The sequence below is a fragment of the Myxocyprinus asiaticus genome, chromosome 27, assembly GCF_019703515.2.
Source record: "Myxocyprinus asiaticus isolate MX2 ecotype Aquarium Trade chromosome 27, UBuf_Myxa_2, whole genome shotgun sequence".
Classification (NCBI taxonomy): Eukaryota; Metazoa; Chordata; class Actinopteri; order Cypriniformes; family Catostomidae; genus Myxocyprinus; species Myxocyprinus asiaticus.
The window spans coordinates 36,386,159-36,530,337 of NC_059370.1; the positions used below are offsets into that span (position 1 = coordinate 36,386,159).

A 144,179-nucleotide genomic window follows, 5' to 3' on the forward strand; every position below is an offset into this window, starting at 1 on the left:
AATGATGCTGTCTGATCTCAGATGAGTTCATAAATTCAGCTCAGGATGCTGTCTGATCTCAGATGAGTTCATAAATTCAGCTCAGGGTGCTGATTGATCTCAGATGAGTTCATAAATTCAGCACATGATGCTGATTGATCTCAGATGAGTTCATAAATTCAGCACATGATGCTGATTGATCTCAGATGAGTTTAGACATTCAGCTCATGATGCTGTCTGATCTCAGATGAGTTCATAAATTCAGCTCAGGATGCTGTCTGATCTCAGGTGAGTTTATACATTCAGCTCATGATGCTGTCTGATCTCAGGTGAGTTTATAAATTCAGCTCATGATGCTGTCTGATCTCAGGTGAGATTATACATTCAGCACATGATGCTGATTGATCTCAGATGAGTTCATAAATTCAGCTCAGGATGCTGTCTGATCTCAGGTGAGTTTATACATTCAGCTCATGATTCTGTCTGATCTCAGATGAGTTTAGACATTCAGCCACTATCAGGCGCATGAGGAGGGCAGCAGCACAGCCAAGCCTGCATCCAATGCATATTTCACATGGACATGGATGGGAATTAGGCCCCTGCTTGCTTGCTTTCTGCGCTTGGTTATGTGCATTTTTCTCCATCAGATCTTTACAGTCCGATTCGAATATGATGGCAAGAAATCATTTTCTATATCAGAGGCTGATTTTTGTTGTGACAACATCATCTGCGGGCTCCTCCACCAGCAGCAGTAGCCTGATGATGAGTATGATGGGATGGAAGCTATCTGCTAACTCAAAGATGCTTTGCAGTAAATAATCCTCTAATTTCTCCATGCTCTCGATTTTACATCATTTAACGGAACGCCGTTACATTTTTTACCGATCGATCTGCAATCATTTTAGCTTTAAATGAGGAAATATATATAAGACTGGCAGATATATTGACTTAGCTTTGCTAGCTAAGCAGCTGTTGGCAGCATATATTCAGCAAACGGAGGGATTTTTACAGCAAAATAACACAGGAGTCAGGCCGGTAAAGAGTGTACATGAGATATCTGTAGTCCTGAGGGAATGATTTCACTGAGCAGATTAAACGACACATCTCGACCGCTTTATTTAATCAATTGAAATTAACTGTCCGTAAATAAACGCTCGTGCATCCGATTGTTTAGATGCAAAGTGACCACTGCTCAACAGACATCTCCTAAAAAATATATATATATATATATATATATTCAATGACCAAAAATAACCCTTAACCGCATAAAGCAAAATAAAACAACAACTAAACACTTTAATCCAACATCATTGCAATGGCTGAAGAGGCGTTTCCGTTACATTATCTGGTGTGGAACAATCAGTATCTAGAACTGGACCGAGAGCTTCAGAAAAAGCAGGTACATTGAGTATTTTAGTGTGTTTATGAATCTAAATTGGCGCGCTTTTCCTATATAAATCTGAGTTTGTTTGTCTTAATGTGTGTATTATAGCATGAGCTGGAGCGACTGGATCCGCGTGGGCGGACGCCGCTCGAGCTGTCAGTGTGTCTCGGGCACTTGGAGTCCACGCGCGTCTTGCTCAGACACAACGCAAATCCTACACACTGCAACACACAGGGATGGACAGGTACATTGCATCACTTAAAACGTTAAATTATGATGAAAATACTGTCATCATTTACGCATCCTTATGTCGTTCCAGACCAGTTTGTCTTTATTCCGTAGAGCACAAAATGAGAGAATTCACTACACTTTTCCATACAATAAGAGTAAACGGGCACTGTTGCTCTCGAGCTCCAAAAATGACAAAAAAGCACGATAAAAGTGTCGACTTATTCCAAGTCTGCATCCATACAATAGCATTGTTGTGTGGCTTGCACCAAAGTTTTGTTAAAAAAAAAGAAAAAGAAAATTAACATTGTACATCAATGCTTATAATGACTGAAACCGTTCCAACGTTCAGAAACGAATGGATTTTTTTTGCAGAACATAACCAAAAATGGGAACGAAATCCCTTTGAAGTGTTTCGGAGTGAAAACGTTATTTATAAATGTTGGTAACCAGTTAATAACCAGTTTGTTTCATTCAGATCATTTTATTTAATGGAACCAAAGTCTAAATGGTTTATCACAGAACATTTTTGGAATTACACCACTTGCTGTTGCTCAGATAAATGAGGCTTCTCTCTTTTTAGTTGAACATGACAAGCATGTGCTTTGATTCTGAAGGAAGCTGTTGCATCACACATTTCTTTGCCTTAATGCACATTGTGGATGAAGCCTTCTGTGAAATGCTGAAGACCTTTTAGACAACTACGTACATATAATTACTACTTATACATGCAGGTTAATCCAAATACAAGAAAAAAATATTGAGGTAAAAAGTACAGTGCATCCGGAAAGTATTCACAGCGCTTCACTTTTTCCACATTTTGTTATGTTACAGCCTTATTCCAAAATGAATTAAATTCATTATTTTCCTCAGAATTCTATAAACAATACCCCATATTGACAAAGTGAAAGAAGTTTGTTTGAAACCTTTGCAAATTTATTAAAAATAAAAAACGAAAAAAATCACATGTACATAAGTATTCACAGCCTTTGCCATGACACTCAAAATTGAACTCAGGTGCATCCTGTTTCCACTGATCATCCTTGAGATGTATCTGCAACTTGATTGGAGTCCACCTGTGGTAAATTCAGTTGATTGGACATGATTTGGAAAGGCACACACCTGTCTATATAAGGTCCCACAGTTAACCGTGCATGTCAGAGCACAAACCAAGCCATGAAGTCCAAGGAATTGTCTGTAGACCACCGAGACAGGATTGTATTGAGGCACAGATCTGGGGAAGGTACAGAAAAATTTCTGCAGCATTGAAGGTCCCAATGAGCACAGTGGCCTCCATCATCCGTAAATGGAAGAAGTTTGGAACCACCAGGACTCTTCCTAGAGCTGGCCGCCCGGCCAAACTGAGAGAAGGGGCTTAGTCAGGGAGGTGACCAAGAACCCGATGGTCACTCTGACAGAGCTCCAGCATTTCTCTGTGGAGAGAGGCGAACCTTCCAGAAGAACAACCATCTCTGCAGCACTCCACCAATCAGGCCTGTATGGTAGAGTGGCCAGACGGAAGCCACTCCTCAGTAAAAGGCACGTGACAGCCCGCCTGGAGTTTGCCAAAAGGCACCTGAAGGACTCTCAGACCATGAGAAACAAAATTCTCTTGTCTGATGAAACAAATATTGAACTCTTTGGCCTGAATGGCAAGCGTCGTGTATTATCATACTCAAAAAGACTTGAGGCTGTAATTGGTGCCAATGGTGCTTCCACAAAGTACTGAGCAAAGGCTGTGAATACTTATGTACATGTGTTTTTGTTTTTTGTTTTTTTTTTTTTTAATAAATTTGCAAAGGTTTCAAACAAACTTCATGTTGTCATTATGGGGTATTGTTTGTAGAATTTTGAGGAAAATAATGAATTTAATCCATTTTGGAATAAGGCTGTAACATAACAAAATGTGGAAAAAGTGAAGCGCTGTGAATACTTTCCGGATGCACTGTACATTCCTCAGTTGTTTCCAAGACTTCACTGAATTATTATTAGATACAGTATGATGCATTTATACAGATTTGATGCTGCCGGGTTCTGACCAAGAAGCAGATCTGTAATGAAAACAAATAATTAAAAAAAAATATTAAATAATGATTAAATGTTTAAAATAAAATTATCCGGCCCACATAAGATAACATTTAGTCCAAACATGCACAAGCAGTATGTACATGCATGCAGGAGAGAGAGATTAATGGCTATTAATTGATTTTTGATTTTAAATATTTTTGGGGATATAATTAATGTTAAAGGTGCAATATGTAACAATTTTCATGTAATATTTGCATTTTAACTTAAAAAATGAGCCCTTCCCAGACTTCCTAGGTTGCCTATTAAAGCCTGTAGATTGATTTTCATGCAAAGGGATGTGACGTTTATGTGCGCTCCCGAGAGCCTTGCCTCAGTGCTTCTCTTCTGCTATTCAATAGCGACAACAAAGAGTTTGCAATACTAGGTAACGTTATCTTAGAGATGGAATCCAGCAAACGGCCGGCTCCCAGCACAACACCGACTCCTACACAAACTCAGAGTAAGCCAACAAAAACAAACAAAACATTTATCTACTGAATCCAGTCTGGCTAAGCGAAAAACGTGATCATGGTCGAGCGAAAACTAGAGTGAACATCAGCAGGGCATTTGATTCCTGGAGGGACCTTCGTTCAGTTTTCGGGATCAAAACCGACCCTGAATTGGTGTTCTTCTTATTGGACAGGTAAGCTTACATAACTGCAAAGCATGTGAAATATAGTGCCATAAGGATTGATATGTGTAGTTTTAGCTAAACTACAATAACACATGAAATGAATGCTAGACAATGTTCAAGATAATGCAAAAAGCTCCATTCATTAGTGTAACGTAACTTGGTTATACAGAAAATATATACAATCTATTATTATAAAACAATAGCAAATTAATATATCAAAATGACAGTTGTGATGGAATCACATCAATACTGAATTGTGTCAACATATTTATAATGTACAGTCTATTTTATAAACAGCTACTGTCATCCACCAAATTTAGCTAACAGCTATTGATAAAGCTGGCTAGCCAGCTAACACCGACATTGACTGCATTTATACGATAGCCAATCTTGCAAAGAAAAGTGATTACGTCAAACTACAGTCTCGCATAGTCAGACCTATATCCACACTTTGTTTTAGCCCTGTTCCAGCACTGGAGAGTCAAATATAATATGCAGTTTCAAAGTTTGTAGTAAAACGATCATAACTGTGTAATTTTAATTATGCTACCTCATCTGTCAGCATGATGTTGGTGAATCACGTTCAGTCTCTTTGTACACTATGCCATTGTTTTGGTCGATGCTCGCTCGCTCACGTACCTATGGAGTGTGTGCGTGAGCGCAAGCAACAGGTAGCTGGCTGCAATTCACTTAACGGCCACAGGTGTCATTAATAACAAGGGTTTCTGAATCTTACATACTGCACCTTTAAGAAAACATTTATGGAAAAGACATTATTTTATATAGGCTACTTTATACTTTGCTTGTTATGATTTCTATGCGAATAATTCACCCACATTGGAAGAAAATTAAATAGCTTATTTTCACTTATTTTGGTTGAGGCAAGCCCATTATTTTGCACACACAGAGGACTGTCATTATTAACCGTTCTTTGATTTCATTCTAACTGGTTACCAATTGGAAATGAGGCGGAAAGCAGGAACTGGAATGAATAAATACTGTTTCTGCTCATAACGAACCAAAATGAAAACAATTTAATTTTTAGTCCCTGCTCATGTGTCTCGTGACCAGTAATCATTTTTGTTAAACCAAGCACTGTTTCTTGAGGCCATGCTTGAATGCGCACAAGCACCAATGAGATTTGAGAGCTGCAGCAGAAGGCAAAATTTTAAGTGAATAATGGCTTAAATGTCTGTCTTTTCCATACCTAAAGCTATTGTATGGTTTGAGAAGACTTTGAATATAGCACACAAGTTATATTGACTAAATTTATGTAAATTTTATGATGCTTTTTTGGAGCTTGCAGCCCCAGTCCTCCATTCACTTTCATTAAATGGAAAAAAGCTGCTAGGACATTCTGCCAAATATCTCCTTTTATGTTCCACAGAAGGTAGAAAATCATACAAGTTTGGAACGACATGAGGGTGAGTAGATGATGACAGAATATACATTTTTAGGTGAACTAATTCGTTAACGTGAAGTTCATTCAGCCTGTGCATCTTCAGTATGTCATTTGGATGCACACAGGTGATGATGGCAGTGTTGAATTATGTGTGCAGTTTTGCAGGAGGCAGTGAGCACTGGAGACCCTGAGTTGGTGCAGCTGATCCTTCAATACAGAGACTTTAGAAGAGCCACAGAGAGATTGGCTGGTATTCCTGAGCTACTGAGCAAACTGAGACAGGTGATCCAGATACACACATTGCTTGACAGCATGCACTTGTATGAAGTCATCTTTGATCCATATGGCAGCAAAGGAGGGATTTTATATTCATTGGGTACATCGCTGCTATTAGCATTCCCATTCATCTCAAAGGATGTTGCTCAGCTGCTACATGCAGCCTTAGAGGTGTTAGACCTGGATGTTGCCATCTTTGTTTCAAGGGTAGTCAGAGGCACAAACATTATTTAACCAATCACCTTAGCCATAAATGACATGTGACTGATCACTCTATATTAAAACTTTGTCACAGACAGGGAAAAAAGTCTATTTCATGCTGTTATGAGGCCTCCCAAAAACTTTAGAACTTTAAAAGAATACACTGAATATAGAATAATCCAAGTTAAGCTCAGTCGATAGCATTTGTGGCACAATGTTGATTTACTACAAAAAATAATTTCGACTTGTCCCTCCTTTTCGTTAAAAAAAGCAAAAACCGAGGTTACAGTGAGGCACTTACAATGGAAAAGAATGGGGCCAAGCGATTTCATCACACTAAAATCATGTTAACACATATTGTTTACATCTTGTGGCTATACTTTTGAAACAGTGAGTATTTTAACGTTTACGGATTGGCCCCATTCACTAAATACCTCACTTTAACCTCAATTTTTACTTTTTTCTAAAGAAAAATAGGGATGAGTCAAAATTATGCCACAACATTATGCCAAAAATCCTGTCAATTGAGCTTAACTTGTATTGAACCTAGAATATTCCTTTTAATAAAATGTTTTTTTTTTTTTTTTTTGTGATTTATGTTTCTTGCAACAAAAAAAAAATATTGTCAGAATACACAGCTTCAATAGAGAAACATGATTTTTTTCTGCATAATGGTGTCATTACGGCATCTACCAGCAGGGGCTAACTGTAGAAGCTAATCAGCCAAATTTTGGATAGATCCAAAAACCTCTCATGAACTTACGAGGGAGAACATTATTTATCATAATTGCCATCTTCTCTCCAAACACACTATTTAGTTTAGACATTTATTCTGAAAGCATATTAATATGTTGTCTGGTTTTGCAGGCACGTGATTTCTACGTTGAGATGAAATGGGAATTTACAAGCTGGGGTAAGTTTTGGACCACAAAGCCACAAATCCTTTTCACTGTCACTGTAAATCACAGCTGTCTTACCATTGACAACCAGGGGCCAGTTGCATAAAACCTTTTTAGACTAGACTTATTAGTTAGTTGTCTAAAATTGTGGTCTTAACTTTTTCAGTCAGTTGCATAAAAACTTAGATCGATCTAATTTAAGACCAAAATGTAAGACAGCACACCCCTAGGCTAACTTTTGTTTACATTCCATGTTTCCATGGAAAATATTTGTCAGCTGCGCCAGTGGGGGCTTCAGTTGAGGTCTTAATGGTGCTTGAGTTGAGTCTCAGTAGAAGACTTTGACTTCTACAATGGTAACAAAATTTCTTGTGTTTTTTATTATTTGGGTTAAAATTACTAAATTTGTTCATTAGAATCAATTTTGAAGCATTGTATTCCACTAATAAGCAAATATTTTCAGCGAATGAATTGTGTCCACAGTCTGCGATTTTATTTTTTTTTTAAATCGTTGGCTGCGTCCGAAACCAAAGGTAGCTGTCTTGTTGCCTCACTGCCCTATCAGTCAGTGACTCAACAGACAGCGTTTGCGTACGAAGGTACCTCCAGAAAATGGTTTCGGACAGGCTAATGAGGCAGCATGCATTGTTGCTTGGATACCAGAAACTGATTAACGCCAATGTCCACTAAAGGTAACGCATCTGCTTCATTGTGGTTCGGTTGGACTGAATGGTCTAATAATCTAGAACAAAATCAAGAGTTTTGGTGATAACCAAGTGTATATTTAATAACCTCAATACTACTTTCTTGCTAGAAATGGAATCAGAAGTTGGAAAAGTGAATAAAAAAATACATTTATACACAAATTGGCTAACAACTGCCTCTTCGGCCGCCATTTTTTTCTTCAGCTCAAACGTTGTGGAACTGTGGAATTTCATAGGCAGCGGAGGATACATCTATGCTGCTTTTAAAAATCAATCAAATGAAGGTATCTCAGTAGACAGGATGTGACGAACATTGGATTCGGACGTGCATTGGTCCCTTCCTACCTCCATATACAGCCTCCGGAGGCAGCATTTTCCTTGTTTTGGATGCAGCTGTTCAGTGTCTTACATTTCCTACAATGCAGTGCGAATTAGACTGTCTTACTACAGACAGCTGTGAGCTTGTTTTATGCAACAGGCTTTCTCTGGCATCTTTAGCTAGTCAGACTAATTGTTAAATGAAGTCTTGGCTATGTTTATGCAACTGGCCCCTGAATTGTAGCTTTAACCATTTCAGCACCACAGATATGGACAGCTCCTGCAGACAGCTGCTCCTGACACTCATTTGTCTCTCTCTCTCCTTTGCTAAGTGCCTCTAGTGTCTAAGGTCTGTCCAAGTGATGTGTATCGTGTATGGAAAAGTGGTTCATGTTTGAGGGTTGACACCACTTTACTGGGATTTGAGCACATGACCTGGCTTAAGGGACGCCGCAGCTACATATTTAAAGGTGGAGGTGAGTCTGTAACCCACACACAGGTAGGATCTACTGATGAAACACTTGCATATATTTAATGGTGCAAACTTTTGTGTATCATGTAGAGAGTGGTGCCATGGTGATGGAGGTGGACCACGAGAAGCAGGTGGTGTATACGGAACCACTGTCTCTGTCCCCACACGACACTCCATCCCTTCTGGCCGCCATGCTGCCATCACAGGAGAACACGGCTCAGAGACTCACCTCTCCTATAGTGTCCACTCATCTGAACACACGCAACATTGCATTTGAGAGGTACAGAAACACGGACCTCAATGCAATCTGCATTGCCTTTCAGAAGAATTACATAATACCTATTGCCTCCTGAGAGGTGAGAAGTACACACAGTGAAGTGCTTTTTTTTTTCTTTTCTTGAAGAGACAAACTCTCTTAGGTTCATCAACTACATGCAATACAGACAGGCCCACATAAAAAAGCTTTTTCAGAGATTTATTAATTACTCTGTAAGTCTGTATGGAATCACACATTAATTCCCTGTTCTTCATGACTGTAGAAATAAGTCTGGGATTTGGGGATGGCGCTCAGAGAAGACAGAGATCGTCAGTGGATATGAAGCAAAGGTGAGTCTGCTGCCATTTAAATGTATTTTTCCCCAGAGAATGACTAGTGCCCTAAGTCATGACGTAGGTCATTGTCAAATTATTTATTTTTTGTTGTTGCTCCTAAAAAGTGTTTATATGGATACTAGGTAACACTTTACAATAAGGTTGTATTTAATAACATTAGCTAAGTACATTAGTTAATATGAACTAACAATGCACTTATTAATCTTGGGTAATGTTAATTTCAATGTACATGTATACATTGTTAAAATGAAAAGTTGTATGCTTTAATATTAGTTAATGAACTATGAACTAACATGAACTAACAATGAACAATTGAATTTCATAAATTAACAAATCAAGATTAATAAAAAGTATCGCAAAGAAAATATTGTCCATCGTTAGATCATGCTACCTAATGCATTAACTAATGTTAATGAATAGAACCTTATTGTAAAGTGTTACTGGATATTTGATCATTAGTAGCAAATTAGGAGTCGCAAAATGTGTTTTTTCTAGCTATTAAACGTTTTTTCACCATCACTAGTTCCCAAGCATTTCTGGTCCTAAGATCTCTTGCATAAAAATGTTCTGTTAAAACACTCTTAAAGGGATAGTACACCCAAAAATGAACATTCTCATCATTTACTAATCCTGATGATATTCTAGATGTGGATGACTTTGTTTCTTCACCAGAACACATTTGAAGAACATTTGAAAAATATCTTAGTTCAGTAGGTCCTTGAAATGCAAGTGGATGGTGATTCGACTTTTGAAGCTCCAAAAATCACAGATAGTCAGCATAAACGTCATCCATACTGTAGTGTTTACTGAATAAACACACTAAGAAAACTCACATGCAGTCTCATTTATTCTTAACAAGGGCATCATCACATGTATTGCATGTCTTTCTGTATTCTTCTTGTTTGTTTCTGATCAGTTCTAGGAAACTCTGATTGCTGTCAGACACTACTGCCATCTAGTGGTTGTAATAGAAATGACTACCGATCACCACATCCCATTTTCTCTGAAGTATAAAATGTAAACAAATATTTTTTTTTTTTTTTTACTTTCAGAACATTTGTATAGAAACAAATTAAATCTTGTAATGACTAAACATATCAATGTCACAACCAAATATGTTACTTAATACTTTTAGTATAAGTATTCATAAATCTAGCCTGTCAGGGTTCTTTATGGTACGTAATGATCTTCTTAACGCAGTTTGATCACTTGTCACTACAGGATGAGTATTGTTGTGCTGATAAGATGAAGAAATCTGTGTGCTCATAGTCAGTGTTTCTTGAGATGAGACTGGAACTTCCTCACCCTTATGATTCTTCAATGTCTGGTTTGTTTCTGATGTCTTAAGACATAAGACTTATGCGATTCCTTCTTAAAACTTTACCATTCTGTGGCTTGACTGTGTGTGATCAAGATTCACTTCTTCTAGAACAACAGCTTTTCTGTTCCAGTTGCTTGAATCTCCAAATCTCACTGAGTCATTTTTTGACAAAGGATTCAGCTTTCTTGTTTGTCATAGTTTGCCTTCTGTCTTTTTTGTAGAGCTTTGTTTCTGTTTCACTGCCTTGATTTGTATTGTGCTTTGTCTTGTGTCTTTGCTGTGTGGAAGTGTAATTCTTATCTTCCTTCCCATCAAAAGTTCAGCAGGAGATGCACCATGTTGTAGAGGAGATGCTTTATAACTCAGAGCTAGATATGGATCTGCATTGCTCTATTGGCAAATATGAATTTCATGTGCTGTATGACACATTTACTTGAAGCATTGGACAGCTGAGCTATTTCTGGATTGCTGGAAAAGTAATCAACTACCAGCAGGTAATCCTTCCCATCGAGATAAAATAGGTCGGTAACCACTTTTTACCATGGATACTTTGCTTGTTTTATTTTGACAAATTTCACATACACTGACTATTTTCTCAATGTCTGCATTAATTCCAGGCCAATAAATTGAATCTCTGGATCTCCTTTTGCAATTCTCCATGCCAAGATGTCTTTCGTGTATCCTTTTGAGCATTTCTTTTCTTAGCACTTGTGGAATTACAATTCTGCTCTGCCTCAGTAGACCATTTGCTATACTGAGCTCAGCTCTGACATTGTAGAATTGCTTGCATGAGTCTTTAGCCAAGCCATTGTTCAGGTTTGAAATCACATTCTGCAGCACTGGATTTTTTGCTGTTTCCTCAATTATCTGTTTGGATCAGACTTTGGAAGTTCTTCTACAACCGGATTTACATGCATTTCCACATCAATTTCTGTAGAGCTCACATTGTTCGACTCACACATTGATAGTGCATGAGATGCATCTGGTAGGATGATGTATTTCCCTGGAGTGTACACTACCTCGAAGTCTAATCTCTATAATCTCATCATCAAAAATTGATTGCGCGGTGATCTCATTCAAATTTTTCCGAATGATGGCAATTAAAGGCTTGTGGTCAGTTTGTGCTGTGGATGATGGTAAGCCATACACATAATCATGGAATCTTTCAAATCCAAAGACAAATCCAAGACACACTTTCTCATTCTGAGCATATGTGCATTCATATCATTGTGTATCATTGTGAGTCATTGTCCTTGATGCATAGGCTACTGGTTTACAGTTTTCAGCATCTGCTTGGAGTAAGACACCGCCTAAACCATCTTTTAATGCATCTTTGGAGATTTCGATTTTCTTGGATGGATTGAAGTAGGTTAGAACAGGTTCTGTTGTCAAAATTTACTTGAGCTATTTCCACTCTTGTTCATGCTTGTCCATTTGAATTCAGTTTTGTGATTCAACAGTTCTCTGAGGTTTGCTGTTTTTGCAGAGAGATTTGGTATAAATTCCCCAATGAAATTCACCATTCCCATGATCCTCATGACACCTTTCTTGATTACAGGACTCTGCACGTGCAAGATTGCCTGGAGTATGCCTCTGTCAGGCTCAACACCATGTCTGGACAGCTTGTCACCTAAAATAGTAAACTCAGTGACACCAAACTGACATTTTGCTTTGTTTAGTTTCAGTCCATACTTTCTAATTCTCTGAAACGACTTCAAAAGTCTCTCATTATGCTCTTGCATGGATGATCCCCATGTAATAATGCCATCCACATAGACAAACTCAATCCAGTCCTTCGATGATGTTCTCCATGGCACGATGAAAGTTTCAGCTTCTGAAATCTATGCCACAGGAGAGTCTCAGGAATGCATATTGTCCAAATGGCATATATCCATAGTGGTGAGTTGAATCTTGTAGGTAAATGGAAGAGCTCCAAAACCTTTGAACACAATGTCATTTGCAGCTTACTGGAGTACTGTGCGCCAGTCATCTCACTTATCTCTTCACGCTTGGGAATCTGATAATGTTCTCTTTGTGTGTTCACATTTAAATCTCGAGGATCCATCCATACTCTCAGATCTCCATTTTTCTTTTTAACACAGACCATGGAGTTTACCCAATCTGTTGGTTCCACTACTTTCTTGACGACAACTAGAGTTGTCATGTTATCCAGCTCCTGTTTCAGTTTGAATCTCAGCGGTGCAGAGATTCTTCTTGGTGCATGAATTACTGGCTGTGCATCATCTTTGAGTTGAAACTTGTAGGTAAATGGAAGACCTCCAAAATCTTTGAACACATCATTAAATTTGAACACAATGTCATTTGCAGTTTCTTGCTGTGCAATTTCCACATTATGACTGTTAATGCAGTAGACTCTCTTAACCAGGCCTAAATCTTCACAGGCTTTATCACCAAGGAGAGAGTGGTGGTCATCTGGGACTACAACAAAGAGCATGTGATGAATTGTATTTCTGACAGATACTTTGAGTCTGCATACACCTTGAGTTTCTATGTTTTGTCCATTTGTAGGCTTTCAGTGACACAGGATTCTTCTGAATACAGGGTTTGGGACTCATGCTTTTATATCACTGGTGCTGATTAGGTTGGCTTTGGCTACAGTATCAAGTTCGGATGAGACAAAGATTCCATTAATTTGTAAGGCTATAATCCACTTGTCTTTAGACGCACTGTTCACATTGGAATCACTGAACATTTCTGCCTCTTTGTTTCAGTCTTTTCTGCATCACCATTGATCATGCCCACAAAAACGTTTCAGACAAATCTGTCTCTTCAACAGGATGCACATTTGTTGTTGATTTTGAATTTATTCTTGGTGAAGCACTGCTTGGTGAAATGATTCATACCTTTACATTTTGCACATCTCTTTCCATTTGCAGGACATTGCTTTGGTTGATGCTCTGTTCCACATCGTTTACAATTGAATTAATTCTTTTCTGGCCTCAGTGTAGCTCTTTGTTTTCTTTCATCATCTCGTGTTAGAGATCCACCTATGGGAAGGCCATACGCATCTGACCTCTGACGAAGCATCCAATTGCACTAAGTCTGGCTTGACAGACAGGAGCGCATTTCCAATGTTGCCATAAGGCCCCGCCCTTACCTGAGGGCATAAAAGGACCTGTACACGCTACTTTCCTCAGTTGACATTTGCTTTTCGGGACCTCTATGCAGAATACTCACAGCTTGACTGGTTTTCACATTTTGTTCTCACTCAACAGTTTGCAGAAGGACACATCTTTGGATCTGCCTTTGTCAGGTGTGACTGCCAAAGTAGTTCTGGTCAGCTTGCAGTTTTTTTCAATGACGCTGCAACTCTGGGGGCCTCCCAGACTTTGCCTTCTCTCAGTTGGGCTGACCAAATTGAGGCTTCTTTACTCAAAGAAACTTCCCTCCCTGGTGTTTCTTCCTTAGTGCACGAGTCTCCCGGCTCTGGGGAAGATGACGACGCTGTGCTGGAGTGCTCGGATGAGGAGGAGGCCATCCCATCAGCCCAGATTCAGCCAGTCAGTGGTTCGGCGGTGTTGTCGCATGCCACCCTCCTCGAGGTGTGTGAGTGAGCTGGCTCAACATCGAATGGCTGGCCCTCTAAAATGCTGCCGATCAGGAGAGGAATGTTTATGACTGAAAGCTGTTGGGGCCGCCGCCCGGCCCGAGAACACAGCTCCTGCCCGTCCTTCCTGTGTGCGTGAAGCACATGAAGCACTATTGGAGAGACCCGCTTGACCTTAAGCACGGTCTTGCCGGCTTGGAGGTGAAGGATATGGCAGCGCTCCCCACCATCGAACCATCAATAGCTAGACACCTTAATCCCTCGCAGGGAGGTTTGCTTGCCCTCCCTAAGCCCACCCTCCCTAACAAGATGGACCTCTTCTCTGCCTCGATTTTTCAGGGCTCGTACAGAGCGTTGGTTCTCGCTGTTCGAGCTCTAAATGTTTCCTCCCTTCTTTCCAGGCTGAACTCATGGAAGATATGGGTAAACATTTGGAGAAAGGCTCCCCTTCACCCACGTTGTGGAAGTAAATTTTCACGGTCAATGACCTCGTCAGCTCGTCAGGCTGTTAAAGCCTCCAGCCATGCTTTGGCTCTATCTGCCACGGGTGAACGCGCACTGTGGCTGAATCTCTCCGGTCTGCCCGACAGCGAGAAGAGGTGCATTGCGGGAACCCCAGTGGAAACTGGACAAGCTCTTTTTGGTCTGGCTGTCGCCCTCATGTAGCAGCTCTGCGACGACAAAGAGGAGGACGACAAGGCTTTTAAATTGTGCCTTCCCAGAAAATCTGCACCCCACCAGGCACCCACTGTACAGCCTGCCCAGGCCCTGACTACTGGTTGTTTTTACCACAGTGCTGCCCGACCTAAACCCACCAACAAGCAGCCTAGTCAGCAGCCCAACCCACCCCTCCCCAAGCCCTGGGGTAAAATGTCCTCTGCTGCTGCTGCGTCCAAGAAACCCCCCAACCCCGTCCGACTCCAAAAGAAAGCAGCCTGCCTGATGTACAGGTTCGGGGGGCTTTGAGTCCAGGTTCCCGGGTTGCCAGCCCCATGGACCTGATTTTGGATTTTCCCATTCTTACTCCCAAAAGGAGGAAACTCTCATTCGTGTATCTACTGCCATCTAGTGGTTGTAATAGAAATGACTACACATCACCACACATACAACTCCAGTTGTTAAATTAATGTCTTCTAAAGCGGCATGATCGCTTTTGGTGCAAAAAAAGATCCATATTTAAGTTATTTTTTTAACTCTAAATCATGCTTCCGGTCAGCCGCAGAATGCGCGTGTGATGTAATCGCATTGGCACGTGAAACACGTGAGAGATGAGGCATGTGCGACTCGCATGGAAGAGCAGCGCTGTTTTTAAAGCTTTGTATGTTTTGGTTTAGATCTGTTAATTTCGGTTTCTTTACTCACAGTGGTGTGTTTGTGTGCTTATCCTGATGTCTCAACTGAGAGGAGAATGTGATATTACGTCCATAACATGGCAAAGTGAATACATCACACAAGAAATGGCGTGATCTTCACCTGCTTGTGAAGAAGACATTAATTTAACCACTGGAGTCGTATCGATGACGTTTATACTGACTATCTGTGATTTTTGGAGCTTCAAAAGTTGAATCACCATCCACTTGCATTTTAAGGACATACTGAGCTAAGATATTTTTCTGTTTTTCTTCAAATGTGTCCTGGTGAAGAAAGGAAGTCATACACACCTGGGATATCATGAGGATGAGTAAATAATGAGAGAAGCTTCATTTTTGGGTGAACTCTCTTTAATGTAAAGGATAAATAGTCATATGATTCAATCATTGCATTGAGTAATGCCATTGTAGCATACTGAATAATTCACTGTGAACAGTTGTATTTGTTCTTTATTAATGTGACTTGCATCTATAGGTTTACAGTGCCAGTAATGTGGAGTTAGTGACACGTTCTCGGACAGAACACCTCTCTGATCAAGACAAATCTAGGAGTAAAGGTACACAAACTCACCCATACAGATAGTAAAATGTGCAGAGTTAGTGTCTATGCTAAGTTTTAATTTAAGAATGCAATAGTAAGCTATTTGAAATCACTTGTAGCCTATATATTAACATTTTTATTTCCCTCCTGCACTTTCATTTTAACCGCTACACACTCACTCCTGTCCTCTTTTCCATTGTCAGGGTCAAGAACTCCTCTTCAGTCTTTCCTCGGTATTGCTGAGCAGCACATCTCTAGTACTGGAGTGAGTAACATCTTGCTTACTACTAGAAGGTCTGGCTTGAATTGTCATGGAAAACCTGGGAAATGTCAGGGAATCTTAACATTTTTGCCACATTTGTCAGTGAATCCTTCTTTCGAGTCAGTTCTTTTCAATTAATTAGTCTAAGTCTTAGTCCACAAATCGGTGTAAATGTAGATTTGCAAATCTGTCTCAATCAAAAATATTGTTTTAAATATATATACAGTAATCACAAATGCCTGAAAAGGTCATGGGAAATGTCATGGAAATTAATTGGTTATGGTTGGTTGATTGACTTTATTGATTCACTCTGTTGGGATGACAAGACTTGTATTGGATTCTTCATGTTTAACAGTGAACTTGTTTTTCATTCATCATTAAAGTACTCTTATATCTCACTTAAATGATTGTATTTGTGTGCTCTCAAGGTGGCTTTTACAATACAGTGCTTACTGATGACAGAATTGGTTTGTGACTGTGTTGATACTTTATTTATATCTTGACAACACTGATTACTCTGTTTATTGTGTTTGTAGAGTCAGGTGTCTCAATGCGCTAGTCCCCATAATCCAACGGCAATCACAGCAGAGGAGTACTTTGATGTAGAGTTTAATCTGAATGGCAGAGACATTGGGCGGCCCATTGAACTTACCAGCAAAGTGCAAAAGTACTGTCACTATAGCAACCTTAAAGTGCTTTGATTTGAACACTTTTTGTCCAGGTTTCTGTACTGCCCAGAATATGTGTAGCATGTTTCAGTAACTCTATCTACCTCTATTTTATTTTAGGTTTAAGGCCAATCTATGGTTAAGTGAAGCTCACCCTCTCTCATTGGCTGAGCAGGTGACGCCCATCATTGACCTCATGGCCATTTCTAACGCCCACTTTGCCAAGCTGCGTGACTTTATCACTCTACGCCTACCACCTGGCTTTCCTGTAAAGATAGGTGAAATGAAAGGACATGTTACAGGGATAGTTTACCCAGAAATGGAAATTCTGTCATCATTTACTTGACACCATGTTTTAACAAACCCGCATGACTGTCTTGCCTCCATGGAACACAAAGGGGGAGCTGTTTGGCAAAATTATATCCTCAGTCACCTTTTACCTTCATTGGATCCACCTTATTTTTCAACATTATCAACCTTAAATGTGGACCGCTTCCGGTATAAGCCACCTCTAGCTATTTCAGCATTACAAAAATACTAATTTATGTTGCTTTATATTGTAGGCTGGCAATATATTCTCACAGAGCACTTTTTTTTTAGGAGCACTATGGTCCTAATCAGGTGCCCAACGTGGTCTTCTGTTGTAGCCCATCCGCCTCAAGGTTCGACATGCTTTGCATTCTGAGATGCTATTCTGCTCACTACAATTGTACAGAGTGGTTATCTGAGTTACAGTAGCGTTTCTGTCAGCTCAAACCAGTCTGACCATTCTTTGTTGACCTCTCTCATCAACAAGGCATTTCTGTCCACAGAACCGCCACTCACTGGATGTTTTTTGTTTTTGGCACCATTCTGAGTAAACTCTAGAGACTGTAGTGCGTGAATCCCAGGAGATCAGCAGTTACAGAAATACTCAAACCAGCCCGTCTGGCACCAGCAATCATGCCACGGTCTAAATCACTGAGATCAAATTTTTTCCCCATTCTGATTGTTGATGTGAACAATAGTTGAAGCTCCTGACCCATATCTGCATGATTTTATGTATTGTACTGCTGCCACATGATTGGCTGATTAGATAATCACATGAATAAGTAGGTGTACAGGTGTTCCTAATAAAGTGCTCGGTGAGTGTATGTCAAAATATCATTTTCACATTGGTTCGGAGCGCATATAGTTTTACAGTTTATCGCATTTTGCCATTGTTTCTAGACGCACTGTTGCACAGGCAGAATTGATAAGAGACCAGGCACTGAAATGGACAGTCAGCTCCATCCACACGGCTACCAGAAACTTTACATGCAATCAGGAGAAAAATTGAGAAAAAGAGGAGAAAGCAGCTGGGGGAAAAAGGAGCTTGACTCAATGCATCTTCAACTTTCATTGCACCAAAATTGCATCTCGTATTATCTTGGCAAAATAATACACATTATTCTCTCCTTTCTTGTCTGAAAACATTCTTTCTATTCGGTGTATAGTAAACAGACTCGCAGGTCTCGCATTCAGCAAATAAATAAAAGCATCATTGGAGGTTATGCAGGAACATATGAATAGAAGGTTTACATGGAGACAAGAAACACTGCATCATCACGCTCTTGTTAAAGTAAGAAGCAGATTTTATTATTGTCTCCTCAGTACAACACACAGCAACAAGTGAAGGATCTACTTACTCTTTTACTGTAAATGCCGACGTTAGAAAATTATCCGACATTAGGATATTATTCTGCTGTACATCCTGAGGTTGTGTGATAGTTTATAAGCCCGTATCTCTAAATTCTGGTCTTATTATCCTTCTTGTTATTTACATTGCGGTCAGTGACAGCGGAACTTTGCCACACTTGCTGGAAATGCAACCGCTTGCTTCTGCGTTGCAAAATATGGTGTTTAAAAAAAAGAGGCGGTGAATGGTGACAGATGTTCCACAGAGGAATGTCATACTGGTTGGAATGACATGAGGTTGAGTAAGTTATGACAGAATTTTCATATTTGGACAACTATCCCTTTCAATATTTTCAAAGCATTCTTAATAATTGTATTATCTTAACACTTTTGTGCTTTTGTACTTCCTTAGAAATTCCTCTGTTCCATGTGTTAAATGCTCGTGTAACATTCAGCAATCTTTGTGGATGTGATGAACCAGTTAGTTCTGTTACTGTACAATTGCCACAAGAAACCACAGAAGCTGGTATGGACTCCTCTTGTTCACCTGTTAGGTACGGATAACTGCAATTGTGCTGGTCATTCACTCTCACCCCACTGCTCTCAGGTGAGACACCACCCCCCCTGCAGTGTGAAGTGGACCCGTCTGTGTTTGAACCTCCCCCAGAATACACCACACTTGGCCCAGGCCGCAGCGAGCCAATGAGAGACGAGGATGATAATTTACTTCAGTTCGCCATACAACAGAGCCTGCTGGATGCAGGAACAGAGAGTGACCAGGTATTGTTCCACTCTTAAAGTATGTATTGTATTAGCCCTGGTTTACATCAATCTGTGGCCACCATAGTCATATAATTAAATCTCAAATCATGTTTTCTATCACTTACCTGCTTTTTTTCTGCACTGTAACTCCTCTATAACAGTCAGAGCTGCAGTGTGGTTTTACACAGTCAATACTAAAATATTAGCAGAGATCCACTTTGCTTCATTTCCGCCACTGTTTTCCACTCACTCTCATTTTCTTTCTTTCCTGTCCCTCTCTGTAGGTGACCATATGGGAGGCTCTCACTAACACTCGTCCAGTTTCTCAGCCTCCACTTTATGAGGAAGACTCTCAGCTTGAGAGGTGTGTTGATGTGCAGCGTTGAGTGTGAGGATGCGCATATTTGACGGTTATTACATTTTATTGGTCGTTTTCTATGTCTGACAGGGCGATTCAGGAATCTCTGTCTTTATCACTGGCTGGAGGGGAGAGTGGAGAGTCGGATGGCCAACCGCTTTCCCCACCTGACCCCACCCTCAACTCGCCTCCATGTTACAGCTCATTGACTGAGCCTCGAGCGCCAGGGGCGTTTGCTGTGGCCACCAGTTTTGATGAACAGCTACGCATCGCAATGGAGCTTTCATGCAGAGAACAAGAGGAGTTAGATAGGTACTGGAATCATTTGTCACCTCTCTCGTGCGTGTCACATAAAGAGAACTGTTTGTAAGCCATGTAGACTTGCTGCCTATGTAAAGAATTCCAGATCGTTCATTTAAGTTTCATGACAGGATGTTGCCGGAGAAGGTAGTTGCATATGTAGACAGTAAACAGCGAGGCGGCTCGCTAGGTTTGAAACAGAGCTTGTGTGTTTCCTTATTTGTATCAGCTAATACCATTTCTTTTATTTGTTCCCTAAAGGAAGAGGAGGGAAGAGGAGGAAGAGCTGGAGAGGATACTGCAGCTGTCTCTCACAGAGAAGTAACTGTAGCAATGCTAGATGTGGGTTTAAAGGGATAAATTATCGGTTGTGTTTTTTTTTTTGTTTTTTTTCTGCAGTGTTAAATTATTCTTCTTCTAGATTCATCGCTCTTTATTTCTTTTCCAAAATAATAAAGATGGCATAGAAAGAGGAATCGGGGAGAGTGCGTGTGTGTGCTAAGACAGAAGCAATTCATGAGAGAAGAGAAACAGAAGGAGTAATAAGGAATGAAATAAGGAACCCGGCATGAAAATTGGATATTCTCTCCGTTTTACTGTCTTTTGAGTGATAAAAGGTCTTCAGAATTTCAACTTCATTGTATAATGATACTGATGAAAATGTGAATATAAATTATGAGTATTGATGACTATGATAATACATAAAGGGAAAGTACTGAATATATTATTGCAAAAAAGAATGAGTTTACTTATGGTGGATGATAAAAAAAATATGAAAGTATTAAATGTTGCTCAAACACTTTCACAACAATGAGGGTCTCTTATGATTTTTTTTTGTGTGCATGAGTGGGTCTACCAAGATCTGTAGAGGGTAAACAAAGTAACAAAAAAACTTGCACAATATAGTGTCCAAGGAAACCATGTACCTTGAAGGTGCTGTAAGCTATTTTTTTTTTTCATGGAAAAGTATGAAAAAACGTTACTACTCCCTTAAAGATATTAATTATATAAGTGTCCTTAATTAAATCAATGTTTATTAAGTGTTTATAAGACTGAAATCTCAAACGGTTGGTCAAAATTATGATCAAAGAACATAATTTAAATCAGCAGTAAAATCTGACAACAGTAGTATGAAAAATTGAGTTTCTCTAGCCCAGATCAAGCTAAAAATAAAAAGTTTCAGGCTAGTCCAGCTAATGCACATGCGCTTTCTTGAGTTGACTGACAGGCCATATTTGTATCTAAAAGGTGATTGGCACTTTCACATGTAAGGCGGAACTTTTGTTTCCACATCCGCCATATTGGCTGTTCCAATTGCTCCCATTCATTTAAAAACAAGTGCTCCATCTTGGGTTTAATAATCTCTGGCCATATCTAGGGAGCAGAATATCATGGCTGAGGATTTGAATGTTCCAGTTAAGGAAATATTAACAATAACTGTATGATGACGGTAACAGTAGACTGAGGAAAGAAACGATATTCACCACAAAAAGTTTGTACTTGTGCCTGAAGTGGATTATTTCTAAATGTGCCATTTTTGTTTGCATAAAGAAATGTAATTTCAGATAAGGTCTTTACTACTTCACGGAAGACGCCAGTGATCCCAAAGTATTTGTGTCATACCAAAAACACCATGTGTCTGTCCATCCTCCCATCCATCCATCTATACTGCATTCAGACCACTTCATTTTTTTAATTTTATTTTTTTACACTTTGTTGCAGCCTTATGCTAAATGCTTTAAATTATTTTTTATTTCACATTAATCTACACTACATACCCTATAATGACAAAGCAAAAAACAGATTTTTGATAACTTTGAAAATTTATTAAAAAGAAAAAACTGAAATATCACATTGACAAGTATTCAGACCCTTAACTCAGTACTTAGTTGAAGCATCTTTGGCAGCGATTACAGCCTCAAGTCTTTTTGGGGATGATGCAACAAGCTTTGCACACTTGGATTTGGGGATTTTCTGCCATTCTTCTGTGCAGATCCTCACAAGCTCTGTCAGGTTGGATGGGGACTGTCGGTGGACAGCCATTTTCAGGTCTCTCCAGAGATGTTCAATTGGGTTCAAGTCCGGGCTCTGGCTGGGCCACTCAAGGACATTCACAGAGTTGTCCCTAAGCCACTCTTGTCTTGGCTGTGTGCTTAGGGTCATTGTCCTGTTGGAAGGTGATCCTTCAGCCCAGTCTGAGGTCCTGAATGCTCTGGACCAGGTTTTCATTAAGGATATCTCTGTATTTTGCTGCGTTCAGCTTTCCTTCAACCCTGACCAGTCCCCCAGTCCCTGCCGCTGAAAAACACCTTCACAGCATGATGCTACCATCACTATGCTTCACCGTTGAGATGGTATTGCGCAGGTGATGAGCGGTGCCTGGTTTCCTTCAGACATGATGCTTGGAATTAAGGCCAAACAGTTCAATCTTTTTATCAGACCAGAGAATCTTGTTTCTCACAGTCTGTGAGTCCTTTAGGTGCTTTTTTTATGTCTTGCACTGAGGAGAGGCTTCCGTCTGGCCATTCTGCCGTACAGCCCAGATCGGTGGAGTGTTGCAGTGATGGATGTCCTTCTGCAAGTTTCTCCCATCTCCACACATGATCTCTGGAGCTCAACCAGAGTGACCATCGGGTTCTTGGTCACCTCTCTTACCAAGGCCCTTCTCCCCTGATTGCTCAGTTTGGCTGGGCGGTCAGGTCTAGGAACAGTCCTGGTTGTTCCAAACTTCTTCCATTTAAGAATTACGGAGGCCACTGTGCTCTTGGGAACCTTCAATGCAGCCAAAAAAATGTTGTAGCCTTCCCCAAATCTGTGCCTCGACACAATCCTGTTTCTGAGCTCTGCAGGCAGTTCCTTTGATCTCATGGCTTGGTTTTTGCTCTGATATGCATTTTCAGCTGTAAGACCTTATATAGACAGGTGGGTGCCTTTCCAAATCATGTCCAATCAGTTGAATCTGCCACAGGTGTACTCCAATCAAAGTGTAGAAACATCTCAAAGATGATCCAGAGAAATGGGATGCACCTGAGCTAAATTTCAAGTGTCATAGCAAAGGGTCTGAATACTTATCACACTGACATATTTCAGTTTTTGCTTTTTAATAAATTTTCAAAGTTATACAAAATCTGGTTTTTGCTTTGTCATTATGGGGTATTGAGTGAAATTTTTTAAAGCATTTTAGCATAAGGCTGCAACAGCAAAATGTAAAAAAAAAAATAAATACTTTCTGAATGCACTCTATCTGTCTGTCTGTCTGTGGGTCAGTGTGGTCACGGTAGGTGAATCTCTCTCTTTCTATATATGTATATACAATTTCAAAATGCCTCATGCTGTATACTCCAAGGGTTTCTCACAAACCTCTATGTAAACCCCAGTTTTATATGACGAATGTGTTATCATCTGATACCGGTAAAGATCAAGTAAAATCGTCTTTAGTTATGCCATTTTAATCTTAGACAAGGGGAACGCTGCACGTAACCTAATACATCCACCAGAATTATGCATGTACACTCAAACTGCATCTGTATTTAAACGAATAATCTGATGTAAGACGAAGAATGAATATCTCAGGGGTCAAACCAATTGTTCATGTTCATCCCTGGAGAGCCTAAAATATCACAGACTGACCTGTAGGAGGCGCTCCTCTGTTCAGCGCTCATGTCTGGCTCTGAGTAGTCGCTCTTTTCACAGCACGTTGTCTATGCGGCCTCGACTTCCTTTTCTGTGCAGATTTCATGGCGAGTAATTAAGGGGAAGAGTTGATTCGTTCACTGTGACCACACTGACCCGTACATCAACCTCCAGAGACGCTTTTCTCGGGTGAGTGGGACTGCATTGCGCTTCTTTTGGACTGTCTTTGAAGCATAACTCACACCACACTGTTGATCATAGGTGCTATGAGACTGCAGTGTGTTGTGATAACTGTGTATCTCTATCTCACACTCTGTGTGTGTGTTTCTAATGTTTGGTAGCTCAGTTAGCAACCACAGTCAAAGCGCTTTCCTCAATGTGTACATTAACACTCATCGGTACAACACTCCCAGAGACTAAAATGATTATAAGAGCGATTAACAATTACGAATAATTGCCGATTATTCGTCCAGGTTTGCTTTAGATGTTTTTCCTCACTGGTTTTAGTGTTAATTGTGCAGGTAGATGCATTGTGTCCTGCTGCATGTGCTAATTAGCTAGCGCTGTGCTAAAACTAAAGTACTTGCACCCCGTTTGCGTCGCACGTGAGAGAGCGATGCGACAAAACTAAAACGTTCCCGTTTTAAACAACGAAACTTCAAGTTTACACAGATGCACGAGAATGTTTTGAGCTCGAGCTCACTTACTGTCCGCGCAGTTTTAGAGTCTCGCGAATGCTCCCATAATGATGAGCGAAGAGAGCTCGAGACACGGGGATGCGACGCCTCACGTAATTTATTAATGTTTTTACTTAAAACATTTGCAATGTAGTGGTTTTTCTTGAACGTAGATACTCTACGCACTCTCAACTCACGTTCTTGTGTTTCACGAGCAACAGGAGTGGTGTGGGTCTCTAAATAAATGAAAGAAATGAAGCTGAAGTCATACAGAGATACTCATATTAACGCTCAAAACGATGTTGTTGAAATTAAATGTCCACTCGTTTGTTGTACTTATTGATTTTAAGTGTCAACTGTCACATAAGTAGTCTTTATATGTTAAATACACTGGTGAGTTTGAAACGGTAGTTAGGCAAACTTTCAAAAACGCCTCAACTGCCAAATTATTTAAAGTTATTGTAATATTTATTTGAAGTGTATTTACTGTTCTTGAATGTAAAGCAGCAAAAGTACTGTTAAAATTATTTCATTATGAATCTCTGTTTTCTTATGAAAAATTCAGTAGCATTTTTAATAACAAGGTTACATTTGGTAACATTAGTAAATGCTTTAGGTATCATTAACAATGAACAATATTTTTCATTTACAACCTTCATCAATATTTGTTAATGTTAGTTAACAAAAATACAATTGTTCATTGTTAGTTCATAGTGCATTAACTTATGTTAACATGCACAACATTTGATTTTAAAAACATGTTTGTATATGTTGAATTTAACATTTAACCAAGATTAATAAATGCTGTAAAAGCATTGTTACCTTGTACAAATCGTTACAAATGTAACCTTATTTAAAATTCTTAAATATTCATATTTTTATAAAAATTAAAATGCAAAATACACTTTTATTATTATTATTTTTTATTCATTATGAACAAAGCTATTAAATGTTTATGCTTGTGCCCTCCCCCTTCAGTTGTCAAGGACAGTAACATCTGAAGAGTAGCTGATTGGCTTTGATATCAGGTGAGTCATTTCTTTTCCAGCACTATCTACAAGTATCAGTCATTTACACATACTGTCATGAATGCATGCTAGAAGACATTTTACGCCAAATGAGATGCATGACATATTACACGAAGTGCATGTTTCGGAATGTTAACATGTAAAATTGATCATTACAGGTATTTTGAGCATTTGGGTGGTTTGTGAACTGGACTCTGCGACTCTGTGCTGTGAGTTCCTTGTCGTGTTGTGGCCTTAGCTGGTCTTACGGAAGATCTGCCAGCCGATGGCTTTAATGGACAAACACAAAGTGAAGCGGCAGAGATTGGACCGCATCTGTGAAGGTGAGAACCTCAAAATGTATTCCACATTATTCGATGGAAAAAATAGATGCTGTGGACTTCAATAAATTAAAGTAAACCTTCAACAACCCCCCCCCCCCCCCCCAAAAGAAAACTTATTTTAAAGCCAATGTGAAATGACTTTTGCAACCCAATTTATGTAATATGATATATTTCTTGAGTGAATTGATATTCAACAGGGAACAAATGCAGACTGGAAAATGATTTGTCCTCCAGTATTGATTGGATTGTGAAAAGTGGGTGCTCTATTCCTAGAATTTGCATTTATGGCCCTGTTTACACCTGGTATTACAATGCATCTTAAATGAGTCTCCTGTGACCACTTGTGTTTGGATTTCAAGGGAGGGTCTCAGATTTCATGATGACATATATCAATCACTATTTCAGTGTGTTACTACATGATAATAAACTGCAAAAAAGTAATAAAAGACAAAGAAAGCACAGAAAAAAAAACTGTGCTCTGTTTCTCCCAGTTGCAGCTAAAATGAGATCTAAGCGACAACCCAACATTTCAATGTGGAGTTTTACCTTGGAATGAAATTATGTTTGCAACTGTAGGTAGTCAGATTTCCATTTGCTTAAATGATTAGACCCTTATGGTTGGGCCTAAACTATTTTCGCTTCCACCCAAATGTTCATAGAGTAAGGTCTAATGATTTCTGCTGTTCTATTATCTTTTTGTTCATGAATTTGCACAGCTAAAGTAAATTGTGTGGCACTGTCTGGATGATGGATGGGGTGATATGAATGTTCCTCCACAGTGTGGCATGTTTGTGGTAAGATGGGTAAAGGAGCTTTGAGACAGTTAGAGCTCTGTTCTCGATCTTTTCTCCTTCCTGTCTGGTGCATGGGCGGTTTGGTCAGCTTAAGTGATGTGAGATCAAACGCTGTTATTAAAAAACAACTGACAATGTGTGGGTTAAAGCACTGCTCTATTTAATACTGCGTTACTACAGAAATAAAACTTCACAGCTTAATTCCTCTCCATTTTCTCTGTCTGTCTCATAAAATCTAAGGAACATTTAGCCCTCCTTAGATTTCCATTTAGTCTCATATTGCAATCCCTTTTATGCTTTTGGCAAACGTTCAAAAAGAGTGGCATAGCTGCTCATTAGCATCAAAGAAAAGGAACTATGATGCCTCTTCTGTTTTTAGACAATGCAGATATTAGACTTGCTGACTAAATTCATAATATCCTTATGTACTGACCCCGTGTTTGATGGAAATTGGTAGTAGTCGTGTGATATTTAATCAGTGAAATTGGAAGAATATATCCATTACATTGTATAAAAATGCCTCCCCCAGAAATGACTGACACAACACAGCAGTATTTAACATTACATCACAACATCGGCATGCTTGTTAGATTTTGTAAGAACACCTTATGTAATTCGGCATCATGAACTTTAGGTTGCATTTGATTGACAGAGCAATTTGGGAATGTTCTCACTGCCTTCATATCACTATTTGTAGGTTTTGGCTTGTTTCAGCATGACTTCTGATTTGTTCTAAGCATTTTATGTAAATGTCATGAAAGGTTCCCTTTTATAAAAAGACCAAAAATACAGGAACATCATTTTGGAAGCCATATTATCCAAAAAACATGTTGTTTAAGACTTGCATAATGTCAAGTTATTTTAGTAGTAAACCTAATTTATGCAGTTTAGAGGGCAAATACAAAATGTTTCATAATTAGCTGTTAAAAATCTGGTCCTGGATGTTAATTGGTCAGAGTTTCAATTGTGCAAAAATACACTCTAGTAACCGCTATGAAACAAAATACTACTTCACCAAACTACTGTTTATATTGCTGCACATTACTCAGAGTTTCTTCTAATACAAGGATGGACATAATGAATTTACCAAAGAAAAATTAACGCTTCAGTCAATGTTTTTTAATCCCCTTCTCCCAATTTGGAATGCCCAATTCCCACAACTTAGTAGGTCCTCATGGTGGCGCAGTTACTTGCCTCAGTCTGAGTGGCGGAGGACAAGTCTCAGTTGCCTCCTGAGACCGTCAATCCGCGCATCTTATCACGTGGCTTGTTGTGCATGACACCGCAGAGACTCCGCATGTGGAGGCTCATGCTACTCTCTGCGATCCACACACAACTTACCACGTGCCCCATTGAGAGCGAGAACCACTAATCATGACCACGAGGAGGTTACCCCATGTGACTCTACCCTCCCAAGCAACCGGGCCAATTTGGTTGCTTAGGAGACCTGGCTGGACTCACTCAGCACGCCCTGGATTCGAACTCGCGACTTCAGGGGTGGTAGTCAGCGTCAGTACTCGCTGAGCTACCAAGGCCCCCCAGAGAAGATTTTTTTATAATGTTGTAACTAGTGCCCGACTGACTTATCGGTCGGCCGATATTGGCCTTTCACCAATATATCGGTATCGGCGTATATTTTACCGATATGAAAACTTAATGCAGAAAACAATGCTTTAGAATTGGGTTCCTAGCGTAGTTTGTCCAGCAGAGCGCACTCCGACTCCACTGTTTACAGAGCTGACTCTGAGCTGACGGTGGCTCTGCAGACAGGGCGGGGTTGAGCTGTGTGTCATCACGGTAAGTTGTTAACTAGTTTGTGAAATACATACTGGAAAGTTAATAAACAATGACCCCATAATTTTCCCTTTTCAATATAATTAATATAACGTCAACCTTGTCCCTGACAACCATGTCACTCATGTCTGTTTGCTGTTAGCCAGCTATAGTTTGTCAGTGCAGTCAGTAATGTAGCAGATTGAAAGGTAAACATCAGAGCATCTTTTTGCAGCTCAGCAGACAACGGTGCAGTGATGGATTGTGTCTGTTGAGTGTAGATTTCATGCTATGTTATTACCTAGTTGGTGAGACACAATGCTGGAAAGTAAAATAAACGGTATCCGTCTTTTACTCTCCGTGACAACGAGCTTATAGCTAACTAGCTAATCACGTAGCTACTTTTGTTGTCAGCTGAGTGGAAGCTAATGTGTAAACATGTATTCACCAAACTGTTTTGTTCAAGATTCACAGTTTGGTACCCCCTTCAACTGAACAATTCCAGTCATTGCATTTATAAAATGTAATATTTAAAAGTCTGGTTTTCCACCGTTGAAAGTTTCCTCTGAACTTGTATAGCAGAATACAGTGTAACACCGCTGCTGCTGTTTATCTTGACTCGGCAGTATTAATATTGTCAGCATTTGACTGATACTAAACAGTACAGATGTTTATTTAGCTAATAATTTTTTGTTTATTCTTTATTTTAATGGTCAGCATTTGACTGATACTGAACATACAGTACTGATGTTTATTAAGCTATTTATTGTGTTTTTATTTATTTTTTATTTTCTCAGTGTTCATTTCTAGAATTTGTTGACAATGGATAATAATAATAATGTCAAATATTCTTTGATAAAAATATTTAAGAAAGCAGCCTTCTGAGTACCTTTGCATAGTCATATCGGTGCAGAATCGGTGAAAAATCCACATAGAAAAGGTCTGTTTTCATTCCAGCTCAAAAATTTAATATATCGGCCACCATATCGGTAATCGGTGAATTTCCCCGCTCTAAAATCGGTATTGGTCTCAAAAGTCCCATATCAGTCGGACTCTAGTTGTAATTGTTTTATAAAAGCAATAGGCCTAAAGGAGGTTGTATTCCACTACACCACTCCTTTGTAGGCTACATTCACAAAGTGGCACAGCCTCTCGTGCCTTATTGCATAATTGTTGGAAAAATTGAAATGGTGGCATATTAAAGGAATGTTCTGGGTTCAATACAATTTAAGCTCAACTGACAGCATTTGTGGTGTCATGTTGATTACCACAAATAATTTCAACTTGTCCCTGGCTCCCCTGGATATTTAACAAAAAAGCTGACATAGAAAGGGATTTAAAATGGAAGTTAATGGGTCCAGTCCATAAATACTAAAGTACACGTTGTTTAGCTACAAGATGTAAACATTATACGTGTTAGCATTCTTTTAGGGTGACAAAAGGCTTACTAACCTAATGTGTTTATGGGTACAGTGCTGTGGAAAAATATTTGCCCCCATCCTGATTTCTGATTTTTCATACTAAATTGTTTTAGATTGTCAAACGAGATATAATATAAAACACAGGCAACCTGAGTAAACACAAAATACAGTTTTCAAATATATATATTTTTTTATTGAAGCAAAAAAGTTATCCAACACACATCACCCATTTGAAAAACTAACTGCCCCCTTAAATTTAATTGATGGTTTTCCACCTTTAGTAGCAACAACTGCAACCAAACGTTTCCGATAACAGGAGATCAGTCTTTCACAATGCTGTGGTGGAATTTTGGCCCACTCTGCTTTGCAGAACTGCTTTAGTTCAGCCACATTGCAGGGTTTTTGAGAATTAACTGCCCGTTTAAGGTCCTGCCTTACAGCATCTCAATCGGGTTCAAGTCAGGACTTTGACTAGGCCACTCCAAAACTTAAATTTTGCTTCTTTTGATCCATTCAGAGGTGGATTTACTCCTATGCTTTGGATCATTGTCTTGCTGCATAATCCAGTTGCGCTTGAGCTTCATTTCACGGACTGATGACCGGATGTTCTCCTTTAGGATTTTCTGGTAGAGAGCAGAATTCATGTTTTTCTCAATTATTGCAAGTCGCCCTGGCCCTGAAGCAGCAAAGCATCACCATCACACTACCACCACCATACTTGAGCGTAGGTATGATGTTTTTTATGGAATTCTGTGTTTGATTTACGGCAGATGTAACGGGACCCCTGTCTTCCAAACAATTCTACTTTCGACTCATCAGTCCACAGAACATTCTCCCAAAAGGTTTGTGGTTCATCAAGGTGTGTTTTTGCAAAATTCCGACAAACCTTAATGTTTTGCTGGGTTAGCAGTGGTTTTCGCCTTGCCACTCTTCTACTGATGGCATATTTGGCCAGTGTCTTTCTGAGAGTGGAGTCATGAACAGTGACCTTTATTGATGCGAGAGAGGCCTGCAGCCCCTTGGATGTTATCCTTGGCTTTTTTGTGACTCCTTGATGAGCTGTCGCTGTGCTCTTGGAGGAATTTTGAAAGGTCGGCCACTTCTGGGAAGGTTCACTACTGTGACAAGTTTTCTCCATTTGGAGATAATGGCTCTCACTGTGGTTCTTTGGAGTCCCAGAGCCTTTGAAATAGCTTTGTTACCCTTCCCAGACTGATTTATTTCAATCACCTTTTTCCTAATTTCTGGAATTTCTGTCAACCTTGGCATAGTGTGCTACTGGGTGAGACCTTGTAGCCAACTTCATGCTGCTGAAAAAGTTCTATTGAGGTGTTGATTTGATTAATCAGGGCTGGGTGTGTCTATTCCAGCTGAACCTCATCATGAATGCAGTTTCATAGATTTGGGGATTTCCCCACAAGGTTTTGTCATCATGGCAACTAAGTTGTAATATTAGATGCAAAGATAAGCTTAGTAAGAGATTTTATCACACTAAAATCATGTTAATACATATAATGTTTACATCTTGTGGCTGGGGGTGGGAGAAAAAATAGATTCTCTGATGCATTGCGATTCTCCAATGATTTTGAATCGATTCTCAAAAATTAAGAATCGATTCTGAGTTCAATTTAAATCACAGCAGTGTTTTTGTGTGCCCCAGAGACAGACCCTGCGTCCGAAACTTTGTACTGTCACAGTATGTTCTGTATTTGATTAAGGACGCACTTATCTGCCGCTAAAACATTACGTTCTTTTAGGTATGCATGCGAGTAGTATGAATAGATTTCGGTCAAACTACATCCACGGTCTTGGGTATTGACACGTGACCCGAATATGACGTAAGAACAACAACCGTGAAAATGATCTGCTCTGGCTTTAAACAAGCGCCATTTAAGCACAAGGAACAATTATCTTGGTATATATAGCACTTACAGTTGATGAGCTGTCCGACTCGCGGTTCACTGCCATTCCTTTAAATCCAGTGTTTTGAACGTGACGTCGCCTGAGCTCCCAAGGGATTATGGGATTGTTAAATGTCCAGTTGATCCGCACATCAAAATCTCCCCGGAAATAGTAGATGGATTCTTGGATGCAGCAAGAGTGAGATGCTAGAAACGAATGGTCTGGCGTGCATATGCTAAAGCCAAGCGTGCTACAGAACCATTGTCCCAGATTGAATCTATGACCTCGAAATTTATTCACAAACTCAAGCACATAGCAATGGGAGAGTTTATTTGTGATAACACACAGCAACATGAAAGACGAGCATGCATCCGTTATTGCACTGATTTGCTCAGAAAGGGAAATTATATCTGAAAATAATGCTGAATCATTTTGAATCGTGAGCCCAGTGAAGATTTACACATTTACTTGTGACTATACCTTTTGAAATTGTGTGTAATGTAGCGTTTATGGACTGGCCCCATGCACTTCCATTGTAAGTGCCTCACTTAACGAAAACATTCCTGTAAATGCTATTCAAATAAGTGTCTGTCACTATGCAATTTACCTAGACCTAGTTAGTGACCGCTTCACTAACTGCCGTGAGTAGTGAGATGACCTCAGTCCCCTCAGCATAAGTCATTTTTCTTTGTTTGGATAACATCCATTGAGTGTATTTTTAATGCCATCTACTCAGGCCATTTGGCATTGGAAATGTGATTTTGATTTGCTAAAAAATATACCAAAAAAAATTATATATATACACATACATACACACACACACACACATTTATATACACATACACACACATTTATATATATATATGTGTGTGTGTGTGTGTGTGTGTGTGTATATATATATATATATATATATATATGTATGTGTATGATCCTTCTCCCAGTATATTTTTCACAATACTCAGTATTGTGTTCAGATCTGGTAATAATATTTATTGAAGTTACTGCGGAAGAGCGAGTGAGGTCCAGGGGGTGGGGAGAGGAGGATGGATAAAGGAGGCGTTTCTTCTGAAGAGCTGGGTCATGGTAGATCTGAGTCGAAGATGCTGTCCCTTTAAAAAACAACAACTGCCTAACTGTCTCTAGTGCTGTTTGTCAATGCCGTGGAGGTATGTGCTGGTTGGCCGGCGCTCAAAGCCCAGGCCTCTGATTGGACCAGTGCCGTGGGGGGAGAGGCTTAGTGTGGATGACATGGGAGATGGGTGTCTGCCAGGCAAAAACAGCCTGACACTGATTGTAAAGGGTGGAGAGAGACTAATAGAAGGAGAGGAGGGGAAAGAAGACAGGCACGTGGATTTCATGATGCAAGGTTTGGATGTACATGTACCTGTGTCATATTTTGCTGTTGTGTGTGTGAGTGTGACGCTCATAAAAAGCAGTGGGAGTGATACAGATGGGTGTGGTGTCGGAAGCGGGCGGAATTTTTTCCCTTTTGGCGCGTCTAGTGCATGTCCTTGCTGCTTGAGCAAGAGTGAGTGTTTGTGTGTGTGTGTGTGTGTGTGTGTGTGCGTGTGTGTGTGTGTGTTGGCCAAGCAGGAGGCAGGGTGTGGTGCAGCTGTATTATCATCCCACCCACCCTTCCCCCCCCCTCCTTGAGTGAGTGTGTGTTAGGGCCATGTGGGGGGTGAAACGCGGAGGGAGGGAAAGCGAGAGAAGGATTGCTGAGGGGGTGAAAACAGAGGAGAAATGAGCGGTGAATGAATGGCATTGTTTGCATGGCCATGCTTGTGTTGCAGTCCTCTCTCTTTCTCATGCACTCTGGCACGGGCTCAACACACGGCATCTGTGCTCTCAATGCCATTCTCGCCACGACCCTACAGGAATAAGTGTTTGCCTTGTTTCTATGAAGGCGTCATTGATTGTTTTTGCTACTCAGCCATTTTATTCTCCTGTATCCTACATTTTTTTTTATATATACACACACACACACACCTTCAGCCTAGTATTTTTTTTATTCCCACTTCCGGAACATTCTGTACTGTTGTCTTGGTGTGTGCATTTCCGTTAAGGCCTCATCATGGCACACTCCTTAATCAATAGCTCTGTGTCTGTGATAGCATGAGGGTGCATGCTAGTGAACATCATGGAGGCGGCTTACACCACCCCCCATATCGCCGCCAGTGCAGCAACACCTGTCATGGATGGAGGTGGGGGCTGTTCAGATCATCATAGTAGATTTGGTTCTCACACAAGCATTGTTGTTACAAACAAGATTTTGGGGTAAGTGAATTATTGGATGAACGGTTTAACAGCATATTGTCTCTGCTTTTCTTAGACAAATGTGATGCGATCATAATTACTTAAAGTGAAATCTCACATCCAGATATTCAGTATGTCTGGCAGGTGTCACCCCTGATTTTGTGAAATTGTATTTCCATTTTGGAAAAGTTTTTTTATTTTATTTTTTTTTTCGTTTTGACTGTCCTGTCCTACCACGACTGTCCTACCATTGTCATGTTCACATTGTAACCTTCATTATGCAATCCAATTTTATGATCTTGACAGGTCTTGATGGATGATAGGAGATTCATTCCATGTTAACCTAACCAGAGCTTCCCACAATTAAATGTTTTTTGCAGGGATGAAATATTAATGTGTCTGGAAGCAGCGGAATTCCAAATTGTAAAACACATTTCTGAATTGTAAAAAAAAAAAAAGTATATTTACCAATAGCAGGGTCAGACATTTATAAAACTGCTTAACTTTGGAGGCAAATTATGACCCTAGGAGACATCTTTCTAACTGACTAAGATATTGTAGAATTCAAACAACTGAAGTAAAAAGTAAACAGCATTTTGTTATGTGCATGGATGGGTTTGGTGGAAAAAAAAAAAAGCAATTTGCAAGTGTATTTTTCCTTAAGTTAATAGCCCAAAAGTTAGAGCAGATAACTCAAGAGCTCTTTGTGCAGGTTGCTGTCAACAAATTACGATTAAATGAATGGTAGTAAAAGTTTTTTTTTTTTTTTTTTTAATTAGCAGTCAGTCATTTCCAGCTTGAAAATACAGTATGAATACAGCAATATGAAAATGTGTTTGACTGCTACATGTGCAGTGTGATTTGAATTATAGATACATTATTCTGTTTTTATCTGTAACCACACTTTTGTGTAGAGTGTCCTTAAAATAAATAATTGTATTTAAATGTTAAAACATTTCATGTAATAGTCGCCTTTTTTTTGCCAATGTGTGAACGGCTTGTAACGCAACTTAAAAAATGTGCCCTTCCCGGACTTCCTAGGTTGCCTATTAAAGCCTATAGACTGATTTTCATGCGAAGGGAGCGGGACGCTTTTGCCGGGAAAATCCAAAAGATGTGACTTTAGGCGCGCTCCCGAGAGCCTTGCCTCAGACAGTAATAGATTCTCTTCCGCTATTCAACAGCGACAACAAACTGCAACACTGGGTAACATTATTTTAGAGATGGAATCCAGCAAATGTCTGGCTCCCAGCAAAACACCGACTCCTACACAAAAAATAAATAATCTACTGAATCCCATCTGGCTAAGCGGAAACGTGGTCGAGCGAAAACTAGAGTGAACATCGGCAGGGCATTTGATTCCTGGAGGGACCTTCATTCGGTTTTTGGGAACAAAATCGACCCTGAATTGGCGTTCTTCTTATTGGACAAGTAAGCTTACATAACTGCAAAGCATGTGAGATATAGTGCCATAAGGATTGATCTGTGTAATTTCAGCTAACTTGACCTTGCTTGCTAACGCTGACGAATTGCAAACTACCTTGCTTCGTAATTTTCAAATAATTTCAACGATCTTCTCTTTATACTAAAAGTCAGGTTAATGTCAATGTTAATCTGTAATTATTCAGCAAGGTAAACTACAATAACACATGAAATGAATGTTAGACAATGTTCAAGATAATGCAAAAAGACCCATTCATTAGTGTAACGTAATTTGGTTATACAGAAAATATATACAATCTGTTATTATAAAACAATAGCACATCGATATCAAAATGACAGTTGTGATGGAATCACATCAATACTGAATTGTCAACATATTTATAATGTACTTTTTTTTATAAACGGCTACTGTCATCATCCACCAAATTTAGCTAACAGCTATTGATAAAGCTGGCTAGCCAGCTAACACTGACATTGACTGCATTTATACGATAGCCAATCATGCAAAGAAAAGTGATTACGTCAAACTACAGTCTCGCATAGTCAGACCTATATCCACACTTTGTTTTAGCCCTGTTCCAGCACTGGAGAGTCAAATATAATATGCAGTTTCAAAGTTTGTAGTAAAACAATCATAACTGTGTAATTTTAATTATGCTACCTCATCTGTCAGCATGATGTTGGTGAATCACGTTCAGCCTCTTTGTACGTTACTTCATTGTTTTGGTCTGCTCTCTCGTGTCCCTATGGAGTGTGTGCGTGAGCACGAGCAACAGGTAGCTGGCTGCAGTTCACTTAACGGCCACAGGTGCCATTAATAACAAGGGTTTCTGAATCTTACATACTGCCTTTAAATATTATAAAATGTTTCTGGAAAACAAAAATTTTTGGTTATGAAACCTGTAATTTTTTCCCCCAACCAAATACTTTCTAGAAACTGAGAATAGGGAATGTGATGTAGCATTAGGGTTCATTTATAAAAAGATTCACAAGAAATCACAAGATTAAGTACACAAGCAAGAAGGGTTTGTACACTGTGTTTGGCTTATCAACAAGAGTGTGAACTGCTTCTCATAGCATGAAGTTCCCAGGCCAGAACCAGACACGAGCACTACTGTGTTTTCATCATGGAAAGTTGTTCCACGGGAAATACGCCTGCCTTCAGCTGTTGCGATCCACACAAGCTTCATGCTGGCAAGCCTCAGGGGAAATCACTTGGCCCCCTTTATGTTTACTGCTGGCAGAATATATGGAAACGAGGAGAAAGTTTTACCCAGGCCAGAAGCTCTGTATACAGTAAGCCACAGCAAGTCTTGTACTGCCTCATCATGAGGAGGCCATGGAAGCACAGGAAGCCAGCCTCAAGGATGCAGACTTCTCACCATTAAAAGTGAAAAGGATCTGTCAAAGAGAGAGACTTGATTATGACAAACGGAAGGCAGTAGACACTGGAGAGGTAGCATCAAGCTAAGTGGCTTCCTACTTCAAGAGCTTCAAGAACTGGCAAGTAGCGAGGAGTGCAAAAATTGTTCTGATTACATTACTTTTATAGCTGCACTTAAGGAGTTTAAGCTTCAAGAAAGTACAGCTCTGGAGTTTGACACAGGAGCAGACTGCCAAGGTATTTGGTATCTCTGTATGTTAACTGAAGATGTCAAGAGCCTTAAAGAAAACCGCCAGAATTTTGGGAGAGCCAGGCACAAAAAGGGTTGAGAACATGCTCCTTCAGTGACAGATAAAGTTCTTGATGTTAAATATTAAGATGTTGACTCGCTTTTCTTTCAAATTAGCATGCTACATGTATACAGGTTATACTGTATTTGTTTTGTTTTTCTTACTGAATGAGGTCCTAATGTTAACAAAGTAATAAACCTCATTTTGAAACATTAAGGTATATATTATTACAACTGATTCATCCTGTCTCATAAGGCAAATATCAATAGCTGACCCCACAAGGAGATTTCTTCCTGTATATATGAAAGGAAACATTTTACATCTGATTTTTGTTTTGTTTTTTTACCTCCAAGATTAAAAATTATTAGCTTTGTAATAGATGTCCATTTTAATGTATTTATTTTAATATAATTTCAATAAACCAACAGAAAAAGGAATTAGCAAATCGAGAAGCAAATGACCCAGGAATCTGATGATGGAATCCTTTTAGATAATTTTATCTCAATCCCCATCCATGTTCTCTTACATTGCACATGCCTGAGCTGTTGTAAGCAAAATTTGTTTAATTTTTTTGTGCTCCTGCTTTTTCTCAGAAATGTCCTTCCTGTAGTTGGTCTGTGTTTGGCTGTGATATGAATAAGTTCCTCATTGTTTGACAGGTCAGCTTTTTACCCAACTGATAGAAAAACTGTTATCGTCAACTATGAGCAAAAATGCTACAACAGCTCTTTTTTCTGTCATCTGCGTTTGAGCTAAATCGGTGACTTTCTACTGAAATGCACTTTATAAACCTAAAGTGTTTGACTTTAAAAAAAAAAAAAAATGCACCAAAGACTCGAGGAGAACATAAAGCTTTCACTTCTGCATGTGTCTGTACTGTATATGCAGTTAATTTAGTACTGCATTGTGGAATGGTTCTTTAATTTGGAAGCTAATTGCTTTCGTATGACCATCCGGTTTAGTTTGATATTTTACTTAGTAATGATGCTAGATCTTTACTGTAATTATGCATTTCCAAATTAGACACACTTAGGTCCATTTAAGAATGTATATTTAATCTACCACCTCTGCTCCCCATCAATATAAATCTTTCTGCATTTTAGCTGAGTCAAGGGAAACGTTACTAGACATTAGTATGTCTAAGGAAGCCCTTTATAATTTGAATGGTTTAAATTCACACTAATCAGACATTTTTCTTAGGGATATATGGGTGCTGTATTTGAAAACCTTCAACGGGGTAACTGATAGCATATAACTTAAAAATGCTAAAGACATTCTCACGTTCTGTTCCTTTCTGTTATGCTCAGTCTGTTTTAACAGCCCCTGTGCTCAGTATCTGAGCTGCTTCACCACCAAGTTCAGCCTAATACCAGTACTATTTGGGAATATTACTCTCGTACATACAACTGTAATGAATGAAAAACAAAGTGGCATCACTGTTATTAGGAAGCTTGATTCTGGGGTAGTATGGTGGCACCAGTGCAACACCATGTAAACATGTCAGTCTATCGATTTTTATTTGTATTTATTTTATTTTTTTTTTTCCTCATTTTACTATTTACTTAACATTTGAGGATATGAACTGGCTATTTTTTTTAATGCACTTTAGTTTAAAATGGAATGCTGGATTTTAATAGCCATGAATGCTCTTTGTAATAATAAAACATGCTGCTGTTTGGTTTAAATGTATTTGTTGCACCCTCTTGTGGACTGTGGAACAAAGTCAATGAAAAAAATTTAGTGACATTAAAATTCAAAAGTAATTTGAATTTTGATTTAAGGTAAAAATCAGAATTTAGTTTCTCAGCTCAGTTGACAGCCCTAATTTGCATCCTAGCAACAACATGTATCGTTTGGCTGTTCTCTGCTTATGCTAGTTGTGTTTTGTGGTGTGAAATTGCTTTTCATGATTTTACTTTTTGTTATATATTATGTGTTAGGCCTGAAGTAGTTAGTGATAGTTTTGTTGAATGGAGAAGACAAAGGTAATTTGGCTGCCAGTCTACTGAATGTAGGTCATTACGAGTTATGTGAAGACTCCCTGCCCCCTTCTCTCCTTCCCTCCCTCTGTCCCCTGCTCACACTTTCATTTGTCAGGTTAGGGGGCGGGGTTGGGACGGACGTCTGGTTTGTTGGGGGATGTTTGGTGGGGGTGTCTGAGTAAAAATCACTTTTTTTTCCTGGAATTTATCATGCCACTACTATTAATTTTTTAAATTTTACAGCTTGCACATTTACTTTGGCATTGTTAGTTTGGCATCATATGGACATTTTGTTGAAATAAAGCAATCTATTTGACTCAAAACCGAAATCAGAAGGGACTGAAAGAACATTAATACTGTTTAAAGACTCGAGAATATTTAGTGTATTCAGAAAGTATTCTGACCCCTTCATTTTTTTCACATTTTGTTACGTTGCAGCCTTATGCTAAAATGCTTTTATTTTATTTTTTTTCATATCAATCTACACTCCATACCCCATAATGACAAAGCAAAAAACAGATTTTTGGTAACTTTGCAAATTTATTAAAAAGAAAAAACTGAAGTCACATTACATAAGTATTCAGACCCTGAACTCAGTACTTAGTTGAAGCACCTTTGGCAGCAATTACAGCCTCAAGTCTTTTTGGGGTTGATGCGACAAGCTTTGCACACCTGGATTTGGGGATTTTCTGCCATTCTTCTCTGCAGATCCTCTCAAGCTCTGTCAGGTTGGATGGGGACTGTTGGTGGACAGCCATTTTCAGGTCTCTCCAGAGATGTTCAATTGAGTTCAAGTCCAGGCTCTGGCTGGGCCACTCAAGGACATTCACAGAGTTGTCCCGTAGCCACTCTTGTGTTGTCTTGGCTGTGTGCTTAGGGTCATTGTCCTGTTGGAAGGTGCACCTTCAGTCCAGTTTGAGGTCATGAGCACTCTGGACAGTTTTTTCATTAAGGATATCTCTCTTTTGCTGCGTTCAGCTTTCCTTCAACCCTGACCAGTCCCCCAGTCCCTGCTGCTGAAAAACACCTTCACAGCATGATGCTACCACCACCATGCTTCACCGTTGAGATGGTATTGCGCAGGTGATGAGCAGTGCCTGGTTTCCTTCAGACATGATGCTTGGAATTAAGGCCAAACAGTTCAATCTTCATTTCATCAGACCAGAGAATCTTGTTTCTCACAGTTTGAGAGTCCTTTAGTTGTTTTTTAATGTCTTGCTCTGAGATGCTTCTGTCTGGCCATTCTGCTATAAAGCTCAGATTGGTGGAGTGTTGCAGTGATGGATGTCCTTCTGCAAGTTTCTCCTATCTCCACACATGATCTCTGGAGCTCAACCAGAGTGGCCTTAGGGTTCTTGGTCATCTCTCTTACCAAGGCCCTTCTCCCCCAATTGCTCAGTTTGGCTGGGCGGTCAGGTCTAGAAAGAATCCTGGTTGTTCCAAACTTCCATTTAAGAATTATGGAGGCCACTGTGCTCTTGGGAACCTTCAATGCAGCCAAAAAATGTTTTGTAGCCTTCCTCAGATCTGTGCCTCAACACAATCCTGTCTCTGAGCTCTGCAGGCAGTTCCTTTGACCTCATGGCTTGGTTTGTGCTATGATATGCATTTTCAGCTGTAAGACCTTATATAAACAGGTGTGTACCTTTCCAAATCATGTCCAATCTATTGAATTTCCCACAGGTGGACTCCAGTCAAAGTTTAGAAACATCTTAAAGGTGATCCAGAGAAATGGAATGCACCTGAGCTAAATTTCAAGTGTCATAGCAAAGGGTCTGAATACTTATGTGATATTTCAGTTTTTTCTTTTAATACATTCATCAAAGTTATCAAAATCTGGTTTTTGCTTTGCCATTATGGTGTATGGAGTGTATATTGATGTGAAAATAAATGCATAATTTAAAGCATTTTAGCATAAGGCTGCAACATAACAAAATGTGAAAAAAATGAAGGGATCTGAATACTTTCTGAATGCACTGTAGTTTTGCAACACTCATAAAGGAAGATGGCTATTTGGTTACAGGATGTAGTTGTTTGATGAAGCTTAATTTCTGGCCAGCATTGCAAGAGAAAATTGCTTTTCCTAACAAACCAGTGAACCAATTATACATAGCACCTAATCAGAGTTAATGAACCTTGAAGTAAATTTCATCTTAGTAGCAGAAGATGGCCAATGCTGCTGTTTATTAATAGGGCTAGTACACTGATCCTTTGGTGTTTGCCCCCACTGGCAAATAAACTTCAAATATTTGTTGCTAATTACAATTTTAGTGGCATTTGGTGTCAAGATAAGGTGCTTTTCATATTAGTGTCAGCATAGTGCTTATATGGTTTTAAAATGTTAATCATTTTAGGATTTTTCTTCTCTAATGGTACTGCCTTGTATTGGCACCATTGTTTTGAATCTGTTCTGACATTAATCTGATTCTTATTTATCCCAGTAGATTGTGTGCCCGAGATCACACAAATACAATACTAGAAGACCTGTCATCACTGGTTAATTGATAGTCTGTACGGTTTTCAACTGAATCATTGAAGGTTCAACCAGTTATATTCTATGTCAAACATTTTCTTTCTGGATGCAGGAAGTCTGCTACCTTTTGTTTGAAGATATCCAAATATAATCCTATAAGGAGAGGTTCTCATTACCGAGTGGGGCTGCTATCAACATCAAATTAATGTTGAAAACAAGCAAGGCACTCGATTGAGTGTCTTGCTCATTTTCAACTTTTATTTGATAAATCATAAAGGCATTTAAGATTGTTTATGAAATAGTTAAATTTAAAAGCTTTATAGCGATGGCTAAATGTCAAATAAAGTGATGCATGTGTCCTGCAGGCATTCGACCACCCATCCTCAATGGGCCCATGCACCCTCGTCCCCTGGTGGCACTGCTGGACGGGCGGGACTGCACAGTGGAGATGCCTATACTGAAGGACGTGGCCACTGTGGCCTTCTGTGATGCCCAGTCCACCCAAGAGATTCACGAGAAGGTATTGTCCCAGTTTATTCCCCTTTCTAAGCCTGCTTCTTATACAATTGGTTTCATGTCTCTGAGTTTTTACTCTGACCATTTGTGCTGCCGTAGGTTCTAAATGAGGCCGTTGGAGCTTTGCTCTACCACACCATTACACTCTCACGAGATGACCTGGACAAATTCAAAGGTCTTCGTGTCATTGTGAGGATTGGCAGTGGATTTGACAATGTTGATATTAAAGCTGCAGCAGAGTTGGGTGAGTTTTAACCCAGTTGTGTTCTTGTATAATGAAATGTAAATTTGATTGGTTTCAGAATCAACCATTTGAACTTGTTGTCCAATCCATCCTGATCTCAATCGTGAACAGGTATAGCAGTATGTAATGTGCCAGCGGCATCTGTGGAGGAAACGGCAGACACTGCCATGTGTTTAATTCTGAATCTGTACCGCCGCGTCACCTGGATGCATCAGGCTCTACGTGAGGGCACTCGTGCCTCCAGCGTGGAGCAGATCAGGGAGGTGGCTGGAGGTGCTGCCCGCATTCGAGGAGAGACACTGGGCATCATCGGGCTTGGTAAGTTCTTGATCTTACCTTTAGATCAGTATTAGCTACTAGGATGTATTTGATTTTAGTGTTTGTTGTAGTGTTGTCAAAAGTACCGGTACTTCGGTACTAAAATTAAAAAGATGTAACGATACCAGTGATTCTAAAGTACCGGTAGTACCGAGCACCGACTCTGTTTGGTACCCGCACACTGTCTTACTGATACACGACTGCTTTCAAATGCTCACACGCTTATGAGCGTGTGCTCTGTTACTCCTTTTACACTGAAATACACAATCAAATTAAAATCGTGATATGTCCTAGTATGATTATTAAACCGTGAAATGCTGCAATCTTAGTCTGTATGAGCTGCATGACCTTTAAATTAAAACACCGCTCATACACTGGAAACTCCACAGACTATGAGAATCATTTGCACTGTATGAGAGATGACAGAGCAGAGCACCAATCCACTGTGAAGCGTTATTTTTATATAATTTAAATAATTGAACCATGTAGCGAACTGTTTATCCGGAGAAGTTAAACTTCCGAAAAAATAAACGAAGTAAAAGCACGATTCATAATAAAAGCTAAACGCCTGAAATTTAAGACATCTCAACAGAAATACATTATAACTGTATAGTAAAATGTAATCCTCACTGTAGAAACTCATAATGATAATAATAATAATAAATAATGATTAATAAATAATGTTTAAAATAATACTAAAAATTGAGCATTATCACAAGCAAGAGTGCTTTTGTACTGAAGAAAAGTTTGTTAAAAATTGCAATGGTATGTTAAGTAATTGTTCTATTTTTTTACTTGTTTTTTTTTCTGATTAACAATTTGATTCACATATTAAGCTCAGAATAACAAAACACATATATGCACAGAATCAACAATTCACCCCCACTATTACCCCTCCCAATCCCCAACCCCACCCTGGCCCCCAACAACATCCCAGTGGTCATACATGATTATAGACACACAAAAAAAAAATAAAAATAATAATCACAGATATTGACAACTACACCTCTCTCTCCACCTCCCCTCCCTGAGAGCTCTCCAGAATTGCCAGATATCCGCCCCATTTCCCCACAAACAACACCTTTCCCCAGTGTTCTAAATGACCCTTCTTCAAAGGCCACCACCCTCCCCATCTCCGAGCACCACTCCTGAAATGAGGGCACTCCAGCCGACCTCCATCTCCTTAAAACGATCTGTTTGGCGATCATGACACTGATTAGGACCCAACTCTTTATGTGTCTATTCTCTACATCGCTGACCGCCCCATCTCCCAAAATAGAGAGTCTGGGGCAAAATGAAACCCGAGTGCCCAATACGTCACACACAAAACTCTGAACCTTCAACCAAAACTCCTGGATCTTATCACACTACCAAAATACATGAGTTATATCTCCATCCTCTAATTGGCATCGCCAGCAGGTGGGTGTGTCTTTAAGACCAGGCCTATACAATCTAGAGAGGGTCCAATAGAATCAATGTAAAATCTTTAGGTGCACCCTTGCATCTCTAGATGCAGACTTTTTTTTTTTTCTCCCCTTTTCTCCCCAATTTGGAATGCCCAATTCCCAATGTGCTCTAAGTCCTCGTGGTGGCTTAGTGACTCAATCCGGGTGGCGGAGGACGAATCTCAGTTGCCCCCGCGTCTGAGACAGTCAATCTGCACATCTTATCACGTGGCTTGTTGAGCACATTACCGCGGAGACGGCGCGTGTGGAGGCTTCACGTTATTCTCCGCGGCATCCACGCACAACTCGCTATACGCTCCACCGAGAGCGGGAAATACACATTATAGCTATCACGAGGAGGTTACCCCATGTGACACTACCCTCCCTAGCAACCGGGCCAATTTGGTTGCTTAAGAGACATGGCTGGAGTCACTCAGCATGCCCTGGATTCATACTCGTGACTCCAGGGGTGGTAGCTCCCTCTAGACCCAGACTTGATGTTTTTTAGTATCCTAGCCCACTCTCCCTCCTCCAATACCAAGTTTAAATCTTTCTCCCATAGTCTCTGATAGAAGTTAAAGCTCCACCCCCCAGACTCTGAATTAGCAGGGAGTAATACACTGATTCCTCATTACCTTTTCCAAAAGCAGTAATCACCCCTCCCAGAGTGTCTGCTGCTTTAGGGGGGTGTATGCTACTCCCAAAAATAGTACAGGGCAGGTGGTGCAGCTGTAAATACCTAAAGAACTGAGACCTGGGAATCCCAAAATGTTGAATCAAGTTTTCAAAGAAAATCAGCAGAAAGGGGACTTATTAATACAAAATTTTGGGTTCAGCCATATGCTCGAGGCAACATTTAAATAAATGTCTGAATTAAATGTCACACTGGACACTTGTCTATACTGAGTGCAAATGCGAGATAACGGAGTGTAACTTTAACTTCTCCGGTTAGTATGATAGGCTTTGCAATGGCGAAATAGGGTCAAGAACTTCCTGTTCAATACAAAACCAGGGAGGGGCTCTCTCAGGTGCAAGCGACCAATGAGCCAAATGTCTGCGACCGAACGCATAATAATAAAACAAAATCATGGGTAGGCCTAGCCCACCTTTGTCAATTGGCCTACGCAGCTTACTGAAATGTAATCTGGAATGTTTACCATTCCAAATGAAGGACTTCGCTATGCTGTCAAATTGCTTGAAATAAGAGAGGGGGACATCTGCAGGGAGAGATTGTAGCAGGTAGTTGAATTTTGGAATACAGTTCATTTTAATAACATTAACCTTCCCAATCATCGATAAAGGTTATGAAGCCCACCTGCCCACATCGCTCAAACCTTTTTATTAAAGGGTCAAAATTAACTCTAACTAAATCACACAAATTTGCTGGGAATAAAGTACCCAAATACTTTATACCTTATTTGGGCCACTGAAAGGCGCCTGGCTGAAAAGCCGTAACTGGGCAGTACGCTGTCAGAGCCAAAGCTTCGGATTTAGACCAATTAACTCCGTATCCTGAGAACTTAGAAAAGGAATGAATAATTCTGTGGAGGCAAGGTGTAGATCTAGTGCAGTCGGAGACGAATAATAAAATATCATCTGCATAAAGCAAAAGCTTATGCGCCACACCTCCTGCCATCACCCCTGGAAAATCATCTTTCTTATTGCAGCTGAACAACAAGACAGAAGAATAATGGGGAAAGAGGGTAACCCTGCTGGGTGTCCCTATCCAGAGTAAAGTAATCTGAAATCAATCCATTTGTCTTTATCGGATGAACTCAGAAATTTTGCCAGAATTGATTTGCGGCCAGAATTGATTTGAGGCCTGTCTCCCTCAGCGGATCGCTGAGCCAGGACCCTGTGAGCTCACACAATTTCCAGCTTATGGCCTATTATGTTGAGCAGATTTGGAAAGAGCCCCTCCAGGATTTCCACCATTTTCTGACCCTCTGCTCCTTCAGGAATTCCAACAATTCTGACGTTATTCCGCCGTTTACGATTTCCCATATCCTCCAACTTTTCCCAGATGCACTTCAGATCTGCCTTGGTTTGCTAGTGGATTAGCAGCTAATTCCCTCTACGATGACTCCAAATAATCGATCCGTTTCTCGACATCCGCCAGTCTTGTAACCATCTCAGTGAATTTCGTCTTCATGGCCATGATCGATCGATGTATTGCAGCAAGATCCTCCAAGTCAGCAACAACCTTCGTTGGCATTACCGATACGCTCGACAGTTGTCGCAGAATCTCTTTCGCCAAATCGACTCACTGGCTCGAGGCCTCCGGAGGGGTGCCAGCTTGAGCACGTAAGTGTCTTTTAATGTCTCCAAAACCCGAGGATTTTGAATTCTTTGACATTGTCTTCCTAGAACAATTATGGATCGGGGTGTATCGACTGGTTTAGAACACAAAAAGTATAAAAACTAGCAAAGTGCACAGAGCTTGCCGTTCACACGTCCGAACTTCGCATGGAGTCATGTGACTCCTATTTTTTACTTGTTAAAATTTTTAAAAGTTTAAGGACATTTTTGATTAGACACTTTTTTGATTAATGAAATTAAACTTTAAAACAAGGAATTCTGGAAAAATAATTAAAGGAAAAAAGGATTTGGGGAAAAAAGAGATTTCAGTAGGGACCTGCTTGAAAACAAACAAGTGTTAGAAGCACTTGAAGGAAACATGCATATCTTTTAATTTATTATTTACATTGAAATGTAACTTTAGGCTAAAGGAGTGTGTTCAATATCATTAACAAATTTTTTCTGTGGATCAAAATTTTTATTGAGAACCGTGAAATTTCACTGGTATCGGTACTGACTACTGAAATTTTGGTACCGTGACGATACTAGTTTGTTGCATTGAATTTTGTCCGAGGTATAATACAGAATGTTCATTCTTCTGCTGAAGTAATCATACAGCTTTAATGTGAATGATGAAAATGTAATGACACTAGATCTCACAATTTTTTTTTTTTTTTCAGGATGATGCTGTAAATTGGTTCCCATTTAGTTTGGTTTATTTAGAGGCTTCAGAACAAATGATTGCGTAATCATCAGCATCTCCTGAAATTTGTTTTGCTTTTCTAGTTGTGTAAAATTATAGATGGAGAGCTGAACTTGTATGTAACGATTATCTGCATAGTTTTGTGAGTTAAATGGCCTGTTCAAACCACAAGTCAGATTTGACTAAATGCAAAAATGTAAAGCATTTGTAAACAATTTCACACCGAACTGTCGTGAATCCGATGCCGAGTTGTCATCATTCTTTGCAAAAAATTCAAATACTTTAAATTAATTGTTTATTATCCAAAAGAGAAATATTCAACTGAAAAATTCTGTGAATTTGAAAATAAATCAGATCATCAGAATGGAGTATTGAAATTTGGTGTGAAGAATTACAAAGAGATGCGTTGTTTCATCTTTAAGTGTTGTTGTGCATTTCTATTTTATTTTTTATTTTTTTGGTGTGATTATGTCCCAAGTCAATTCAAAAGTTCATCTGATAGACTTTTGATAGTGATGGATTAAATTTAATCAAGTTTGTATACAGACTTCAGTTTAGTGATGTGCTTAAAATGGAACAGTAAACTGAAGACTAAAATGGTTTCTGATAATGGCTTTTCTTTAGGACGTGTGGGCCAGGCTGTTGCTCTGAGGGCAAAAGCCTTTGGGTTTGGAGTGATTTTCTATGACCCATACCTGCCGGATGGTGTGGAGAGATCACTAGGGCTCCAGCGCATGGCCACACTACAGGACCTTCTCATCCACTCGGACTGTGTCTCGCTACACTGCAGTCTGAATGAACATAACCATCACCTCATCAATGACTTCACCATTAAACAGGTACAAATGCAGCTTTTCAGCATCACTCTTCTTGTACACCGTATGGAGTGGTGTTTCACAATGTGATGTTGGACATTTTGTACATATACACATTGTAATGCACCGATTAGATACGGATATGAATCTGAGCATAGTTGACCCAAACCCATCTGTGATGGATCATAATCTGACAGACCTTATTTTGGTCATAACTCAATTTTGACAAAGTGTAGGTACAGCATTTTCCCTTTCCACGGCAGTATGGTTCATATGGACTTCTGTATGACTCGCAATTGGTATAAGGGCAATCTGGCCTATTTTGTCGATATGAGCTGTTGATGCCATATGTTTGACTGTTACACAATCATTCCCAAGATAAATGCCAAAGGTTCACTGTTATTTTACAATGCTTCTGCAGAAAAGAGATGCAAGTGTTGTTCTATCTGTTAAGGAACAAACCTGCCTTTGTACCTGCAGGTCCTTAAAAAGTCATAAATGTACTTTTTAAAAGTTAAGGCCATAAAAAGTCTTAAATATCTTAAATGTCAAGAAGTCTTAAATTTCGTTTGCTGAGGTCTTGCATTTTGGGGCGTGAATAGAGATGCTTAAAACAGCACAATCTGCACGAGTCAATCACACCTCTCTCTCTCGTGCAGCCAGCATTTAGTAGCTGACGATTGAGTTTAGTGTGAGCGCGCACAGGGAAGTGCAAGCACATACATTTTTACTGAACTTACGATGTTACACATGTATAAACATTCATAAACCTGGTTATCCGAAATGCAGATGTTATTCTTCGTCTCTGTAAGCGAGCGATGCGCTAACACTATCGCTCCTGTTTATAATCAACAAAGCTGTCAACATAGCAGTTTGCAAGCACGCAAGGTTTAAATCAAATCATGGCGCTTCCTTATTTTACATCACCTTTGACAAGAAATGTAAAGCTAACAGAACTACTCAGCTGCGAAGATACAGCTGTTATATCTCTCATCTCCACCTCGCTAGAGCTCCATTTGATATACAGGTATTTTCTCTGCCATCTGAATCAGTCAGTTTAAAAAATATTTGTAATAATAAAACAATAATATAATTATATAAATATAATATTAATAATATACAGTACTGTGCTAAAGTTTTAGGTACTTGTGAAAAATGTTACATAGTGAGGATGTCTTCAAACATAATGCCATAAATAGTTTTCATTTATCAGTTAACATCATACAAAGTCCAGTAAACATAAAAAAGCTAAATCAATATTCGGTGTGACCACCTTTGCCTTTAAAACAGCACCAGTTCTCCTAGTTACACCTGGACACAGTTTATATTGGTTGTTGGCAGATAGGATGTACCAAGCTTCTTGGAGAATTCACCACAGTTCTTCTATCTATTTAGGCTGTCTCAATTGCTTCTGTCTCTTCTTGTAATCTCAGACTGACTCGATGTTCAGTGGGGGGGCTTTGTGGGGGCAATGCCACAGAGCTCCCTGTTCTTCTGTTTGAATCTTTTCAATTTACAAAAGTAATTTTTGGGAGTCTAAAATGTGTTTTTCCTATTGACACACTAAAGCTGAAGATATAAATAACCATCTTAAGACAAATGTTTTTGTGAAACATCTTAAGTGCCTAAAACTTTTGCACAGTACTTTACATATGAAAATATTATCTATATTTAATATTTAGTATATAATCTGTTTTCAATTTACTTCATAACTAATTATGCAGCACATTTAATCTGTTAATATTTTCAATACATCTTGTCAACTTTAAACTGCCTTTTTTAAGTTAACTACCCACCCTAGCAACCGGGCCAATTGGTTGCTAAGGAAGCCTGACTGGAGTCACTTATTACGCCCTGGATTCGAACTTGCGACTCCAGGTGTGGTAGTCAGCGTCTTTACTTGCTGAGCTACCCAGGCCCCAGAAATTAAATTTTTAAATGAACTGCCCTTTAAATACCTGTTAAAGTATTTGTTAAAGGTACCTGCCAAGTAAAATGTTTTTTTTTAAATGTTATTCAGCACATGCTAGACATTAATAACAGCAGCACCATATTTGATTTTTGAGGCTGTGAGGGATAGACGTACAGTCTCTTCGATGAGCTGTACTCCAGTTTAAAGTGTTTTTGGATCGTTCCGCAGACAAAACATTGAAAAAATATATTTTCAAGAACACTCAGTAGACAAAAAAAAAAAAATATATATATATATATAATAATCCAGACAACATGAATTGTGGAAAATCAGATGGGATCTTGGAGCTTTTTACAGATTTATATTGTGCATGCCATTGAAGAGATGGTAAGTCTATCCCTCACAGCCTTGTTTCCATTCCCATTAAAAATCAAACATGGCACTACTGTGAATAAGGTCTATTGCGTCATGTCTAGCTGGAAAACAAGTGACTAAAAAGAAGGGTCACAATATAGGCTGCATACTTTAGGCTACATGTATTCATAATGAATTAATTTAGAGTTTTAATGTTGTATTATATTATTTAAAAAAAAGATAAAATATAAAAAACATGTCCAGATACATCCAAGTAGTCTCAGTGGTTTGTATTTACCTGCTAATTAATTATTTAATGTGTTTGTTTTTTTTTTTTTTATTGTGAAAGTGGTCTTAAATTTTTATTTTATTTGGCCTCAAGTCTTACATTTTATTCCTTCGAACCTGCAGATACGCTGATAAAAGATGAGTCAAGTTGAGCTAACATCGTCATTACCTAGCTTCAGCTTTACTCAAGTAGTGAGTAACTCTTTACTTTCACAAATGACATAATGGACGTGAACTCCCTAGATTCCATTATATAATACGCATTTAACATGTATTACAGAATTATTATTATTAATGGAAATTCTGTCATCATTCACCATCATGTTTCAAACCCGTATGACTTTCTTTCTTCCATGCAACACAATAAGGAGGTTTTAGACCGAATGTTAGCCTGAGTTACTATTTACTTTCAGTGAATGTGTTTTTATATATATATATATATATATATATATATATATATATATATATATATATATATATATATATATATAGAAAGTGAATGGTGACCGAGACTGTCAGTCCCTAACATTCTGTCTAACATATTTTGTGTTCCACAGAATACAAAGGGTCACACTGGTTTGGAACAACATGAGGGTAGGGAAATTATGACAATATTGAATTATGGCTGAGCTACCACTTTAAAGGGGTAGTTCACCCAAAAATGAAAATTCGCTCATCATTTACTCACCCTCATGCCATCCCAGATGTGCATGACTTCCTTTCTTTTGCAGAACACAAATTATGATTTTTAGAAGAATATTTCAGCTCTGTAGGTCAGTACAATGGACGTGAATGGGTGCCAAGTAGGGACTCCAGTAGTTAAATCCATATCTTCAGAAGTGATGTGATAGGTGTGGCTAAGAAACAGATCAGTATTTAAGTAATTTTTTGCTAGAACTTCTTCTCCCAACCCAGCAGGGGGTGATGTGCAGAGAAGAATGTGAATCACTAAAAACACAAGAAGAATGTGAAAGTTATCTGTTTCTCATCCACACCTATCCCATCACTTCTGAAGATATTGATTTCACCACTGGAGTCTTATGGATTACTTTTATGCTGACTTGTGATTTTTTTTTTTTAGCTTTAAAATGTTGGCACCCATTCACTTGCATTGTATGGACCAAAGGAGCTGAGAAATTCTTCTAAAAATCTTCATTTGAGTTCAGCAGATGAAAAAGTCATACACATCTGGCATGAGGGTGAGTAAATGATGAGAGAATTTTCATTTTTAGGTGAACTATCCCTTTAAGGGCTCTTGTCAGATCTGGATGAATTTGTCAATAAGAAGAGAGGTTTGGAAACTTCTAGTAATTATTATGGTGAAAATGACCCACAGGGACATTATATATAATGCTGAAATATAAACCAAAGCAAGATCATGTTTTATGAATGCCTACTTTCTCTATTAGCTTTTAGTTGTTAGTTCAGTGTAGTTACAGTTTTCAGTGTCAAAAGAATTTAGATCATTAGTTCTGTACACAGTACTGGCGCTCCCTAAATGCAGAGTATGCATCCTGCGAAGGACACCAAGCACAGAAATGCTGCCTGTTCGCGCTCCAGTTGTCAATTACATGTTTGGCAGAGCAAAAGGCATTTACACTTAACGTGGATGTTTACATGGATTTATAATGCTAATCAGCCCGAAGTAGCTGCAATAGTTTCCAGTACCCCCACAAGGGCTCGGGTTAAATGCATAAATACTGCTTATGACATGCGGGACAAAGCGCACTGATATATTGCTGCACAGGTTAAAAAATGTACTCTTAAAAACTGATGTCACAAGAGCCCATATTTACAGAATCACCCTGAAAATGACCATCACCATGTCACAGAAGAGCATGCGTTATCATCAGAGCCACAACTTACCTCAGCGTGCTGCCTTAAATTGTAGCTGCAATTTTAATCTTGAAATATCCGCTTGTCTTGGTGTTAAATGAAGGCGTTGCATGACGAAACTATTCTTTTTTCACTGTGTGGCGCGAAGAAAGTTTTTCACTTAGTTAGAAGAGCTTGATGCTGCAGCAGAGATGGACTCTGCTTGAGTGGCCAGTCACTGACAACGCGTGCAGCTATGTGAACTTCCGCTGTCGTAAAAGTCCCATTCAGTAATCTCTTAAATTATGCATTAATTAAAATTAAACCCAGTAATGTAACGACAGGTACGCCGCCCATTGTAATGAAGTGTAAGTACAGTTTCTTCATTCGAAATTTACTTGAGTTCGAGTAAACATTACCCACTTTTAAACCTACTCTAAAAGTAAAATCTTTTCCAAAAAGTTACTCAAGTAAATGCAGTGGAGTAAATGTAGCGTGTTACTACCCACCTCTGGAGCCAAGTAGTACAAAGTGTCAAGACCTGGTGAACTCTGGTTCGTTTCAAGCAAACAAACCCAGTTTGAAAATCCCCTAACAATATAATGGCCATCCACATAGTTTTGTGCAAAAACTGGAGCAGATAGAGTTTTTCACTCTTTAATTCTGTTTAATGTGTGTTGCAGATGCGTCAGGGTGCTTTCCTAGTGAACACTGCACGTGGAGGTCTGATAGATGAGAAAGCTCTGGCCCAGGCTCTAAAAGAGGGAAGAATACGGGGAGCAGCCCTGGACGTCCATGAGACAGAGCCCTTCAGGTAAGAGAAACACTGTTTACCATTTACTTTTATTATTCTAACATGTCTTAATTCTCTGAATTGTGTAGCTTGGTGAAACTAAACATCAAAGTGAGAAGATTAAGTAATTTTATAATGTACATTTAGTAATTTTTCTATGAAAGGCTCATGGTTTTACTAGGCCTGCACGATATTGAGGAAAAGAGCGATATCCGATAAATTGTTGGATAATGCGACATGTCATAGGAGCGTGTGACACAGCAGAAGCCCCCACTGCCCAAATATACTGAAGTTTGAGAAAAAAAGAATGGTTTATTCCAAATATCACAAACATACGGGGCTTCATACTTAATAAATAAATAAATAATTTTTTTTACATAAAATATCAAATAAAAATTGAGCCGTTGTATCCTAAAATTTTGTTGCCAAATTCCAGAACTGCTTGATTTAGATTGTTCTTCAAAAGCAAGATAGAAAGCTGAAGAGAAAAAGGAAAGCTGATAGCCATATCGTCTGGAGATATGGTCACTTTTAAAGGGGCTACAAAAGTCCAAATTTAATGAAATCCTAGATGCAGTTTGTGCAACCAAAATCCAAATAATAATCAGAAAAAAATTAGATTTGGTGTGTAGTGTTGGACTTTTATTTATATACAAGCCTGAAATACACCAGGGACTCTTATTTTGAAATGTCTGCACTCCCAGAGGTTTTCACAAACAAAATGTGTATTTTTACAATCATTTACAATATATACACTACAAAGTGAACATTTTCATATAATAAAATGAACAGTAATTCATCATCAAGATCATCATTGATGGTAATAAATATCCAGTGCAGTTTTAAGTGTCTGGGTGTCAACATCACAGAGGACTTGGATTGGCCTCACCATACTAGCTATGTGATCACAGCAGCGCCTATTTTTTCCCTCCAAAGGCTAAAGAAGTTTGGCATGTCAATTTGGTAAACTCCTACAGATGCACCATTGAGAGTATCCTTATCGGCTGCATCAATGCCTGGTATGGAAACTGTATCAGACCGCAAGGACTTGCAGAGGGTAGTAAAGACAGCACAGTCCATCATTAGCCGTGAACTACTGAGTATCCAGGACATCTACCGTATTCAGACAGATGTCTTCGAAAGGCAAGGTCAATTCTGGAAGATCCCAGTCATTGCCTGTTTTGCCTTTTACCATCTGTGAAACGGTTTAGAAGTGTCCAGGCAAAAACCAACCAGCTACGGAGTAGCTTCTATCCACAGGCTCTAAGACTGCTAAATACAAAATTGCTCAATGCTTATCACTACCCATTTGTATTATTAATAGCTTAAACGATTGATATGAATGGTCTATTTTATTTTATAGTTCTTTTGAAATCATGCTCTACATTCCTTTTATTACTTATTGCTGCTTTCAATTGGTTTATAACTTTTTGCATAATTTATTGTATTGTTTTTAAATGGGAGCTTCTAGGAAAACACTTTACATTGTCAACAAGTAATGCTGGCTGCTATGTTTGTTGCACATTTGACAACAATAAAACTTTAAACTTTGAAACAGTGTTCCGGTAATCCAGTATTTTATTTTTTTTCCCAATTTGGAATGCCCAATTCCCACTACTTAGTAGGTACTCATGGTGGCGCGGTTACTCACCTCAATCTGGGTGGCGGGGAACAAGTCTCAGTTGCCTCTGCTTCTGAGACAGTCAATCCGCACATCTTATCACGTGGCTCGTTGTGCGTGACACCGCGGAGGCTCCCAGCATGTGGAGGCTTCATGCTACTCTCCGCAATCTACGCACAACTTACCACGCGCCCCATTGAGAGCGAGAGCCACTAATCGCGACCACGAAGAGGTTACTCCATGTGACTCTACCCTCCCTAGCAACTGGGCCAATTTGGTTGCTTAGGAGACCTGGCTGGAGTCACTCAGCACACCCTGGATTTGAACTCGTGACTCCAGGGGTGGTAGTCAGCGCCAATACATACTGAGCTACCAAGGCCCCCTCGGTAATCCAGTATTATTAAAACGGACTAAGGAATGGATGGGGAGCGATATGGAGTAGACGCATCTGCCACTCTTTCCCCACTCATTTCCGTCTAATTTTCACAATTATCCCCTAGCCCTTCGCGATACCTCACAGCAGCAGCTATCAAAATGGCAGCTGAGTCGACTGAAGCATCCAAAAAGAATCTAACGCGAGAGCTGAGTTACCCGCGGCCCCAAACGACTTGAGCATGGCGGCGCTAGCTGGCTCGTTAGAGGAGCACAGAGCAGCCCTGGCTGCTGATTTCAAGGCTGCTATCTCCTTGGAGGTTAATGTGATTGTGTGCAAACAACTGTATTTGACCATGGTCTTCGACTTACCTCGCTTGAATCCAGTGCGGAATTATTAGGTGAGCATGTCAAGCGTTTGGAAGCCTCCTGTGCTGCACTAGCAGAGAGTAACGCAAAGCTTAAACCCAAGACCGCTGACATGGAGGCCTGTAGCCAGCGTAATAATATCAGGATCATCGGCCTGCCAGATTCCATTGAAGGCCTACGCCCCACAACATTTTTCTCTGAGATGCTCTGTGAGATCCTGGGCAATCAAGTGCTGACTTCTCCCCCGGAACTTGACCGTGCACACAGAGCCCTCACCGCTAAACCTATATGTGGGGAGAGGCCAAGAGCGGTTATAATCCGCTTTCATCAGTACCAGATGAAGGACAAAGTTGTTCGGGAGGCACACGAAAAACAAGGGGAGCTGCTGTTTCAGGGGAAACCTATAGCCATCTACAAGGACTACAGCCCCGAGGTTCTGGAGCAGCAGGCCCAACCAATCATGACGAGATGTATTAACGGGGACTCGGACCGGCTCTTCTGTATCCGGCCAGGCTTCACATTACGACCGAGGATGGAGATGAGAAGTGGTTCGCCTAGGTGAATGAGGGCAAACGTTATTTGGCTTCTCAATGCGATGGTACCCAGCAACTTGGGCATGATAGCTGACTGATTCGGGTGGCATCAGAGTGATCCGACGGACCTTTCTTCATCTCACTTTTCATTTAGGTCAGTCATTTGGCTCTGATTTCAGTTAAAAGAGTGGAAAACCAGTAGTTGTGTATCAAACTCATGCAAGTTATTTCTGTTCAATAATACACTTGACGTTTTAATGTATGTTCATTCGTTCGGCTTTCTAATAATTATGGTCTCGCATTTAATTTGTGCCTACTTACCCAAAGGCTCTTTGAATGTAAGAAGAGATACGTGAGAGTTTGGTGTTCTTTTGGGGGTGGGGGTGCACTTGTGTGTGTGCATGGGGCGGGTGCCGATGGGTGTGTTGCTGCTGCTGCTGTTTTTTTTCTCAAGGCATTATTATTGTATCAGGGTACTATCTAGATGGTGGGTAGCATGACTGAGACTAGTCCAAATATTTGTTTTATCTCCTGCAACGTAAAGGTTCTGAATACAGTCACTAAGACCAAGAAAGTGCTTACACACCTACAGCTCCTCAAAGGAGGAATTATATTCCTACAGGTAACTCATCTTCGTACTTTAGATATTTCGCGCATTAAGGGAACGTGGGTTGGTCACTGTTTCCACTCCAAGTTTTCAGTGAGGGCAAGGGGGGCTGCAGTTCTTATCCACAAAGATATTGCTTTTGAACCTGCAACAGTAGTTTCAGATAAGAATGGTCGTTATGTGATTGTGTTGGGCATTTTGCACACTGTTCCAGTTGTATTAGCATCTATATATGGTCCTAACTGCGATGAAGCCGCTTTCATTTCCAATTTTTTCTCTACGCTTCCTTGATAGCCACTTTATAATTATAGGAGTATGTAAAAAAAAAAAAAAAAAAAAAAAAAATTGTTTCATTACATTATGTATGTTATGCTAAATGTCTGCATACAATTTCAATAAACAAATTGAAGGGGAAACAGCTTTTCCCTTTTATTCTCTAGCAAAGAAAATTCAGTTGTGAATATGTATCTTCATGCTAATCATATCGCCTCACCCTGTTCGTTGTTGCGTGCAACGAGCTCATCTCAATTGAATGGGTGAAAAGCAGTGGAAGACATATTGGTGTGCTCGTATGCACACACACAAAGTGTCAATCGTACATCCAGTCTATTCTGTTATCTGTGTCGCCATAATTGTTACTTTATCAAAATCATTCCATCAATTCCCTTGCGTTATGTACATTTGTGATATTTCGATTTCAATTCCATAAATCGTGCAGCCCCAGTTATTTCTGTATATTATTGTGAAAAATAACATTATTTGCTTCTGCATCAGCTTCTCTCAGGGCCCTCTGAAGGACGCCCCAAATCTTATCTGTACCCCACACACATCCTGGTATAGTGAACAGGCCTCCATTGAGGCCAGAGAAGAGGCAGCGAGGGAGGTGCGCAGAGCCATTACAGGTCAGAAAAAGCCCAGGTGTTCATTATCAGTCTGTGCCTGCTGAGTTCCTGCATATAAATATTACTGCTAAACATCTGTTAGCTAAAATTCTCTAGTGCAGATAAGCATTTTTTTTTTAATTTTCTTTTTTTTTTTTTTTTTTTTTAAGTTTATAGGTCATTCCTAAGTGTTGCCAACCATGTCTAAACAATTACATGTTGCATCAAATTAGAATGATCAAAACATCGAAGATGCGCATTTGATTACTTTTAAAATTGGGAAATAAAGAAGTCGATGTTAAAATGAAGCTTTTAATGCCAACAGATCATGGAAAAATATTAGACTCTTTATGGTCAAGATAACAGATTACTGCTGAAAATATTGCTTACTCATCTTTATTATTTCTTATTAAAATACAAAATTATTTAAACATTTGTCTTTTGGCGAAATTGCTATTTTTGTTTGTTGTTGTTACTTTCTGTGCTACCAATTATCACTGTAACACCATAGCACTGTCTGTGGCATAGTCATATAAGAAATCCTTAAGCTTTGAATTTTATTGTGGGATAATGGTTAGGGGTGTAACAGTTTATTGTGGCACGATACATTGCAATTCAAAAATGTGACCATGCGCATCGTGGACCTGGGATGTTTTAAAAAAAAAAAAAAAAGTTAATGTAGTGTCTGTTTTATCCAATACATGCAACATCTTGAGCCTAAGAAATGTGGGCATACAAATGGAAATCGCTTCATTGCACACAGTGAGCTCTAAAATACAATTGCACACAAGCAGACACAGGTGTTGTGCGATGAGTTCGGCAGAAACTGAAACCAGGAGTGGTAGAGAGATGCGTCTTTTCAGTACGAGGGATCGAATGTCCATTTGATCTGCTCTGACTCTGCGAGAGAAAATTAAAGTTTATAGAGCTTTAATGATAGTGCCATATTAATCTTCTATATACTATATAATGCTGAATATTATGATAATGCAATGTGGAGTATAATCCTAATGTTAAATGTCATGTTATGTTTGCTTTCATCAGTAAATTATCATTATTTAACTGGATAAGCGCATGCTGCTTTTAAAGAATATTTAGATGTGAACAGAGACAATATTATTTTAGAAAAATACAATTGTAATTAAAAATATTTTAAATGTATGTAATCAGTGTGTATGCAGCATATGTATCTAAAACAATTATTTCCAGTATGTAGAATTATTAGCTAATATTTCCATTTGGTGTCACCAGATTTTAGTCCCAGTACATCTCTGATGGATCATTTATCACTTTTAAGAACAGTATTTTTAGCTAAATTTTAAAGCAAAGGAACCTTTCTGCATTGTTCTTTGTAGTAGTAAATAATAATAATAATAAAAAATGTTCAATCTTAATTTTTCTTGATTCATGTTTAGTTTAAAGTTTTGCAAACCAAACCATGAGTTCAGTATCGTGAACCGAATCGTGAGATGAGTGAATCGATACACCCCTTAATAATGGTAAAATTTTTGTGCAAATACATGACATTGAATAGCTCTAATTAATAGGATGTGGTTGATCTACTATAGTGTTTATATGTCTTCTGATGCTGATGTTTTTGTAGTAATTGTAAGTGCTCTGTGTATTTGCAGGCCGTATCCCAGACAGTCTGAAGAATTGTGTTAATAAGGAGTATTTGATGGCAGCGTCTCAGTGGCCATCTATGGAAGCTGCCACTGTGCACTCTGAACTCAACGGAGCTTCAGCCTATAGGTGATTTATACCTCAAGCCAGTCACTATTCACAGCAAAAACTGCCATTCTTCCTGTTTTCCCTAAGTATTTCAGCTTATTTGAGAAGTAAAACCATGATCCTCTCTTTTTTTAAATTTTTTAATTTATTTTTATACAGGTTCCCTGCAGGGCTGATTGGTGTTGCAACGGGCGGTCTGCCTGGAGCCGGGGCAGGAGTAGAGGGCATTGTGGCTGGATCTCTGCCCCTGGCCCACGCCATTGCCCCTGTCTCTCACCCTCCTCATACCCCATCACCTGGGCAACCTTCCAAGGCAGAGGCTGACAGAGACATCCCTTCCGACCAATAGCATCCCAGCACATTCCATCTTTGCCCTGATCGATGCCCTTTCACCTCACCCAGGGGTCGGCCAAGGTTGACAGCCCTGCTTTGGATGTGACCTCGGGCCACCCCAGTTCAGCAGAACCCAGGAGTGACCCACTCGAAACTCTCTACCCCTCAACTTACCCCTCATTTCCACTCGCTGTATTCTGTTTCTCAGTTTGGCAGTAAGCAATAACTTCTCTCAATGATTCAAGAATTGGGTTGATTCACTCTAAACTACAAAATCCCAGTTTCTTTGCTTTGTATCTACTCTGGACTAGTTGGAGTTTGTTTCTGAGTAGTGTTTCTTTAATTTTCATGGACCTTCTTTTTTTCCCTTCATCCCTCCCATTCTCCTATTAAGCATACATGTGTCAAACCTTCTCAACCTGTCCTGTCTTAGCAAAAAGTTTGATCATCGAAACAAAGCAACAGCTGGCTTAAGTCTTTGATTATATTCCTTTAGCCATGGTTTCAACAGCCATCAGCGTTTATTTCCCAGCTGGTGTTCAATAATGGAGATCAAGGCCTAATGACTAGCCCGTTGCTCAGTCCATGGGAAGAGCTGATGTTTTGCGTTCCTCCTTCTTCCTTCATGTGGAAGACATCTTCTAGAATTGTCCTTACACTGTCTTTCTCAGAAAGATGTTTGCAGAAAACATGAGAGCTTCAGCCCCCCACCCCAGAGCTGTTCGGGGTTGGTCTGATCATGTGCTCGCTTTAAGTCACAAGATTTACAGCGTCCATAAAGACTGAGGTCAGCATAAGTATCACTGAAACAGCATAAGTGAAATTCCATTGTCTTGCGATGGAGGTTTTACTTTTTTTTTTTTTTTAGCCCCTTGTGTTGCTTTGTAAACAGCTTGATGATGTAAAATTGCTTTAAGGGACCCAGCTCACATTTGCTTCGTAAGTAAAACTTTCAAACAAAGCCATATTCAAAGTCACATTGTGTAACATTGCTGGTGTTAAAAAAACATATCTTTTCTGCAGTTCTGTTGGACAAAAATAAAGATTTGTTACATACCTTACCCCCCTTTTACAATGCCCTTTTACAATGTGTGTACAACATTGACTTCCGCTTGACTCATACTGAGATCCACCATAGCAAAGCTGAAAATATAGGCACCTTTTTTATTCTTAGCCATTTGAAGTCAAAGAATATTTGCCTTGTTTTCCATATCTTGTCTCTTGCTGTACTTTCTCCTTGTGCCTCCTTTTCTGATTAGGCCTTCTCTTTGTGACACAGCGAGGCGCCATCCTCCTCCACCCTTCATATCTCCACTCGTCCTCTCACCCCTCCATGTCTTCCCATGAAGACACTGTGTAGCACACCAGCCCTGTCCTTCCTCCTCAGTATCTTCCACAAGGCACTTAAATCTTTTTAACTCACTGTCTCTCTCCACCCACCAACACATTTTCATACAGGCCTAGTATACAATTGCAAAGAGCTAAGATTCATCCACCTTTTTGGGAAGAAGTTCAGGTTAAGGCCAGGGCTTATCCTGCTGGTTTTAAGCCTAAACTGTGCTCTAGAGGCTGCGTTAATGTGATTTAGCCAGCAGAAGGCGACGGCTTGCTTTCTCCACGTATATGTGGCCAGCTCACAGCCTATTAATTCGCTTGTTTTAGTTTTGGCTGATTATTCATCCCAGCTCACCATCACAGGGCCAGTGGTTGCATGGATGGCCAACACTGTGTTTATAGCTGATAATTTAGCAGGAAATCTGACCGCTAGGGCTGCTCTATCCATGGCTCATAGTCTTGAGACTTGTGTATGCTCTGGATGGGTGATGTGGCGGTTCTGTGCCACACTTTTCAGCAGACATACCCTGTGGTCACCGAGAGGCATTTTCTTAGGTGTCTTCTGTATCAGCATATGAAAGAGCTGTTTGACCATTAGATGACTCTTAAGAGCACACAAGATAAGGTGGAAAGAATGTAATAAGCTAGGTCACATAAAAGCTGGTTGCTTTCCAAAGGTAGGTCATCCCCAAGCTCGAGAGTGTCAAGGGATACCATTCTGTGTGAAGAGCAAGGCCTTTCTAGTACCTCAGTAACAGATATTGAATGTATGCTTAAATCTTTTTCTTTGTACAGCTTTTTTAGGCCATATGTTCTTATTTCTTAGGGGGTGTGTATGTGTCTGCATGTATGTGGCGGCGTGTGACTCCTTATCAAGTACATCAGTTATACGCAAATTACAGAAGCTTTTTTCCCCCTCTCTCTAAGCTTAGGATGTCTACATATTGTTTCATTAGAAAAATCTCAGGCTTTAGCTTTTGAACGTTCTTGATCTGTGATTTTGTAATTTTCTGTACAGAAAGCACAGTTTCATGTCCTCATTGAGGTGTATGCTAATAAATGGAGAAGGGGGTGCAAAACTTGGTAATTGGTACACTAATAAGCCAATATTTCAGTGTAGATTTTGGGTGAATCTTCGCTGCCTACCAACAGTCCATTCTATGTACTTGATGTTGTTGTAAGTATCCCCAGATGGTTGTCGTCCTTGATAGTCAGTACTCAAGGAATAATGCATGATAATGAGACAGAAAAATATTTCTACAAAGTTGTACCTTTTAGGCCCCTCCTCTTGTTCCTGATTTGCCACATTTTGGTGTTTTGAGTGACATGCAACTTTCCTAGACTTAAGTAACGCCCCTTTAGAGCTGCTCTGTACATTTCTGTGCTACGTTTTTTGATTGCTGTTGCATTTTTAAAAAAAAGTTTCTTCTAGCATTATCGTTGTGTTTCTTTGCTGTCAACATCATCCAGCTTTGATATGAGATGTGCACTATGTATTAAAACCAAGAAATTATTAATTCTGGCCTAGTTTGTCATTCAGTGTTCAACATGTTGTATTGAAACATTTCAAGATGAGTATTGTTCAATACCTTCGTCCTCTGTTGTGATTCAGCATCCAGTTCCCTCGCTGCCTTAATGTTGTAGATTGTGGTGGGCTTGGTGAGTTTCTTCCATTCTTTCTCTTCCACCTGCACACACACACACCCCTCAACCTCTACTCTTACCCCCGCAAACACGCATGCAAGAGAGAGGAAGCTGTTTTCTTTAGCCATATGTTGCTCTGTGTGCTTAATGCATATTTCTGGAGAACACATGGCTTTCACTTTAAGGTGTGAAATGCTCAGGCACTATGAAAGACCCTTTCAGGACATACCAATCTTTGCGGTGGGACAAAGCTTTGGCTAAGTATAGTCCATGAAGGGAGGCTGGAGAGGAAAGATATGGACTTGGAGCTTGTCAGTTTCTCTCTCAGGGTTCTAATATACACATCCTTCAACCGTTAGTCATAACCTTCCTCCATCAGAATGAAGATCCTGTTCTAGCTCTCTCTGAAAGTCAGTGTTTCAACAGTGAGTGTCTTTCTCTGTGATATATTCCTTTCTATACCACTCTTTCTCCTCTGCTTTCTTTTTTGCGTGTTTGTCGCACTGACACCTAACAACTGAAGAATGAATGTTTTAATAGAACTGCGTGTAACGTTGAAGTTGGGAAATGTATTTTTACAACATGTGAACTTTTTATTCCTTTCTCTTACCTTCTTTTTGTTGTGAATTGATTTTCCCTTTTTCCCCCCATCACCAGACTGCAAAAAAAAAAAAAAGGAAAAAAAAAAATAATGATCCTGTTACTAAGCTCTTAAGCTTTACTTTGGTTTTTGTTTACTTTTTTATTAGAAAACAATCATGTTTGTGATGGTAACCTCTGATGGTAAATTCCACAAGTTATTTTAATAAAATCGTAAAGATTAAACCCTTGGTGGCTGTCTTTTTTCTGATATAAATTAAGAAGCTGAACTTAAAAATCATTATTAAATGACGTTCACAACCCATTTCGTTTGCGTAATGTCACATTTCTGAGCGAATCAGGATATTCAGTGAGGTAAAAATGCAGGATGGGATTTATTCCGGGTTCAATACAGCTCAATCGACAGCATTTGTGGCATAATGTTGGCTACCACAAAAAAAAAAAATCTCGTGAGGCACTTACAGTGGAAGTGAATGGGCGAATTTTTGGAGCTTATAATTTTTATAAAAGCGCTTTATTTTTAAACTTTATTTGGGCTATAAATTAAGTCCCCATTTAAGGGTTTACACCATTTCATCGTCATGGCAACAAAGTTGGTAAAATTGGCTAGAACTACACAAAAGGTTAGTAACAATTTTATCACAAAATTACCAAGCCTATTATTTACATCTTGTAGTAAAACTTTTGAAACTAAGTATTTTAATGATTACGGATTGGCCCCATTCACTTCCATTGTAAGTGCCTCACTGTAACTCATTTTTTTTCTTTTTCTTTTTTTTTTTTTTAAGAAAAGGAGGGACAAGTCAAAATAAATTTTTGTGGTAATCAACATCATGCCATATGTCGCTTGAGCTTAAAGTCCATCAAACCTGAAATATTCCTTTAGGATGGGAATTTGAGTTTGCTAAAATAATCGCTGAGCTATTTGGCAATTGGTTAATGTTGAGTGCGTTCACATGCACACCAACACGTTGATAACGACCAAAAATTGTTTAATGAAAAAAATTAACAACACAGGATTCATGACATTTTAAAATAATCTGATAATTCCCTACATTTTGTCAAAAGCTAAACAGTCATGTGCACATTGTGCAAGCTGGTAAAGGTGTTTCCGTGCAGCGCAAAGTCTGGGTAAGGGGCAAAAATTGATGGTTTTTGCTTAAAACCATTTGTGAACTTAGCACGATAAAAGAACACCTTTGTAATGCATTTACATGACTTTATGCATTGTCTTACGTATAATCGGAGAGCACACAAGATATGTTCCAGTCATTGCTCTTTCAGGTGTTTGTGGTTTCATGATATGATTTGTGCGTATCATTTCTACGTTTTGCTCAAACACATTGTACAAACTGATTTGCTCCCTCCGTTTTGGATGTAGGTCAAAGAACAGCACATTTGGGAGACATAGATGTGATTAAAGGACTGTTTTGTAGTGTATTTTTAGCAGGGTGCCCCCACTAAATGTCCTGTTTATCAGCTAATGTCCCAGGGTGGTGATGTGTTGCTAATCACTTTAATGTTGTGTTCAGGGCATATACCCCTTACCACGTCTACCAGCTGAAATTGTTACCAAATGGCTCTGTGAGAACTTGCTTTGCCACATTAAGTCTGGTGTTGACATCCATTTAGCTTAGTAAAAATTAGTTGACCCAATTTTTTGAATCCAGATAATACGTGCAGTGTGTTTTTCATTGTGCAGTCTGGTGTCCTTGCCATTTAAAAGGTGTTTATTTTGAATCTTGAGGTCAAGGAGCATAGGTTAGCCCTAAAGGTTTGCCAATAAACATTCGTTGTCTTGTTAAATCAAGGGAACCCCTCTAAACAGGCTTGGAAAAACAGTATAGCTCTCCAAAAACAACATCAAAAAAGGTTTCCTCTCTATATAAATTCCTTGGGCATACAGGCACTGATATCCTGTTGAGTTGAGTGTAGTTGTATGTTATAGATGCTATTGTATGATTTTTGTACATTAACGTTGCTCCTTTCAGCTGACATCAAAAAAGTGAAGAAACGTACATTTTACATTTTACTGCAGTGATTCACAGTGAATGATTTCATGGTGCCCGTAAGGAGTTGTGACGCATTCTAATGTTTACGGGATTGAAGAACCTTTCAAGATGGCTGATGAATTTAGCAAGTGTCTTAGTTTTTGACGCTTGTTTCTTGACTTGGCATTTTTGAAACTTTTTTTTTAACATCCTTTCATTATTAAAGCTGGCCTACCACAGAATTTTTTTTTTTTTTTTTTTACATTTTTTATTCTGAATATATATATCTCTCAACTGACCCTTCGCTAAGCCCTGCCTTAAAAGTGCTTCTGACCAATCCTGTCTTGGCATCTGTTGCCCTGCCGCCATTTCACTGACACACGTTTGCTATTTTCCGATGACAGCCTATGGGCGTAATGTGTTTGCAGTGATTGAAGTGGAAGAAAAAAAAGTGCAGATACTCTCCTTGTATATAAGTATGTGTGTGTGTGTGTGTGTACTGTGCAAAAGTTTTAGGCACTTGTGAAAAATGTTGCATAGTGAGGATGACTTCAAAAATAAGTCCAGTAAACATAAAAAAGCTAAATCAATATTGGTGTGACCACCTTTGCCTTTAAAACAGCCCCAGTTCTCCTAGTTACACCTGGACACAGTTTTTCTTGGTTGTTGGCAGATAGGAAGTACCAAGCTTCTTGGAGAATTCACCACAGTTCTTCTATCTATTTAGGCTGTCTCAATTGCTTCTGTCTCTTTATATAATCTCAGACTGACTCGATGTTCAGTGGAGGGCTTTGTGGGGGCCATGCTATCTGTTGCAGGGCTCCCTGTTCTTCTATTTTAAACTTTTGTATTTGCAAAAGTAATGTTTGGGAGTCTAAAATGTATTTTTCCTATTGACACACTAAAGCTGAAGATATAAATAACCATCTTAAGACAAATGTTTTTGTGAAACATCTTAAGTGCCTAAAACTTTTGCACAGTACTGGATATGTATACATATGTATGTATATATACAGTATGGATGGATGTGTGTGTGTGTGTGATATATATATATATATATATATATATTACACACACATACACACTACCAGTCAAAAGTTTTGAAACACTTGACCGAAATGTTTCTCATGATCTTAAAAATCTTTTAATCTGAAGGTGTATGCTTACATGTTTGAAATCAGTTTTGTAGACAAAAATATAATTGTGCCACCATATTAATTTATTTCATTATAAAACTAAAATGTAATAAAATAAAAAAAAGTTTTTGAAATTGATGACTTGGACCGAATAATAAAGAAAAGCAGCCAATAAGTGCCCAACATAGATGGGAACTCCTTCAATACTGTTTAAAAAGCATCCCAGGGTGATACTCAAGAAGTTGGTTGAGAAAATGTCAAGAGTACATTTCTGCAAATTCTAGGCAAAGTGTGACTACTTTGAAAATGCTAAAATATAACACAGTTTTGATTTATTTTGGATTTTGTTTAGTCACAACATAATTCCCATTGTTCCATTTATGTTATTCCATAGTTTTAACGACTTTACTATTAATCTAAAATGTGAAAAAAATTATAATAAAGAATGAGTGTTTCAAAACTTTTGACCGGTTGTGTGTGTGTGTGTGTGTGTGTGTGTGTAACATGTTGTTGCCAGGTTATTTGTAAGAGTGACACGAGTTACCCAGAGACTATACTAGTGATAGTAAATAAACCAGTTCACAGTGTTAAAATAAGTGATTTATGAGACATTATAAACAGCTCTGTTCACTTATGCTAATGTTCACTACACTAATAGTGTTATCACTATTAAATTAAGTTTTCTCATTTCAAGTGACAAATAATCGTTTGCCTTGATTCTGATTCACAGTCTCCACAGTTTTTAATCAAATTACTGTGTAATTTAACAATTCCTCTTACAAAAAACTTCAGATAAATATGCATTACAATGTCACTCTTCATACCAGCCCATGTAAAAATATTTTCCATTCCATTTGAGAATATTTTGCCAAATACCATTATAATGGGGAGTTCTGCAGAGCTTGTCACAGCGAGCGACTGTAACCAAGAGGGGTGGAGCTTAGCGAAGGGTCAATTATGACTTCATTTTTTACAATATATTTAAATCGAAGTTACGAGATTTAAAGGGATAGTTCACCCCAAAATGAAAATTCTCTCATTCACTCACCCTCATGCCGTCCCAGATGTGTATGTTTCTTCTGCAAAACGAAAAAGATTTTAGAAGAATATTTCACAATGCAAGTGAATGGGTACCAACATTTTGAAGCTCCAAAAGTACATAAAGGCAGCATAAAAGTAATTAATATGACTCCAGTGGTTTAATCCTTGTCTTCAGAAGGGAAGAATATATAGTGAGAAACTATTTAAGTTGTTTTTTTTACTAGCAATCTCCACTTACACTTGTTTTTGCCAATTTACATTTTCGTGCATACCGCAACCTACTAGGTAGGGAGGAGATTTTATTTTAATAAAGATCTTAAATATTGATCTGTTTCTCACCCACACTTATCATAGCGCTTATGGAGATATAGCTTAAACTACTGGAGTCTTATTATTTTTGTGCTGACTTTATGTGAATTTTGGAGCTTCAAAATGTTGGTACCCATTCACTTGCATCGTGAGGACCTACAGAGCTGAGATATTCTTCTAAAAATCTTCATTTGTGTTCTGCAGAAGAAAGTCATACACACCTTGGATGTCATGAGGGTGAGTAAATTATGAGAATTTTCATTTTTGTGTGAAATGTCCCTTTAAAGTCGAAATGAGAGATATAAAGTCTATAAAACATTGCAATTCTGTCTTTGTCTTTCACAGTTGTGACTTTATTGATCGCAATTCAGAGATATAAGTCTATAAAACCTTGGAGTTCTGATTTTCTTGCAATTGCGTGATATAAACAAAATTTCACGATTACGAGAAATAATGTAGCAATTACAAGATATAAAGTTGCAATTGCGAGAAATTAAATCAGTTGCGAGATTTAAACTCACAATTTATTTCTATTTATCTTATGAGGCACAATATTTCATTGCAGTTTGAGACCAAATAAGCCATTGTATAGGTCAAACTTACTGTGACGGAGTTGGAATTATGTAGTTTTGGGTACTTTTCTGTAGAGCTTTACCCCTGAGTTGGAAAAATATGATTTCTTCAAAGTTCAACCGTAGCCTTTTGAAATGATTTAAAGTTTAGATAAATAATTGTTTTTTTTTTTTTTTTATGGCTTGATCAAGTACATTCTATTAGAACCAAAGTTAATAAAGGTCATAGGTGTGTTTAAGTGACGCAGGCTCTACTACAGACATGTCATCTGACTATGGTACACCTCCAGATGAAAAGGTGACCATGTATATGTCTAAAATGGCTTTCCTCAGACAAAGACGTAAAACTATATTCCACTGTTTATGGCAGTCAGTCAACAGCGAAGGACTGTTTATGCTGTAGTCTGTCCCCATGTTAATGTTTTTCTACAGATGGTTATCTCACAGTTTGCATTGCTGGATGCTGTCAGTTTATTTGACATTGCTTCAATGCATCTCCACTTAATCCCACAAAATGTGGTCATGCGTTCCGTTGACAAGTTGTCAGAGGTGAAATGATGGAGGACAAAGGAGCTTGTGAAGGAACAGATAACCATACCTGAAGAACTGCAGAGCAGAAAAAACTTTCAGGTTGATACTAAAAATGTTTTATTGTAGTGAGACGACACAGCAGTGACCTCATTTAGATTGTCATTCGTAACTCGTTTGTCCCAAAAGCAATCAATGTTTTTGGATCACAGGACTCTGTTAGTTATGCTTTTGTAATATAACCATGTACACATTTGGGATGGCATGAGGGTGATTAAATGATGAGAGAATTTTCATTTTGGGTGAACTATACCTTTAACATACTATAGTAAGTAAATATACTGAGTGTCATTAAACAATGAACAATATTTTTAATATAATTTATTAATCTGGATTAATGTTAATTTATAAAAATAGTTAATATTGTGTTAACTAACATAAACATATGCAATTGTGAAAATGTTAGATGCTACTACATCCTCTTACGTTTCCAGTCTCTTGCGCTTTCTTGGCCATATCTACTCTTTCTGTCTCCCTCTCATTTCTCCTGCTTGCCCGCTGGCAGATTTATCAAGGTACCTTTTGTCCAAGTGAGGTTCACGTTAGGGTCAGTGTGGTCAGTGTGGACACTCGGACAGAAAGAAACTGATCACGTACCCTTTACAGTGTCAGCTGAAGCTTGATCTGTCCAAACCTATCTGCGTCAATGCAAACTAATCACCATCCAGCCTGCACTCTGATGAAGTGCTTTGTTCCCCTGCTAGTCATCACTACCTTTGCCTGACGCAGTAAACATTCCCAGATTTGGTGAGTGGATGTTTCTAGATCTGACTTTTCCTGTAAATGCCAATCTTGATTTATGGGGGCTGGTAAAACACTTGGGGTTTTAATCTATATTTCTGCTAGTGTATTTTCTTGACAGGTAAATCAGTGACAAATGTGTCTAATGTTGAATGTCTTGTAGTGTAGCATTATGAAAGCCAATGTTCCTGTACTGAAACCTCTTATGCAAGTGTATAAGATGCAGTAGATCAGCCATTTTCTCTTAATTTGAACAAACCCATAACCTTAAGTATTAAATTTAGGAATGCAATTCGTCTGGCACAGTTTGTGCTATATACAGACATCAGTGATACTTCAAATAGTGCTTTGTTGAATAGGTATGTAGAGGTTCTGAGGGTTGGAGGAAAGAAGGAAGCGGGAGCCGGCTTCACAGTCCACATGAGTGTTCCTTTTATTCTCAGGGTTTTTACTCAAAATATGCTTTTCAGCAAGAACTTCAGTTTACACACATCAGCTTCAATGATAACATAAACTCAATAGATGCACAAATATAAATAGCTTTTCAGCATTCTGCTCCAGACAGGGTGTGTCCCCGACTCTGGCTCTCTCTCGGTCTGATGTTCTGCTGGCCTTTTAAAGCCAGTCTCCACTGTCACTGAAATGAGAGACAGGTGTTTAGAGTCAGTAATCACCAGGTGATGGCTCTTACCGCTTCCTCTCTCCCCACTGACAGACACATGACCACGTTCCCATCCACATACCCCCACCGCCCAACTCAGGCCCCGGCTTCATCCAGAGGAAATCAGCCACAACCATCTGCGGCCCCAGCCTGGATCAACTTGAACGGCTGAAGTGCCAGGTACCAATGAGTGATCTGCACATTGGTATCATTCATGCGGTAGAGCCACTGAAGCGGGGTGTGGTCCGAGCAGAGGATGAAGGCCCGCCCCAGCAGGTAATAACAGAGGGTTAGGACGGCCCATTTGATAACTAGACACTTTCTCGATCATGCTGTACTTAGTCTTCCTCAAAGAGAGCTTACGACTAATGTACAACACGGGCCATTCCACCCCCTCCACCTCCTGCGAGAGCATGGCCCCGACCCCCTCTCTGATGCATCTGTCCACAAAATGAAGGGGAGAGAGAAGTTAGGAGCATGTAAAAGTGGCCCGTCTCGTGAAAGCCTGCACGCCTCCGTCCACTGGACCAGATCTGGCGCCCCCTTTTTAGTGAGAAGTCAAGGGGCTGTTGACATCAGAAAAACTAGGTAGAAACCTTTGGTAGTAGCCAGCCAGCCCCATGAACTCTCACCTCCTTTTTGGTCTTGTGCCGTGGGCAGGCCGCTATCGCTGTGGTCTTATCTACTTGGGGCCATACCTGCCCATGACCCAAGTGGAAGCCCAGATACCGTGTTTCCCATCCAATTGCGCACTTTTACGGGTTTGCTGTGAGCCCCATCCACCTCAGCAACCTTAGGACGGCTCTTAGATGCTGCATATGCTGCTGCCAATCGTTAGAGAAAATAATAATAATATTGTCTAAAAAGGCAGCGGCGTACGCAGCATGCAGCCAGAGAATTTTCTCCATGAGGCGCTGGAACGTGGCGGGAGCCCTGAACAAACTGAATGGAAGAGTGACGAATTGGTGTAGTCCGAACAGTGTGGAATCATAGTTTTTTCTCGGGATAATGGAGTTAAGGGGATCTGCCAGTACCCCTTTGTTAAATCCAGTGTAGAATAAAATTGAGCCGCACCCAGCCGATCGAGCAGTTCTTCAATTCGGGGCACTGGGTATGTGTCAAATTTAGACACCGTGTTGACTTTTTGATAATTTTGAACTTCCCCTCCGGACCGGCTCAGCCCTCTCTGGAACTACCATCGCCATGGACATGGGGACCGCCTCTCTCCATAATTTAAGGAGGTTGAGGTGGTAAATTTGATGTGCTCCGCCTCTATCCGTTCGTTTGACCTCATAATCGAGAATCCCGTCTTGCTGTGTGACCTCAAAGGGTCCTTGCCACTTGGCGAGTAATTTAGAGCTCGAAGTGGGCAGTAATACAAGGACTTTGTCTCCTAGTGCAACTTCCCGTAGCTGGGCACCCCTATTATAGAGCCGGCTCTCTTGAGCTTGGAGCAAATTTCCCTGTGATAACCGACCCAGCATGTGTAGCTTTGCTCAAAGATCAAGGACATACTGAATTTCATTTTTGCTTTGGGAAGGTCCCTCCTCCCACGCCTCCCGTATGATGTCAAGCACCTTGTGGGGCCATACAGAAGTTCAAAGGGGGAAAACCCAGTGGAGGCAAGCGTGACCTCCCTGACTGCAAATAATAGGGGTTCCAGCCATTTATCCCAGTTTCTAGTGTCCTCACGCATGAACTTATGAATCATATTCATTAGGGATCGATTAAATCATTTGACCAGCCCATCAGTTTGTGGGTGATAAATGCTGGTGTGAATCAATTTAATCCCTAGCAATTCATAAAGTTTGTTCAGTGTACGTGACATAAATGTGCTTTGATCGGTGAGGATTTCCTTCGGAATCCCCAACTGGGAGATCATTTTGAAGAGTGCCTCTGCAACACTGCGTGCTGAGATGTTGCGCAAAGGCACTGCTTCCGGATATCACATTGCATAGTCCATCAGGACTAATACAAACCGATATCCACGTGCTGACCGCTCTAATGGCCCGACGAGGTCCATGCCAATTCTTTCGGGCGCAATGGCACACTTGGGGTGGCCGGTGGATTCACCAACTGACATTCACAGCATGCTGCACACCATCTGCGAACATCCCCATGAATGCCCGGCCAATAAAAGTGGGCCATTAACCGGTGCAGTGTCCTTTCTTGTCTTAAGTGACCCGCCATAGGATTATGGTGAGCTGCCTGGAAAAGTGTTTCCTGACAGCTCTTTAGGACTAATAACTGGGTTGTATTTTCATGGGTTTGAGTGTCCTTGTCACTCGATACACCCGTCCCTACTAATCGAAAAATATGGATATGTGAGTGCGACGTTAGGCTGGAGCTGCTGGCCATCGATCACTCTCACTTGGTCAAAGGTGTGCTTAAGTGTTTCGTCACGTGACTGCTCTAGAGGGAAATCCCCCTCTGGGTATTCCCTAAGTGCGGGAATGCCAGTGGATTCCCTCCCTCCTACATCACTGATGCTGAGCAGCCACAGAGGACCCCGGCTCCGCCTCCCCAGCCATCGCGTCAAATGTCACACACCGAGATTTCGGTTTATAGGACCCATCCACATATCGCTTTTAATAAACTTTTAAACCCCAGCCATTTGGTCCCCAAAATCAGTGGATGGGTGAGGCGGGAATTAACCATGGCCTCCACTCTATGCTTTTTCCCCTGGAATTGAATAATGGCTGTCACTACCGAATAATTGTGAACATCACCATGCACACACCTCACCATTATCTTGTGTTTTGCACCCAAAGCCCCATCATGAACCAAGCCGTGGTGAATCGAGGTTTGATTACAACCAGAATCCACCAGGCCGATCGGGGGCGGTCTGTGGCATGTCGGGGACCCAGACCCATGTCCCCACCTCCATTACATGTCAAGGCTCCCCGCAAATCCAACAGACCGGCCCAGGCTTCCCGGCTGCACTCGTGGCAGCAGAGACATCATCCTGGGAGAGGCGATGGAGAGGGATGGGGGGACTGGCGTATAGTGCAGCCCACAGAAGCGGGGCACCAATTTGGATGGCAAAACTCCCCATTTCCAGGGAGCTGTTACAGGAGGAAAGGGAGGGACAAGAGGGGGAGGAGCACCAGGAGAGAGAGAGATATGTGGACTGTTGCTCACCTGCTTCTGGATAGGCCACAATATGGGTGATGGCACTGGACCCATTCTGTGGTTCCCTGGGGAAGATGAACAGTCAACTGCTCCAGCACCATCAGATCGATGACATCCTCCACGTCGCGGCCTTCCTTGGCTAGCACACACTTCCGGCAGGCATCACTGTGTTGCTGGGCAAATGTGAATGGGTGGCTGGTTTTGCTAAGGGTGAGGGAGTGGAACTGCTGCTGATGTTCCGGCATGTGGCCGACCCGTTGCAGGACAGCTGACTTCAGCTTCGAGTAGTCCAGGCGGTCCTCAGCAGGTAATTGCTGTGCCGCGAGCTGGGCCTCCCCAGAAAGCAACGGCAGCAGGTGGAGGACCCATTGTGATGGTGGCCAGCCGGATCGTCCTGGGGCCCCATCTTCATGAGCACAAGGTGCGGCTTCATTGCTGCTTCCGGGGCCGCTGTGGAGGACCCGCCTGGAGCTAACCAGCTCCCTAAGGCCTGCCGATCCTCGGCCTATAACTGAAGGAGTTCCTGGATGCGGTGCTCCTAGGCAAGGAGAGCTTGATGGAGAGTCTTCTGGATGCTAGTCAAGGTGCGGATGACTTCGCCCAGCGGTGAGGTGTCCATGGCAGCCAGTCTTCTTCCCAAATCCCTGGTTTCGGCACCGGTGTAGAGATTCTGAGGGTTGGAGGAAAGAAGGAAGCGGGAGTCGCAGTCCACGTGAGTTCTTTTTATTCTCAGGGTTTTTACTCAAAATATTCTTTTCAGCAAGAACTTCAGTTAACACACATCAGCTTCAATGGTAACTGTCAATATAAACTCAGTAGATGCACAAATATAAACAGCTTTTCAGCATTCAGCTCCAAACATGGTGTGTGTGTGTGTGACTCTCTCTCGGTCTGGCGCTCCGCCGGCCTTTTAATGCACTACTCCGTCGTCACTGAAATGAGACAAGTGTTTAGAGTCGGTAATCACCAGGTGATAGCTCTTACTGCTTCCTCTCTCCCCACTGACAGACACACAACCACGTTCCCATCTCCACAAGGTATGCTATTACTTTTCTAAGCAATCAGATTTCTGATTTTTGCAGAATCTGACAAATGAACAAGGATTGCACAGGCATGTACCACTTAAATTTTTTTCAGAAAATGTCAAAAGTCTAGTTTAAAGGATAGGATTTAGGGTTTAACCAAACGTGGCAGGATGGGTCTGAATTTGATGGACAGAGATTAAGTATTTCAGAGTATTTTTGTTTTGATCCACTGCAAACCAAATAAATATATACAGTGTGTGGATACCAAAGATGTTTTAATATGAACACGTTCTGGAAGAAATATTGTGTTTAAAAAAAATAAATAAACAAAAGGCAAAGTTGCCAACATTTCTGAGTAGGACTGTATATCCTTCTTAAAATATCCATCTGTATATGATGATGAGATTAATAGTGAAAAGTTGTAATGTTACCTTATTTGTCCACATATATTAAGGATTTCTTGAAGGAAGCTATTCCAAATGAAGGAAACTATTTTAAATTAAGGAAACTATTTCCAAAAGAAGAAATCAGATGTGAAGCAAATCATGTAGGCTGACTCTTCTTTTGTGTTATGTAGTTCTGCTTTTAATCAGTGTTATGCCTTCCATAATCAAGCATTGACCTCATGCAATAGCTTGCAGAATGCAAAGAGAGCCGTCCCTACATCAGTCACGGCAGAATGTGGGACATGTGCTTTTTTTTATTGCATGCGAAGTGGATGCAAAATTCAAATAGACAGATGCTTTTATTGTACATAATAACCAGAAACACTATTAATTTGAATAGGTAACATAATACAGTGGCCATTTATGAATATGTGTTGTCATTCAGAGTTTGTGCAGCTGCTTTTGGGGCAACTGCAGTGGCTGAGCTAGCTGGCTGGTCTCACGGTACTTTGATGGCATACGTAACGGTGATGTGCCAACTAAAGTCGGACAAAATTTCGAACCGACATGCACTACTCTTAAGTCGGGCACCGATCGGTCTGCACAGCACTGCATGAAGTCGAACACACTTGTGAGCCATGATTTATTGCTATAACTAGTCAAAGGCAGGTGAAATTAAGGGGTGGACACTCATTCTAGATTTTTCACATTTTATTGGACAAAAGTTTGGAAAAGCCTCTGAGTGCAGGATGTGCCATCAATATTTTTGGTCTGTTTTCCCAAATGTGAAGGACTGTAAATTTTAAATGCAAGTATCCACCTCAAAGCTAAAAGACATGAACTAAAATCCTTAAATTGTGTAACTTTATGGGGTCTTTAACTGAAGAATTACATCGCAAATGTAGGGTACGATGGGATGTAAAAGATACTTTTCATTTTATTTTCTCCCAAAAGAGAAAATAGTAACAAAAATTACCACAGCACTTTCCAGCATGCACTGCAAACTTATCCTGATCCATGAGGTCATGGCGTGCAATGTCTAAAGGCTGATTTTAAGGTAAATTGATCTAATATTTAGTAACTATTAAATGTTGTGAATGAGAATCCCTGAAATTATATAATTTGAGACAAAATACGCATTTGTCATTTTCAGTTTTTCAATAACTTTCCAATAAGTAAAACGGTAGCATTTGAGGTAAAAGCCCCCCATAAAACAATAAAAAAAAAAAAAAAAAAAAAATAAGATTTTTATATGAAGAATGTTCAAATGAGAGCGTGTTGGACTCACATTGACTTATCCAATCACAATGGAGATACATTTTTTTTTTTAGATCTTATGAAATGCCAAATGTGATTGAAATGATCAGGAAATGGTGCACGCTTTCTGATGTGTTTATTTTGAATAATCATTGCCTTAAGTAACTCAAAGTATTTTGCTCAAAAGTCTCAAAAGTATTTGCAACAAAGTTGACAAATTTTGCCCAAAAACTATTGCCCCTATATCTAAACTATAGCACTATAAACTTCACCCGCCAAGGGGCATTTAAAGGAACATTCCAGATTCAATACAAGTTAAGCTCAATCAACAGATTTGTGTGGCCGCAAATTGACTTAAGGGGGGCCTTAAGCCCCAGTGTACCCAATCATTTATTTCTACGGTATCTAGGCTAAGTGTTTAAATTTTCTTATCTACTCACCCTCATGCCATCCCAGATGTGTATGACTTTCTTCAGCAAACCAAAAATGAAGATTTTTAGAAAAATATCTCAGCTCTGTTGGTCCTTACAATGCAAGTGAATGGTGATTAGACCTTTGTAGCTCCAAATAATCACATAAAGGAAACATAAAAGTAATCCATAAGACTCCAGTGGTGAAATCCATATCTTCAGAAGCAATATACTGTAATACGTGTGGGTGAGAAACAGATCAAAATCAGTGACAAAGTATTATTATTTTTTGCTCTAAATCTCCACTCAGATGTGAAAGTGGAGATTTAGAGTAAAAAAGGACTTAAATTTGATCTGTTTCTCACCCACAACTAATATATTGCGGAGTCTTATGGATTACATTTATGTTTCCTTTGTGATTTTTGGAGATACAAAGGTGTGATCACCATTTATTTGCTTTGTAAGAACCAACAGAGCTGAGATATTCTTCTAAATATCTTTGTTTTATTCTGAAGAAAGAAAGTCATACACATCTGGGATGGCATGAGGGTGAGTAAATGATGAGAGAATTAAACATTTTGGGTGATCTCTCCCTTTAATTCAAACAGAATGTACAGGATTCCATGGTTATAGACGGCTATAAACTACATATGATTAACTACATGATGAGTGGTTATTTAAATTCATGTCTGAATACATGAAGTTCATATATTGCCCAAAGGAATGTGTGATATCTCACAGAACATGAAAAAGAGAGGGTAAGAAAGAAAGCAACACTGTTAAAACACTGCGTGTGTACCCAAACATGGAGAGGTGGGGGTAAAGAATGGGAGGGGAGGAGAGAGAAAGAGGAGGGGAAAGAGCGCAAAAGAAAGAGAGAGAACAGAGAGGTGTCTAGATCCATAGAGCACATCTCCACAAACCCTGTCCTGCATTCTACTCGTCATAGGTAAGTGTGAGCTGCACACCAGGTTTATCAGCACTCCACTTCTGAGATTGCATACTTGTGTGCGTGTGGGAGTGCATCTCCTGCACCCATGGTGTCTGCTGTGGCAAAGGTTAAGGCAAGGCTTGCGTTTCTGGATCTCTTCTTTCCTTCCTGCTGTCTCTCTGTACGCCAACCTTCCCACACTCTTTTTCTGTAGGTCTGATGTCTCTTTGAGGGACAATGCCCCTCTCCTTAAGTGATTTAACACGTGTGCCTCTCTTAATAGTTATTTAACTGTTTCCTTTTCCTTTTTTCTCCCATCTCATTCATTTCTCTAAATCTAAAGTCTGTCCGCATGGTTTCGTGTTTGCATGCGACTGAAATGCACGATTTTGGACCCCTTTCTGCAGTTCAAGCGCACTGTGCCGCTTTGAGCTCACTGTAAGTTTAAGCTCTTTTTTTCCCTCTAAGTGGCAAGAAGCCGCAAGCTTTTTTCTTTGGCTCTTTTCCGTCTCCCCTGGTTTTATTGTGTCTCGTTCGTGCTGTGAGCTGAGAATTGCAGTGTCTGTAGGATGTTTGAGAATATGTGTGCCTTTTAAAACCGCATTGGAGAGCGCAAATAGAAAGAGGTTTGCTTTAGGTCAGTGTCAGGCGGCATCTGCAAACACTGACAAGTGCAGTTTTCTTAAAGGGATAGTTCACCCATAACTGAAAATTCTGTCATCGATTACTCACCCCCATGTTGTTCCAAACCTAAAAAGGAGATGTTAAGCAGACTAACGCTTCAGTCACCATTCACTTTCATTGTAGGGAAAAAGATGCACTGAAAATAAATGATAAATGAGACCGTTCGTGTTTCACGATAGAAAGAAATGATGATAGCATTTTCATTTTTGGTTGAAACCCTTTAATTGTTCCTGCCAGTGTGTGTCTTGTGTTTGAACGCTTGCACAATGCCAACCCTGACTAGTAATCAAAATATTTGCAGAGTCTTAGTTATTGTCAACAAATGACGTGTGGAAACATTGAATTTACCGGACACAGACAACACAGACATGGCATTGTTTCTGCAATGCATTTGTCACTTGCCTGCAAAGTACAGATTTGTTTGTTTTGAGGACAAACAATGTGAAAGACAAACAGTGTGTCTGGTCCTGGCATTCTATGATGAAATGCTGAAACCGGATCTGTCAGATATTTAAGCAATAAGGACTCTGTGAAATGAAGAAAGAGAATGAATCGCCAACCGCAATGGAGTCCACGCTCAGTGCCCTTGCTCATTAGATTTTATTTATGTCCTGTTGAACCTGCGGTTTAGTCTGTTTTAAAACAAGCGACTCAACCCTGAATGAAGTCCTTTAGACATGAGGTAATTTCAGATGACTCAGTAGCTCTCTTCTCATGGATCTTAATATATCTGTTCATTATGAGGACAGTTATAACTCCATCCACTGCTTTTTCTCAATATACAGTCATATACAGTCTCCTCGTCATGGGTTTCATAAGTCTGAGTCCACATTTAAAATCTGGAATTCGAAATCTAAATTAAACCTGAAAAGAAAAGTTTTAGTGTGTGTGTGTGTGTGTGTATATATATATATATATATATATATATATATATATATATATATATATATATATATATATATATATAAGAGAGAGAGAGATAGATATATATATATAGAGAGAGAGAGAGAGATAGATATATATATATAGAGAGAGAGAGAGAGAGAGAGAGATATAAGTAAAACAAAGAAAAATCAAGATGTAAAGAGAATAAGAAATATTTAAGATTATAAACTATTTCTAGGTTGCTAATTTAATTTGTCACCATGATAACTCCTTTTATATTAAAAGTCAGATTTCCTTGCTTCCATTGAAGCCAACAAGGAAGATTCTTTAGTACATTCTCAAATCATGCTGGATAACACGGCGCATCAGGTTTTGCACAAACTTGTATAATCCATACAAGCTCATGTGCATCCAGTTATTAAAGCAAAAGGGCAACTTACCAAATATGAAGTTTCTTCACTCAAATTGTTCTGCTGATAATGTAATTTGTAATGAAAAACATAAAACAGTATAAAATTAGAAAAATGCAAGCTAGACTTTTGAACCCCCCTGTATGTTTATATATCAGTCCAGCCTAAACCTACATTAATGACTTCAAACTTTAACAAGTGAGCATAAAAATACAAGGAGCCAAAAGGCCATAAAGCCTGTGTCTTTGATCTGCAGGGTCTGTCATCTGATCATGGCTTGTTATAAACTATAGGGATCCAGCGTTTGGGCAAGAGCGATAGTCTGAGCCTGCGGTGATGAACTTGTGCCCTTTGTCGCTCTGCCTCTTTATTAAGATACAGTGGCAGACGGTGCAGATCCCTGTATCTCATGCAGTCATGCTCTAAAACCTGCTGCCGGGATCTAAGCCGGTCTTGCATAACACACACACACATACAGTACACAGTCATAGGCTACATGAGATGAAAATAACTGTCACACCAGGATTGCTGAAGTAGTGTTATTTCAATTTAGTAGAGAATGAATCGTAAGCCAGAGAGAGAGAGAGAGAGAGAACAGGGTTGATGTTATAAGAAAGGGTTGGCTGGGGTGTGTGGTTCTGCTCAACCTGTTCACCTCATCACTGAGTTCATCAAACATGCCTTCAACAGCTGTTAATTGGGTTTTATTTAAAGCATAAAGTCTGACGAATTATGAAATAGATTTACCTTTGCAGTCTGTTCCTTTTTATTGCTCTATGGGAATTGCTTGTCATTTTCTGCTGATTGGGCAGTGTAGTGTAATTTCTCTGGATACTAATCTTTAATTGAATAGCTCACCCAAAATGGTATATTCTGTCATTATTTATTTACCCTTATGTTGTTCCAAATCATGGCTGTAGGGTTCATGCTGCTCTTCCAATTAAGCTGAATGGAAACTGGGGTTGTCGAGTTCCAAAATGGGCAAAACAAAACACCATTAAATCTCGAATGTTTGCATACATTCAAACATGGCACGTCAAGACGCTTTGCACCAGGTTTAGTGATATCAAACGTCTTGCGTATCCCATTATTGATGTTAAATCTGGTACGATGCATCTTGATGCACCATGTTTGAATATACGCAAACCAGAATGAGAATTGAGAGCTACGAAGGAGGGGAAGATTTTCAATAAATAACAACTTAAATGTTAGTCTGGTCCTCACACAAAGCTGTCATGTGGCTACAGAAGACTTTGAATAGAGCGCACAAGTAACATGGACTACTTTTATGGTGCTTTTCATTCATTTTGGAGCTTGAGAGCCTCTATTCTATTAGTGCAGATGTGCTGAAGTGGTAATCTTTTACTGCTTTGATAAAAAATAGGACTGGATATAGATATTGATTTTCTGATGCATCACAATCGTTATTTGCATCTCTATATTGATTCATAAATCCCAAGATCAATCTTTTGCTCTATGCGTAACCCTCAACTAGAATGAGAGTAAATCACATATATTTGCAACCAAATTACATGCTATGTGACAAATGTCTAAGATTAGCCACTGTCTGGTAAATGTTCGGATTTCACTCACCAGTGATTGTATAGTATACTGGGGAAGAAGTTCAGCACCATTTTCAAATTAAAGGTTTGGTTTGATTCGTTCTGTGTAATGTGTGTCCAAAAATGAGATCCACGCAATCCATTTGTCTTTGAATAATCTCTTTTAATATCCTTTCTGTTCTTTACAGTCAGTTGTTGATCAAAAACAACAAAAAACAAACATTTAATTCTTATCACGCATAGCACAGATGAGGTAAAACCATTTGAGTCCTCTCTTGTTAATATGCGCTCATCTACAAAGGTTTGTAACAGAACAGCTGGTTTTCTTAAAGAGACAGTACCAATTTTTAGCATGTTCAACAAATCAGTTTAAATACATGTAAATATTACAATTAATGCATGTAAACAATAAACGTAACAAAATATAATATGCAATATAATATCATATTTGTTGATGAAATGCATGGATTTGTTCATTTTTAAAAAGCTAAAATGACCAAAATGACGAAAAACTAATAACATATACAGTAACATTAATATTTTGCAATGTACCTAGTTAGAAGTTCCTCTGTATGATTAACAGCATTATATGGAAGAGAATTTCTTTCATATGTAAGCAAAGTGGACATAATAACTGAAATATACCCCTATGAATCGATATTGAATCGGAATCAAATCTGTATCAATACCCAGCCCCAATAAAAAAGTCACACTTGATGACCAATTCAAGCACTTTAATAACATTCACATATAACTTAGTGGAAAGGAGTTAGAGCTGCTGAACAGTGAAGCGAATCAAGTACGTGTCTGTGTGCATGAGAGAACATCGCCGCTGTCACTCAACGTCAAAAACAGCAGCCACAAGCACTCATACAATTCAAAACAACAATTTCCAGTGCTGGACCATCACTTATTATAACATACTTGAATGAAATGGAAACTCCCACTCAAGAACTGGAGATGCTAATATTCTCCTTTTGGGTTCGACTGATGAAAGTAAAATGGGTTTGGAATGAAGGTGAGGGTGAGTAAATGATGACATGTGTGAACTATTCCTTTAAGCTATTCTTCATCTGGGTTTTACTAAACTGATGTCACTTAGTTACATCAGTTTATTACAGTCTGAGAGTCTGTCTTTAAATGCACTCTGACCCCGAGCAAGCTGAAAATCTCTGAAGCTTTCCTCCGACTAGCCTGGATTAAGGTGTCTTGGTTCATGATCCACAGTTATGTAATATTCTCTTTCAAGACATATTTGCTGCATGAGTGGATCAGAGTTATTGTAGAATGAGGAACTGAAACGTGATTGATTGAATTAATTGTATTTGCACATGGCAGTTTAGATAATAAAATCGATAAGGGAAACAAACCTTAAATGTTCTAATGACATTTCCTGCTCTTTTTTTTTTCTGACACAGATGATGTCATCAGAGATCCTCATTCCTGGTTGGCTGCAGCAGCTGCTTGTCGTGCTCCTCAGGTTCACCCTTTCGTGTTCCGCCCCAGTGGACCTGACCAATGGGACAGAGTGCGCCGCTCGAGGACCTGCATCCTACATCCTGGTGTTCACTGGCCACTGGAGTCCTCAGACCTTCCCGAAACAGTATCCCTTATTCCGACCCCCTGCACAGTGGTCAAAATTAATGGGTAAGACTTCTGTGAAGTGTGAGAATGTAAGTTTGTGAGCATTGCTAGATGAGGTGACTGATTGACAACCCAGACGTAGGTTGCGTTCATGACAAAATGTCTGGTCTTTCCTGCATGTTATTCTGGCCAAGAGCCGCCCACTTAGACAAAAGGAAGAGCTATTTTATTGACGTGATCACAGTTAATATTTTTTCTTGGTGCTGTGTTGGGCAGGTTTATTTGGTAATGGACCAGTGTGAAAAATTACAAAGTAAGTAATGGCGCAGCAGTACTCCATGAATGATTGTACAGAAAACAGAAAAATAGAGAAAATTATGTAGTGACTTTGAAATGCTAATTTTTTGGTCAGGATTTCTTAAGTTATTTAATAATACATTAAAAATGTAATTCACGCAAAACAATTGCTTGAATACACCTCTTCTATAATGGACATCAATTTGTAAGTTCACAGTCATGGTGATTTTTTTTTCTGGGTCTTAAAGAATGGTCTTTTGGTGTAACTGTTCAGAGACAGTATGTCTCAATCAAAGCTGAAATTCTTGAAGAAAGAAATGTTGGCATGAGTATTGCAGAATTATCCTTTAATTTGTATTTCTTTAAAAAGTAATCAGTGAAACAGTTTTGTTTAAAAATGTTATTAATCTGAAAAAACAAATGCTGTTCACATAAGTCATTTCACATAACTGACATGTAGGTTGTAATTCTTTAAAGCATTAAAATTATGTGTGACAAAACATAAAACAGAGAAAACCCCTTAAACCCTCAAGACTGTGTGTTTAAAAAGTAAAAAAGGTCATATGGAGTATTCCTGAGAAAACTTCTTGAAATTCTTGACTCAGAAGTCCCACCCATCCAAAATCCACCCACCAACTTGCTACTTACAGCCTAAAAAACCAAACAAAAAAAAAAAAAAAAAAAAAAAAACCTAAAAGATTTGATGACTATGACTTTTGAACCAGACTATGGCAAATCCAGCTTGTTCTCATTTTATCAACTGGTTACCTTGTAAACAACTTGTTTCCAGGCAGACTTATATACATATACACAGATAAATAAAGACTTTATTTGCAGCAGTTGTGTCAAACCAGCCAATCAGATTAGAGTTTACTAAATCAAGAAAGTGTTTTCCAGTTTTGTACATTCAGACGGAAGGCGAACGGACTGTGGGCTGAACGTCTCGTTCCCTGAGTTTGACTGCTGCTTCTCCAGCGATCATTCCATGTGCTCTACGCTGCTGTCAGCGATGAGGACATTCAAACTTGTCTTTCCTCACCTTCCATATGTCAGGACACCGAGTACTCAAAGCTGGCCTGTTAACCCTGCAATCTGCCCTAACGATCCAAAACACCCCCCCAAATTACATGCGACACCACCCAGTGCTGTGCCACATGGGAGCAAGGCAGTCTAATGAGGAAAGCAGAGAGAAAGGGAGGTGGAAGAGAATAACTGTTGCCAGATGACATGAGCTGCCCTGTAGGTTTGCCCTTGTCTTTTATACTCCTTCCATAAATACTTAATTCACGCAGCCAAAGTCCAGTGGTCTGCGATGTCCATTGACTTTAATGCGATTCCTGTGTGCTCACATTTTCTGAGAATCTGCTCTTTGGGTGTCACCGCCACCGGTATGCCATCACACACCACCGGACGCCAGCCAAGATGAGCAGCATACGTGGACAACCTCAGCTAAAACATTTACAACCCAAAGCTCCTGAAAGTTCAGGCTGCGGGTTTGGAGCACTGAGATGATGACTGTGTGGTTTCTCCTGCCTCCTGGATGGCTTTCTGCCCCCTTTCTTCATCCATTTATCACTTTTGCATTGCAATTATGTTGAAAACTGCACATTTTTTGAATGGATACATGAAAAAATAAACCTTTGGACACTTAATAAAAGGACTGTTTGCCCAAAAATGAAAATTCTGTCATCATTCATTCACCATCATGTTGTTTTGAACCTGTTTGGCTCTATTTCTTCCATGGAACACAAAAGGAGATGTTAGGCAGAATGTTAGCTTTGTCACTATCCACTTTCATTGCATGAAGCAAAAATTGAGATAGAGAGAGAAAGGGATGGAGATGGTTGTGGTTTGTGGTTTAGCTGATTGTGCTAGAGTCTCCTCGATTTTTCAGGTCCACATTTGTGCCAAGCCGGTCAGACATGTAGAGACGAGACGTGTCAGCGTGCCAAATGTGCTGCTTGCCTTCCTGTCATTCTCACTTGTATCTTTTCCTTTCTCTCGCACTCTCACTCCCCGACTTGGAGGCCTGCCAGACCAAAATGGTTTGTAACTATGAACGCAGTGGGACATTAAAGAGAAGCTGAAAGCATAATTTTAGCTCTATCCTCTTTCAAAGCTTCTGTTGTGATATCGAGCTCTAGTGATTGAATTATCAAGCTCTTCAATTGGCATTAGGCACGTTTTCTTTAATTAGTTATTATTATTGCTCGTACTTTGGGTAAGGATTTGAACAAATGCCCAAACAAGTATTAAACTTTGGTGTTTAATTCAACATGCACCATACCACTTGTGTTATAGACATAAATGATACCTAAAAATGATACCTAAAATGACCTTATTAAGTAATAAGACTAATAAGTTCACCAGGCGGATGATAAAATTTCATAGAGCAAGTTTACATGCTCATTCTTACACGTTTATGGTTAATAAGCCTAAAATATGTGTGATCATGTTAACGCATTAAACGACTTTATCGGTGTAAGGCCATAAACTCAATAAGAAAAATCTCATAAGAGATTTTTGCCAATAACTCTGATTTCTTGTTGCATGTATTAATTGATTAATTAGAAGACTTTAATTGATCGACTGGAGTCGTGTGGATTACTTGTATGCTGCCTAAATATGCCTTTTGGACTGTCAAACAGCCAGCAGACTGATGGCACCCATTTACATGCATTGTACAAACCGAGCTGAATTCTGCTTATAAAAATCTTCATTTTGGTTTTGCTGAAGAGGGAAAGTCAAACATCTGGGATGGCTTAAAGTTAAGTAAATCACAAGAAGATATTCATTTTTGGGTGAACTAACCCTTTAACTGACATACTACCGGCTTATCCAATGTGTGCAAGTGTTAAGAATAACATGATTATTTCATATATGTAAATACAGATTTTTTGCTTTGTTAGATTTTTTTTTAAATAAGTAGATTTTTGGGAGTAATCAGCGTATTGGTGTGCATGTAAACAGGCACATAGACTTGGGAATGGGCTCTTTTGGCTTAGTCCAGTAAGCAGAAAATTTAAAAATGTATTTTATTTTAAAATCTCACTCTGGTTTTCATTGACTCTTGAACTGATTCTTATTAAGGAACAGGTGAACTGACTTTTTAGTCTGACTGGAAAACTGGTTTGATATGTAATGTGCTTGATTATGTCATCAGCTATAGACAGAGGTGACAGTTTAGGCTATGGATCAGAGAAATTGACGTGCTAAGCAACCGAAAACAGCCTTGCACCACAATTTTTATTGTTTGTTTTTCCCTTTATTTTTTATAGGCTATTGCACAACGGTCACCCCTGAACTTTAGCTGTGCACAAATCTTTTTTATAGCTCAGAGTCTGGATTTTCTTTGAGGCAAATGTTGTTTTTAGGTACTAAAGGTTTATTCTCTGGGCATCCGCACTTCTGCATGGTTTTATCTGAACAGCTCAAGTTGACAGAGGTGGATTTTGTGGATTTAGATGAGCAATAAACGGTAAATGGAGTTGTAGTAATGTTCAACAGGCCACTACGAAACCTGCCTACTTAAATGTTTCCTCTCAGTTTACCTTTTATGCATTGACTACTTTTTTTGATTACTTGATACAATTTACAGGGAAACGTTTGCTCAATTTCTTCTGTGCAGCTGTGACCCATAATGAGCAGTATCGACTATGGCAGGAGGGTGCGCCGGCGAGCACTGGAATGCAGAGCTTTGCGGAGCTGGGTCTGACAGCGGAGCTGGTGAAGGGAGCAAAGGAGGCGAGAAAGAAGAGGGCAGTGGGGTCCATGTACCGCACAGCTGGGATCCCCACTGGCATCGGCCACAGCTCCACAGAACTGCTTTTGATGCCCAGGAGTCCACTGGTAAGATGGGCATAGTCGCTACAAACGTGTGCTCAAAGGAAACAAAATTAACACTCACCAAGTGCCAAATGCAAGTAATTTTTTGCTTTGGCCAATTTTCTAACAGTTTACCTCAGTGGAAAATGTATCATCAGAGGTTTATCTAGGATGTCTAAAGTTTCTCAATTAAGTCGCTATTGGCAGGTATGGCAATAAGTTAAATTTTAACCATGTTTGCTCAGATTATTTCTGAAAGAAAATATAAAACATCTTAAAATACATAGAGGAAAAAATCAAAACCAAATGCAGCCGTTTCAGGTCACTGGACTTTCTTCAATGCTTCACGTAAATGTAATCAAGACAAAAGCTGTTAAAGATGTTGTAAGTCGAAACGAATTACAACACTTGACTGTAATTAAAGGCAACTGGATAGAACTAACCAACAAAAATCTTCTATATAAGAAAATATTACCTTTCACATGAAAGGAAATCTAAATCCTTATTCATAGTTGAGTGACAAGTCATCAGAGGAACAGGGAACTATGGGACAACACCCTCTCTGCGTCCGAAACCACATACTGTATTTGATGAGAAATGCACTTCTCGGCCGGTAAAACAGTACGCTATTTAGGTATGCGAGAGGCAGTATGAAAAGAGTTCGGACATACTAACATCCGGGAATGTACACATGGTCCCATGACCAGAATATATGACGTGACAACAACAACCGTGAAAATAATCCAGTCAAGTTTGGTTAAACAAGCGCCATTTAAGCACAGTGAGCAATGTTCCTTGTGTATACAGCACTTACTGTTGAAAAAAGCCTGCCGTCCTGTGGTTCTCCACCATTTGTTTTAAATCCAGCATTTGAACGTGACGTCTCCTCAGCTCCCGATGCATTGTGGGATAGGAAAGTGTTCAACCGATCCACACTTCGTATTCCCGCTGGAAGTAGTAGGCCATCCGGGCATTTTTTGCTTACTTATTATGAATACTATGGATTCGGACATACTACTCCACTGGCATACTGTTTTTCGCATACTATATTGTAAGGAAGTATGGATATTCGGACGCAGGCCCTTTGTGCAAAATGGATTGGTACCAGATTGGATGAGTGATTAGTCACATGGCATTTACGGCTCAGGTGATTGGCTAAAAAATGTATGCTCAAAACTGAGTGCCAATAAACAAAGATGGCCGAAAGCAGGTTGTGTACTTCTGGAGGGTCATGCACCAGCCAAGCAACTGCCATTTAGATTAATTGGAACACTAATAGATAGCTTTCTCCAGTTATTATAAATCTGCTACTGTTAGCAATGTTGACTTTACATTAGAATTGAAATGGAAACAGATAATTACAGGTTGTGATTAGTTTTGTTTAGCAAAATATTTAGTTAACTACTGTGGCTCATTGCTATAATTTTTATTTTGATTAGATAAGTTCATGTTTTATTAGTTGTATTTAGTATCAATTATCTGTTTGAGTTTAATGTCACCCTACCTGATATTTATACAGTATATATAGTATAAGTAGGCTAATACTAAATATTGTTAAATAAATAATTATATCATCTGATAGTTATATATTTGCAAAGCTATTTCCCCCTTCAATCTACTTTTTATTAGTAGCATGCAGTGGAGGAGCTAACTACTTTTTCAAAAGAATAACTTGATTGTAGTTGGACCACTTTAAATTATAAGCAGCTTGTAACCTGCCAAACTACAGTTTTAAAGTGGCTTGCCTAACACTGATTTGGGCACTAGCTGCTCAGAGAACAACCTGAATGAGTCTATTTCCAAGAAAACATCTTTAAAAATTATATATATATATATATATATATATATATATTTGTATTGTACAAAGACGGACAGAACCAGAGCAGGTCTCCAAAACCACACCCAGAGTTCCAGGACCTCCAGACCACAACCCTCATTCCCTCCCTTCCGGCTCCTGTGCTGTTTCCTGAACCCACCAGATCTCTGCAGATATGGGAAGGCTGAACCCTTCCTTCTCTGGCTCTGGAATAATTATTTCACTGTTACCCGTGAGTCAGTTGGTAATAGAGTCTACAGGCAGCACTGGTGCTGTTGGTGACCTACATATCTTTATAGCCAAAGCTGAGAATACAAAGGAGACAACAGTAATTACCCTCATACACGCCTGTCATTCACTCATGCTGGCATAAAACCACAACAAGGCAGGATGGCTGCACTGCCGTTGCTGTTTTTAGAGTTGCAGGGCAGTGAGGTACAAGTGAGAGCATCAATGTGGCCTTTGGATTAGACTGCGAACGTGTATGTGTGAGCTATGAGTGAGTGTCTGTTTAGGCACTGTGAATTCGGTGACAGTATGTCAGAAGTTCTGCTGTTGAAATTGGTCTGTGCTTATAAAAATTCATACCACTGCCCCCAGTGGTCAAAGCTGGAAGTGTTGCTGAACGAATGGGCACATGTGAGCTCTTGGTGAAATGTTCACAGAGTGGTGCCAAAAGTGAGTTGTTTTTAGTTGTAAATGATCTAAAACAGTTGACAGGAATGCATATTTTATTAACCATTTGTCCCAAACCCCAACCTAACTGTAAGTGGAGTAAAAATTGTATCTGAGAGGGAAAATGCTATCTCAGAATCGCACTTATCAAAAAGGTCTACTCCCTGGTTTGCTCAGGACCAGAACCCTTGTCTCTGAGGCTGCTTAAAAGAATAGTTCACTCAAAAATGAAAATTCTCTCATCATTTAGACTTTCAGGCAGGCTATCCACACTATTAATTGGAAGTGATCAAATCAGATTTGCGCATTCAGACATAACCAAACTATCTGCATGGGTTGCTTTGGTAACGACGTAGGCTTACCCACGTGATGATGCTTTCAAAACAGATGTGGGAAAAATGGAGGTGCATCATCTCGCTCTCCAAATTAGCGCCATGTCTAGTCGCGGGGCAGAACTCCTGGTAAATGTTGTGATGTTCCGTGCTGCAGTCACCAATTTTTGACGTCATCGTTGTGTGTCACGTTTAAGAGCGATGCAAAAGACCATTTGAAATTCGATTTGAGCAGCCAGAGCGTCCGGACTGAGACGCATCTGAAAAAATCCAGATTTCAATCGCATTTGAAACCATCTCCCAATGTGGTTTGAATCAGATTCGGAAAGATCAGATTTCTTGTGGTTTTTTGCTGTCCAGACTATCAAAAACTCATCTGGATACAATCTTGATATGCAAAAAAATCTGATTTTTAGTGGCAGTCTGAACAAGGCCGTACTCACCCTGACTTTCTTCTGCGGAACACAAATGAAGATTTTTAGAAGAATTTCAACTCTTTTGGTCCATACAATGCAAGTACATGGGTGCCAAAATTTTGAAGCTCCAAAAATCAGTCAGCATAAAAATAATCCATAAGACTCCAGTGGTTAAATCAATGTCTCCAGAAGCGATTTGATAGGTGTGGGTAAAAACAGATACATTTAAGTCCTTTTTACTATAAATTCTCCTCCCTGCTGCATCAATCTCCACTTTAACTTTCACATTCTTTTTTTTTTCATGCATATTGCCCCCTACTGAGCAGGAAGAAGAATTTCAAGCAAAAATTGACTTAAAGGTGGAGTGTGTAATTTCTGCGCTACTAGTGGCACCAAACGGAATTACAAAACAATGTTTTCAAACAACCTTTGCCAACACCCCTCAGACTCATCACGCCCTTTCGCACTCTCTGATTCCCTATGAATAAATAGGCCATTCAAAAGATGATAAACGTTTAACATTGTAATAAACAAGACCACTATCACATAAATACACCGGACAGAAAGCGTTGCAGAGGAATCGGCTTGTCTGATAACATTGCCGGTGTTACAGTTCAACTGGTTTTCATGTTAAAGGTGGAGTAAGCGATTCCTGAGAAAGACTTTGAACTCAACAGACAAACAAACACACCCCTCCCTTCAGTGCTCTTTCAGAAGCTCCGCCGACCAAATTCATGCACGCCCATTGCCAGTGCTGTGTGATCGCAACAGTGTTTTGTGGATCGGTCTGAACCACTTTGTTTATTTTCCCATTTACAGAGCCAGGGCTGTGTAAACACCGGATTTTTTTTTCAGCGCACACACAGAATGGACAGCTAGCACACCGTGAAGAGATATTCGTGGAATTTGACAGTGTATTGGATTAAAATTACACACTCCACCTTTAAATATTGATGTGTTTCTCACCCACGCCGATCATATCACTTCAGAAGATATGGGTTGAACCACTGGAGTTATGTGGATTTCTTTTATGCTGCATTTGTGATTTTTGGAGTGTAAAAATGTTGGCAGTCATTCACTTGTATGGACTTACAGAGCTGAAATATTCTTCTAAAAATCTTAATTTGTGTTCTGCTGAAGAAAGTCATACACATCTGGGGTGGCATGAGGGTGAGTAAATGATGAGAGAATTAAAACTTTTGGGTGAACTATCCCTTTAAGCAACATGCTATAATAGCTCCACAGGAAAAACATTTGAAGTGATGCAAAGATGTCTGATGGGAGATGGCACAAGTTGTCAGTAATTCAGCTAAATGCGGTCAAGGTTACTTGGTTGCAAATGTTGAGTTCCACTGTGATCATGTTGGTTTAGGATATGCTATAGGGGTGTGAAGAAGCTTATAATTGATGGATGTAATATACACCGATCAGAATGTTGTGACTGTTGAGGCTGTTTGAGTATTTCTGTAACTGCTGATCTCCTGGGATTTTCACACACAACAGTCTCTAGAATTTACTCCGAATGGTGCCAAAAACAAAAAACATACAGTGAGTGGCAGTTTTGTGGACAGAAATACCTTGTTGATGAGAGAGGTCAACAGAGAATGGCCAGACTGGTTCAAACTGACAAAGTCTATGGTAACTCAGATAACCACTCTGTACAATTGTGGTGAGAAGAATAGTATCTCAGAATGCTATTCTGAGATGCGGGTTGGCGCTGTTTTGGTGGCACTAGGCAGACCTACACAATATTAGGCAGGTGGTTTTAATGATGTGGCTGATCGGTGTACACTAGCCTCCTGAGACCCGAGCGTGACTGCTCTGTGCATTTTATATGTCCCTTTTTGATTTGTAACTAGTAACACCTAATAAACATGCAAAATAATAATAATAATAATAATAAATAAAAGAAATTTTAGAGAAAATTGTTTTCCTAAAAATTGATGTCCACATATGTGGACAGCGGGACTGTTTTAAACAATTTAAAATTCATTTTAAATAATACCAAGCTATGGAAAGTCAGATTTTTTTATCAAATTGTTTATGTTTCCAGGAGTGTTGGTTATACATGTTTTTGAGACATTACAGATGATTTTCTGTAAAGCTGCTTTGGAACAACGTTTATTGGGAAAAGCACAAATAAAAAAACTATACAAATCAAAATTATTTGACTTATGTTACAATGTATTTTCTACTTTGGCAACAAAATCTCAACATTCTATCTTTGCACTGTCAAACAAACAAGTGATAGCCAGTAGTGAAGCATTTTACCAATCAGAAATTAGCATAAAGAATTCTGATTCAAAGTAATGGCCAGCATCATCCAGTCAATGCCAACCATGTTAAAATAAAATGATACATAATAAATTCTGAATCTATGTACTGATTATCATTGTATGCCAAGCATGTTGAGTGGTCCAAACATCATCTGCAGCCTGAAACTAACTTTTGACCAGATGTTTGGAGTGAATGCACTTGGCTGCATAGGAAAGCTATAGGATGCTCCCTTGCTCCCTGTTTAGTGAATGACTTAACCTCCAGTGTGCTGTCTGTCTGCACGGGTCTCAGAACAGTTTGAAATGCACCTCAAAATATTTCAGCTTTTGGATAAACCCATTGATGTAAAAATGCACAGTAAGTATAGAATTTCTAAGAAAAAATAGCTATATTGTACACTATATATCAAATGTAAAAAATGGCATATCGTATGAAACTAGAGACTAGATGCTGTCAGAGACAAAGCACTTAAAAGACTTATTCACATGATGTTTATCAAAGCCATGGTACAGTATATTACAGTTTAGTGCAATACAGTATACAAGTCTACAGTACGTGCAATACGTATGTGCACATAAAACATACTTTTAAATTCATATTTAGACATGCTGCCTATGCAAACTCGTGTTCAACATGTAAAATCACTATTTTTACATTTACTTTTTCATATTTATACTACTACGTTTAGAAACACGTATTCAAAATGTAAAATCACTATTTTAACTTTTTTTTTTTTTTTTGTATATTTATACTACTACCTTTACAAACCCATACCCATTTAAATGTAATTTCATTTGCACATTTCTGTATAAAAACTCTGCGTACATACAGTAAACTATTAATCTTATCCTGTAGTTCTGTGTCTAGCTGTTGTATTTCTGTATGTACTGGAAGCTTTTGATAGAGGCCAAATTTCTTTTGTGTGTGTGTGTGTGTGTGAGCATATCTGGGCAATAACAATGTGATTTCTGATGGTATCAGATGGTAATACCATGGCACTTTGATATACAACTATTTATGCACCATTCTGTAGTTGCATGGTGCTTCAAAGAATACCATGTTACTACCATGGTAATTTGATATATGATTACCACATTCATGTACCATTGTATTAACATGGTGCTTCCAGGTAATGGTACGTCCAAAAAACATAATAATATCATGATACTTTCTTTTATATTTTTTAAGTGTTTCCATGTAGACTAATAAGTGTTTTGATACTCTTTTGGTTGGAAAATTTTGCAGAAGTTGTTCACAAACTGTACACGCATTGAACTTAATAAAGACTTTCTTCATCACTGGCAAACGATAGGATGTATTTGCAGGTTTGGTTTCCATTGATTGATTGTAGATCCAGTGCAATCAGCGTTATCTTTATTTGCCGTGTTATAAAATATTCCATGAGCTTGTTGACAAGTAAGAGCGCATGCCAAATGATTCAGCAGTGCAGAGTCATTCAGATTGAATCGCGAACCGATTCAGACTGCTTTCCTATCACATGTGACCAATTCATTGTAAAGAACTGATTCAAATGAGCAATTCATTTGTGATCGGACATCTTTAGTTCTGATTCAGAACTGGCATTAGTAAACACCAGGTACAAGGCATGATGTAGCGGTGTAGCTTTTGTCAACGCTACGCCCTTACCTTTTCAAAAATATAGCTTTGCTACTGAAAAGCTACTTAACTTAAAAACTAGCAAAGCTACCGTCTCGCTACTCAGAAATGTAGTTAATTAAATAGCTATTTGTAGTGAAGCTACTGCCCATCACTGCCCCTAACCCTAAGTATTTAACTTCATGGCATAAATCGTCCTGCATCATTTGTGCTACTGACATGAAATCATGCAGCTTGTTGAAGAAAAAATATTTTGCCTAGTGGACGATATATTGTGCCAAAAATCTAATAGACTTACACTGGAGGGACCTCAGCCACATTGGATGGTTCTTTTCACTCGGGCCAATAAGCAACTACCTAGCAACCACATAACAATGCCACATACTGTGAGTTATTATGTGAAGTGTCAAGTGTGATGTGACACACTGTGAGTTGTAGGTTTTTGCTTTTTGGCCTTGATTGAAACATGTCTGATTGTTTAACCCTTGTGCAACCTTCGGGACATTTGTGTCTTTTTGTTTTTTCGATCATTTTGCCAAAGGTGTGTATTTTTTGGGGAATTTTGATATTTCAACCTCAGTTCCTATAATACATCTATAATACACTGTGTACACAAAATATTTACACTCAGGATCTTTAGGACAAAAATGTCCCCATTGAAACCCATTAAAATTGCAATATTTGATCCCAGTGCCATTAAAGCTTAAAATCATGAATTCTATGATGATATGCTTTCATTCCGGAGCCCTGGCTTCAAAATGTAATTTTTTTTTTTTTTTTTATGTTTTCCACGAGATGGGGCAATTTTTCTCATGTTTAGCATATGGAGCAAATACATGCTTTTTCCCCCATTTTCTGTTTGTTGTATTATAAAGCACTGCAGGCCAATTGAATAAATGATGCAGATAAAATTGTGTACGTGTGTTGGTATGGATGTCAGAGTGTGTTTTGTATGTGTGTATTGAGAAATTTGTGTGTGTGTAAAAAACAACAGTGGCATTATATAAACAAACTGGCATTTAAATGGTTAAAATCCTGAAAATGAATTAATATTTGGTAGTTATGATCAGGACTGATGTTGGTTAAAAAAAAAAAAAAAAACTAATTGAAAGTGGAAAATAATATTGATATTGACATGGACATTTTTGTCCTAAGGACCTCTGAGTAATGTTTTTAGATTTGACGCACAAGGGTTAAAAACTCTTCAAAGGTTTCAGATTCCTGCCCATACACACGATGACCAACACCCTCAAATCAACAAGAAAATAAGTAAATCAAAAACAGCTAAATAACCCTCAAAATTATTCATGAGGTCTCTTGCATTTAATAAGGAGCAGGAGCGCTGTGGCTTTCTGCAAACCGAGAGCCATGAAAAAAACCACAACACGTTCCAACAACATATACAGACAGACAGAGGAAAGATGCATTTTGTATTAATTTTCCTGACACATGGTTTTGGCAAATGAGAGGATTGGTTTGGGTTAGGTGGGTGTCAGTTATGTGTTCGTGTGACTTTATGCCCTTAAGAGGGCATCAGCTCTATTAGCACAGAGCTTGAACAGACAACAAAGAGAAGAGGCACCGCTCGCCTCCAGTGCCAGAGAAATTGATATAGCAGGAGGTATTCCTGGAAAAGCCACAGAACGAGAAGATCCGTAGGAGAGACGTGAGGGAGAAAAGAGTAAATCCAGCCTGGAGAAGAGTCTGGGGTTGTTTGGAAATGTTTGGTTACAAGGTACCAAAGTGCTGAGATCTGCCTTGAGCCCCCACCACCCTTGCCCTGGCTGAAGATCAAGGGGTACTCCGCACAACTCACATTTTCTTCATGAAAAAAAAGTTTTTTTCTTTTCCATGCCGTTTTTTTTAATGATGCCCCTTAAATGAACTCAACCAGGAAGAATCGCTTTGGTTGTACTGTATGTCTGACAAATGATCTTGGTCAGGCCACTTTGGCTGGATTTCAGCCTTGTCCTTAAAATAGACAATGTCATTCTATGCCTCATTTCTCTGTGTCTGTTAATATGTGTGGCTATTCCCTCATTCTGCTCTGACCAAAGGGCTCTTCCTGCATGAGGTCATAGCCAAAAAGGAAACATTCATCATCATTTAAAGCAAAAAAAAGAAAAACAGATGGTGTAACCTAACATACACAGGAAGGAGCGGAAAGTATTGGAAATGGCTACAAAGAAACATTATATATGTGACTTATGAAGCCAATTATGTTAGCAGAGCATGATGAAGAAAAGGGTATATGCTGCGAAAGGTGAATCAGCATCTAAATGGCTGTGTATAACTTTTGAACATTTGAGTGACTGATCATGTTGTCCACTCTCACACAGCTGTCTCTGATAGTGAAAGTAATCCCCAGTCCTGATTGGTTTGTGGGGGTAGACAGTCTGAACCTGTGTGAGGGCAGCCAGTGGAAACAGGAAGTGACCTTTGACCTGCACCCATTTGACGCCGGCACGGATAGCGGATTCACTTTCTCCTCACCAAACTTTCCGACGACACCACCAGAGAATATCACCGTGGTGAGATATGTTTCCCATGATTCAGCTACATCTGAAAACTGGATTGGACACACTTGACTGAATTTGTTTACCTTGATCTTAAAAACCTGTTGATCTAGAGGCTCATCCATAAATATATCTATGATATTTTCAGATTTTTCAAAAAAAAAAAAAAAATAATAATATATATATATACACACACACACGCTGTTTTTGTGATAATATACAGTACTGTGCAAAAGTTTTAGCCACTTGTGAAAAATGTTGCATAGTGAAGATGATAATGCCATAAATAGTTTTCATTTATCACTTAATGTCATACAAAGTCCGGTAAACATAAAAAAGCTAAATCAATATTTGGTGTGACCACCTTTGCCTTTAAAACAGCCCCAGTTCTCCTAGTTACACCTGGACACAGTTTATCTTGGTTGTTGGCAGATATGATGTTCCAAGCTTCTTGGAGAATTTGCCACAGTTCTTCAATCTATTTAGACTGTCTCAATTACTTTTTTCTCTTCTTGTAATCTCAGACTGACTCGATGTTCAGTGGGGGCTTGCAGAGCGCCCTGTTCTTCTATTCTAATCTTTTCTATTTGTAAAAGTAATGTTTGGGAGTCTAAAATGTGTTTTTCCTATTGACACACTAAAGCTGAAGATATAAATAACCATCTTAAGATAAATGTTTTTGTGAAACATCTTAAGTGCCTAAAAATTTGCACAGTACTGTGTTATATATATATATATATATATATATATATATATTTATGTATATATGTGTGTGTGTGTGTGTGTGTGTCTATGCAAAATGTTAGGTCTTTGTTTAAAGCAAATCTGATTTAGAAATGCCAAATTTCTAATGCAATTACAAATCACTACATAGCAGATCTATTACTCACATCAGTGCCTGTTTTACCATTTCTCTGTTGTTTTATTTTGATATAGATCACATCTCAGAAGCCAAACCACCCTGCAAATTCCTTCTATTACCCTCGGCTAACGGAACTCCCGCCTCTGGCCACCATTTGGCTTAAGCGACAGGCTCGCTCACCTGTCCGTCAACAGAATCGGGTGTCTAATCATATTCTGCCCGATGTAACCAAATCTCAGAGATTCTCAGGTACGTTTTTATACACATTTGAGGGAATACAAGGGCAGAGTATTGTGCCTCTTGATTGTGCCTGTTTGTTTTCCAGCCTGATGTCATGAAACCAATTTTAAAAATGTAAGGGCGACATTTTTGCTAAATATAGCATCAGTTTCGGGGTGAAATATCCACTGTGTGGCACTAAAAGCAAGTTAAATGTGTTCCTTTTAAGGTTAATGCTCTATCGAGTTTTAAATAATCAAAACCTACCCCCTACCCTGAACCTTATACCTAAACCTAACTGATAGTGTCATAAAAGCAAATGCATGACTCATACCTCGATCATTTGTATTGCAAGTGCCACGCTCTATCAGTTGAGGTACCATGCAATTTGATCACACTTGAACAAGCTTGTTAATGTATTTGGTTATGTAGTGCAAACGTTAAAATGTATCTCCTTACAAGTCATGGGCTACAGTAAAAGTATTTTGAAGTCATAAGATAAAATTGTGTGAGGAACAGGGCGACAAGTAAGTGTTTATAAACTGATAATCTGCCCATTTACTAAGGGCCATTTCTGAGCATATGGGGGCCCTAAGCGAAATCCTACTTGGAGGCCCCCCGCAATCATCCCAGCAAACCCCCACCCAACTCCCCCATTCTCCTTTCCCTCTCGAGCCACAAAGGGGCCCCCCATACCAGTCTAATTGAGCCATCACAGATGCCTGAGTCTTACTCACAGCTTTTAGTGTGTGTATATATATATATATATATATATATATATATATATATATATATATATATATATATATATATATATATATACATATACATATACATATATATATATGGCTCTGGGGCCCTAAGCACCCGCTTATACCGCGTATAGCTAAAACCGCCCTGCTTTTACTCATGATTTGTGTCAAAGTAAATGAGACATTGTTAGAGTGCCTCGAGTGTTCATTTCACCAGAACACTGCTGTGATACATACAATGAACCATGCAAAAATGTAGGTATAGTAACGTGATTGAATGAGACCAGGCTGCCATCTCCTACATGCAGCTGAGTTACTTTTATTTTTTTTTTTTACTGTTGCACAAAATTAATTTGGAACGGAAAAGTTGTTTGTTTGGCTGTAAAAACTAAAAAACTATTGTGGCAATGTATTCTCTTCTTTTTTCAGCTGTTTTGGTTTACCACAGTCATGTGGCACGATTTAAAGTGTTGCACCGAGTTGTTTTTTTTATCAGTTTGAAATAAAAACAACAATTCAAACTTGATGAGAATCCTAATGCATACCACATGGTAAACACTTCTATTGGCTTCCATCAAAAATTTAAGCATATGTGTTTGTTCCAAAAACGAATATGTTGGCTTTTGATTTAAAATTTTTAAGGGATTAAGCGTTAAAATTTCCATGACATATTACTATAATCAAGTGGAAATTTGGTGTTGTCTCACAATAGTTTCATACGCCTACTGTAAAATGCATATTTCTTCCATTATCTGGGAAATCTGACCCTGTCGGTCTTAAATCCTGAGTTTTTGTTTTATTAACCATGCATAAACATGCACATAAATAAACACTATCTTTTTAAGATAGTTTCCAGACAATGTTTTTTGGCTAGCAGTCCTCATTATTCCTGTATGTCTTGCAGAAACGCCATTGGACTGTGAGGTGTCAATGTGGTCATCTTGGGGCCTGTGTCAGGGGCCGTGCTCTCGCGGCAGACTGCGTCATCGCACCCGTTATATCCTTCTGAAACCTGCCAACAGCGGCACGCCGTGCCCCGAGTTGGAGGAACAGGAAGAGTGCACGCCACACAACTGCCTCACATATCAGTGATGCTGGTCACAACACTGGCATAGACACTTCGACGCGTCCACGTGTCCAAGGAGAGCCGAATTTAGCCTCATGCCAATGCTGAGCCACAGCTGCAGAATCCGGGCGAGCAGCCCAAGTGGACATCAGTGAGCTGCATCGGCCTCTCTCTTCACTGGAAAAGAATGCCTCGTATTTTGTTAATAGGGACTTTGATTATGGGTGCTGTATTTACAGTAATCTGTGTATCTTTACATAATCGCACTGTACTTCGCCAATGTAGATCTGTGGAAGAGACAACTTTCAGTTGCCAAAAACACTGTTTTAAAAGTAATCCTCTATCTCACAGCAATAGCAACCATTTACAGTAGCCTAGTTGAGTTTTTGAGTGATCTGACAGATGGTATTCTTCACAAATCATTAGTAGTCCATTAGTAGTCTGTCAAAGTCAAGTAACTGATAATAATGATAATATACGCTTGGAAAAAAAACACCATACAAGTCTCATACAAGCCTTATTTCTATGAGGACAGATCATGCATTAAAAAAGCTAAAAAATAATGTCCAAAATCAATGCAGTTTACAGTATTATCATGTGAAGGAGTGCACGTCATTTCTCATTAACCACATACTGTTTAGACCATGTATATATGTTGTATTTTATGTTTCTTCTAATAATAAAATATGAAATTCTCTCTCAGATGATCTGTTCCTTCTTGCAGCATTGTTTAAAACATTACAACTACCTTCATTAGTAATATTGATGAACAGTATTATTTCTGTATGCAAGATATCTACTGTATAAACTATATATATATATATATATATGACACACACACACACACGCACACTATATGGCCAAAAGTTTGTGAACACCCCCTTCTAATTAATGAATTTGGTTACTCCATTAAATCCAGTAAAGAAAAATCTTTGTTTCTTTATGTAATGGCTTGGGCTTTGTGTGCTTCCAAATTTGTGGCAACCGTTTGGGGATAGCCCTTTTCTGTTCCAGCATGACAATGCCCCTGTGAACAAAGAGAGGTCCATAAAGAAATGGTTTACTGATTGGCGTGGAAGAAATTGACTGGCCTGCACAAAGCCCAGACCTGAACCCCACTGATCACTTTTGGGGTGAACTGGAACAGCAACTGTAAGTCAGGCCCCATCGACCAACATCAGTTCCTGACCTCACTGATAGCCTTGTGTCTGAATGAGAGCAAATACCTGCAGCCATGTTACTACATACAGTATAGTGGAAAGCCCTCCCAAAAGAGTGGAAGCTGTTATTACAGCAAAGGGGGAAACTGATGCCTAAGGTTTTGAAATCAAAAGTTCATCAAGCACAAATGGTGTCCACAAACTTTTGGCCATACAGTGTGTGTGTGCGCATATATATACGTATATATTCTGAAGATATAGATTTCACCACTGGAGTCTTATGGACTACTTCTCTTTACTTTGTGATTTTTGGAGCTACAAAGGTCTGATCACCATTTGCTTGCATTGTATGTACCAACAGAGATGAGATATTCTTCTAAAAATATTTGTGTTCTGCCGAAGAAAGAAAGTCATACACATCTGGGAAAGTATGAGGGTGAGAAAATGATGAGAGAATTTTCATTTTTGGGTGAACTATTCCTTTTACATTGACTCATATGACCTGAGAGGATTTAAGGCATCTGCCAGAAAGAAGTCTGCTGCTCAGATTAAAAATACTCAACTCTATAAATATTCAAACCAACTCAAGATGTGATTACTGTGGGTTAAAGTACAACAAATCATTTCTGACCTGACCTTCTGATTGCCAATAAATAAAGCAATATGCAGATATGTAATTCTGAGGTAAATATTGGGAATTTACACTGAATTATTCAATCCTTTTTGGTGTTTTTTGTTTTGTTTTGTTTTTTGTAAGTGTTGGTAGGCAAATGCATGCACCTATAGTTCTCAGACACAGCTATAGATTCGGTAAAGAGTTCAAACCCATTGGACACAATAAATGCTTAATTTAGCATGCTTTTATCCAAAGCTACTTACAACGGAAGGACCATAACAAGCAAATCGTCAACAAAAGTCAACAATATCTGCAGTATCGCACTACCACGTCCCAAGAGCTGCTAGAGAAGTATAGTAGCTTGCACAGATGAGAATTTTTTTATTTATTAAATTAAATTAATTGTGAAACACTTTTATAAGTCTCTTTGGGTAAGAGTGTCTGCTAAATATCTTAAATGTAAATGTACTCTCCTTTCAATAAACTTAAAAATTAGGGGACAGGCCAAACCAAAACCTAAACTGATTTTCTGCTGTGGCGCTACATTAACATATAGTCCTCCAGAGATTTGCATCCACTTCGTATGGCGCTTACAGTGTCCAGCAGAGGGCGCTGCCCTATTTCTTGGGTCCCCAGTGAAGTACAGACCCGCAGCAGTACGAGGGGTGCGTTTGAGGACTGCACAGCTAAATGGCGGATGAAGACTACAGGCTGTAGCTCGAACAATAACACCTCACATCCCCATTAAAGCTCTTGTTGATCGGCTCACTTTGCCCATGCAAAAGCATTAGGCAGTGTGTGCAGTCATTCCTATGTGGCTATAAACCTCCATTGATTCAGTTTAGGCACGATTGATCGCGGGTTTGTGCGGAGCTCCAGAGGAAGTCGGGCTCTTCATGGTGGTTGTAATATGGGGGACTCGCTCGGTCTGATCGGGAAACGGCTGCTGCTGCTCAATGATGCGAGCTCCGCGGCGGTGGCTGGAGCGGGCGGTGAGATGGAGCAGGCGGCCTGGCTCCGTGGTACCGTGCGAGCGGTCAGTGTGATCGGGCTGGCGAGCCCAGGGGTGGAGGTGAGACCGAAACAACAACAACAACAACAACAGACCGTCAAACCATCAAACAGATAACAGCCACAAAAATCGGTCCTTGCGAATAAAAACTGATACATTCCACAGTTTAAAAGGGTAAAATAGTAAAAGATGGGATTAAGCTGTGTCTGAATTCAGGAAGAGACGTATGTAGACAGATAAAATTGTATGTTTGAGTGCTAGTTAGCTAAGAAGCTAACTGCACATATGGGCTGTGTGCAAACCTAGCTAGCTGCCTACATAGACAGCATTTTTGAGCTGCATATGTTTGTGCATTCATGGATGCCTATGATGCCCAAAAAGGATGCCTAGTTAGGCAGCTTATTAGATCTTTTGACAGCTATAGATTCAGTAAAGGGCCCATTATGATTAAAAAATATCAAACACAATGACTCTTAATGGCTATAAAAACTGTTGATGAATATAAAACATACTGCAGACTGTATATGAGTTAATTGTAATTCAGCTACAATCGGATAGGATATCATGATATTAAAATTGTAACCATAGAGATTTGTTTATATTATTATTATATGAGACAACGTCATATATTACTTTAGATAGTGATAATTTATCTGTTCTCCTGTGGATGGTAGCTATTTAGTTTATGTAGTGTGTTGTGTATATCAGTCATATATAAGTACATTCTCTGTAAATTTGCTCTGCACTGATTTGATCTAATCTAGGAATGGCGTCAGAATCCAATTTCATACTATTTATCCGAAATAGGTTCCAAGGCAGCTATCATAAAGATTTGTGGTTGATGAAAGTGTTGAAATTATTTTTATAATTACAATCACATAAAATCTAAATAATAACCTGAAAATCATATACCTGTGTGGAAAGGCTTAGACATACTTAATCCTGAACACTGAATTTATGGAAGGTTATAGGTTGGCATTTCCAAAACTTCACTTCTCCCTAGCCCTCTATTTGTGATCTGTTATTTACTGGAATCTCTAGCTGATGTAACATTTCACGACCCTATGCATCTCAATTGTACAAAAATACAGCTCATTGCATATTTTTCATCAATTAGATTTTTTGACTTTTTTTAAAGCATTCGATTGTTGCTACAGGAGGAGAGAACATCCCAACTGATTTTCTTTTTACACTTAGTACTAGTGATGTTAATTTGCATCAGATCCTTATTGATTAATATCATACCTTTGAAATGTATGCTCATAGAGGGTAGCATTTTCTATATAGTGTTATGCACAGTAGATAACCTACCCTTTTCATTGCAGGTGTTCATGGAATTTGAGAACAACCCTTGGCGGCAACGCTCCTGGGTGCAGGTGTATGGGGATGAAGTGCGTGCAGTTCTGATGGAGAGTGCTATTGTCTGGGCAAATTGCAGTGACCCTTCCCTCTCTGCTGTTGGAGGAGCCACCGCAACTCAGTGGCCAGCCTTGGTGAGTACAGATGCACATCTTACATTCCTAGTCATTTACAACACCCAATATGTACTGATTCAGGGTTTTCTGAATGCACATTATCTTCTCAGATGTTCAAACCATTAGTTGACCGTGTGGGTTTGGGATCCCTGGTTCCTGTCGAGTTCTTTGGAACTAGAACTTTGGCGTTTCTCACCAATGGGAATTCACTGCTCCCGTTTGAGGTCAGCAGCTATCAGGATTTATGTTTGCAACCTTTTTGCACTGTAAGAGTACGTGGATTTACTTCCACACCTGTCAAGAACACCTATGCTAAAGGTCACTATTTGTCTTTTTACAGGCCGAGAAAGATTTAAAACACACTCTACTACAGGAGCAGCTGGCCCTTCAAGCTGCCATCAGCAGCTGGCACAGTGACTCTGAGTTGCAGGAGGTCCTGCGGAAAGGTCAGTTACTTTCAACTATAAATACATTTGTGGTAAGTCCATATGTAAACCTACCTGTGCAAAGCATCAAAGGAGGTCCTAGTGACTAGTTGATAATATAAGATTTACTTTTTTGTTATCTGGTGTAGGATCGTTCACTATTCAGGGTCGGAGGGTGCAAGTGTACCAGCCGGAGTTCGAGGAGCCCTGGGCCCTGGGACTTGTATCACAGCATGATCCTGTTTCACATATTATGGAGATTACCATGGACCAGGTCTGTATGAAATCCATATTCACTACTGATATCATATGCAATGTAAACATCTGCTGTCCAGTGTGTTTAGAAATCTTAATCTGTTTAGAAACAGTGTTCCTACAGTCGTGGAAAACCAGGAAATATTAGGGAATTGTAAAATTGCCTTTTCTAGCCTTGGAAAAGTCATGGAAATTTATAAAATCCAAGAAGTCATGAAAATTTAAATAGTGACTATACATTTTTCTGGTTTTGCTCTCTAAAATATTTAATCTGCTAGATATTGCTCTTGTTTATAATAAAACATGCTTGCAAGCCATAGTAATGTTTTAATTGTTAGCGAATCATTGTTCGAGTAGTTTTTTTTTGTTTTTTTTTTAATGAATTGTTCAAAACAGTGCACAAAACAGTCGAAATGATTAATTAACACATCAGTCTGAATCTAAATTATTTTAAAAATTCCATATGCAGTGATCCCCAACACCTGGAAAAGTCATAAAAATATCATAGAAATTAACTGGTCAAAAAGGGTGGGAAGTGAGAACCCGCAGACAGGGGTAGGTGTTCCATTGAAAGATTCAAGGGTTGGAGATGAAAGACAGATTTTAGCAGTATGTGGTTTGATGTGTTAATGTTTTTTTGTTTTTTTTGTGCAGGGTGAGGAAACACAGGTGGTCGATCCTCGGGTCATTCATGTAATGATTGCTGTGGAACAATTAGATGAGGTATGCTGAGTTTATGTCACTGCCAGGGTCGATCAGACCGTAGATTATGTCTAATCCAATACTATATTACTATAATTGTAAAGTCACTGTTTATAATGTAATTTTGCCAAACGTAACTAATAATGTGCCTATGTCATCTGGCGTATCATGTCTTTTGAAGAGCCAAGATCGACGCAGGAAGGAGGGTGATAGTGGGAAAGGAGAGGGCAGTCGGCGGCGCCGGACAGCATCCGGAGGAGATGAAGACATTACTCTTAAACGTTTCAAAGGAACTGGAGAGGGTGTTTCTGATAACCAGAATGGGAATGGTTCCAACAAGGATGCTGAGGCTATGGTAACATGCGTAAAGACGCCAGCAGTAGAAGTAGTGGAGGGAGAGGATGGAGGGGGTGGAGTAGGTGGGAGGGTGACGAGCAACTGTAGTCCAGTAGCATTGCCAAGCCAAGACTCCTCTAACATCAGCAATTCCTCTCAGCAGGACCACTCCCACACAAGGACAGCAGATTTTGTCAAGGAGAATGGCAGTTCTGTCCCAAACCAAGAAAGGACAACTTCAATATCAACTGTGCTTCCTGTGTCCACTCCAACACCACCTCCATTGAAGCCTGCCCCATCACCCTTTTCTAACACTTTTCCCTCTTTGGGCCAAATGCCCAGCTTGGTGCCAGGGGCCCCTGCCCCCAAGACATCCCCTTCACTCCCAGCACCAGAGAGAGAAGATAATGTCCTTTCAGGGTATCCTAAAACAGCTGCCCTGGTGTCTCCAGGTCCTGTGACCATCTCATCACCTTCGCGAGAAAATGCTTCAAGTGTGGCTCTTTCTGCTCCTGCAGATGCAAACCAGAAGCCCAGTATGTGGGGATCAACCCCAGAGGCAAGCCAGGTATTAAATCAACAAAGATGTCCCTTTCGTTTTCTACCTTTTACTCGTTTTGTTTAAATGTTTTTAAAGGAATAGTTCACCCATAAATGAAACTTCTGTCATAATTTACCTTCACGTCATTCCAAGCCTTTGACAAAGGGTGAAACGTGAGGGAGATTAAAATATGACAAAATTTTCATTTTTAAGTGAACTTTTCCTTTAAAGCGAAAATGTGTAGTATCGTGTTGATTTGTTTTGCTTCTTTGTATTTCAGACATCCAAGACCCCCGCTTTAACTACCGCAGGATTTGGTGCCTCTCAACACAAACAGTCAAGTGTGGGAGTGTTTGGGGACGTCCCTGCACAGACAAACGGCTCTTCCCAGGAGGAAAAGCCTTTTGGCTTTCCATTTGCAGGTGCAAAAGAACAGCAGAGGCAAGAATCTGATCCCTCACAGAATCTGTTCTTCCAATGCATGTCTCAGAACCAGAGTATCACTCAAGGCCAATCAAAGACCTTCACATCATTGTCGGAGTGCCTGAAAAAGGAGCCTCCCAGCCTGTTCAAGCCTACTGCACCCTCTGAGGGTTTCAAAAAGTCGGTTGTGGCTTCCGCATCTGCTGGACTGTTTGGTTCAGCACCTGCTGGTGGCCTGTCACCACTGAAAGAGCAGCCCAAAGTGCCTGATATCAAGCCTACAGGCAATGGAATTCTTAAAAATAAGCCTTTTGGAGTGGTTGGGGAGGCACACAGCAAACTCCCAGCCACTTTTCCTACAGCTATAGTTGGCAGCCAAGTTGCAAGTTCTCCAGAGGTTCTGAAACCTTCCTTAGGACTAGGAACCAGCGGACTTGGTAGTGGTGGCAGTGGGATTAGAAATGTTAACAGCTCTAACCCGGTCAGTGGTTTTGGTTTGCTTACTGGCAACAAGGTTTCAGAAACTCATGAAAACCTGTTCCTACTGGCTTCTAAGGAGACAAACCCATTTCTTTCTTATGGTAAAGCTGTCTCACAAAGTCCTTTAAGTGCATTGTCATCTTCAAAATCATCCTCTGTTGTACTCTCTGCCCCGTCCACATCTGCTATTCCACCTTCGGGCTGCAACAGTCTACTTGGTAAAGATCCTCCTGGCAATGATGCCAAACCAAATTTATTCACCATGGCAGAACCCCCTAAAGGAATCTTAACCCCCCAGTTTGCGCATTCCTCTCTTATGAGCACTCCTCCACTGGTAGCCCAGGATGGGCAACAAACATCCAAACCAAATGAGGGTTCAGATGTTAGCACCCGTGTCAATGATGAAGGTGATGGAGTTGCCACGTCCCTTGACCAGATGTCACAGAAGGTTTCTCCGGAGGAACGTGGGCAGTCCACCAGACGAGAGTCAGAGTCCAGTAGCAACAGTGACCTGTCTGATTTGAGTGACACGGAAGAGAACTCGGGGCAGAGCCAAAAGCCTGGGGTTCAGGCAGCAGCTGAGGAGAATAAGACACAGCCTGTGGCTAAGAGCCGGCCGCGGAGCAAACCCTTTACAGGTAACATGCTTGACTGGTACCTCTTATCAATTTTGATAAATTCAAAATTAATGTAGCTTCAGATGTCAGAACCTTCCCTAAAAAAATAAACTGAATACAATTAGGGTTCACAGTAAACTGATCTTGGCTTGCAATGTGTGTTCAATCTAGTGGGACAGTCAGTGTTGAAGGATCAGAATAAGGTTCGGCGATTGAAGCAATCCGGTGAGTCCTTTCTGCAGGACGGTTCCTGCATTAATGTGGCGCCCCACCTGCACAAATGTCGCGAGTGCCGTCTGGAGCGCTACAGGAAATCACGCGAACAGGACTCGGATGATGATGATGATCCCAATGTGGCCTGCCGATTCTTCCACTTTCGCAGGTGAAATGCGAGTGTTTACACTTTCAGACAAAATCATGCCTCTCTGTCAAGGGATATGACATATTGACTTGTAACATTTCTACCCTCTTTGATTTCTCTTTGTCCTAAAAGACTGGCTTTTACGAAGAAGGGAGTCCTTCGTGTGGAAGGTTTTCTGAGTCCCACGCAAAGTGATAGTATGGCAATGGGGCTGTGGCTTCCCACCATCGCAGCAAAGGAAGGACTTGACTTGGACACGTCCAAATACATTTTGGCCAATGTGGGTGACCAGTTTTGCCAACTGGTCATGTCAGAGAAAGAGGCCATGATGATGATAGAGCCCCATCGTAAGTCACACCTATCCTTCTGTCTACTAAAACGTATTAAAGGCCTGTTCATTCCAAGTATGAGGTGATTTAACATGAAATTCCTAAAAATATGAACAAGCTATTTTTTACACCAACATTGTTCACAAGTCTGATAACAGATTTTCGGCACTCTTTGAAAAAGTTTGATTAGAAGAAAATGGACCTAGCTTCCATCATCATAGTACAATATTTTGGACTTGGTGTAGAGTTCATAGATGTAAATGATTACATTTGAAGTTCCTGTTTTGCATGTTTTTCATGCTAGTCGTAAGGCTTGAACATAATGTTAGCATTTCAAATGAGTCTGACAACTCTGTGTGATTTTGCAGAGAAAGTGGCATGGAAGCGAGCTGTCAGGGGAGTGAGGGAAATGTGTGATGTGTGTGAAACAACACTCTTCAACATTCACTGGGTGTGTCGCAAATGTGGCTTTGGTGTTTGCCTTGACTGCTACCGGCTACGCAAGAACAGGCCACCTGAAGGTAGACACAAGAATCTACTGCAGAGCATAATAAGTTTAGAAGTAAATGACTACTATCTTTTATCAGGAACTTGGATTACACTGTCTCTGACATTTAGTACTCTTTCAGTAGATGATGGCCCTGATGAAGAGGTGTTCTCATGGCTGAAATGTGCTAAAGGCCAGCCACACGAACCACAGAACCTCATGCCTACTCAAATTATACCTGGCACAGGTTAGTGCATTTACTCCTATTAATAGTTATAATGAAACTAAAAATATGTCGCAACAAGGTCAAAAACATTGTGTATTTGTTATTCTCTCCTTGTATCCCTTTAGCCTTGTATAGCATAGGTGACATGGTACATGCAGCCAGAGGAAAATGGGGGATCAAAGCTAACTGTCCCTGTACTAGTCGACATAACAAACCTTTGGTGCGGCCCGGTGCTCCAAATGGCTTTTCACTGGCAAGTTCTCTGCTATTTCCAAAATGTCTGATTTGAAACCAGAATTATCCCTTAAAGAAGCATCTGAGAACATTTTGTTTTCTAGTGTTTTTTTTTTTTTTTGTGTGTGTTTTTTTTAAACTTACCTTTTCCCTCACTTGTAATTGATGCAGTCGGGTGCAGCTAACAGTACAGGGAATGGAGCCACCTCCAGTCCAGCCACATCCCGGCCAAATGGCGAATCTGGAACAGGTGCAGTAGTCAAGACAGAGCCTATTGAAGAGGGGGACAATACTGACACAACATCAGGCATGAGTGGAGCAAACACCAGCACAACTACCCCTGCTGCTGCCCAGACACCAGGCACAAAGGATGGCAAAGGCAATTCCTCAGCGCTTCACTGGCTGGCTGACCTTGCCACACAAAAGGAGCCCAGAGGTTAGACCAATTTTAAAGTGGTTTATACTGTGGGACTTTATAACTGTCTGGTTGGAGGATCAGTTGCACACTTCATAAAACATTTCTTGATTAGACAACATTTTTATTTCTTTGGTGTTGAATATTATTTAATAATACACCTTTAATTTTTGTGCTCAGATGCAATATTCTGACTTTTCCTAGCTCTTTTGTCCTCTCAGAATCTCTGCGCTCCATGATGGGTCGTGACTCCCGTCCTCCGTTTGGCCTGGACTCTTTCAGCACCCTCTCCAAACCTTCAGGGTCTAGCCCTAAGCTCTTCAATAGTCTATTGCTGGGCTCTGGGTCTTCCCAACCGAAAGCAGAGGGTACTAGCCTACGTGATCTGCTTAATTCTGGCCCTGGCAAGCTCCCGCAGGGTTCCACAGAGGGTGGAGTCTCCTTCCCTTCAGTGTTCTCCACTGCTGGGGTATGTAATGATGCAATAAACAAACTTTTATGACTCCTTTTTTTGTGAGTTCTCAAGAATTATTATTTTTTTTCCTGCCTTGCAGTCTGACAAGATGAAGGGAGGACTTCCTAACTTCCTGGATCATATCATTGCATCGGTGGTGGAGACCAAGAAGGCAGAGGGTCGGCGTGCAGCAGGGTCAGCAGAAGGTGGAGAGTCTGGGAGTGTTCCTCGCAGAGAGGGGGTGATGGGTCTGAGTGTTCTAGACCCTAACACTTCCCACTCCTGGCTGTGTGATGGGCGCTTGCTCTGTCTGCAGGACCCGAGCAACAGCAACAACTGGAAAATCTTCAGAGAGTGCTGGAAACAAGGGCAGGTAAGGAAGATAAAATGGAATGGCTTACCCTTCAGTGTTTTATCAAAGTTCTTGAAGATTGCTTGATGCTAATAACGTTTTCTTTTGTTTAGCCTGTGCTGGTCTCCGGCATAGACAAGAAGCTGAAGAGTAACTTATGGAAGCCTGAGGTCTTCAGTGAGGAGTTTGGAGACCAGGATGTGGACCTGGTCAACTGTAGGAACTGTGCCATCATCTCTGATGTCAAGGTCCGAGACTTCTGGGATGGCTTCCAGGTCATTTCCAGTAAGTACAGCCAGTTTGACTTCTCCATACTTTTTAGTTTGTTTTACAACTCTGAGAAAGGCTGGATCTTACACACCTCAACTTTTGGAGGAATTTGCACTATAAGCAGTTAATCATGAAGACAGTTTTCATTTCTATTGAGGTCTATTTCATTTTCCTTTATTTCTTTAGAGCGGTTGCAAGGTGGAGACGGCCAGCCTATGGTACTAAAACTTAAAGATTGGCCTCCTGGAGAAGATTTCAGAGATATGATGCCCACTCGGTAGGTTTGCTGATTTGTAATTTGGTGCTGTATTTATCTGGGAGCACACAGTATGTTGGGCATTTCTGTTATGATTTAGCTTACTGATGTTCCCCCATTTGCAGGTTTGATGATCTCATGGATAACCTTCCCTTACCAGAGTACACAAAGAGAGATGGCCGCCTCAACTTGGCCTCTCGTCTTCCAAACTTTTTTGTTCGCCCAGATCTTGGTCCTAAAATGTACAATGCCTATGGTAAGGGGTTTTCATTTAACGCTCTGCCATTACTCATGATGAGTATTTCATAACTTTTTTTAATCTATTTCCTTTACCCTTTCATGTCAGGTCTGATCTCCACAGAAGACAGAAAGGTTGGCACCACTAACCTCCATCTGGATGTATCTGATGCTGTTAACGTCATGGTGTACGTGGGTATCCCAGAAGGAGACGGTGACCAGGCAAATGGTAAGTATTTAGCTTTTGTGTTTGTTTCTTGAAGATGCAACATTTCCTGTGTTTTATATTTCTGTATTTCACCTATACTAAAGCTACAGTAGAATGAGCTTCTCCACATTAGAACAAGTATTTTTGCTATTGTCGGAGATTTCTTAGTGGGTTGACAGTATAGGTAAAGCTGTGTGCGAAGACCATTGTGTTATTGTTTGTTTATATTTACTCATATTGATCTGGTTTTAAATCATACATCTTTATAATCTGTATTAGGTTAGTTTAAGGTATAAACTGTTGCTCCTGTGCTCTCACCAGTTCATTGTAGCTCATTGAAAATCTTTGATTCCACACTGTGTTCACTATATCTATAAACTGTCAAACTTGCCTGAAATGCTTTTGGTAGACCTGCAGCTTAATAGCTGTAGGAGCCTGAACGATATGGATTCTTTGGGTCTGATTCTGGAATTTATACATAACAAAATCTTTGCAGAAGTATTCAGACCCCTAACTTTATGTTATGAAGTTTCATATCAGTGGATTGTCCCAAACCTTCCTCTTGAGCACCTTTTATTTGACACAAATGAAAACAAGATTGTGAGGGATAGAAGTAGGGTCTGTTCAAAATGTTTTAACTGTTTTAAGGTCCAAGGTCACATCAAGTTGAAATTTGTGAAAATACATTTTGTTTGTTTCCTCAGTTGAACAATCAAAACCCTGTGGGTACGTCGTATTGGAACGGACTGTACTCCTATTCCTCTCAGCCTTGTTTTTGTTTACATCTAATGAAATATGGCATCAACTCTGGTGTAAGGTGTAGCCTAATCTCTGATAGTGGAATCTATTAAGATTGTGAGGATTACTTGTACCGCCTTATATAGTTTGCTCACTTAGCCTGCTAGCTTTGATTGGCATCCAGTTACACCCTACTACCTCGCATCTGAATAGTTTACAGAAAAGTGGGCTGGACGCAGGATTTTAGTATGGCCTGTGCTCTTGGGGTCGTACTACTTTTGATTGTGGCACCATTTCTCATTCACAGAAGCAGACCTCGCTGGATTCAAAGGTCTGTGTATTTTTTGAGCAATTTGTCTCACCTGCCAGGCATGCCCCTCCTACTTTTCTTGTTCTCTCTTGGTCTTCACTCCCATTGCTTTCATCTGTCTCTTACTACTTTTATTTTTCCTAGATTAAACTGTTGTACTGTGTTGAAATGCTTATTAACATCAGGAATATCTCTTTCTGGGACCTCTTTACTGTTGAGAGGAAGATTGCAAGGATGTACTGGAAAAATAAGATATGAATAAAATCATTTTCTCAGTGTGCCATTTTGGAAACTCCATTCAGAATTTTCCAGGACACTGAACATACACACATTACAGATAGCAAAATCACAAAAAATATTTGACCATGTTGCTTCCCCCCCCCCCCACATATCACTGTGTTGAGACTCCACTTGAGACATCTTGTTGGATGAGTGAGCGTTTAGTTTTTAAAGGGGTCATTTAATAAAATCAGATTTTCCCTTATTTAAAATAGAGTTAGATGCATTATGAAAGATGTACACTTAATGGAGAAAGTGTATGCAAAGAGAGAGTTTACGATGTTTTTAAAGGAATAGTTCACCCAAAAATGAAATTTCTCTCATAATTTACTCACCATCTTGCAATCCCAGATGTGTATGACTCTCTGTCTTCTGCAGAGCACAAATGAAGATTTATAGAAGAATATTTCAGCTCTGTTGGTCCATAAAATGCAAGTGAATGGGTGCCAAAATGTAGAAGCTCCAAAAAGTACATATAACATCATAAAAATAATCCATACTATTCCAGAGGTCTAATTAATGTCTTCTGAATTGAAACGCTAGGTGTTTGTAAGAAATAGATCATTATTTAAAAGATTTTTACTAAAAATGTTTGCTTTCGGCCAGATTTTTGAGAAGGGTGGAGTTCAAACTGCCTCTTGCGTGACGTAACCGTGAAAGCCTCCTCTGTATAGATATTCATACGTAGATCCCTTATTAGCAGCTGTTTCTTTGGACTGCAATACTGTTTATGCAGCGGTCTGAGCAAGGAGCTCGGTCTGAGGCATCTCCTCCACTCACTCACTTTCATTCATAGCGATTCAAACAGCTCTCCTTGTTCACCGTTCCAAGATGGCGCTGTAGTTGATGTATCCAAACCAGCCAAATGAGGCATCCATGTATGATTATCTATGCTCCTCTGTTATAAACAACACCGTGCTTCCATTTGTTTTCGTATTCACGCGTCGGTTCTCGTGTGAACTTGCCAACATGCTTGTCCTTGACCCTTGTGAATTTTTAGTAAAAAAACAAAAACGTTTTAACCACAACACGCCAAGTGTTTCGCTTCAGAAGACATTAATTAATACACTGGAGTCTTAAGGATTATTTTTATGATGGCTTTAAGTGCTTTTTGGAGCGTCACAAATTTGGCATCCATTCGCTTGCATTTTATGGACTTTACAGAACTGAAATATTCTTCCAAAAATCTTAATTTGTGTTCTGAAGAAGAAAGAAAGTCATACACATCTGGGATGACACGAGGGTGAGTAAATTACAGAATGAGAGAATTTTCACTTTTGGGTGATCTATCCCTTTAAGACAGCATTCTAAACAGTTTGATTCATAGGGGCAACTAGATTATGACAAAAAAAAGTTTGGGACAAAAAAAGATGAAAAAAAAAAGAAGCATAATATGACCTCTTTAAATGGACAGTTCCTTTTTTCTATGAAGACAAGCAAGTTTTTATTTAAGAATGTTATTTCCATGCTCTTAAGTGGTTGGTGATGGATCTTCATATTCTGTCATTTTTCTTTTCTTTCTTTTTTTTTTTTAAGATACTGTCATTGGGATGCCACCTTTTTTATTCTAGCAATCTGCACTGTCAGATTTGCAGTTTTTACAGAGAATGATGTGTTGGATTCCTGGAGTAGTTTTGATGATATTATATTTTTTGTCGGCGTCTGTTGATGTATATTTTTCAGACAACTGCGAGCAGATCCTTTTTTCCCTTTCAACCTTTATTTTCTTAATTATTTAGTAATAGCAATTAGTTGCTTGACTTTAACATATTAAATATTTACCCTTTCTTTTATTTGCAAATATTATTTGGAGTTGATCATCGTGTAGTTGCCCAGAAAAAGCCCGGAGGCACTTTTTAGAAGATTATTAGAGTCCCTAACCATCAATATCAGTGACCGCTGTAGTTGATAATCTCTTACAGCAAGTGTGAAGGCTTTTGATTATGATTGTGTTTGTTTACTGACCTACCTATTATAACTGCAGAGGTGATGCAGACCATTGAGGAGGGTGACGTCGATGATATGACTAAGAGAAGAGTCTATGAGGTAAAGGAGAAACCTGGAGCTCTATGGCACATCTACGCTGCCAAAGATGCTGAAAAGATCCGCGAACTCCTCCGAAAGGTGACAAGATAGCCATTTCTCTCTTGATTGATGAATGAATGAAATACTTACCTCCTGAAATGTTTTCTGTCTGCTGCTCTTATTTTTAAGGAAGAATCAACAGTACAGCTATGTTCACAACTTTTTATGTTTTAAATCAGACTGAATAACCATGGTTTATTTCACCTACCTATTTCAGGTTGGGGAGGAACAGGGTCAAGAGAACCCACCAGATCATGACCCTATCCATGATCAGAGCTGGTACCTAGACCAGACACTGCGTCACAGGCTGTATGAAGAGTATGGAGTCCAGGGCTGGTCCATTGTGCAGTTTTTAGGAGATGCCGTTTTCATCCCAGCGGGAGCGCCACATCAGGTTAGCATTGAGATTATTTTAACCCGAGTTCAGTTTGAAATCATGCACTTGACATGAAAATGCTCAATTCCTCATTTTGCTTTTTCCCAGGTGCACAACCTGTACAGCTGTATCAAGGTTGCGGAGGACTTTGTTTCTCCTGAGCACGTGAAGCACTGTTTTAGACTGACGCAAGAGTTCCGCCACCTTTCCAACACTCATACCAACCATGAGGACAAGCTACAGGTATTTCTTAAAATGTATATAATGTTAAAGGGTTGGTTAAAAAAAAAAAAAAAAAACTGCTATCATTTACTTACTTTGATGTTGTTCCAAACCCCATATGACTTGTGGAACACTAAAGCAGATGTTAGGCAGAACATTCACGGTGTGAATATTTTGCCTAACATCTCTTTTTCAAAATTTTCCTTTTTGGCATAATTAACCCTTTATTTACCCATATTTTGTGCTACAATTTGGGTTTAGATACTTGATGAACACTGTTGTATATACACTTCTGTTATTCACAGGTGAAGAACATCATCTACCATGCTGTGAAGGATGCTGTGGGAACACTAAAAGCCCATGAATCTACTAAGCTAAGCCGCTCTTAGTTTTCAACTCAAGCCCGAAGATGGTTGTGAAATCACAGTCAGATTAGTTTTTTGGGTAGAGTGGAATTGGTTTGGATAAGGCCAGTGTTCTCCCAATACAAGCTGTTTATAATGGAACGTCTCTCGGAGTTCTGGTAGGATGAAGAATCTGCTTCATCAGTGTTATAGAACCATTGTTTTGCTTTCCAATATTTTTCTCTGTATTTAAAACTCTGTATTTCTCTACATTTAAAATTTGTTGGACTATTCCAAGAACTGATATAAGCTGACATGCATCTTTTAAAAGGCCTTCAAGAAGGTTTCCTTGAAGACTTCTGTGAAACAGTGTGCACTGGGTTTCTTTCTTAGCGAACATTCATTTTGTGCTCTTCAATGAAGGAGAGCTTTTAGTTGTGAAGGGGATGAACAGAAATAAAATTGATTCAAATATTCCTGTCAGCTTTTCCTGAAGAGGTGGTTACGAACATAGAAGGGACCTAGACCAAAGTTTTGTTTTAATTTTTTTTTTTTTGTTTGTTTTTTTTTTAGATGAGAACATTGTTCTCTCTCTCTCTCTCTCTCTCTTTTTTTTTTTTTTTTTTTGTAATACACCATTAGATTATATTTTACTGACAACAAGCGTTAGACTGGCAGAGAATCAACAGTTCCAGTTCTGCAGAACTACTGGTCGTTAATATGTACCAATATACAGTATATATTGATCTTAGCAGTGTGTATGAGACCCCCCACCCCCCCCCCCCCGAAAAAATAAAAGTTTACAAAAAAGGATTTGGCCTTGTTATTTGGAAATGACAATGAATTTCTTAGCTATATATTTGTTTAATGCTTACTATTTTATTTTATAAGACAATTTGTGGTTCGTGGATGACACTGCAATAAACTAAAGCTTTTGAAATACTGACCACGTTTTTATTGAGTTGTTATTGATACATAACCTATATTTAGACAAAAATAACAATTGACAAGTGCTTCAGTAAAGCCATATCATGTCGTCTGCACATGGTAAAAAAGTGGCATAGTAGCACTTTATCTGTGATAACCAAATGCAACTTGCAGTCATAAATAAAAACTATAACTGCTGCTTACCTTCTCTAAGTGAGACGAATATACCCTAATGTGTCAATTGATTCATCAATCGAGTACTGCGATATGAAAGCTAGTACGACCTGTCAGCTCGCGACAGTTATGAAAATGGGCGGGGCATTTGACGTCATCGTTACATGACGTTGGTAGTTTGGCAAACACATAGACCATGGTTTGTATCCTTCAGCTAAAGTTATTTGGGGAGGAGATTTCAATACTGTGTTTGATGAAACCATTGATAGATGGCCTCCTAAAACTAGACCGGGCCCTTCTAGCGAACTGGATAATGTATGTTTAAGATTGGGTCTTACTGATGTGTGGCGATGTAAGAATCCAGACGGGGAAGAATATACATGGAGTAATAAGGACTCATCTCTTCATTCTCGTATCGACTGTTGGTTAGTGTCTAATGATTTAACAAATAATGTAACCTCTGTATTGATAGAACCTTGCATAATGACGGATCATAAAGGAGTATTTATAAAAATAAATGTGGTACAAGAACAATCAGTCAAAAAACATAGCAGCTATTGGAAATTAAATAACAAACAGCTTGAAAATGAATGTTTAAAGGAAAAAAAAGATAGAGATAAAAAATAAGATAATAAAGATATTATTAAAAAATATAGAACAATTGCAGATTTAGAAAAATCATATGGAAAGAATTGGGAATTAATGAAGTTTGATATTAGAACGGCATTTATTAATCAAGGAACATTGGAAACAAAAAATAAAAATATTAAGGAAAAATCAATTATTGGAGATAATTTTAATTTGTGTAACAAGAAAAAGGAATCTTTGACTAATTGTGAGTTACAAAAATTGGATTTATTGCAAATTGAATTAGATAAGATCTATGAGGATAAAGCAAGAGGAGCATTTATTAGAACTAGACTTAAATGGTTAGAAAAAGGGGGAAAAAAATACAAAATATTTTTTTGGCCTCGAAAAAAGAAAATGTGATTTTGCCTCAATTTCAAAATTAATGATTAACAACAAATTAGTAGATAATTCCTCAGTTATTTCGAAATATGTTCCTCAGTTTTTTAGTAATTTGTATTCTCCCATATCAGCTACTTCCAACATTGATACTTTTTTAAATAGCTTGGTGAGTGATACCAAAAAAATAGACCAGAACTTTCAGAATATTTGTGATAAAGAAATAGACATTGAAGAGTTGAGAGAGTGCATAAACTTATTAAAGAATAACAAATCCCCAGGCAACGACGGGCTAACTGGTGATTTTTATAAGACTTTTTCCAAAGAACTTTCACCTTTTTTATTATTAGTATTTGTAGAAGCTATACAAAATGGTGAATTGCCTGTTTCTTTAAAACAAGGAGTTATAACACTGATTCCCAAACCTAATAAAGACAAGTTATTCATTGAAAATTGGAGGCCTATTAGTTTATTAAATAATGACAGTAAATTGTTTGCAATGATTTTTGCTAGAAGTCTGAAGCAAGGTTTAGACAAAATAATTGATATAGAACAGTCTGGGTTTATGCAAGGCCGTCATATCAGGAATAATATTAGACTAGTCTTAGATATGATTGATTATAATTACCTTATTGAGGATGACAGTTTTATTTTATTTATTGATTTCTATAAAGCATTTGATACGGTGATTCATGATTTTATTTTCAAAGTTATTAAATTGTTTGGTTTTGGAGATATGTTTTTGAAAGCAGTTAAAACATTGTATAATGGATGTAATAGTTCTGTCAAACTTGCTCATGGTACCTCACAAAGATTTGATATTCATTGTGGCATTAGGCAAGGATGCCCTCTCTCTCCTTTTTTATTTTTGTTAGTCACTCAGGTTTTAGCATCGCATATAAAAAGAAATCAATTTAATGGTATCACAGCTTTAGGTGTACAATTTAAACTTAGCCAGTTCGCTGATGACACTGCAGTGTTTTTGAAAAACAAATTTGAAGTACCAAAAATAATTAGATATATTGAGGAATTCACTGGTGTTTCAGGCCTAAAAATGAATATAGATAAATCTGTATTATTTCCCCTCAAAGATTGCTCCTCTTCAGAAATAGAGAACATTCCAGTTAAACATAAATTAACATATTTAGGTATAATAATTTGTAAAAATGAAAAACAAAGGAGTCAAATACATTTTGAACCAATTATTGAGAAAACTAAAAAGAAATTTAATTTGTGGTTAATGAGGGACATCTCATTATTTGGGAGGGTATTATTGTCAAAGGCGGAAGGTATATCTAGATCTGTCTATACGTCATTATCGTTAGAGGTGCCTCCCAAGACTATTAAAGATTTAGATCAGATTCTTTATAACTTTATTTGGAGGAAAAAACCACATTATTTAAAAAAGGAGGTAATTTGTCATCCTAAAGAGCAAGGGGGACTGGAGGTCTTAGATTATAATACTCTCAATGACACTTTTAAAATTAAATGGTTGATAGAGGTTATGAAGAATAGAGAAAGTCCTTGGAATGCATTTCCTAATTATATATTTAATACTCTTGGAGGCATAGACTTTTGTTGAAATGTAATTTTTCTGTTGACAAAATTCCTGTTAAATTGGCCGGTTTTCACAGACAAGCCCTGTTAGCATGGAAATTGGCGTATAAGCACAATTTTTCACCCCACAACTATTTCATATGGAATAACAAGGACATATTATTTAAAAACAAATCTTTATTCTGTCATACTTGGTTCAAGGAAGGTATTCTTTTAGTAAGACAGTTAGTTAATTCCCATGGGTACTTGTTGTCATATACTGAATTTCTTCAGAAATTTCAATTACCAGTTAAACCAAGAGAATTTGCTATTGTTTTTGACGCAATTCCAAAGAGTGTGATGTTACTTTTGAAAAACTGTAACTCAGAAGAAATCAGCATGGTTAATCTTTGTGGAAACATTTTCATTGAAAATGTTGATGTTTTAAAACAACAGTGTAGCAATAAGATTATAAGGAATGCTCTTTGTTCTGTGTCTTTACCGGCAGCAAGATTTTTTTGGTCTTCTTTATTCGGTAATATCTCTTGGGTTAAAGCATGGAAACTGCCAAATAAGTTTTGTATCAATAACAAAGTTAAGGAAGTGTCTTACAAAATACTTCATAGAATTTATCCTGCTAAGCATGTTTTGAAAAGATTTAAGCTTAATATTTCGTATTCCTGTGATTTTTGTGGTCAAGAAAAAGAAACTATTTTGCATCTTTTTTTTCATTGTCTTTACTCAAGATTATTTTGGAAGGATTTGGAATTTTATATTAACAGAAAAATGGAGTGTATGATAGAAATTTGTATATTTGATGTACTTTTTTATACAGAAAAAGAAAATTTGAATAGTAAAGAACAACATATTATACATTTGTTTATTTTGTTAGGAAAATTCCATATACATAAAAAGAAGTGGGCTCAATGTAAACCACATTTTGCACATTTTATAAATTACTTTAAATTATATGTAAATCTCTTGGAACAAACAAAAAACAAAAAAGCACTGAAAACATGTAATGCTCTGAAAGCATTGAAATTTATGTAATTTTCTTCCTTTATTTTTTTTTTCTCTCTCTCTCTGGCAGTTAATATTAATTTGATTATGTGGATATGTAATACCTCTTGTTCTTGTGGCATTGAATCAATAAAGCATTAAAAAAATAAATAAATAAATAATAATAATAAAAAAAAATAAAAATAAAAAATAGACCATGGATTGAATGACTGCTATCGGATTGTAATTATTTATTTATTTATTTTTATAAAAATGAGTGCTATCAATTTTCATTTTCATTACAAATATTTTTCTGGAATACATGAATCCCTCACAACACAACACAAATAAATTAAATACATTTATGGTAAAGAAATGTACCATGGTGACTGTAGTTTCTGTCATAGTACCAGACATGTTTAACAGTAATCATTTAATATTAGCAAACGTTGTCATAAAAAGTAAATATTTTTTGAAAATTAAAAATTACACTGTTCAGTGTTGCAGGAGAACTCGTATTGATTTATTTAGGTTCTATAGTAGCAAATTAACTGTAATTTTGGAAGTATTTTGTAGGAAACTATGGTTACAATGTCAAATTCTTTTGAGGGCATCAATGAACCAGATAATATATATATATATATATATATATATATATATATATATATATTATTCACGGAGCAGGTGTAAAGATGTCGCTGTCCCTTTAAGAGACGCGGGGCGACTGAGCGGCGCGCATATGCAGCGGCTGTTTCCAGTAGCGTGTGTTATCACCGTTACATTGAGACATACAGACACAGGATCGGATGGGATTCCTCCTGATATTCAGCATCAGTCGTGTGGTCGGAATGGAGGTGCTGAATACTCTGTTAAAATAAGGAAAACTCCCCACAGAGATCAAGATGGTGTCGTGGATCATTTCGCGGATGGTGGTGTGAGTGTTTATGCGGCGCGCGCCTGTTTGTTGTGTGTTGCTGCGGATACATGGCGCTTTTCATTGTAAATGCACATTATTTTTAGTTATGTCCGTGAAATGCGTTACTATTGAAATTTAAGGGGATATAAAGATAGTGGCTACTCAGAATAATTAAATAAATAACTAAATTAATATAACAAAGCAATGACTTCATCTAGTCGATGGCTCCATTTGTGTTGCTTCTTGTGTTTTTCACCTGGAGCAAAATATGCATAAGATAGTAATTTCATTTACCAAGTACATCAATAGAAAATGTGAAATGTTTACATTTTGGGCAAGTTTAAGGTATTCCAGCTGTTATCCAGTCAATACACCCATGACATCATCTCTCATGTGCTTTGATGTCATCATATTCTTAGATCCTTTATATTAAATTTCAAATTGGGATCAGAGTCTTTTTGAGATTGGCTGCTGAGGGTTTATCAGTAATGAGGCCTACCTGCCCATCTGATTTGTTCTGTATGTGTGGGTCTCGGGTGGGTGCTTGATTGGGATTTACTTATTGTGTTATAGCTTGGTTCATTTGGATCTAGACCATTAGAAACAACCTTCAGTCTGTGCTGCATGAAATCATGGGGCTAGGATGTATGGATCATTATTGTGGTCTTGCTATATCTTATGGAATGCTCTTTGGAGTGGTGAGCAGATGCATTCTGGGAGACAGGCTTGTTGAAATGGGACAGAGGGCATGTGGTCTGCCACGCGCCATACTGCCTCGCTTTCGTCCTCTCACGATTCACTGTGCATTACACTGTGCACAGTCTACATGAACATGCAGATTTATAGAGACAAAATAAATGCACAATATACACAACCGTGGGTAAAAGCATGTGTTGAAAGGGATAGGTCAGCCAAAAAGAAAATTCTGTCTTACTTTACTCACCCTCATTTCGTTGCAGACCCGTGTAACTTTCATTCTTCCGTGGAACACAAAAGGAGACGTTCTGTAAAATGTTAGCCTCAGTCACCATTCAGTTTTATTGCATAGAACAAATGATGCAATGAAAGTGAATTGTGAGTGACGCTGTCAGTCCCTAACATTCTGCCTAACATCTCAAACATCTGTGTTCCATGTAAGAAAGAAAGTCATATGAGTTTGGATGGAACAACCGGAGGGAGAGTAAATAAAAGAATTGTCATTTTTGGGTGAACTATATCCCTCTAAGCCAGTGAACATGAAACAACAGTGACTGGGACGCATATGTAGCCAGATGATGTCTGCAGTGCATGCAGTGGGTAGGTGTGGTCTGTCCTGTATCCCGACAGCCTTTATTGGATCTTCCATTGAAGAATGTTTGGGATCTTGTCAAATCAGCACAAAATAGCACGTCTGTTTGTGTGTGTGTGTGTGTGTGTGTGTGTGTGTGTGTGTGTGTGTATGAGAGATGGAGAGGGAGAGCATGTCTGAGTGCATGGTGCACATGCAGTGCATCTTGTCTAATTTTGTGCCTTTGTGTGTAGATTCGTCTCCGTTCGCTCTAATTCCCTGTCATAAATGATTAACTTTTAATGGCTCTCAGTGTGTTTGCCTTCAATGGCACCATGAAACATGCTTGTGAGTAAAACAGGTCTAGTAATGTTTACTGCAGAGCTTTTTGGGATTTGCTTTTTTAACTAAAATGTACTGTTCTGAACATTTTGATCAGATATATTTTTATTGGTTTTAGAGATCGACCGGTAGTGGATTTTGCAGATACCGATAACTAAGGTGGTGGGAAAGGCTGACAACCAATTAGACAGACTATATATATATATATTTTTAAATCGATTCATAGAATGTTAAAAAAATTCACGAATACAATCCCAGATGCAGTTTTTTGTTCAACCAAAATCCCAATAATAACCAGAAAAAAAAAAGTGCGTAACGTGGGACTTTTAACTATAAACAAGCCAAAACAACCAGGACTCTTATTTTGAAATGACGGAGACTTGGCCCATTGCAATTGTCTATATTAAGTGTTAACCAGATTAAAGGGTTAGTGTACCCAAAAATGAAAATTCTCTGATCATTTACTCATCCTCATGCCATCCAAGATGTGTATGATTGTTTTTAATTTTTTTTTTTACTGAACACAAACAAAGATTTTTAGAAGAATATCTCAGCTCTGTAGGTCCATACAATGCAAGTGAATGGTGGGCAGAACTCTGAAGGACCAAATATCACATTAAAGGATTAGTTCACCCAAAAATGAAAACCCCCTCATGATTTACCTACCATTAAGCCATCCCAGATGTGTATGACTGTCTTTCTTCAGTAGAACCGAAGTGAACATTTTTATAAGCTGATTTCAGCTTAGTTTGTCCATACAATGCATACAAATGGGTGCCATCAGGCTGCTGGCTGTTTGACGGTCCAAAAGGCATATTTAGACAGCATAGAAGTAATCATGCGTCAAGCACTAGGAAGTGTTTCCATATAGGTCGGGGCACATTTCTATAAAGTCACATTTTTCTTTCCATGCCCTTGCTTTAATTTAGAACACTTGACCATCAAAATAAAAAAATATCCATTAAAGTTTGGATCAAAATGTGGATGAATATTTTCAATAAAAAAATATTTAGATACAGAAAATCCTCAAGAGGTGTCAGTGATTGTTATTATTTCATCACTGCCGCTGTTATACTGTAGAAACAAGTCGTTTTAACTGTAGAATCCTCCAGCGCTGGCCACAGAGAAACACTGAGGAATAATTATTTTAAAAAAAATATTGTCAACCATCGGCATAGATTTGTGACGACAACCGATAGTTTCAAAAGCAAGTATTGGCTCCGATTAATCGGTGACATATCGGTCTATCTCTAATTGGTTGTAACATCCATAAATTAATTTATCTGGCCAAATTTTTTCCTGTATCCCGTCCACCCCTAACATGTTAGAATGAAACTGGCAGCAATGTTGCCTCTTAAGTGTCTATATTTTCTACTTTAGCTTTAGGTAATGGTGCAAGTGAAATTGTATACGCTTAAATAAGTTGTGTAATGGTAAGTTGAACTTGTCTGCATCTTCTGGGCCAGGAAGCAAGCTTTCATCTTACAGTCTGATGGTCTTTTCTCCCTTCAGCCTGGCCTTCGGGACCCTCTATCCAGCCTATTCCTCCTATAAGGCTGTGAAGACGAAAAACGTCAAGGAGTATGTGAGTATTTGGCTTCAATTATCAAATTGTTTTACTCTTTTGTAAAGTTAACATAAACAGGATTGAAAATACTCATTCATTAAAGGCCATCAAATTTTATTTTAGGTTTGTAAATTAAGTGTAACATCTGCAACTCAGTTGATGTCTGAAAATAATATAGGAGACAGGTAGTTACCTAGTCAAAAAATATTTAATATATTAAAAAAATATTATGATAAAAGAAAATGGCTAATTTGCTTTTCCATAAGCTTGGGAAAGCCTTCTTTTTCCTCAGTGGCATTCAGTATAAACACACATAGATTATTCAGCTACATGTATGCATCTTTTTTTGTTTATTTTTAAGAAACCATATTTGTCTCTTAACACCCTTATGGTTGGATGAGTTCAGAGCATCAGTATTCTCCGGTTACTGATTGCTATAGAAACCACTAGGGCAGCAGTTGGCCATTTTTAGAGTTTTCCTTATCTTTACAAATAGGGGCACCTTTTATTCATTTTGATTTTTTTCATAACCCTTTGATCTGTTTTCTTGTGGAGCTGGATTTCATATGCTGCTTTAGATAGCAATAGTGTTATTTCATTTTGATAATTGCTTAAATGGATAATAATAATTTATTGTGAACAGATGGAGACCAAACTGGCTTGTGAGATGGCAATCACTCCACTGTTTTCTTTCATAAACAAGTCATGCATAATGCACAAGGCTATATTCAGTAAGAGCATGTGACCTGATATGTGCTGATGTCATGAGAGGTGTGTGTACACACATGCTTGACTATAACATCTGTGTGTGTTTTCATCCTCAGGTGAAATGGATGATGTACTGGATAGTATTTGCACTTTTTACAACAGCAGAGACGATCACGGATATGTTCCTCTCCTGGTGGGTGAACTGTTTACACAATATTTTAGGCTTTTTCCTAGATATTTAGTGCATTTCATTTATCACACATTGGGCAACGTTCTCATTTTAAAGAATAGATGTTTGCTACTATTTGAGTGAATCTTACTTAAACATGTCCTGGTCATACTTCACCCCAAATTCATTACAAAATAAAGACAAATTTACACTTTGCATGAAGAAGCTGGAACCTGTAGCATTAAGATTTTTGGCATTGTGACATTATTCTCATGTCAATTAAGCACATTTAACCCCCCATCCTCATTACCGTAATGCATTTAAAAAAAATTTGTATTCATGGTATTACCAAAAAGAATGTACTTTTCAGTGCAATTAATCATAATTTAACATATAATTATTTAAGTTACGTTAGAGTACATTGAGAGTTGTGGTGCTTATGTAACTGGTCCTGCTCGACCCGCTCTGAGCGGGATTAGAACCGGCATCTCTGGCATGGGAGGCTAAAGGCTACAGCCTCTAGCGTCAGTCTCTAGTGCACCTCTTGAGGCCAGAGTAGTGAGGTTTACACACACACTGTACAGCACGTACCAGCTGGCTACCCTTACACTTAATTATCATGAAAAAATTTACAATAAAAAAAAATCTTAATGGTACAAAAGCAGGTTACATTTTCATCATGCTAAATATATATTTTGGATGAAATATGACTTGGATATGTTCTTGACAGGCTTCATGAGATTCACCCATTTTATTAAGCTACTCAGTTATCCATGTACAAGTATTATGGTTATCCTCCCCAGTCAGACATGATTTTGCCTTCCCATTTTCCCAGGTTTCCATTTTACTTTGAGCTGAAGATTGCCTTTGTCATCTGGCTGTTGTCCCCGTACACCAAGGGATCCAGCGTGCTGTACCGCAAATTTGTGCATCCCATGCTCTCCAATAAGGAGAAGGTACAAATGAACGTGCCTAATTTTTTTGTAATAAAACATCTGTTGAGACAGAGTAATGGTTTTGTGTTGCATGTTGTTTGTTACAGGAAATTGATGAGTACATAACTCAAGCTAAAGACCGCAGTTATGAGACCATGATGCGGTTTGGGAAGAGAGGCCTCAATATCGCAGCCACTGCAGCAGTCACAGCTGCCACCAAGGTGAAATAAATGTCAGACAACACAGGTTTTACTAACAGGTGTTAGTGAATATGTGTGTTTATTAGATATCTTTTTATTTTTTTTATTTTTTTACTATTTTCAGGAGCAGTGGTGTTTGTGGTTTTGTAGAAAACTCTGTAAACATGAGATTGAAATGTGTCTATATACTTTTCCATTCCTTCACTTTTGTCCAACTCATCCATTTCAGTAATAGTTTTGTAAAGACATTAGCCCCTTTCACAAATGCAACCGAGTTGGAGGTGAGTGGAGTTAAATGTTTTCTACACTTTGAGTGCTTGTTTGCCATCTCTATTTCTTTGCGGTCCAGTGTTGTGGCAGTGTGTGGTCAATTTCCATTGTCTTCTCACCATATAACTTCAGATTTGAGTCGTGGAGCATTGTACACCATGAGATTTCCTTTATAGTCAGCTCTAAAATATAATTTTGTTTTCATATACAGTGCTAAATTTACTGGTATTTTTAAACGGGTCGTGTTCACACATGACCTCTAAACTGAAAATTAATTTAGTTTATTTTCTGGAAAAGGCTGTATGTGTGAAAGCGACTATTAATATAAAAACATTTAAGCAGAAGCCTTTAGATCAAAAGGTTTACAAGATCATGGGTAACATCAATTCATTCAAATGTGTCCAGAATTTTTACTGGTAGTGTGTTTGTGTATTGAAACCCTTCAGGGTCAGGGTGTGTTATCGGATAAGCTGCGGAGTTTCAGCATGCAGGATCTGACTCTGATTCAGAATGAAGACGAGCTGCAGCTGGACGGCACAGATGACACACACACCGCAGCAACGCTACCACGCACTAAAACATCCACGCGTACAGGTAACATACAGTACAACTACAGTCCGGTCTATACTTGCACACGGAAACAAACTTCACTGAACCCTCATACAGTACACACACCACAGACAAACAATGATTAAAAGTGAAAAAAATGATCATTTATAATAGTTTGTACTAGCCTGTTCAAACACACAGGCCAGGGTGTTTTTAGTGTGTGTGTGTGTGTGTGTGTGTGTGTGTGTGTGTGTGCTTGCTGACTCACTTATAGTGGCTCTGCAGACAGCCATTGTCTCAGCCTGTTTAAAATGCAGATGCTGATGTGACCAGCATATGATTCAACTGCCCACTGAGAGAGAGAGAGAGAGAGAGAGAGAGGTGAACATCTACTGCAGTTCTCAGCATTTAACCTCTTCACATGCAGTGTTGTCAGGACATTTACAAATCTCTAAAGGTCGTGACCCCTTCGAGGAAAAAAAGAAAAAGAAAAGAGCATTAGTTTGATTGGAATTGCATACTATCATATTATTTTACTGTTTCTCTAGGGCTGAATGATTTGGACAAAAAAACTAAAAAAAAACTCGAATTGCATTTATTTATTTTTTTATTTTGTGATTGCAATTTGAACAGCGATATGATTATTAAAATAAAAAAAAAAAAACAAGAAACTACAAAGTGTTTCCTTTTGAACAAAATTAAGTCATGGGCAAACATGCTGTACTGCCATTAGAAAAATTTTTCAAGAAAAGGTGTTCACACTTGAGTCCTCTTAATAAAACCCCCAGACTAAATAAATAATAAAAAAAAAAAAAACAGCAAAACATAGAGGGGAAAAAACAGATTCACATTTTCTTTACATTGTATCTGCTCACTGTTTTTTCACCTGTCCACTTTGTGATGGGGTCTAAGCCCACTTTTCATACTTACTTTTTTTTTAAACCCAGTAAAATTTTATTAAGTTAAGAAATTTGTACAGAAATAGATTTTTGTATATTTTTAACAACAATAATAATAATGATGATGAAGATAATAATAATCGTTGTTGTTCTTATTAAAGAGTACCATATTTATGTAGCTTCTTAACTTGCATGTGGCATTGCTACAGTATGTGGTGCAGTTAAACCCTTAAGCCTTTATTTTGACGGAAGCTTTTATTTTGAAGGAACACTGAAGGAAGACATTTCTGTTTGTGGTTGAGTTGGCAATGGCCTTGTAATGCAGAGAAATACTCTCTTCCACTTTTCTGTCCTCAAAAACCCGGTGTTATAGGGTTGCTTTAAATTTGGAAATAACTTTGCGGCCAAGCGTATTTGGAAGAACAATAATTTGCAATTAGTGATTCAAGATGCTTTAATCATAATGCATTATAATTTGTAACACTACAGAGAACAGAGCTGCGCAGATATAGTAAGCGCAGTGAACGCAGTCCTTGCGGTTTGATAATCGCATTACCTCATCTCGCGATTTCGGTTTTATTCCAATTAATTGTTTAGCCCTAAAAGTAACCCTTGAAAAGGGTTTTAATGAAGTCAGTTAAAGCTGAATTATGTCTTTTTTGCAATACTAGTGCCACCAAATGGAATTGCAAAAATAAACCTTGTTTTTTGAAAAACGGCTTTCTGGAGACGCCCCCCATCTGCCGTTGGTCAAACAAAGAGATAGTCCTGCCCCCAACTCACGCCATTGGTTGAGAAACGTTGTTGGGGCGTGTCTAAGCGGGTTGCTCTTAACAAACACAGGAATTTTCAAAGCACCAGAGAGAAAGAATGCTTACAGTTTTGAGAAAATTAACCAATACTTACTTATAGATGTCTCTGCATATTAAGCTGGGATAGGAGAAAGTACTGTATGTTAACACAGAAAAAGTTACATACTTAAGCTTTAAGAATCAGTTTGAGTTTTTATTAACAATGAATTTTTTATTCTTATTTGAGAGATAACAGGACAGCACTTGCTAAACCAAACATGCAGTGTAGTGAGGTCATGTTTCTTGTAACTGTATGAAATGTTTGTTGCATACTGCATGTTGTTTCACTTCGATTCATCAAAATGTATTAGACAGTATGATGTTATTGTGCAGTATGCAGTGAGCAGTTCACTATTATTCCATTACAAATACAGCCGATATTTTTGGAGTCAATCTGAGGGGTTTTGGTGCAGTCCAAGTAGCCCTATCGTAGCAAAAAAGACAAACCGTAGTTTTGTAATAGATTCCACAGAGGTGATGATTTCAATAATGAGATCAGTGGTGATTCTATTAGCCCACAGAGCGTGTTCATTGAATTACAGAGTGTCAAAGCATCATTGTGAATGGACAAGCAGAAGGCTCCACTAAAGGAGTCTTTGTGTTTTAGGCTTTGAATGAGGTCTTGAATGGGACTTGCAGGCTTTCAGTGCCAGAGAGACCTACACAAAACCTCTTCAAACCATTTCCTATCTTGAAACTAATAAAAAGTTTTAGGAATATGACTCATCCTTCAACTGCTCATATAGAGGGCAATATAAAGGGGGATAAAAGCATGTCAACGTTAGGATAAATGGTGTCAGCATGTGCTGTAGGGTAGAAGGAATTGCAAAGTCTCTAAGTCTATCCTTCATTACTGTTCTTCTCAGTTCGTGCCACGCCCATACTGGCTGATAACGAATCGCAGCACAGCCGGTCTGATGACCAATCAGATGGCAGGACTGAGCATTCAGACGAGGATGCAGCAGACAAGGCCCCCAAACGCACCGCAAGTGTCAGAGCAGCTAAGAAACCACCAGTTGCCAAGACCGAGGTACACTCTTTGTTTCTTTCATTAATCATAATCACACACTGACACTAAATAGGCATCAGACATTTATTCAGACTTTAAATATACAATGATTCAGGCAAGAGTGGATGGCTCTTTACTCAGGGATACTCCTGTACTTTTGTGTTCACTTTGTGTTGTGACAGTTGGTGCTGTTTTAGCATTTGTGTACTGTAAGAAAAATATTCAAAAAAGCAGAAAGGTTTTTTTTTTTAATTACCAGAACTCCATGCATTACTCCATCTCTTTCCCTTTCTTACAGAACAGTTCACACTTAAATGAAAATTGTCATTATTAAAAGAATAGTTCACCAAAAAATGAAAATTCTCTCATCATTTACTCTCCCTCATGCTATCCCAGATGTGTATGACTTTCTTTCTTCTGCAAAAGACAAAACATTTTTAAAAGAGTATCTCAGCTCTGTTGGTCCTCACAATGCAAGTGAATGGTGACCAGAACTTTGAAGGAAACATAGGAGTAATCCAAAAAGACTACAGTGGTTAAATTCATGTCTTTGAAGCGATATGATAGGTGTGGGTGAGAAAACAGATCAATATTTAAGTCATTTTTGACTGAAATCTACACCATTCCACATCTTGGTGTGGAAGTAACTTTTGCTTTGGAAATTGGAAATTGATTGTAAAAATAGGACTTGCATTGATCTGTTTTTCACCCACACCTATCATATTGCTTATAAAGGTATAGATGTAACCAGTGGAGTCGTATGGAATACTTTTATGCTGCCTTTATATGCTTTTTGGACCTTCTGAGATCTGGTCACCATTCACTTGAATTGTGAGGAACAACAGATCTGAGATATTCAAAAAATATTCATTGTGTTCTGCAGAAGAAAAAGTCATACACATCTGAGATGGCATGAGGGTGAGTAAATGATGGGAGATTTTTCATTTTTGGGTGAACTATCCCTTTAACTCACGCCCTTGTTGTTACAAAAACATGTATGAGATACTTAACAGGATGTTCACACTATTCTTTTTGTACAATGAAAGTGGATGGTGACTAGTAGCTTTTAAGCTTGAAAGAAGGCAAAAAAGTCCATGCACTGTATTTCAAGTCTTTTGAAACCATAAAAGAGATTGTGTGCGAAACGGACCAAAAAACAAAAACAAAAAATCAATGGTAACACTTTACAATAAGGTTCCATTTGTTAATATTAGTTAATGCAGTTAATAAAAATAAACATTTTCATTGTTAGTTCAGAGTACATTAACTAATTGTTAACATTGAAAAATGTATTAGTTGATGTTGAAATTAACATTAACCAAGATTAACAAATGCTGTACAAGTATTGTTCATTGTTAGTTCATGTTAAATAATGTTGCTAACTAATGTTGTTAACAAATGGAACCTTATTGTAAAGTGTTACCAAATCCACTGAAAATTTCAAACAACATGAGGGTGAGCAATGATGAAAGAATTTCTAATTTATTCATTTGATGGTTTTAGCCTAGATGTTTTATTTGTGGAAATAAATGATCATACCCACAATCCAGAGCTTACATTGTCACTAGAAATCTCACTTTTCTAAAATAATCTGTTACATCCACCTGTTTCAGTACAAATAAGAATGAGATGTATCTTTTTTTATGTGAAAATATATAAAAGATTTGTATCCAGAACTTTCCATGCCTGTGTGTGTTTGTGTGAGCATGTGCCTGCACCGAAATCTGCTCTTTTCTTCCAGTCGCTTGAGTAGGTCAGTGTATTGTTAAATGGTGTTAATAGGGGTTTTATGTACTCTCGTTCTCTTCCTTCTCTTTTGATTTTCTATTAATCTGGCCAGACCACCAAGACAGTGAAGAAACAGCCAAAGAAGAAAAGCACCACCACAGCCAGCAACAATGCTGAATCACCATGAGTCACACTGCATCCACCATCCCTGGACAACACATGCATACTCTTGTCTCAGTACTAACAACCAAACATTAGTGCTTTTTGCTTTTATAGATTCATACTGACACTTACAGATACACATAAGACGCATCACATGGGGCTGTTTTATCTTGTAGGTTTTAATGCAGTTTGTTAGTTTAGACAACAGGCTTCCATGTTCAGCAAGACCGTTCTCAAAGCTTCCCACCTCAAACCATTTATCTAATGTTTGTGTGTGCACTCCCGTGTGTGTGTGCTAACTAAGGCTGGGTCTTTAATATTAGTGGGCATCTCTGTAAAGCTTGAGACCAGAATGCAGATCCTGCACACATACATGAATGCAGAAACTCTTGTGGATCATTCCACTTGCCCTTAAAACCACAGATTCAATGCCCAAACTCCATGTTTTCTAATAGAGGCCGGTTCCCTTTTTTAGTATGTAGGACACACACTATGGGACAGACAAGAAACGAGAACAGGAAAAATAGTCTTTTTAAATGACAAAAGAATCTATGAAAGCTTTATTTTACACATGAGGACAGCTTCCATAGAGTTCTGGAGTTGCTCAGAGAGCTGCGAGCACAGTTCTATCCTTAGTCTGGGTCATTGTACATCAGACACCCTTCAGTTTGTTTGAGTATTTATGCGTGGAGAGGTCAGATCTCTACTGGAAAATACAAACACTCGAAAGGCTCTTGGCGTTAGAAGCCTGAGCTGGAAATATCAATACTCAATGCTCATAAGTTGTTTCTTGTTATGGCAGTATTGCTGAATTTAACCATTAGAATGTCATTCAATGCTTTTGAGGTTTTCATGTAACCTAATGTTACCTCTGCACATTTTGGATATTACAGCATCATATAAATATCAATTCAAAATATGTTATTACAGCATATCAGATTAGTGGCAAATCAGATATCTGGTGTCATCTGGTGTTTTGGTGGAGCAAAAGATGGAAACAGACATCGCATGCTGGCCAGTAAAGGACAAGATCACTCTGTTATCTGCCTCTGCATACTGCCTGATTCACTTTGCCCTGGGTTTCATGGTTTGTTCATGCTGTTTTCAGTGTCCTAATGATAGAGTCACTCTGTGAAAGCATCTCTGTTACCCCAGAATTTCACACTTTTTAGTAAACTGTTTCTATGTAAGGGTTGTTGTGGCCTGCAGATATTACTCAACATTCATCTCTGCATATTCAATATTAATTTGTACAGTAAGTACTAAGGTTCTGAACTCGGACAGGTTTAACATAAATCAAAGAGGTGAAATAACATCAACTGAGAGTTAAAACCATCTTGGTGTCAACCATCTTAAAGGTGCTTTTAGAAATGATGTAGGCCCAGAACAAATAATTTCTTACTTTCTGAGCTGGTCCACTTTAAAATTAAATCTTCAAAAGTTTTTTTTTTTATTTTATTTTTTTTTTATTACAGTTTTTATTTACATTTGAAGTATTGCCTATTCAACCCTGTGATCCTGGTTCATTGAATACAACATATAGCCCTAAATCCAAATGTGGGCAGATGTGTCTCCCAGCACAGCATGTTCAGGACTGAAGGATTTAGGGTTTGGTACTGATTTGTGGCATTTTTATATGCAATACAACTAAGAGCTGGTAGGGGGCGCTGTTTTACAAGAAAATAATTTGAGTTTAAGACTCAAATGTTTGACACATGGCGCTCTAATGTCTCTTGTCAAACTGTTAATTAGTTGAAATTAAATGAAAAATGTTTATTTGTATAATACCATTGACTGTACAAATTATATGCCTTACTACAATGGGCTTTTTAACTTATTCATATTTCTTTCTGGAAGTTTACATTTAATTTGTCACTTCTACATAGGATTGGACGGACAGAAATGTGTTAATTTCTTGTATAAAGTGGTATTTGTTTTGTGCATATTGGTGCAAGAGTGTTTTAATTTACAATATTTTGTCTATTCTCTCTGTGTTTCTTTTATTTTGTAGAGAAAATAAATGTGATTGGTCTTAAATGGTAGAAAAGGGGACAGTTGTGTACGAGAATAATTGAGTTACATTAGTTACATTAGATTCAGCCTAGCAGATGCATGTTATATGAATCCATGGTTTATAAATAACAGGCATCAAGTCAATACACACTGCTGTCTTAAAAACTTTTCATGATTTCAATTCAGTCTGATTGTCAACTATTTGACATATTTCCTTTATCTCAGTCTCCTGAGTAATTTCATTTCTTTCGTATTAAGACAAACTTTTTTATTTGAAGTTTTCTTTTTAATTAAATTCTAGTGTGGTTGATGCTTACCAACCCACACAAAATATGTCAAGTCAGTCTCACTCATTCTTGCCTTTGTTATACATACATTGTTGTTCGCTTCTTTCCCCCCATTTGTTCAGTATTTCTTATTTGCGTAATCAAATATGACAATAATTGTAGCCTTTTTTAATTCACCAGGGCTTGAGTCATACATGGCAAATTGGATATATTTAGTTTCTTATTGTCTGTAGTTTGTTTGAAATGGCTATTATTGCATATACAGTTTTAAACTATGAGAGAATATATTGTTTGTGCCAGTTCTCAATACTCTTAATGTATTCAAAGAATGAAAAGAGATCGAGTCTCAAGATTGCTGCTAAGTGTGTACTAACTGACCATCAATTATTATTCAATAAAAATGCAATTACAACATCCCCGATTGATTGTCCATTTAATTGCTCTTCATTTAACTGGGAATTTTTATCTGGCAAGCCATTTGTTGTACTTTCACTTGTTGCACCAGTGCGTGTCATGAATGGAGGGTATGTTGGCCTGCTGTGCTGATCTGCAACGAATTTGTTAGTTTGATTGGCGACATTTCCCAATCCCCAATTTCCCATCTTCCCATAATTTCCTGTCTTCTCTCTCTATTATAATCTGGGGAAAATAATGACAAAAGGTTCTTTTGGGTTAAGAAATGCCATTTGGCTCTGTGAATGCGTTAATGCAATAGGAAGGTTGTTGTGGTATGGGTTTTAATCATAATATTGAGAGCACTTCTGTGACAAGTTATAGTTGCTCTAGATCACATACCAACAATAAGCAATGTCACTATAGGGGGATCAAGCAATCCAATAATATCAGTTTGCAAACTGAGGGAGTTAATAACCATATAATAGATAGATAATAACATACAGCAAGAGCTTTAGTGAGCAGTAATGAATGTTGATTGATGGTGTGTGTTTCAAATCTCTGTAATGAGAAAGCTAATTATCTTTACCAATTAAAACCAGTTTAACTGTGCAAATAAACAATGAAGCAGAATGAAAGTGAAATGATAAATAACACTTGCAGTTAGCCACATTTCAAATCATGTTTTCTTACAAGAGCTTGCATAATTAAACGGCATATGCCATGTGACATGCTATGTTCATTATAGGACTTTTCAATGTGTAAAAATTGTAATCTTTTTTGAGAACTACATATTTTAAATATTTGTTTTATTTACAGCAGGGCCCAAAAGTCACATTCAAAATCTAAAATTCTAATTTGAATTTGAAAATTAAAGTTTTAGGGTTTTAAAAGGATTTAAAACAATATTATAACATCAAATTAATGATATTTTTATTTTTATTTCTTTTTAATTCTGCACTATTTTCTAGGTAAAAATGAGACACTGACCATGTTAATTCTTTTGTACAAAAATAATCTTCATTGAAGCACAAGATGCTCTTTGGAAAATTCCCAAATCATGCTGGGATAACATGGTTCATCAGGTTTTGCAGAAATTGCCGTCATTAAAGCAAAAGGGAGACATACCAAGTACAAAAATTCTGAAATTCATGTTCAATTAATCTTTTCACTTGAATTGTTATACTGATAATATCATTTGTAATGTGGTCTCAGACTTTCAGAATTAGTTGAACCATATCTGGTCTTGTCTCCAACAGAATACACTTTTCGTAAAAATGTAACCTAAAATGTGATTCTGCAATTTAAATTCTCACGAGTAACAATGTGCTTTTAAGATAATGTCTACTAATTCTTCTGTATGCCTTTTTGTAAAAGTGTACCATAGGCAAAACTGTCCCTAGCCGATTACGTAAGGCTCTGCAGTAATTGAATCTCATTACTGCGGTAGTCCCGAGGTGTGCGGGGCAATACCTGGGACGTGGATTGGTCTGCCCAGTGCTTGCATCCTTTGGTCTTCCTCTCTCCTGTAGGTTTTTCTCCCTTGAACATCTCCTCTGCTCTCTCTGCTCACCTCTCTCCATGGTAGCAGGAGGATGGGTTGCTAGGTGGCCAGCTCTCCCTTTCTTGCTCTATTTTTCGCTCTCTCTGTTTCCTTCCCCAGAGAGGGGTTTACACAAACTGTCCTGACGTCAGCAGGAGAAACCCAGTTACTCAGCCTCAGCTGGGCACGCTACTGTGGCAGGTCTCGAAAGAGGCCCACTTAAAGGGATAGTTTACACAAAAATGAAGATACTCTCATCATTTACTCACCCTCATGCAATCCCTGATATGTTTGACTCTCTTCTGCTAAGCACGCAGATTTTTAGAAGAATATTTCAGCTCTGTAGGTCCTCACAATGCAAGTGAATGGGTGCCAACATTTTAAAGCTCCAAAATGCACATAAAGGCAGCACAAAAGTAATTCCATAACACTCCAGTGGTTAAATCTTTATCTTCAGAAGTGATATGATAGGGGTGGGTGAGAGACAGATCAATATTTAAGTCCTTTTTTACTATAAATTCTCCTCCCCGCCCAGTAGGTGGCAATATGCACAAAAGAATGTGAAAGTGGACATGTGAAAGTTAAAAAGGACTTAAATATTGATCTGTTTCTCACCCACACTTGTCATTCTGATTACTTTTATGGTGCCTTTATGTGCTTTCGGAGCTTCAACATTTTGGTATCCATTCACTTGCATTGTATGGACCAAAAGAGCTGAAATATTCTTCTTAAAATCTTTGTTTGTATTCAGCAGAAGAAAGTCACACATCTGGGATGGTATGAGGGTGAGTGATGAGAGAATTGTCATATTTGGGTGAACTATTCCTTTAACAATTCTTTCCCATTGCAATACAACAGCATATTTCTAAGATGCAAAACATGTGGATGACAGTGTTCTAACCACTACATAGTTGATCTTCCTGCCCTGTATATTGGTTGACATTGTCCCATAAACTTACCTTAATTGTTGTGTATATACTGTATGCCAAACCAGCAACCTTTTTTAAAGGAGCATTACTTTTTCATAGGCCTAGCTAATATTTTGCTCAAAATACTGCAGGGTGGTAACTGTTGACAAAATTCATTGAATTGGCTTTCATCTAAAAGTATAGAAAGTATTTGGACTCATAACCCTGATTTTGTCTTAAGAAACTGCATCATCCTTTTGTCCTTCTGGTCATTTTTGACCCGTATTGAAAAACATAAAAAATTCATAAATTCATGATTAATGAACAACGACACTAAAAACTCCCCTTAACGAAATTCTGTTTTACTGTGGTCCCAAAGTGTATAATGATAGTGAAAAAAAAAAAAAAAAAAAAAAAAAAAAAAAAATATATATATATATATATATATATATATATATATATACTGAATATCATTGTAAAAACATCTTTTGAATATATTTTTTAATAATAGTAAAAAAAATAAAAAGATTAAAAACTTGGCTAGCATTGGCTAAGGTTTTCTCAATTTACATTTATTTCAGTCACCTTTGGCATTTTATAAAATCTCAACTATATTACAAAATTGTTTTATTTACTCTGCTTGTAGAAAATCAACAGTGTACGTTTTTGGAGTTACAATTTTAGTACAATTTTATACTATTTTACAAAGAATCTCTATTGCCTTTTCCAGCAGTCAAAATGGGCCCAATTTGCACGTCCACATCAACAAATCCATTCCTTCCCACTAATGTCAAACCATTCGTTGCATTGTTTCACAGGTGTTTAAAAAGGTACCATAATAGTTATTTCTGCAATGTAATGTTTTAGGAGAAAATTATATTCAATAGGTCTTTTACCATTGGGGAGCCTTTAGCCCAATTGTACCATATCATATGTAATCATGTTAGTAAACGTATTTACTAAAATATTACTTTTACTAAGATAGTCTCTCTGTATTTTTTTGTGTGTGCACGTGCATGTAACGAGTCTTTCTCGTCCTGCTCCGAGCGGGAATCAAACCGCCGTCTCTGGCATGGGAGGCGGGCGCACTAACAAGGAGGATATAGGCTACAGCCGCTAGCATCAGTCGCTAGTGCGCCTCTTGAGGCCAGGGGAGTGAGGTTTACACACTGCACAGCTACCTACCAGCTGGCTACCGTTACATTCACCCCCCTAAACCTCACTCCCATCCGGGTCATGGCACCACTGTAACCGGTCCTACTCGACCCGCTCCAAGCGGGAATCCAACCGGCGTCTCTGGCATGGGAGGCGGGCATGCAAACAAAGAGGCTAAAGGCAGCAGCCTCTAGCGTCAGTCACTAGTGTGCCTCTTGAGGCCAGGGGAGTGAGGTTTACACACTGCAAAGCTACCTACCAGCTGGCTACCATTACACTCACCCCCCTAAACCTCACTCCCATCCTGGTCATGGCACCACTGTAACCGGTCCTACTCGACCCGCTCCAAGTGGGAATCCAACCGGCGCCTCTGGCATGGGAGGCGGGCATGCAAACGAAGAGGCTAAAGGCAGCAGCCTCTAGCGTCAGTCACTAGTGTGCCTCTTGAGGCCAGGGGAGTGAGGTTTACACACTGCAAAGCTACCTACCAGCTGGCTATCGTTACATGTGCACGAACCCTGTTACAGAGAAAAGTACCGGTATGCAGTCAAATTTGATTCATAAATATATATATATATATATATATATATATATATATATATATATATATATATATATATATATATATACTTTTTAAAGCTGTAAAACATCTCCAAAACAAAGTCCAAATGTGAAATGTCACAACTTGTTCTTCCCATACGGGTCAAAACTTACCTGCTAAGCTAAGACAATGAAAGGAACAATTTGTTTTAAAAAAATTATTTTTCTTAATTCATATACAAAAAATAGTTTTCTTTTTGTTTTGTTTATTTTGATGGTCTTGAAATAGTCTCAATGTTTGGTTCCAGTAAAAACTATTTAGACACTTTCTGGTTGTCAAACTTATTGGAACATGTCGATGCAGTTTACTTTGCGATGAACTATACTTGTGGTAACTCTACTGGGACACCTTTGTGAACCTGATGTGAACTGACTTCCTACATCCTCTAGAAATGATTTTTGAGCAATGGCGCCAGTTGGTTGGAAGTAGCTAATTGCAAAAAAGCTAGTTAGCTCTGAGAAAAGGTCTAGCATCATTTATTTGATATTGTTATCAAATTTAATGGCATTCATACATTTTTAAGTGTGGCTTAAGTGTCCAGATAATTTCTGGGTCCACTGTAGACACAATAAATGAACCAAAAAGAATGCACTTGCTCATAGTTCAGTGGCGCGAACACTCAAATTCCTTTGGAAGCACCAGGCTTCCGGTGACCACTAGAGGTCGTCGTATGATCATGAAACACGGAGGGAAGTCTTAACAGCTCAGCTCCCTCTTAACTCGTAGTTTTCAGCTTTATCCTTCAGAAACAGCAATGTTGAGGTCAGTTATGAAAACCCCCACATCTCTCATTTAACTATGTGCCCTCTCGTTGTATTAATAACAATGCTTTTCATCAAAACACCGGATAATAAAAAGAGTTGGGACATTCAAGGGGAAAATAATGTCATCTGTCTGTCATCTGCCTGCCTGCCTGCCTGCCTATCTATCTATCTATCTATCAAATGAGTGCATGAGTGCAACTGCTTACTTAAGTTTGAATTACTTTTAAATTGGTAAATTAAAGAGGGTAAAGTCCACCTTATCGCTCTATATATGAGGAACATCCATCCATCCATCCATTTCACTGTAGACTGAAAACAAGACGAATGCTGAATGTCAAGGCAACTGCAAAGTGATTCTGATGCGGCATTTCAATTATGCAGACCCAAAGTTTAAAACCTAAGCTTAACTAAAACTTTAAACTATTTTTGTTGCCTTGCAACCACTGGTATTTCCTTAAGGAATTGCAAATCTAGTTAGACCTTATTACTTTTTTGAAGTTCAGTTCAACTGAACACAGCAGTGCAACTCAAGGAACTTGCACTTTCTGAACCACTATATAATGTTTTTTGTTTTTTTTTAAATGCAAATGTAGTTTGTAGTGTTCACCTTTATTTTGTTAATTTATTTATCCACTTCTTATGCACCATGCAGGCATTTGAGAATTATTTATCTTTAGTTTGTCATTACAATGGACTTTCTAATGGGAAAAAAAGCTGTTTTTGTTTGGATCATATCTAATGTTGGCTGTTTCTCTCTTCCTCTCCTCTTGCTTTATTTCCTCAGCCGCTCCATTCTTGTCCTCCGGTAGCCATAGCAACATGTGCTGCGATAGCGCAGGGCCTCTGGCAGGTGACACAATGTGGCTAATTTTACTGGCACTTAGCTCAGCGCTAATTAAAGTGAGCTCAGCTAATCGGGGGGGTCAAGTGGACCTTCTGATCCATCCATCCATCGCTCCATCCATCCTTTAACTTTAGCCTAAACTTCTCTAGTCTCTCCTTAAAGTGAAGCTGTCTCTCTCTCTCTGTGTTTCTGTCTGTCTCACTCTATCAGACAGCTGGCATGAACACAGGGGTTGAGGGTCTGACCTTCCTGCTCTCCAGGCTCTCTCAGCATCCGAGTAAACAAACAAATGAATCTCTTCAAAGGTGAGGGTCAATTTATCTAATTTGGTCGAGGTTAGTAAGCCAAGAATACCTTGTCTCTACTGGGAGGTACACTTCTTTTTATTTTTTTTTTTATGTCTATAGTCCTGATGTTCTTCACACATCATCTGTGGTCTCCGGTTCTACAGTATGTTTTAAACGTCAAACTTTCATTCTCGTCTAAAACACTTTATTTTTTTAATATCTCGAATCTTTTTATCATCTTTTTATCATTTTATTTTGGGCTTTTTAATTCTCTTCTCTTTTATTTTACTGTATATCAATTATTTTTAGATTTCCTTCAATCTGTCTATCCTCTTTTTATAATTTTATTTTGGTCATTTTAATGATCTTCTTTTTTATTTTACTGTATATTAATTATTTCCTTCCCTTAAAATAAGTAATGTGGTTGTATAGGGTAAGTCAAGGTATGACCATAGAATCATTCCAAAGGTTCATAGGATTACTATGGTACATGTTAAAAAGATTTACTGTATATTAATTATTTCCTTCCCTTAAAATAAGTAATGTGGTTGTATAGGGTAAGTAAAGGTATTACCATAGCATTATGTCAAAAAGGTACCAAAACAAAGTCCAAAGAACCATGGAATTACCATGGTATAGGTCCGAAATGCAATGGCACATGTCCTTAAAAAACATTACCATAGTACATATACAAAAAAACATGACATGACCATGGTATAGACCCAAAATGCCATGAGATTACCATGGTACATGTCCTAAAACACATGGTATTACCATAGTACCATTTACAAAAAGCCAGGTTATTACCATGTTACATAACCTAAAAAAAAATTGTCCAAGTAGCACATGTCCAAAAAAGCATGGTATGACCATGGTACAGGTCTGAAATTTCATAGTATTACCATGGTGCATGTCCTTATTTCCTTTGATCTTTCTTTCGCTTCATCTTTTCTGATACTCATTCTGCCATAGGGCACTCTCTCTCTCTTTCATGCACACACTTTCCGTCTCTTCTGCAGAAAGAATTCATCTTACCTTTGACAAATGAAGGCAGATGAATATTAGAGTTGCCCTGCAGTGGAGAGGCAGATGTGGAGCATGCGTGCATATGAGGAGATGGAGGGATGGATGGATGGAATTTAGAGGAGTGGATAAGGACAGAGCTCGTCAGCATGTTCACTGTTTACTGATGTTTACTGTGGAGTCCCTGGTGACACCTGGTGTGCTGTCATCAACCGCCACACACACACTCATGCATCCATACAGGCACTGAGATACAAACATAAACTGTAGTATACAAGTATACCGTCAGGTATACAGTCGCATGCACACATACATACAAAGTCTGGTGATAAAAGCCATCGTTTGAGTCCTCATCTCATAACCAGCTGTCTCTCTCGGCTCATTTGGGCACTGGAGCTCTCCGTGGTGCTGAAAACTTTCTGTATATTCCACAATCACTTTTAAAGAGAATGATAGACTGAAATAAAGTGCTATATTTAAAGCAGGTTTCATTCTTTATTAATGAGTGGTTGTTTAGACAGATTTTGAGTGCCATTCAATGTATGATGACAGTTAGTTTTTTTTTTTTTTCTAAATTTTTCTTCTAAATATAAGATTAAATGCACTTTCGCTGCTGTTGACTGCTTTAAACATGAATATGTAAACTCAAAATGATGCATATACATTATTAAAAAAACTTCGACCTGTGGAAGATTCTGTAGTGTAGATAATTCAAAAGATTTGAACAAGTTGTGCATATTCAAATACATAGCGATTACAAGACTTATTGTCAGTCTGCTTCTATCCTCGTGTACTAAAACAGCAAAATGTCTGGGGCTCATTGCAGCTTAAACTGGCCAAGAACCGCCTGCTTAGACAGGTAGAGCCATCTAAATGTGTGATCAATCACCTGGCCACTGAGTGATAAAAGTGATCAATCACTGTTGTTTGCCTTTCATTATGTGCTGTTTAGGGGCAGGGTTATCTGAAATATACCATTGTAAAAGACCAGTGTGTAACAGTGATTACACAGAAAGCACAAAGAAACATAGCATAAAATATGCAGAGAGTCAAACACAGAAGCATAGCACAGAAAATGTTAGTACAGACATAATGAAGTAACAAAGCAGAATAAAGTTCTGCTCGTTGATATCCACTTTACTTGCAACTCTGTGCCTCAAATGAAACTCTTAATATCTTTAAAAGATTTGATGTCAATAAATGGGCAAACTTTGGCAAATCGAGTCTTGTTTACTTTTACTCACAGAAGTCCCATCAAACCAGCCAATCAGATTAGCGCTTATAAGATTGAGAAAGCGTTTTCCAGTTTACAGTCAAGCCGGTTTTCCAGTCAGTAGTTTTCTGTAGACACAGAATTCACTAAACATAAGCTAAACAAATTTCTGTGTAAATCGTTTGCAATAAATATTCTTGCATAAATTGCCACAAAAAAGTTTGTAAAATCATACATAAATTGTTGCTTTAATTCAACAATGGTTTTATGAAAGATTGTTTTGTGACAATTTACGTAAAAGTGGTTTCACGTCAGATTAGGTCAGAATGGTTTAAAAGGGTCATGAAATTCTCTCTCTCTCTCTCTTTTTTTTTTTATTATCTTCCCTGAGGTCCACTGATAATGGTAGTAAAGTTGTTTTTTTTCACCAAAACAGTCATTGTTTAGTAATATATTATCATTTTCCACCCTGTCTCTGGCCCTCTGTCTGAACGCTCGACTTTGGCCTCAGCTCCTCCTTTTAAACTTCAGTGTAAACGCCCACTGTTTTGATTGGCTAACATCATGCAGCTCCTCAAATTCAGCCATATATTTGAAACTCAATCGGAAGTGAATGAACAACCCCACAATATTATAAAACTACATTTCAGGGTTTACACATAATGCACATCCAACACATTGCATCCAAATATTTTAAACTGTTCATCTCAAGCACAACTGTTAACACTCACACCCTGTCTACACCAGACGTGAGAGGCGCGTTGCGTCAAAAGCTATAGACCCATTATAATCAATGATGCTGTCAACCATGGATACGGCCGTTGCAGCATGTCACGCCAACAGTAGGTGATCCTGTTCCATTTTGTGCTGATGCTACAACTGCCAACAACACAAATAAACAGTTTAGAAAGTTTGTGTCGAAGTGCCTGGTGTAGACAGCCTCAAGCCATCATGTCACATCAACGGACGCACCCGGTGTAGACAAGGTTTCAGCACCCTAAATTATCAAACAGTCATGACATTTGAAATATTAATGAATGGAACTGTTTACTTACGTTTTTGATCAGGTCCAATAGTGTTTTTAACTGCCCCATACTTCAATGACAACTCCCTGGCAAAGTTTGAATCGTTTTATGACTGGTTCAAAAGCAATCCATGCTGATATCAGTAGACAAAACATGCAATCCACACTGAAATATGCTGAAGACACATCCACGTGATGTACACACATAGTCCAAAGCACAATGAAGATGCACACATCCAATTTCCAGTATCATCCTGCATTGAGGTACACATTTCCGGCAATGCATCAAAACGGTCAAAGACGTCCATCTAGTGCGTGTTTACATACACCAACAATTAAAAATAGCACAGATGGGTGAAAGAACAGTTTGTTGAGCAGTTTATGCACAAAACAACAAGAGGCAGCAGCTGATGAAACCGCATCTTCTCTTCAGAGTTGAAACTTAACACTGTGTCTTTTAAAAGTGGTGCCAGAGACATGAGAACAGTCAAAGACGTCTGTGTAGTGCATGCTTATATACAAAGATAAGGAATAGTGTTCAGGAATAGTGAGGCCACAGTAGGCCTATGTCCTGCTCTCTCACTTTCTCTTAACGAACTGAGCCGCATTGGGCGGGGCCAAGGGTGCGATGATGTAAAGTAGGAGTTGTTGTTGTTGCTGTAGAGGCAGTCATGAATTAATAAGTACCCCAAGTGACATAGAGAAGTCACGTAAGTAGAGACGTTTTGGCAGCTTGGTTTCAATAAATGCTTTTATTGCACTGGGGATTAAGTTTTGAGTTCTGAAATTTACAGTATGTTTTTATAGTAGAAAGACCTCTTATATGTCAAAATATCAAGGAAAACTTGAGTCCTCATGACAT

General features: G+C 38.8%; 5 protein-coding genes across 13 annotated transcripts; all 5 read left to right on the forward strand.

The window, feature by feature from the left end:
• Positions 1 to 433: 433 nt before the first annotated feature.
• On the forward strand, positions 434 to 20,783 carry LOC127418238 (ankyrin repeat domain-containing protein 13D-like). 2 transcript variants are annotated; one of them, XM_051658709.1, is made up of 17 exons: positions 434 to 1,378; positions 1,472 to 1,607; positions 5,680 to 5,716; positions 5,852 to 5,976; positions 7,039 to 7,084; positions 8,425 to 8,568; positions 8,655 to 8,844; positions 9,104 to 9,170; positions 15,911 to 15,992; positions 16,180 to 16,241; positions 16,775 to 16,905; positions 17,027 to 17,184; positions 18,975 to 19,088; positions 19,170 to 19,342; positions 19,609 to 19,688; positions 19,773 to 19,994; positions 20,244 to 20,783. In XM_051658709.1, exons 2-17 carry the CDS (start codon positions 1,473 to 1,475, stop codon positions 20,305 to 20,307), a joined length of 1,830 nt encoding a protein of 609 aa, XP_051514669.1. In that variant the 5' UTR covers positions 434 to 1,378; position 1,472; the 3' UTR covers positions 20,308 to 20,783. The 2 variants fall into 2 exon arrangements, with proteins under 2 accessions (XP_051514669.1, XP_051514668.1); XM_051658708.1 differs by lacking the exon at positions 5,680 to 5,716 and having other exon boundaries at positions 447 to 1,378.
• Positions 20,784 to 23,677: 2,894 nt separating this feature from the next.
• LOC127417793 (C-terminal-binding protein 2-like) lies at positions 23,678 to 63,113 on the forward strand. 3 transcript variants are annotated; one of them, XM_051658031.1, is made up of 11 exons: positions 23,678 to 23,804; positions 25,271 to 25,320; positions 25,479 to 25,643; positions 41,727 to 41,881; positions 41,977 to 42,121; positions 42,233 to 42,439; positions 47,510 to 47,724; positions 52,753 to 52,883; positions 57,139 to 57,266; positions 58,877 to 58,997; positions 59,136 to 63,113. In XM_051658031.1, the coding sequence occupies exons 3-11, from the start codon at positions 25,586 to 25,588 to the stop codon at positions 59,323 to 59,325; spliced, it is 1,350 nt and encodes a 449-aa protein (XP_051513991.1). In that variant the 5' UTR covers positions 23,678 to 23,804; positions 25,271 to 25,320; positions 25,479 to 25,585; the 3' UTR covers positions 59,326 to 63,113. The 3 variants fall into 3 exon arrangements, 2 of the variants coding, with proteins under 2 accessions (XP_051513991.1, XP_051513990.1); XR_007893338.1 differs by lacking the exons at positions 23,678 to 23,804; positions 25,271 to 25,320; positions 25,479 to 25,643 and adding an exon at positions 32,767 to 32,899 and having other exon boundaries at positions 59,136 to 59,524; positions 60,569 to 63,113; XM_051658030.1 differs by lacking the exons at positions 23,678 to 23,804; positions 25,271 to 25,320; positions 25,479 to 25,643 and adding an exon at positions 32,767 to 32,899.
• Positions 63,114 to 71,555: 8,442 nt separating this feature from the next.
• LOC127417794 (spondin-2-like) lies at positions 71,556 to 99,567 on the forward strand. 2 transcript variants are annotated; one of them, XM_051658032.1, is made up of 6 exons: positions 71,556 to 73,771; positions 82,028 to 82,256; positions 86,119 to 86,339; positions 95,788 to 95,979; positions 96,901 to 97,075; positions 98,702 to 99,567. In XM_051658032.1, exons 2-6 carry the CDS (start codon positions 82,028 to 82,030, stop codon positions 98,887 to 98,889), a joined length of 1,005 nt encoding a protein of 334 aa, XP_051513992.1. In that variant the 5' UTR covers positions 71,556 to 73,771; the 3' UTR covers positions 98,890 to 99,567. The 2 variants fall into 2 exon arrangements, with proteins under 2 accessions (XP_051513992.1, XP_051513993.1); XM_051658033.1 differs by lacking the exon at positions 71,556 to 73,771 and adding an exon at positions 77,009 to 77,086.
• A 1,721-nt stretch (positions 99,568 to 101,288) lies between these two features.
• On the forward strand, positions 101,289 to 116,034 carry LOC127417891 (lysine-specific demethylase 3B-like). Of its 5 annotated transcripts, XM_051658151.1 has the most exons (26): positions 101,289 to 101,711; positions 102,977 to 103,144; positions 103,237 to 103,350; positions 103,467 to 103,572; positions 103,701 to 103,825; positions 104,461 to 104,529; positions 104,690 to 104,863; positions 105,008 to 105,412; positions 105,666 to 106,926; positions 107,077 to 107,287; positions 107,399 to 107,613; positions 107,964 to 108,116; positions 108,225 to 108,329; positions 108,434 to 108,561; positions 108,714 to 108,978; positions 109,179 to 109,426; positions 109,512 to 109,784; positions 109,877 to 110,048; positions 110,220 to 110,310; positions 110,415 to 110,545; positions 110,636 to 110,755; positions 111,780 to 111,803; positions 114,046 to 114,185; positions 114,364 to 114,540; positions 114,631 to 114,765; positions 115,050 to 116,034. In XM_051658151.1, exons 1-26 carry the CDS (start codon positions 101,550 to 101,552, stop codon positions 115,131 to 115,133), a joined length of 5,256 nt encoding a protein of 1,751 aa, XP_051514111.1. In that variant the 5' UTR covers positions 101,289 to 101,549; the 3' UTR covers positions 115,134 to 116,034. The 5 variants fall into 5 exon arrangements, with proteins under 5 accessions (XP_051514111.1, XP_051514107.1, XP_051514108.1 ...); XM_051658147.1 differs by having other exon boundaries at positions 104,690 to 105,412; XM_051658148.1 differs by having other exon boundaries at positions 104,690 to 105,412; positions 108,228 to 108,329.
• A 4,392-nt stretch (positions 116,035 to 120,426) lies between these two features.
• On the forward strand, positions 120,427 to 133,972 carry LOC127418320 (receptor expression-enhancing protein 2). Its single transcript, XM_051658867.1, has 8 exons — positions 120,427 to 120,624; positions 123,728 to 123,800; positions 124,607 to 124,683; positions 125,495 to 125,615; positions 125,702 to 125,815; positions 126,511 to 126,658; positions 129,230 to 129,393; positions 131,213 to 133,972. Exons 1-8 carry the CDS (start codon positions 120,593 to 120,595, stop codon positions 131,285 to 131,287), a joined length of 804 nt encoding a protein of 267 aa, XP_051514827.1. The 5' UTR covers positions 120,427 to 120,592; the 3' UTR covers positions 131,288 to 133,972.
• The last annotated feature ends 10,207 nt before the right edge of the window (positions 133,973 to 144,179 follow it).

Excerpts from the sequence above, each read along its gene's own strand:
- LOC127418238 (XM_051658708.1), top strand. The coding sequence starts at position 1,295 with ATGGCTGAAGAGGCGTTTCCGTTACATTATCTGGTGTGGAACAATCAG. Across the intron at positions 5,977-7,038 it reads TACTGAGCAAACTGAGACAG|GCACGTGATTTCTACGTTGA; the intron begins GTGATCCAGATA and ends CTGGTTTTGCAG. Across the intron at positions 19,689-19,772 it reads GAAGACTCTCAGCTTGAGAG|GGCGATTCAGGAATCTCTGT; the intron begins GTGTGTTGATGT and ends TATGTCTGACAG.
- LOC127417793 (XM_051658030.1), top strand. The coding sequence starts at position 32,782 with ATGGGAGATGGGTGTCTGCCAGGCAAAAACAGCCTGACACTGATTGTA. Across the intron at positions 41,882-41,976 it reads CCCAAGAGATTCACGAGAAG|GTTCTAAATGAGGCCGTTGG; the intron begins GTATTGTCCCAG and ends GTGCTGCCGTAG. Across the intron at positions 52,884-57,138 it reads CATGAGACAGAGCCCTTCAG|CTTCTCTCAGGGCCCTCTGA; the intron begins GTAAGAGAAACA and ends CTTCTGCATCAG.
- LOC127417794 (XM_051658032.1), top strand. The coding sequence starts at position 82,028 with ATGATGTCATCAGAGATCCTCATTCCTGGTTGGCTGCAGCAGCTGCTT. Across the intron at positions 95,980-96,900 it reads CACCAGAGAATATCACCGTG|ATCACATCTCAGAAGCCAAA; the intron begins GTGAGATATGTT and ends ATTTTGATATAG. Across the intron at positions 97,076-98,701 it reads CAAATCTCAGAGATTCTCAG|AAACGCCATTGGACTGTGAG; the intron begins GTACGTTTTTAT and ends TATGTCTTGCAG.
- LOC127417891 (XM_051658147.1), top strand. The coding sequence starts at position 101,550 with ATGGGGGACTCGCTCGGTCTGATCGGGAAACGGCTGCTGCTGCTCAAT. Across the intron at positions 107,288-107,398 it reads CGATTCTTCCACTTTCGCAG|ACTGGCTTTTACGAAGAAGG; the intron begins GTGAAATGCGAG and ends TTGTCCTAAAAG. Across the intron at positions 109,427-109,511 it reads CAGTGTTCTCCACTGCTGGG|TCTGACAAGATGAAGGGAGG; the intron begins GTATGTAATGAT and ends CCTGCCTTGCAG.
- LOC127418320 (XM_051658867.1), top strand. The coding sequence starts at position 120,593 with ATGGTGTCGTGGATCATTTCGCGGATGGTGGT. Across the intron at positions 124,684-125,494 it reads ACGGATATGTTCCTCTCCTG|GTTTCCATTTTACTTTGAGC; the intron begins GTGGGTGAACTG and ends CCATTTTCCCAG. Across the intron at positions 125,616-125,701 it reads TGCTCTCCAATAAGGAGAAG|GAAATTGATGAGTACATAAC; the intron begins GTACAAATGAAC and ends TGTTTGTTACAG.